This window comes from Pogoniulus pusillus, chromosome Z, assembly GCF_015220805.1.
Source record: "Pogoniulus pusillus isolate bPogPus1 chromosome Z, bPogPus1.pri, whole genome shotgun sequence".
Taxonomy (NCBI): Eukaryota; Metazoa; Chordata; class Aves; order Piciformes; family Lybiidae; genus Pogoniulus; species Pogoniulus pusillus.
In genome coordinates, this window is record NC_087309.1 from 89585793 (window position 1) to 89729225 (window position 143433).

Consider the following 143433-nt stretch of genomic DNA (forward strand, 5'->3'; position numbering starts at 1 on the left):
CTGTGAAAGGAGAACAGTGGTGATGTCTCCCTCCCCCAGAGTCTCGCTGAAGAAGAATGTAAACATTAGATAACACTTTCACCATTTTGTCTTCACTTTCGGGCTGGGCTCTGACTGAGCTGCATCCCCCTAACCTCTCCTGCCACTCACCTTTGCTTCTTAACTTCTTGGCTGAACCTCTATTCTTCCTTAGGACTGGGGTAAGGTTGAGAGGGGCAGGGGGAAGGTGCAGGGGTGGTTGAGAGCCCCTCCTGGGGACTCAGGTTTCTGGGAGGGGAGTTGTTGTTTCTGTATTACCTTTTCATTTGTATATTTCTGCATATAACTGTATATACTGTAAACATCTGCTTGTATATTGTGCTAGCTGTAAATAAATAGCTTCATTTATATTCCCAGAACCAGCTGAGTCTAGTCTGGGTACCTTCTAAAGTGTGGGAGGGCGGGGGACATCCAAATCACCACAACCAGTGTATACCTTATGTGCAAGGCAAGTTTGGAGGATCAGCAAGGGGGGTTAGAAAGCAGAAGGATTAGTTACACAGAAGAAGAATAGGGCACCCCCTGCAACAGAGACACACACACTGACTCTCCCGCTCTGTCTTATCTATGTTTTGTGGTTTTGTATTTATACATCTCAGCAAGCCTATAAGAGAAGTAGACAACACCACTGTTTCCTTTTCACATCTGTAATTCATTTTTTCCGTTAAAATATTCCAGTTAGCCTCAAACTAGCACACGTGCCTTCCTCTTTTTTGGGATGCATTGCTCCTGGGCCTTGAGGAGGTGATTCTTGAACATTGACCTGCTTTCCTGTGCTCCTCTTCCTTCCAGAGTTTTTTCCCATGGCATTCTGCCGAGGAGGTCCCTGAAGAGTTTGGAATCTGCTCTTCTGAAGTCCAGAGCAGTGAGTTTGCTATGTACCCTCCTTGATGCTTTGAGGAGCTTAAACTCTACCATTTCACGGTCACCGCAGCTAAGGCTACCCTTCAGCTTCACTTCACTCACCAGCCCCTCCTTGTTGGTGACGACTAGGTTCAGCATAGCACCTTTTCTTGTGGCTTCCTCTACCACTTGGAGGAGGAAGTTATCATCATGCATTGCAGAAACCTCTTAGATTGCTGATGCTCTGCTGTGTTGTCCTCCCAACAGACATCAGAGTGGCTGAAGTCCCCTATGAGGACCAGGGCCTGTGATCATGAAGCTTCTCCTACTTGCTTGTAAAGCACCTCATCTACTTCACCTTCTTGATCAGGAGGTGTGTAGCAGACTCCTACTTCCTCTGCCTTCCCTTTAACCTTTACTCATAAGCTCTGTTTTTGCATTGCACTTGTCCAGGAGGAGCTCCATGGACTCTAGTTTATCACTGATGTAGAGGGCAACACTCCTTCCCCTTCTCCCCTGCCTGTCCCTCCTGAAGAGTCTATAACCATCTATCCCCAAGCTCCAATCATGATAACCATCCCACCACTTCTCAATGATACCAATGACATCATAACCCTGTAGACTTGCACATATTTGTGATTCTTCCTGTTTGTCCCCCATATTCCTTGCATTACTGTAGAGGTATTTCAGTTGTGCCTCTATTGGAGCTGACTTACTGACTGGTTTTCCATTATTCTGATCTCTGGGAACTCTTTTCTCAGTCTGTACTCCAATCCTAGGGTCAGATCCCACCTGTTTATGATCAGGCACCTGTGTAGCTATCAACCTACCTCTACCCCTCATGTCATCACCACCATGTGATGTCTCCCTGTTGGCAACTACTACCTGAAGGGGATCTGGTTCACCTCTGCAAGATTTCAAACTGCATTATTTTGTCCCCAGCATGCTTCTGAGCAGCAGGTTGAGAGCCCTTACTAGTTCCCCATTGCTCCCACACTGGTGTGTCCTTACACACTTTGCCACATGGAAGCCTGATGACTTCATCCCCCTCCCCCTTCACATTCCATTTAAAGCCCTATCAACTAGCCCTGCAATCTCCTCCACACAGACCCTTCTTCCCGCTTCGAGAGAGGTGTTTCTTGTTTGGTGTCAATAACCCTGGTGCTGTATAGATCATACTGACTTATTTCAGGCTACTAACAAGGCAGGAATTATAAAATAAGTTGTTAATTTTATTTTTTGAAAGCCCTGGCCACAACTATATACAAGTGAGTTAAATCTGGGTTCTAATTCAGTTGGGAAAATCTTCACAATGATGCTTATGGGCAATTCATTCACTTAGGAGAATCAGAACATTTGGGAAAGTTTAGCCACAAAACAGCTTTGCCTCACTTACAAATAGGCAGCCTGGAGCCCTGGGGAAGGTCTGTTCTACTCACTGCGGTGGGGTCGAGATTTGAAGATAGTCCCTGGTGATCACTCACCTGCTCATACCTCACACAGGTGTCAAATAGTCCAGAAAACAAACAAACAAACACAAACAGACACACAAGACCAAAAAAAACCCAACCAACCAAAAAACCCAAAAGCTAATCCATCTAACCTGTGTCTTGTAGGTGTTCATCATTTCAGAGATTTCACAAAAAAATAATGCTTTCCGTAGTGCCTGGGCTTGAAGAGAAGTAATAAAAGGCATATACATGCAATTTAGGCAATGCAAGAGGTCAGTGAAAAAGTTACTCAGCTTCTAATTTGGAGTTCTCATCCATTGCTGGTGTCATTGTTTCTAAGGAACTCACAAATATTACAAAATAAGACCCCACAGCATTACAAAATTAGTAATACTAATGGATGATTAGCTAGTGTGGTGAGTTGAGCTTGGTGCCCAAATGTTGGGAAGGTGGCCTGGTTTGAGGTAGAATAGGACTGATCTTGTTCAGTGATGTGACTTCTCAGCTCAGTCTATGCTAAGGTGGACAATTCTGAAGGTCAGTGCAGCTTTGCACAGCCAGAGGCTGCTTCTAACATTGAGAAATCTGACGGTGAGGGCTTCTGCCAGGGGTTGGGGTACAGACCAGAGACTCCACTATATCATCTGTGCCACACTGAGGGTGCAGAAAGTAAAAGGGTGCATCTGTGGGGAGAAGCAGACAAGGCAGATGGCCCTAAACTGCCCAACAAGGGATTGAATCTTCTGGATGGCATCTTCAGGAGAAAGCTGAGGGATCACCAGGGTCAAGCCTCTTCTTCACTGGATGGTGCCTGAAGAGGAGTCTGTATTTCAGAATACAGGTTCAGAATCCAGCTCCTGAATCTGGTTCCTGTCTTCTATTGAGTCCAGATGAGTTAGAGCATCACTGGTGATAATGCAACTGCCATCAAGGGCTGGGTTAAATATTTGGTTTGTATGTATTTGTATTTTATTCTATTATTATTACCTTCATTACTTTTACCATTCTTTTCCAATCCACCATTCTCTCCCTTATTCCCTTTGCCTTCCCTTCGGGAAGGGAAAGGTGTTCATAGAGTGCCTCTGTCACTGATTTAGTGGCTGGCCCAGCCCTTACCATTGACAAAAGGTGAAATACTTTGGGTTTTGTTGTTGTTGTTGTTGTTGTTGTTGCTGTTGTTTTGTGGAATAAAGTTTAATGCAACTCTGTCTTTTCTTCTACTTTGACTGTAATAGACTCTTTGGACCAAACTACAGACACTCCAACGTATAGAAATGATTAAGAGTGGGAGAAGCAGATTCTGAATTATTCTGCTAACAATTCCTCTCACAATGAGATTTTCTTGAACCTTAGAGACCTTCTGTTCAAAGATGAAAGGGTGTGATTCTTCTTTACACCAGCTTTCCCTTCTACAACCACTATATAGACCATGTCCAAAAAGCTTATTTTTTCCTCTTCATCCACACAAACCTAGTCCATTGAGAACAGTCTATTTTCATTATATACATGTGAGGCCCAATTATGTACTAGAAGAGCCTGAAGCCTTTTTACCATAGCATTTGTATTGTGTTTATGGGGACAGAAGTCTGCCTTAAATCCTTTACACCATCTATTTCCCTTAATGCATCATTTGTCTCCGCAGATGTGACCTGAGCTGCAGATGTTAATAGTCAAATTGTGCTTCATAAGTGAATGGCAAATGTGTGCTGTACTTGACTGGATAGATGGAAAAATATTTAAATGTATTGGGAAGATTTGAGCTTTGTGGCTGTTCAATAAACTATCATTGTCACAGTGATTTGGCCTTCAAATTTGCCTCAAATTTTATTATCCTCATTGTCTAACATGTGTTCTTCCCTAGGAAGAGTTGCTATAGCCTAACAAAATAAGGATGACAGAGTTTATTAGTCATATATTTGTAAGAGAGTCATTTCACAATTTTTAGCAATGACTATAACAAATATCTTAACTTCAGGAAGCCTAAGTTTTAACTGTCAAGACTTTATGTCTTGAATTTTATAGTGGGGGCTGTGTTTGGGTTTTTGTTTGCGTTTCTTGGGTTTGTTTCCTCCCCCCCCCCCAACTTTTCACACAATTAGAGAATTCTAAGGCTAAGATTGTCTAGTCCAACCTCCCTTCTTGAGCAGAATCACCAAGAGTAAGTCACCCAGGAACACATCCAGGTGGTTTTGGAATCTCTCCAGAGAAAGAGACTCCACAACCTCCCTGAGCAGCCTGCTCCAGTAGTCCAGTACCCTCACAGCAATGCAGGTTTTCCTCACATTCAGATGGATCCCCCTGTGTTTCAGTTTGTGCCCATTGCCTTCTGCCTAGTTGCTGAACACCACTGAGGACAATAGTATCATAGAATCATAGAATCATAGAATCAACCAGGTTGGAAGAGACTCCCAAGATCAGCTAGTCCAACCTATCACCCAGCCCTGTCCAATCAACTAGACCATGGTAATAAGTGCCTCATCCAGGCTTTCCTTGAACACCTCCAGGGACCATGACTCCACTACCTCCCTGGGCAGCCCACTCCAATAGGAAATCACTCTCTCTGCGAAGAACTTCTTCCAAATATCAAGCCTATACCTCCCCCAGCACAACTCGAGACTGTGTACCCTCATTCTGTTGCTGGTTACCTAGAAGAAGAGTCAAGCTCCATCCTCCTAACACCCAATGTCTAGATATTTATAAGCATAAATGAGATCCTCTGATTTTCCTGAGTCTTTAGTGAAACAAACAAAACAAAGCACTGAAATAATAATTTAAATATATGTCTCAAATTCTAAGCTCCCCAGTTCAAGAGAGATATGGAACGACTGGGGAGGAGTTGAAGGGACTGGAGCATCTCTGTGAGGAGGAAAGATTGAGAGACTTGAGGATGCTTAGACTGAAGAAGGGCACTCTGAGAATGAATCTTCCCAATGCTACTCAATAGCTAAAGGGCAGGGGTGCTGTTGCAGAGGGGGATTCTCAGTACCTACGCCTATTTGGCAGAGTTGAGAAATTAATTAGGGCAATATAAAATTTTATATAAAAATATAGATTTATTAAATTCAATATTCTGAGCTCTCGCCACCCCCAACCACTGTATGTTAATTTTAAAGGTCGTACATGGTTATGAAAACAATTTAGGATAAAATATGTACAGGAATTTGTTAATCAACTAGCAAACAGTCAAACTATAAACAGAGAGAGGAGTTTTCCCTGCAGCTTAATTCCACTTGGGATCTTTATGCTATATGTCCAGCAGAGTGGGCTGAAACTCTTTCTGCTCTACGGCAGAGGCAACTTATGTTACAGAAGTATTAAAGCTTTTATTCACAAGTGTTATTAATTATTAATCAATAATCACCCTCCGGGGCTGTGTCACAGCCTGTGCCTAATGTCCAGACTTCAGGGGATCTCTACCCGTGGACTTGGAGGCTGGAATCTTCCCGGCTTGAGGGGAGAGGATAAATCATCCCAGTTTCTGGGGAAATGTTGGTTTTCTCTAACCTTTTCTCCTGGCGAGGGACAATCTCTGCCTTGATGCTCCTGGCTTCTTCTGGATGCTGTGTCCAGGGATTCTGAGCTTGGCAGGATTTCAGGAGCAGGAGAATGGTTGTTCCCTGGCACAGTTCTTCACAGCTTCAGGCCATGTGTGCAGACAATCCAGAGTCTGCTTCCTGGTTATCTCAGCGGCATCGGCGCTTACCAGGCAATGATAGGCAGTGGGCATGCAATGTGTGCGGCTGCTGGGAGTCTGAGCTCCATAGGTAAATGCAATGAAAGATCTGGTCCTGATAGCAATGGTGTGCAGATGTGCACAGCTGTCTTAGGAGGCTATAGGCTCCTTATATATATGTATATGTGCAGGCTTAAGTGAGCTCTGCAAGAAAGGTACACAGGCAGGAATGAGTCAAAGTATAAGGGTCTGAGCCTCTGAGCATCAGAGCTATGCAATGGCATCCAAGCGTGGGGGTCTGAGCAGCTGAGCACTGCAAGTGAGGATCAGAGCTATGCCTGAGCCATGCAGGTGAGTCAGAGCTGAGCTGAGCTGCAGGTAGGGTCAGAGCATGTTGTTTACCTGTGCACCCCTATTTATTGACTGTGGGTCAAGATGAATGGCCTCTTTGGCCACTAGAATGACCAATCAGGTTGGCAGTTAGCCAAACCTTACCATAATAGACAGAAGCTACTTGCCTGGACTATCCCAAATATGGGGATCGTGTGGATTTGCTCCAGGGAGACATATTTGGGACTATCCCAAATATGGGTGTGTGTGGGCTTACACAGCTTGTTTACAACCAGGGGTCCTGGCAGAAAAACATGTCCAGGCAAGGCAAGGCATAAGCAAGCCTCATTTCGGGCTTACAGGCCCTCCACAACAGATGCTCAGCCACAAGACAAGAGGCAGAGGGTACAAAGTAGAAACTATGAGATTCCACCTGAACAGAAGGCCACCTGTTCTCTGGCCAGGAGGTAGATAACTAAAAAACGTAATCAACTGAGTAGCAGAAGGCTGATTTCCAGTACATTTCATAAAGGTTTTCTGTTCGACAATAACAGGACAGGGTTTTACCCTTTTCCTTTAGAAGAATAGGTGGGAAAGAGTGGATTATGGACTGGCTCTCCCTCTTCTGCCCAGCCACATGATTTCATATCTTTAAGTCTTTTCTCACTCTGGATTGAGTTGGCATTGGGCAGTAATGTTAAAAATTAATAGAAGAGCATGAAATAAGGGAGTGCAGATACATATGGAGGTAGAATCACAGGGTCACAGGATGTTAGGGATTGGAAGGGACCTCTGGAGATCTTCAAGTCCAACCTCCCTGCCAGAGCAGGACCATAGGAACTAGCACAGGAATGCATCCAGATGGGTCTTGAAAGTCTCCAGAGAAGGAGACTCCAAACCCTCTCTGCAGAGCCTGTTTCAGTGCTTTGTGACCCTTACAGTAAAGTTCTTCCTTATGCTGAGATAGAACTTTCTGTGTTGTAGTTTACATCCATTGACCCTTGTCACATCCCAGGCCAAAAGTGAGAAGAGGCTGTCCCTGTCCCTTCCTTCTCAACCCTTGGACCTCAGAATCTTCTCTCCAGACTAAAAAGCCCCAGGGCTCTCAGCCTTTTCTCATCAGGCAGTGCTGCAGTCCTTTCATCAGCCTTGTAGCCATCCACTGGACTCTCTGCTGTCGATCCCTGTCCCTCTTGAACTGGGAGCCTGGAACTGGATGCAGTATTCCAGGTGGGGCCACACTAGGACAGAGTAGAGGGGGAGGAGAACTTCCCTCAATCTTCTGGACACTTCTTAATGCACTCCCAGCATACCACTGAATATGCCAATTTCTGCCTAGGAAAATCTTCTGAAATAACTTGTGGAGCATAAGTATTACTTATTTTTTATATCCTCATCTTCCTCCTTGCTCTTCTTTGTAGACAACTTTAAAGCAGAAGGTTATGAAATGGTAACTTTTGTCTACAAGAATCACAAGTCTCTTTTTTTTCTTCCTCTGTGCTTGGTCCTCTCACTGTGCTCTATTTCCACAGGCCTCACCATCTCCTACTGCAGACATTAGAGCACATACAATGCAGAGCATCAGCTTGTGGCAAGAACACTCTGCTTTCTTGCAGAATCACTGAGTTGTTGAGGATGGAATAGACCCCTGAGGTCATCAAGCCCAGTCTATGATCTAACACCACCACATCACCTTACAGACTTAAGAGAGATAAATAAATAGAAATTTCCCTTACAAAGAATATCAGCTGAAAAATAGGTTATCTAATCAGGATAAAGCAACTAGACCAATTAGTTGTGCATTCCAGTTTGTTACTTGGGCATTGGTGTGTTTCCCACCACCCCCACCCCCACCTCCTTCAATAGCCATTATTTTCTGTGTCTTATATAAAAAGCTATCACCATAAGGCTAACTTCACCTGTAAATCTATGACATAGCTGTTAATAATACCAAAAGATAAAAGAGCACTTACAGCTGGCTTTCAGATGAGTTTGAAATTCTTTTCCCATTGAGTCAGTGGATCTTTGCCAAGAGCATTTTGAAATGCCACACTTCTCTCCTATGATTTTTTTTTAACTAGCACCTTTTCCACACCACTAGTAAGCAGCACATTCAGACCACCACTATGCACACCCACACAGGATAGCATTATGCCCTGTCTGCTCACACATCAATTTATACTTCTTTTATGTTATTCTGACAATCTTTCTTTATCCTCCCAGTCAACCTTCCTTCCCACAATTCAAATGAGTCATGGAGCAATGAAATCTATTCTACTACAAGCAATTTTCCTACATACTTGTTGAAAAAGACTTTTGGGGAAATTCTGTCCATTCTCTTTGCAGGTGTGACCATGGCAGATCTGTGGTTGCACTATCCTCCTGCTCAGGTTTGCCAAAAGATAACCTGCATCAGGGACAACACAGAACTTACTCTGCAGGCTCTTAGTGATGTCTCCTTTGCCTATCTAGACACTCCGATCTCATTATGAGTTGTACAGCTCTCCCCTGTAACTGATCATCTACAGGGGTAGATGTGAGTACCAGCTTAAGTCCTCAGTACTTCAAATCAATGACTGCTTTCTTTATCAAGCTTCTAGACTATCATCTGCAAGCAGTTTTCCCATCTCATTCGCATGGCATTAGGATAAATACATTTAATTATTACTTTTATGATTACTGTTTAAAATATTGCAAGTATCTTGCCTGCAGTAAGATGAATGCTATACACATAATGGACACCAGCAGACACAAACTCTTTGTTCAAACCTTTGTCCCTTTACTAAGCATGAAATCAAAATGTCCTTTGATTCAAGGAGTTTATTTTATTCCTCTTGCTGTATTGTTTTTCTCATCCTATAATGAGGTCTGCTAACAAATTAGATATCAGCTTTCAAATACCTCATTAGCTTCACTCTAAATATTTTTCAAATAGTTACTGAATTATTTTTTAAGTTGTCATCTTCTTGACACAAGACTCTTATTATTTTGAAAGACACCAATACAAAGAAGACACATAAAACTCCTCTATTTCAAGTTACATTCATGGACCTTTTTTTTTACTTGCTGCTTAAAGCTGAGTGATGAGCTAGAAGATGGCATATACATCAAGGCTTAAACGGTGTTGCCAAACAGGTTTATACAAGGAAAAGAGAGCTATTAGAATCACAGACTCACAGAATGCACTGGGTTGGATAATGGTCATCTAGTCCACACCCTCTGCAGCAAACAGGGTTATCTCTACCTAGATCAGGTTGCTCAGAGCACCATCGAGCTTGACCTTAAACGTTTCCAGAAATGAGGCCTCTACCACTTCCCTGAGCAACCTGTAGTTATAGTGTTCCACTATCCTTATTTCTGCTGCTAGAGTCAAATCACATCACTGAAAGGCAAAAGATGTGCTTGCAACGGACTCAGATGAAAGTGCTGTGGGGTTTATTTGTCACAGTGTATTCAGGTGTTGCCTGGAAGTACCAGCAAACTTCAGAGTGAAGTGTTAAATGCCACCTACATGTTCATCTCCGCAGAGGAAGTGCTAGCTCAGGGGTCTAACCATAAAGAAATGAGACTGCAAATCCACTTAAAGGGAGCAGGCAGCGGCATGAAAGAGGTGAAGATCTGGCCCCACTCCTGCTACTCACCATCTACAGCCAGACTGTGTGGGATGGGTGTGTAATAACTGAGGGATGTGTGAGGCCAGCGGTGAGTAGCTGCACGCCTGTGGCCAGGAGGAAGTGAGGCGGCAACCTGCGTCAGACACCTGAGTCACCATGCCTCTAAGGCCAAGCCCCTGGGGTGCAGCTTAGAATCACTAGGCCCTAGTCATCAAACTGAAGTGCTGCTTGCACAGAGCCAAGGAAGGCACTTGAAGTCAAGATGCAAAGTCCAGCTGGCACTGAAATAACTACATCTCAATACAGAACATTTAAGACATCTTTTTTCATTTTTCCCCTTTTAGTGCTTGTGGGATAGATGCAGAGATGATCTGGTGTGTATGCTGGAAGCATCTGCTAGATGAGCAAATTCTAGCAAAGCCACATGGAGAAGCTGCTCATGCTATAGCTACACCGACTATACTTTATCAGCACTCCTATGCACAGAAGTGCAATTCATACTTCATTCACAAAAGCTAATTAACTGGTATGGGAGCAGCATTACGGAGAACACATCTTTAATTTTAGTACATCAGTGTGGCTATTGATTGAAATCATAGAATCATAGAATTGTTTGGGCTGGAAAAGACCTCCAAGGTTATTAAGTTCAACCATTGACCTAACACCACTCTAGGCATATGTGCCATGGCCATGCATTTTTTTAACACCTTCAGGGATGGTGACTCCACCACATCCCTGGGAAGCCTGTTCCAATGCCTGGCCACTCTTGCAGTAAATGATAGTTTTTCCTAGTAGCCAACCTAAACATCCCATGGTACAATTTCAGGCCATTTCCTCTGAATCTATCACCTGATGCTAGGGAGAAGAGACTGACCTACCTCACTCCAACTGTCCTTCAGGGAATTGTAGAGAGCAATTAGGTCCCTATTCCACCTCCTTTTCTCTAGATTAAACAACTCCAGCTCCCTCAGCTGCTCTTCACCAGACCTGTTCTCCAGACCCTTGGACCTGCTCCATCATCTTGGTTTTGGAATAAGGGCCCCAAAACTGAAAAGAGTTCTCAATGTGCAGCCTCACCAGCGTCAGGTATAGGGACACAATCCCTGCCCAACTCCTGCTGACCCTGTTACTTCTGATACAGGCCAGGATGCTGGTGGCCTCCTTGGCCACCTGGGCACACACTGGCTCATCTTCAGCTAGCTGTCAACCAGCACCCCTATGCCCTTTTCTGCTGGGCAGTTTTCCAGCCTCTCTGTGCCAAGGCTGGAGCAGTGCATGAGGTTGTTGGGACCTGTGCTAGTTTGAAGCAAGCTAGAATGTTTTGGTAACAGAACTAGATAACGGGCAGTGAAATGAAAAACAATTGTGTCTACTTCTCTCACAGTCACGCTGAGAGCTCTGGGAAGAAGAAAGACTTTTTCTCCGTTTTGTTTCTCACTCTTGCTTTTGCCTTAGACCTGGTCACATCTCATTAACCCTGCTCCCACTAACCTTGCTCCCTAACCTCTTGGCTGCACCTCTCTTCTTCCTGAGAACTGGGGTAAGGTTGAGAGGGCCGGGGGGAGGTGTTGGGGTGGTTTGAGAGCCCCTCCTGGGGACTCAGGTTTCTGGGAGGGGAGTTGTGCTTTTATATTGTTTATCCTTTGTATATTTCTGTATATAATTGTATATAACTGTATATATTGTAAATAGCTGCTTGTAAATTCTGCTAGCTGTAAATAAATTGCTTCATCTATATTCCCAGGGTCCATCTGAGTTAGCTGGGGCAAATACAAAAGTGTGGGGGGGCGGGGTAACCCCCAAACCATCACATTTTTTAATTGGCGCCCAACGTGGGGCTAGATATTTCAGTGAGTGGAAATTAGCTCTGGGAATTAAGATGAAGCTAATCAAGCAGCTATTGTACTTGGTGGGGATTGCTGTGTGGCCTGTTTTCTGGTTTTTTGTGTACAATTGGATCAAAGATCAAATTGGTTATTTCTTGCTTCATGTAGTTTTTAAGAAGGCTAAAGTTAAGCTTTCAAACATGTTCTGGAGCTGGGGTGATTTTATTCTTGGTTATGCTGGTTTTAGTGTCACTGAGAATATTACTAGTGATATTACAAGAGTTTTTGTCAATAATGTTACAATCAATCAAGAGTCTGCTTTATCTACTGCTCTCATGAGGGTCATCCAGCCCCAAACTGAAATGCCAAATCCATGCAAGGATTTCTACTCGAAACAGAGCATGGCAGGGATGCTGGGCATTATACTGGCTCTTGTAGTTTTAAATTTCATATTAATTTTGGCATTATGTGTGAAAAATTCAAAACCAGCTTCTGTAAGAGCTAGGAAAATTTCTGTGTCTCAGAAGCAGTCTCTTTCACAGCAAAACAAGGGAACACAGTTGTCGGCTTCCCCCTTGCCAGCCTCTGCCCCTCCTTCTCCAAGTGCTGGGAACACGGCCAGTGTTCCTGCCAATAACGTAAACAATGATAGCAAAACCAGAAACAACGGACAGAGTTCAGCAGGAGCCCCAGGAGCACAGGCAGGTACCCAAAATCAGAATGTCCCTAGCAAAAATGATAACACCTCAGGATTGGCAGGCATCCCAGGAGGACAGGCAAATAATCCCACTAATGTTAATAATACTACTAGTGCTGGTAACGCTAGCCCAGTCAGTCCAAATCCTAATGACACCAGCTCAGCCAATTCAAACCCCCAGCCAGCAGACCAGAACCAAAATCCTCCTGTTAAAAGCAAGGCAGATTTGAACTCACAAGCTCCAGTTCAGACCCCTAAGGATTCAAACCCACCAAGTCAGACTCCTAAAGATTCAAATCCTCCAGCAGACACATCCAAATCTGTTGCTGCTCAGGCCCTTCTGGCACCTGCTAAGGCAAAAGCTAAGACAAAGAGTGGTTCGCAGGAGGATGTAAGACAGGGGACCTCTGGTGATCAGCAGCAAGAGGAGAAAGAGGAGACAGTTAGTCTGCGAGACCTTGTAGATGTTCTGAGACAACAATACTCAAGTGAGAGGAGTGCTGTGAGGTTAGCTGCCAGGAGAGAGGATGGTTCCAATGAGTTTAGAAATGCTATGAGGAAGATTGTGTTAGGCCCGGCACCACCAGAACAACAGGAAGAGGAGGAGGAAGATGACATCCAGGGTTCCAAGGATCCACTCAGAGAGGTCAGGGAAGTTAGGAAGGAATACACAAGGGAATTAGGTGAGCCAATCCTAAGCTGGCTAGTGAGATGCCGTGGCATTGGTGCTAATGCTCTGCAGGTAGGAGACAAGTCTGCCAAGCAGCTGGGACCACTCACTAAGGAGAGTGGAGTGGACAAACACCTAGCAAGTCCTCTTGGTAGGGTTAGCTTGTGGACACGCCTTTTTTTGGCTGTGGCTATGAGATATCCTTCCTGAGATGATTTGCCATGGGCTGCCAAGAAGTGGAACACCATTGAGCAGGGAATTAAGCTTCTGAAGGAGTTTGCTGTGAAGGAAGTGCTTTATGGAGATCATGGCACTCATGAGCCTGACGATATTCCTTTGGGAACAGGTCTCATGAAGAAGCTGATTAAGCTTGCTCCTTCATCCTATGCTAACATCTTGGCCAGCAAATTCCTAGCAAGGAGTGATAATGGAAGGTCTTTCACTGTTGGTGAATTCACTGATCAGCTCAGGCAGATTGAGGACAGCTTGTCACATTCTGGTATAATCTGTGCCATAAAGACTATGACTACCGAGCTTAAAGATGGTTTTAAAGATACCATGAAAGAACTGAAGGAGGATCTCAAAAACATTACTAATCTGGTAAAGGATACTATTCCTGCATCATCTGAATGGGTGCATGTTTCTGCAGTCAGGAACAGACGCCCACCTCCTGCAAGGCAATTCCAGCCTAGGAGGAGACAAATTCCACCCAGACAGCAGCAATCACGTGCGTCACTGTGGATACTTCTGCGTGACACATACGGGGAGAACATGAACAAATGGGATGGTAAACCTACTTCAGCTCTTTCAAAGAGAGTCAGGGATCTGCAGAGTGGCAGAAACAGAGGCAATAATGCCAGGAAAGTAGCTGTCACTTCTTCAGCTCCTGAGAGCAACTGCAATTGTTCCAACAGTTGCAGTTCCTCTCACAACACCACCAATCACTGTGTACACCCTACATGCCATGTTCAGCATTAGGGGTGCCCTGCCTCCAGCCAGGAGGAGGAAAGGGATAGTGGAGAGAACCGAATCTATTGGAATGTATTCATTAGGTGGCCTGGCAATTCAAGAGTTCGGAAATACAGGGCTTTAGTTGACACAGGTGCTCAGTGTACTTTATTGCCATCTAATTGCAAAGGGACAGAGTCCATTTCTATCTTTGGAATTACTGGTGGATCTCAAGAGTTAACTAAGATACAGGCTGAGATCAGTTTAACTGGTAAAGAGTGGAAGACACATACTATTGTAACTGGTCCTGATGCGCCTTGCATTTTGGGAATTGACTTTTTGAGACAAGGTTGTTTCAAAGATCCTAAAGGTCACAAATGGGCTTTTGGAATAGCATCTGTAGAGATTGAGGATGATAAATTGAAATTGTCTGTTAGACCTGAACTTTCTGATGAATCTGCAGTTGTGGGACATCATGACATAGAGGACCTGGAAGTGCCAATTGCAACCCAAACCGTTCATCATAGGCAGTACAGAACTAACCGTGACTCTTTGTTGCCCATTCATCAGCTGATTCGTCAATTGGAGAGTCAGGCTGTCATCGAGAAAGCTCATTCACCTTTCAACAGTCCCATCTGGCCTGTGCGTAAACCTACGGGCGACTGGAGACTCACAGTTGACTTTTGTGCCCTCAACGAGGTGACGCCACCCATGAGTGCAGCTGTGCCAGACATGCTGGAACTCCAGTACGAGCTGGAATCGAAGGAGGCTAAGTGGTATGCAACCATAGACATTGCTAATGCTTTCTTCTCTATTCCCATAGCAAAGGAGTGCAGGCCTCAGTTTGCATTCACCTGGAGAGGAATCCAGTACCAGTTCAATCGTTTGCCTCAGGGGTGGAAACACAGCTCAACCATCTGTCACTCAGTCATCCACAATGCACTGGAGAAAGGTAAAGCTCCAGAGCACATCCAGTACATCGACGACATCATTGTGTGGGGCCAAACTGCTGAGGAAGTCTTCGAGAAAGGTAACAAAATCATTGACATTCTGTTGCAAGCAGGTTTTGCCATTAAGAGAGACAAGGTCAAAGGACCTGCCAGAGAAATTCAGTTTCTGGGAGTGCGGTGGCAGGATGGTCGCCGTTACATTCCTCAGGATGTGATCAACAAAGTCTCTACTATGGCAGCTCCCACGAGTAAGAAGGACACACTTTCTTTCCTTGGTGTGGTGGGATTTTGGAGACTACACATTCCTGGTTTCAGTCAGATTGTCAAACCTCTGCATGATGTGACTCGAAAGAGAAACAATTTCGAGTGGGGACCTGAACAACAAGCAGCCTTTGATCAAATCAAACGAGAAGTAGTCCATGCAGTGGGCTTGGGTCCTGTGAGATCTGGTCCAGACATTAAAAACATTCTGTACACGGCTGCCAGTGACAATGGTCCAACTTGGAGTCTTTGGCAGAGAGCTCCAACTGAGACACGTGGTCGTCCACTTGGTTTCTGGGGACGTTGTTACAGAGGTTCAGAGACAAATTACACTGCAACTGAGAAAGAGATTCTAGCAGCCTATGAGGGAGTGAAAGCAGCTTCTGAAGTGATTGGAACTGAGTCACAATTGCTTTTAGCTCCTAGACTGCCAGTTCTAAACTGGATGTTCAAGGGCAAAGGTTCATCACCACATCATGCCACAGATGCAACCTGGTCTAAATGGATGGCTTTGATAACCCAACGAGCACGAATGGGTAATCTTGACCGACCTGGTCTAGTGGAGGTGATCACCAACTGGCCGGAAGGCACAGACTGTTCCAAATCTCCAGAGGAGAAAATAACTCGTGCTGAGGAAGCTCCTCCCTATGGTGATCTCTCTGATCAGGAAAAGAACTATGCTTTGTTCACAGATGGTTCCTGTCATCTTGTTGGGAACAAGCGAATATGGAAGTCAGCAGTTTGGAGTCCAACCAGGAGAGTTACCGAAACGAAAGATGGAGAAGGAGAATCCAGTCAGTTTGCTGAGGTAAAAGCTGTTCAACTTGCTCTTGATGTGGCTGAACGTGAGAATTGGCCTATCCTTTACCTCTACACCGACTCGTGGATGGTAGCCAATGCTCTATGGGGTTGGCTGAAGGACTGGAAGAAGAATGGTTGGCAGAGGAAAGGAAAGCCTATTTGGTGTGCTGATCTATGGCAGGACATTGATGCACGGCTGGAGAAAATTCCAGTGAAGGTGCGGCACGTAGATGCACACATGCCTAAGAGCAGAGCCACTGAGGAACATCAACATAACCAGAAGGCAGACCAAGCTGCTAAGATTGCTCAAGTTGATACCAACTCTGATCTTGACATTGACCTTGATTGGAAACACCGAGGTGAGCTGTTCTTAGCTCGGTGGGCCCATGACTCATCTGGACATCAAGGCAGAGATGGAACATACCGATGGGCTCGTGATAGGTCAATTGACTTGTCCATGGACGCTATCACCCAAGTCATCTATGACTGTGACATTTGTGCTGCTATTAAGCAGGCTAAGCGAATCAAGCCCTTACGGTATGGTGAGAGATGGTCAAAGTACAAGTATGGTGAAGCCTGGCAGATTGACTACATCACTTTACCTCGATCTCGTTCTGGCAAGCAGTATGTGCTAACGATGGTAGAAGCCAGCACTGGATGGTTGGAAACCTATCCAGTTCCACATGCTACTGCACGTAACACCATTGTTGGTTTGGAGAGACAGATCTTGTGGAGACATGGAACTCCAGAGAGAATCGAGTCAGACAATGGTACTCATTTCAAGAACAATCTTGTAAAAAACTGGGCCAAAGAGCATGGTATTGAATGGATCTATCACATACCCTACTATGCACCAGCTTCAGGGAAGATTGAACGCTACAATGGTTTGCTGAAAACCACCCTAAAAGCCATGGGGGGTGGAACTCTGAAAAACTGGGACAAACATTTAGCACAAGCTACCTGGTTGGTAAATAGTAGAGGTTCAGTAAACAGAGCAGGACCTGCACAATCAGATTTAGTCCAAACAGTAGACGGTGATAAAGTTCCTGTTGTACATGAAAAGAATCTGTTAGGGAAAACTGTTTGGGTATTTTCTCCTTCAGGCGAAGGGAAACCTGTCCGAGGGGTGGTTTCTGCTGAAGGTCCTGGTCATACCTACTGGGTAATGCAGGAGAATGGTGAAATCCAGTGTATTCCACAGAGAAATTTAACCTTAGCTGAGAGAGTTTAAATTCAAGCTGTTAGGAGTTTTCTATTCTAGGTAACATCGGCGCCCAACACTGAGAGAATCTACGATAGAATCTACAGTACGTGAGCACGAACCCAATATCACCTGGGAGTCCCTGTTCTGAGCTTTTGAATCACCTACATCTGATTGAAGTGTGAACTGAACTTGTATATATTGTTTTAGTGTAAATATTGGTTTAGATTAGATTGGATAATTCTCAGCGATACTCTGAGCGAAGTAGACAAGGGGTGGATTGTGCTAGTTTGAAGCAAGCTAGAATGTTTTGGTAACAGAACTAGATAACGGGCAGTGAAATGAAAAACAATTGTGTCTACTTCTCTCACAGTCACGCTGAGAGCTCTGGGAAGAAGAAAGACTTTTTCTCCATTTTGTTTCTCACTCTTGCTTTTGCCTTAGACCTGGTCACATCTCATTAACCCTGCTCCTACTAACCTTGCTCCCTAACCTCTTGGCTGCACCTCTCTTCTTCCTGAGAACTGGGGTAAGGTTGAGAGGGCCGGGGGGAGGTGTTGGGGTGGTTTGAGAGCCCCTCCTGGGGACTCAGGTTTCTGGGAGGGGAGTTGTGCTTTTATATTGTTTATCCTTTGTATATTTCTGTATATAATTGTATATAACTGTATATATTGTAAATAGCTGCTTGTAAATTCTGCTAGCTGTAAATAAATTGCTTCATCTATATTCCCAGGGTCCGTCTGAGTTAGCTGGGGCAAATACAAAAGTGTGGGGGGGCGGGGTAACCCCCAAACCATCACAGGACCCAAATGCAGAATCCAGCACTTGGCTTTATGAAACTTCACACAACTGTCCGTCCCTGGCCCATTGATCCAGCTTGTCCAGATCTCTCTGAGGAGCCTTCATACCCTCAAGCAGATCAACACTCCCATTTGATTTGGTGTCATCTGCAAACTTACCAAGGGTGAACTGAAGTCCCTTGTGCAAATCACTGATAAAGATGTTAAACAGACTGGTTCCAGTACTGGGACCTTGTGAACACCACTTGTGACACTCCACCAGCTGAATTTAATTCCATCCACCACCACTCTTTGAGCCCAACCAGCCAGACAGTTCTCAGCTCAGTGAAATGTCCACCCATCCATCATGTTCATGTTCTGTTATCACTTACGACATGATCCCTTTTCTCTGTGGCATCACATCACAATTGTAAAGAAAAGTATGTCTGTTTAATGGCAGTGTGTTGGTTTTTTTTTTTTTTTCTGAAGTAATTTGCATCAGGAACATCCAATGCCAAGGCTCTGGACTGGACTATCATTCGGTAGATTCTATATACCTTATCTCACACACTGTGCAGTTTTTTGCATGGAAGCTTCTCAAAATATTACACCAGGAAATTACCTGTAATAAAAAAAAAATTCTTCTCCTTTCACCTGCAATTGGCAGAGTGTCATGGGTCAGGACTGGGTTGACCACTAAGTGTGTGACAGAGGCTCTCCATGATCCTGTCTCCCTTCTCAAAAGGAAGAGAAAGGCAATAAGGGAGAAAGACTGATGTGTTGGGAAAAAACAACAACTAAGCCACCTTTAATTCATATAATAATAATAAATGTGTACAAACACATGCAATCCAACATTGAACCCAACCCTCTGATGGCAGTTACATCACCATCACCACTCATGCTCTAAGTCCCAGACTGGTCTCAGCAGCAGACGAGAACTGGATTCAGGAGCTGGGTTCAGGAACTCGTGGACTGGGATTGAAGACAGAACAGAGTCCTCAGAATGTGGCCATTGAAGAAAAGGCTTGACCCTGGTGATCCATTAGGTTTCTCCTGAAGATGACATCCATGGGACATCATCATGTTGGTCAGTTTAGTCACCTGTCTTGTCTGCTTCTCAGGTGCAGACTTTCAGTATCACAGTATCACAGCATTATTAGGATTGGAAGAGACCTCACAGATCATCAAGTCCAACCCTTCACCACAGAGCTCAAGGCCAGACCATGGCACCAAGTGCCACGTCCAATCTTGCCTTGAACAGCTCCAGGGACGACGACTCCACCACCTCCCCGAGCAGCCCATTCCAGTGTCCAATGACTCTCTCAGTGAAGAACTTTCTCCTCACCTCCAGCCTAAATTTCCCCTGGCGCAGCTTGAGGCTGTGTCCTCTTGTTCTGGTGCTGGCCACCTGAAAGAAGAGAGCAACCTCCTCCTGGCCACAACCACCCCTCAGGTAGTTGTAGACAGCAATAAGGTCTCCCCTGAGCCTCCTCTTCTCTAGGCTAAACAATCCCAGCTCCCTCAGCCTCTCCTCGTAGGGCTTGTGCTCAAGGCCTCTCACCAGCCTCGTCGCCCTTCTCTGGACACGCTCAAGCATCTCAATGTCCTTCCTAAACTGGGGGGCCCAGAACTGAACACAGTACTCAAGCTGTGGTCTAACCAGTGCAGAGTACAGGGGCAGAATGACCTCCCTGCTCCTGCTGACCACACCATTCCTGATGCAGGCCAGAATGCCATTGGCTCTCTTGGCCACCTGGGCACTCTGCTGGCTCATGTTCAGGCGGGTATCAATCAGCACCCCCAGATCCCTCTCTGTCTGGCTGCTCTCCAGCCACTCCGACCCCACTCCCAACCTGACACACAGGATGCACCTTGGTTCCATAGGAGCAGGTCTAAGCAAGAGCCTTTGTGCACCCTGTCCCTTGGCAGTAACTCCAAACATTGAGTACTATCACTACTAGAAGCAGATACCACTTGTGAAAACCTGCTATTAACTAAATAAAGTGCCACCACTGAACAGAGACTAAGCTGAGGAGTCAGAGCACTGATCAGAATTAGTCCTGATCTAATTCAATCCAGAGTTACTCTGTGCACAGAGCAACCTTCACCTCCTTGAGGTTAGTTAATGCTCAAGGAACACATGACAACTTTGAAGCCAATGAGGTCAGCTTCTTGATGGCTCCTCCTTGAGAATAAATCATGCTATCAAGGGAATTTTCTAGTGTTTCTGTGTTGCTAAAGTGGTCCCTTGAATATAAGTCCACTTGTTGCAGATTAAGGAAAGGACAGCTGCTCATTTGAAAATGAATGGACCAATGTGAAGTGAGAGTCCCATAGCAGAGATAATCTACTGTCATCTTCAATTCAGCTGTTGATAAAGGTTGCCTTACTTCCTCAGCCTTTATCTGGCATGCTTTTGAGAGTTCACAGATCTCTCTATTTCATGGATGAGCTGTAGAAGGCATAATCTCTAGGTAGTGGTTTATAATGAAGAGTTAGAAACAATTTTTCAAATATTCATGAATGTGATGCTTGTATGTTTCCATACAGCAGCCCTGAATTTTATGCCTAAAAGCTATTTGTCCTGACATGAAACACAGACATTAATTTTTATCTGAAGCCAGTAAAAATCTTAAATTATTGCCTTTGAGACAACAAGCTGTTTGCAGGAGAAATCATGAAATTTAGATAGGAAGTGCAAGAAGAACACACAAATACATGCTTCCTCTCTGGGCCAAGTCTTGGCCGCTACAGAAAGACATGGTGGGTAGTCTTCTTTTAAATTGTGCAATACTCCATCACTGCTGCCACAAAATTTGTGAATTTGTAGGACAGAAACCATAAAATCTGCAAGCAGTAATGGAATAATGGGAACTCCTTTCACTCCTACATGCATGAAGGCAGATTGTACATATGACAGAACCTTTATTTTTCTCCCTTCTCTCCAATGCTTGTTGTTTCGTTGAAGTAATATGAGAAAAGTAACTCAGAGCTCAGCTGTGTGCACACAGCACTGATATTTCCTTGCAGTAGCTTTTGTTGTAATAATAATTAAAAAAAAACTACTAAGACCTTTTACCTTGACATAATGCTTTTCATCTTCAAAGCACTCTCACAAACACACTCTCCCTAATCTGAGCACCCCTTTAACGTAGTTAAGGTGGATTATCAGCATGATTATGACTTTGCAGGAGGGACAGAGTCTAAATTACTTAAATGCAGAAAAGTACTTTATGTCAGATGAGAGATTAAAGCTTAAGGGTCACTATGTCCTAATTACCTACCCAAATTAGAATTTCTTCTACTAACCCTACCTTGCACTGTGAAGAATGATCTCCTTATACGTATATGGACTATTTTCTATACCTAATGAAATAATGTACTATTCGTGTAATTAAAGTGCTTCTTAAACAAGAACATTTCTATTTGTGCAATTGGAGTGCTTCTTAAACATTTCCATTCAATTGGCCAAGATCTCACAGCTCTGCCAGGCATACAACCAAACTTGTAAAGATAGTTGGGGGAACTTTAAATTGTAAGATCCTCCCATCAGTACTTCCAAGGACAAGGTTTTCAGCTACTGTCTGTGGACTTTCACAATGATTCTCTTGAGCCATAAAGAAAAGGACTTATTTTCATCTCAGTGGTATTTATGGAGTAGTGTGAGGCATAAATAAGATTCAGTTCTTATGCCTAGTTTTAACTTAAGACAAGGAAACATTGCTTGCAAACCACAGAATCATAGAATTGTTTCAGTTGGAAAAGACCTCTAAGATCATTAATTGTGACTGTCGCTCTAAGACCACCACAGCCATTAACCCACGTCCCAAAGTGCCATTAGTCACACATTTTTTAACACCTCCACAGATGGTGACTGCACCACCTCCCTGGGCAGCCTCTTCCAATGCCTGATCACTTTTGCAGGAAAGAAATTGTCTTGATACAATTTCAGGCCATTTCCTCTTGCTGTGCTACATGGTATTAGGAAGAAGAGACCAACCCCCAACTTTGCAAAGACCTCCTTTCAGGGAGCTGCAGAGAGCAATAGTCTCCCCTGGGCCTCTTCTTCTCCAGACTAAACAATCCCAGTTTCTTCAGCTGCTCCTCATCAGACTTGCTCACCAGACCCTTATCCAGCTTTGTTGCCTTCTCTGGACATATTACAGCACCAAAATGTCCTTCTTGGAGTGAGATCCCTAAAACTGAACCCAGTATTCAAAGCACAGCCTCACCAGAGCCCAGTACAAGGGCATGATCACTTCCCAGATCCTGCTGATCACACTATAGCTGATGTAAGCCAGGATGCTGTTTGCCTTCTTGGCCACCTTGGCCTGATGCTGGTTCATCTTCACGTCTGACAACCAGCACCCCTATGTCCATTTCTGCTGGGCAGCTCTCCAGCTACTCTACCCCAAGGCTGAAGCACTGCACAAGGTTGTTGTGTCTTGAGTGCAGGACCAAGAACTTGGCCTTTGTTGAACCTCATAAAACTAACCTTGGTCCATCAACCCAGCCTGTCCAGATCTCTCTGCAGAGTCCTCCTACTCCCACTCAGCTCAGTGTCATCTGCAACAGATGCACTCAATGCCCCTCTCCAGGTCACTGATAAAGGTATTAAAAAGAACCGTTCCCCCTGTTGAGACACAGTCACCTGACACAGCAAGAAATCAAACCAGAGAGACTCAAAAGTTGTTGTGGATTGATTTGTGAAAAAATGAAATGCCACTAAATTACTCTTTATTTTTTCAAATCAAATAAACAGATTTACATTCCATTATTTAGAATACGAAGTACAAAGGGAAAAACACACAAGTTTTCTTTAGTGTCATAAATGGGATTGTGAACTGAAATGGCAAGCTCTCTAATAATCCTGTAACAGGACTTTAAGCTACTCAAAACTCAGTTAAGAAAAGTGTACTGTCCACAGAAATAAAAGTGTTATTTTTTTTCCACAACGCTTGCTACAGAACTATCAAATCATTTTGAAGGCTGAAAGGCCTGACCTGGGTTACAAGCTGGAGTAAGTAATGGGAATTCACTAGCTGTTCATACACAGGGACCCCACTTGAAGAAGTGCAGAATTCACACTGATAAGGGATTTGCTAAATTGAAATGAACATGGTACTATGTTTGAAAAGGTACATGGTGTGCCTGTAAGAATACCATTTTTCACTCCTTCTGATTTTGAGACATTGTCTGGAACATGCCAAAACAATGGCTCAGACAAAGTATCTTCAGAAACCCCACCTAGTGAAACTTCTTTTGAGCTTCTACATCAGCATTTCTTGAAGTACCTATGTCACTAACAATTCACCACAAGCAGGCTCTTCTGTTCACTGCTGTGTATTCAGATTTACCCCTGCCATATAGAAAGCTCTATATTAAAGCAGTTCTCCTACAAAATACATAGAGGACAGACAGTCCATGACGCTAGAAAACTGGTACCAATCTGGACAGCACTCTCAAACTCCCAGGGAAGGGCTTGTGCAGGAATGGCCAGCACAAGTCGAAAAATTAAAAGCATTATTTTAACTTATGGTCCCTGAGAATTCAAACTGAGAATATTTCCACACTATTTAAACAAGGTGAGCTCTTGTATTAAAAAATAAACAAAAAATAAAACCAGAAAAGCAAAAGGATTGCACATACCCATAGTCAAACAAGAATACTGCAACACAACTGACACAGCTTTTTAAAAGCAATTCAGGGAAAGAAAAATGTAACAGAATTAAACAGAAGGAACTGCCAAATGTTATTCACTAAAAGGCTCTGTACACTGAAAGTAGAACATGAACCTTCATAGAAAAGTCAGCCTAGAACGAAAAAAATAAGGTAAATTCCAGTCTTAACATGGTATCACGGCTACACTGCAGAAGCTAACTTGTAACATCACCCATGTCCTTCTTTCTCCCTTCATTAAACCAAGACTTCCTAAAGACCATTTCTCACTAGTCTCACATTCTGAATTGCAGTACAGTCTTCAGCCTCTGTGACAAACATGCCAGCTGTGTATGAAGATCTCTAACACAAACACAAGGACAAAGCTTTTAAAGCTGCACAGGGCACTTACAGCTGAAACACAAATTTAGCAGTAACTGCTACTGCCTTATAAAGAATACTCTTATTCTGCTCTACAGAGTACACATAACTGCATCAAAACTAATTATATTTTTCAAAATCCAGTATTATTTTATGGCAAAACTAACATTCTCCTTAAATGTATGAACTTGTGGCAACAAGAAAAATACCACATGTAGGAAACTTGTAATTGCTAACATATAGTGTCTGCATTTTCATATCATGTAAAGCTTTATTTAGCTTGAAGGAGTAAATATACATACTTTTTATATATGTGCACTGCAGAAAGAAAATACAACTCCTGATTTTTTTCCAGAACAAGCTTGAGTGAGATCTCAGAATAATTTCTGGATATTGAAAACACCATTTTTCATTTAAAACCATATTAAAGTCCTTAATGGACAGAGTTTTACTTGAAAACAAACCTCTTACATTTAATAAAAAAAAAAACCAAAACAACTCTAGGAATTAAGTTAGAGATTAAATTTTGGTATGGAAAATTTGGCAACCCAGGACTAATCAGGACTTTTTGCTTCATGTCACTGTTTTACCAGCAATTTTGTGGTGTGGTTAAGTTTCACCTTTTATTGATAAACTAAGGATTTGGAGGAGAAGTCAAATAAACCGCTATGTTCCCAGGAATATGGTAGGTGACCTAGCCGAAAAATGGACCATATAAAGTTAGTTTTCAGAGGCATTGTGCCAATGCCTAGTATTTTTATTACATGCTCACACATTTAAGTTGAATAAATTACTTCATATTACATCATGACATTTATGGAATACCATTTTCTGGAACTTGCAGCATAACTTAGAAAAATTACTTCCACACCATCAGCTGCAGCACCACTCCATTTACGAGGAGTCAGTGAAGACACCTGCAAAGTCTGATCGAAGCAAGACTATCTGAAGTATTAAAATGAAAGCAGGAAGGGTCCCCTGGCCGTGATTTCGATAAGTATTTAAATATTGCAACATTCTTGTTCATTTAACAAAAGTACTTCTACGACAAAAACTTTTAAAGAGGTATTAAAAACTTCACTGGGGACACGTTTCAAGGGTGTAATAACATATCAGAGCTTACGGACCCTATGATGGTGGTCCCAAGAGGATGCCACAGATGCTCTGATGAGCTGCGTAGGCACAGAATACTAACAGGAACGCTCAGAATAACGGGATGGTAATACCCACTTCTGCAGATAAGATATCCTAGGGGAAAAAAAGGAGGTTAAGAAAAAAAGGAAGTAAAAGACACAAAACACAGACAACAAACAAGTTATGTTAAGTCCTGTGACCCAAAACTACGATGAATCAGATTTTACTCCAACAAACTGCTTTGTATGGTACGTCCCTACCGGTTTCTGAAAGAATTCCAGGGCCGTGACCACTATTAAGCAGCACTAACCCAGGGCTCACAAGCAGGCACCGATCCCTCCGGCCGGGAGAGATGAGCCCTGAGGCACTCCCGCCCTTTCCCTCCCACTCGGGCCGCAGGCTAAGGCCTCCCGAGCCCACTCTCTTCTTTGCCCCAGTTCGGCAGGAGAGCGTCAGCGGCGTGGCCTCGCCTCAGCCCGGGCGGGCGCTGCCACCTAGCGAGGACTCAGGCGGAGAAGCCACCGCCAGCAGCGGGCTCTGCGCGCTGGCGGGGGCGGGGAGCGGCCAGGCCAGGCCACACACGACGCGCCGCCCGCCAAGCCAGCAGCCTGCTGGCGGTAGCGTCCCGCCCTTCCCTCCAACATGGCGGCCGCCGCGGGGGCTGTGAAGGTAAGCGACGCCATAGACTGGGAACGTGATGGAGGCCATCGCTGTCCTCAACCCCTCCCCGCTGCTGGGCTGGGCTACGGCTGTGCGAAGCGAGAGCGGAGGATGCGGGCCGGGCCATGCCGCAGCCCTCCTGGCGCTGCCCGTCGCTGGCTGTGTCGTGCCACGCTCCGTGCTCTCTTCCTGCTGCCCTCCCGCCCCGCGTGCTGGCTGGGAGCGGGCCCCGCAGCACGGCGGCCTTTGGTGGTGCCGAGCAGGAGAGCGGCCGGCACCGCGGGCAGCGCCGGGACGAGTTACCTTCTCCAGCCCAGGACCTCGTGTCGCCGCGGGGCTGGCCGCCGGCTCTCCGCCGTGCTTGGGCGGGCGGCTTGCTTCGGCTCCGCACGCCCGCGGCCGGATGGTTAGCCAGCATGGTTAGCCAGTCTGCTAATTTGGTTTTTGTTTTGGTTTCTTTTGGGTTTTGTTTGTTTGTTTGTTTTTGTAATTGAAAACCGGAGGTCCTAAGGTTTGCGACCGGGCTGCGGTGTGTCGGATTTATCAGTGTGAGGCAGTCGGGCGGGTTTGTAACCATTGCAGGCTACAGAGATACCGAAGCGCCATCAGAGCGGAGCCCGGTATTGAAAGTGTTGCATAAGACTCGTCCCTCCCCTCTATTTGGAAAACGGCTCAAAAAGGTGACCGTCTGCATCAGACATAAACAGGCGAATCAGGCTGGAGATCTGGGGTGTGTGTTTTGACAAAAATATGAGTTAGTTGTCTGAAGGGAAGTAAGTTTCCTAGGTGTTTCGGCCTGCAGAGATTGGTTTTGTTTTGCAGAGGAAGCAGGTTCTTTTAATCGTAAATAGTACGCCCCTTGCTGTTAATCTTCTTTTAAGTTGCAGTCTTTTCAGTACTGTCCTCCTTTCATCATTCTCTAGATAAAAGAGATAAATTCATCAATTGCTTAGTTGTCACAAGGGCTCACAGCTGACTGTGGCAGCATTTAATGTTTATTAACGTTTAAGACCCTTGTACCCTTGCTGCGTTAATGCTTCTGGTTTGTACGCTTGAACCTGTTCAAGGAATTTCACCAAACATCAGGTGAGAAGGGGCACACGCTGAAGTGTGAGCATGATTTAGACTCCCACAGGGAAATTATTTTGGTTTTGTAGTCGCTGATGTAACTTTTTTTTTTTAGGTTTCACTTTTGTTGCTCTTCATCGTAGTTTTCGAGATGACCTGTAGTGTAGTAACATACTCCCGGTTTCATTTTGCTGCAGTGCCATTTTACTTCAGATTTAACTCCAGGTCAAATTAAGTGTTTTATTATGCTGTAGTCTGTGTTTCATTCTGCTACAATGCCATTTTGCTATAGATTTAACTCCAGGTAGCTTTAGCTACAGCCTCCATTAATTTTACAAGTTACATTCTTCATGTCCCATTGTTAAGATGCAAAGTCTGGAATGAAGCCTGGATGTGGCTGCCTCTGCATTTTGAGGAAAATGTGACTTCTCTCCCTGAATCGATTTTTGACAGTGCTTTGCTTTCAGTGCTGGGCTACTGGGTGAAAGTAAACCTCTCTTTGCAGAGTGCCTCATAACTGAGCCTAGAGCAGCTGTGTTCCATGGATAAATCACTAGAAGGTCTGGAAAAGAGCATTTAATACAGAATCACATTTTTTTAGCCCACAGAAACAGATGATATTCCTGGAGCTTATACTCTTGCAGAGAAGTAAATGTTAATTTTAGAATTGGAGTTGGCATTACATGGTTGGAGAAACAGCCGCTTCAACAAATCTCTGCTGGCCTATCATTTCTTCCACTGTAGTAGCTCTCCTGTAAGTTACAGTGAGCCCAGACAGTGTTACCTAATGTGGCATGAAAGTGATCAAACTGCTGCTAAAATTTTTTTGGGGGAAGAAGATGGCAAAAACATGTTCAAGGTAGTCTAGCTCTTGTGAGCTTTGAGTTCTCCTCACTGAGAGCCGTGGATATTTTACCAGCTGTTTGCACTGCAGCCATTTCTGTAGCTTGGCCACTGGTGTAAAAGCTTGCTCTGGAACTGAACTGTGCAGCAGAGGCAGGAGTAGGAGCCTAAGCTAATCTGAAAGTAACCTCACTAGGCCTATGCTACTGTGACCAAACCAAGCTCTGTGCTGCCACAGGTCAAGTGTGCCTCTTTCTGATGCAGGATTGATCACTTACAGTGTTGGATCTAGATGTTCATTGAATCATAGAATTGTTTTGGTTGGAAAATACCTTTAAGATCATCAAATTCAACCACAGTCTAACTCTGTGGAGGCTGGTGCTAAAACCAGGTCCCTCAGCACCACATCTCTTTGTCTTTTAAACACGTAAAATATTGGTGTCTCAGCCACCTCCATGTGGAGCCTATTCCAGTGTTTGAGAACCCTTTCAGTGAAGAAGTTTCTTATATCCAGCTTAAATGTTGCCTGGTTCACCTTAGAGCGGTTTCCTTTCATTCTGTCACCAACCTCCATCTGGCTCCAAACTCCTTCCAGGGAGCAGTAGAGAGTAAGGTCTACCTCAGCTTCCCTTTCTCCAGGCTAAACAGCACTAGTTCCTGCAGCTGCTTCTCAGATGACCAGCTCTCCAGAAGTATCGCCTCTCTCTTAAGGGCCTTGAGGCATTACAGTTCCAGTTGTGGCTGCCTCCAGTGTTACAGTGTTTTCCAGTGTCAATAACTTTCACTTTGCCAGACGTAAAAAATTAAAGTAAATAAGCATTCCCTTTTGATTATTCCCAATCTTAAATCATAGGACACTAACAAAGCATAGCAAACTGAAACTGGTTAACTTGTTAAAGGAAGCTTTTCCTTTTACATTTCAAAAACTCCACCATATTGATTTTGGCTCCTGTTATGGAATGCACACAAGAGCAATTATGAAGCTTGTATTTTGTTGCTTTTTAGTTTTGTTACTATTCCTGTGGCACACAACATGATTCTCAAGGAAAAAAAAATACTCAGCCTAAACTATTTAGTTTTCAGAGTTTTCATAAGCAGTCTGACAGTCTGATTATGATGAATAAGAACCATGAGTAACATGGGAACAGAGCCATCAGTACTACTGCAAACAATAATCTATGTCTTTCCTAATACTTGCATATTGTGAGTGTTGGAGTGGGTGGATTTTTAAATGGCATTTTCTATTGCACTACTCCTCGCTCTCCACAGGGAGGTAGCAAAAGGAAGTAGGAGACCTCTTAACGATACTACAGGGATCAGCGTTTACATCATCTGGTGTGCAAAGCTTTCTCAGATGCATTTGATGTGTAAGGGAAACCACCGAGCCTCTGCTTCTTGAAACGAAGTGCTTGATGAGTCAGCTAATTCAGTGGTTGAACAAATGAGGTCTTTGTAAAAGTGAAAAGTAAAGAAGAAACTAAAGACAGATATGTGTGTGTGTGTGTGTGAGAGAGAGAGGAAGGGGATTGCTGTATTTTGAGGTCTGGAGGTTTTGCTTGAGAAATTTTCTGTCTGCAAAGGTAATAAAAATGGTGGAACTGATGACAGTGGTTGTTTTTGTCCATGGTACTCAGCCATGATATGAATTCTTCAGCTTAAAGTGAGACAAACTCTGCAATCCCTCATCACATTGGAGTAGTATGGTCTCTGTGTGATAAATAGTGGCATTATTTTTAAATGTCATTTACTGTGCATGAGATTGTGCCTGACAGTACCCATTCCACCCAAAGTGCTAAGCATTCTGAACTCGAGGAAATGTGACTTAATTGAAGGTGGCATTATCCCTAGGAAGACAAAAACCCAGGATACTTTCCAATGATGAACTAGAAACAAAATTCAGATGCGTTTTTCTTTAGCTGTATCACAGTCACAGGTGAGTTTGATTTCAGAATATGTGAGATTATAGGATGAGAGGAAATGGCCTCAAGTTGTGCCAGGGGGTGTTTAGATTGGGCATTAGGGAAAAGAAATCTTCCCTGAAGATGTTGTTATGCCCTGGAACTGCTTAGAGAAGTGGTGGAATCACCATCCCTTAAGGAGATTTTAAAAGACAAAAAAAAATGTGCTGCTGAAGTACATGTTTCAGTGATGGCTTGGCAGTGTTTGGTTAGTGGTTGGGCTTTATGATCTAAAAGGTCTTTTCCATCTTAAATGATTCTGTGGTTGCATGTTTCAAATTACATCATTTCTTCTTTCTTTCTTTCCCCTTTTTTACAAAGGAGCTGGAGCAGATGAGCAAGAATAAGAAATCAGTAATTACTAAAGTGTGACCAATTGGTTGCAATTGTGAGTCACTTCAGGCTTTTTCACTACAAGTAGTACCAAAATACATTAGACTCTTAGCCTGATTTCCTAAGGGGAAAAAAAAATAATTGGCCTTTTGCCATCTCCTTTCCCTTTCCGTTATACTTTGAAACAATCAGTCAATGTCATAATAAATTAGGGAAAATTACTTTAAAAGATTCCAATTAAAAAGTAGGAGGTGCAAGCTGCCTTTCAGTACCTGAAGTGGGCCTACAAAAAGGCTGCAAAGGGAGTGTTTCTAAAGGCCTGCAGTGATTGGACAAAGGCCAGTGATTTGAAGTTAGAGGAGATTTAAATTGGGAGTTAGGAGGAAGCTCTTTACCATGAGGATGGTGGAACACTGCAGGAGTTGCCCAGGGAGGTATTTGGGACCTCATCCTTGAAGATATTCAAGGTCAGGCTTGACAATGATCTGTGCAACCTGATCTATAATGGAGGATGTCCCTGCTCACTGCAAGGGGTTAGGCTAGATGACCTTTGGAGGTCCCTTCCAACCCAAACCATTCTATGATTCTAAATTTCTACCTGGGGAAAGCTTTTAAGCTGAATAAAAACTGACGCCAGTGTGCCTACACAGGAGACAATCAGCTAGCTGCAAGCAGAGTCTGAGTCAACACTTAAAATTGGCTTATCCGGTGTATGAGAAGGTGTAAATATGTGAAGAAATTCCATCAGTGCTCGCAGCAGGTGAAAATGTCAACAGATTCTTCTGATTTCACTTGCAAAGGTGCTGTAGAGGTGCTTCCATTTTCCAGGAGGTATGCAGAGATTACTTACAGAAATGGGAAACTTTTAGATCTTGGCAAGTGAATACAAACATCCTGATTTTATAAAAAATATTTTCACGGTTTCTTATCGCAGAAGATGAAGGCTGGAAGGGAGGCAGCCCCATCTGGTCCAGCTACTGTGCTGAAGCAGGGGCACCCACAGCAGCTTGCCCAGGATCACAGTGTCCAGACAGGTTTGGAATGTCTCCAGAGAAGGAGACTCCTCAACTTCTTTGGGCAGCCTGCTGCAGGCCTCCAGGACCCTCACACTGAGGAAGTTTTTCTTTGTTTAGTTGGAACTTTCTGTGTTCAGTTTGTGCTCACTGGCCATATCCTCTTGACCTCCATCCTTTAGTTTTTGATCAGCATTGAGAAGATCACCTCTCAAGCTGCTCTTCTGCAGGCTGAACTGCTCCATGTCTGTCAGTCTCCTCAAAGATATACTACAGTGCTGTCAGCATCTTTGTAGTTTTTTCTGGACTCTCCCCAGTAGTTCCCTGTCTCTCTTGAGCTGGAAAACCCAGAACTGGTCCCACTACTCTAGATGTGGCCTCACCAGGACAGACTAGTATGTGCAATACTCCATACCAACACCCAGCATTCAGTATGGCAGTTATGTATAGAACTGTTTTACCACATGTAAATAAGAAACCTTTGTTATAATGTACTCTGTACAGGTATTTTTCACTTACTAAGAGGGATTCCCAAATAATGCACTTATTTTTTTCTGTTGGCAATAAAGGGTGAATTGACTCAACTCTGTGCATTTTCCTTGGCTTTTTAAATTTGGTATCTTTTAAAAGGAGGATTGTGGCACAGGAAACTGACACGTTAAATATTGTTGTTTAAAATCAATTGTTTGAAATTTCCTTTCTGAGCATGCTGTGTTTTGTTGATCTGTGGCCTAATTTTACATGAAGGACAAAATACATTTTGTAGCTAGCTGCTTACGTTTTCAAGCATGCCATTAAATGGAGTGTAGTCTCATCAAAATTGACATGTACTTTTCTCTGCAAGATTGGGATTATTGGTGGAACTGGCCTGGATGATCCAGATATCTTAGAAGGAAGAACAGAAAAATATGTTGATACTCCTTATGGCAAGGTCTGTATAATTTTCTTTTTTCTTTATTACTGAGACTTTTTGCTGTAAAGATGTTTGCATGCTTTGAAGAATTTTCGTACTGTTGTGAAATGAATGCTTGAGGGAGGTGCTGTCTGTTGTGTGATTCTTAGCTTGTAGAAACAAGGTGTTAGTTACAAAGGTGATGTGCCAAGGGGTCTTTTCTCATTTGTAGATGGGATGAACTTAAAACTCATCACTGAGTTTGCAGTTGGGAGGAACAAACCCTCAAATTTATGCAGTTATGTGGCATGTATATATCAGATCACTTCAGGAACCAGGAATAGTGAGAAACTGCTCCTTGAGATATAGGGGACGCTATCTTCTTTTAACCACTGAATTAGGCTTTACATACCAGTGTTCTCCTGACAGTCTTATTTACAGCCATGTAATTCAAAACCATTTGAAAATGAAACCCCTAAATTGATTTTGTGGCACAGGTATTCCTGACCAACTCTACTTCACACTGCTTCAGCCCTTTCCCTTAGCAAAAGGAGGCTAGAAGTGTTGCTCTGTACCCAGCGCTGAGTGTGCTGTGAAGGACAGTTCCTGCCCCAAAGCATTTGGTGTAGGAACAAGAAAGACAGAGTTTTAGAGGGAGTTTTATAGGCAGGAAATCCAAGAGAAGAGAGGTTCAAGATGATGCAGGAAGTTCATAGAAGAACTAGATATCAGATATTTTGTAATGTCATAAGACCAGAGGAGTCTGAGTGCTTTGTAATTGCCATCAGAATTATATCTCACAAAGCCTACCAATGTGTGCTATTATGTATACAATAAAACATCTACCAGGTGGTAGCAAGACTTTTTATAGGAGGAAGCTTTCCCAGAAATCATGGAATCATAGAATCAATCGGGGTTAGAAGGGACCACAAGGATAATCTAGTTTCAACCCCCATGCCATGGGCAGGGACACCCTACCCTAGATCAGGCTAGCCAGAGCCTCATCCAGCCTGGCTTTAAACACCTCCAGAAGTGGGCCTCAACCACCTCTCTGGGCAACCTATTCCGGGGTCTCACCACTCTCATGGTGAAGAACTTCCTCCTCACGTCCAGTCTGAATCCCCACCTCCAGCTTTGCTCCATTCCCTTTAGTCCTGTCACTACCTGATAGCCTAAGAAGTCCCTCCCAAGCATTTTTGTAGGCCCACTTCAGATACTGGAAGACCACAAGAAGGTCACCTCAGAGCCTCTCTTCTCCAGACTAAACAGCCCCAACTCTTTCAGTCTGTTCTCATAGGAGAGGTGCTCCAGCCCTCTGATCATCCTCGTGGCCCTTCTCTGGACATGCTCCAGCATCTCCACATCCCTTTTGTAATAGGGGCTCCAGAACTTGATGCAGTACTCCAGGTGGGGTCTCGCCAGAGCAGAGTAGAGGGGGAGAATCACCTTCCTCGATCTGCTGGCCACACTTTTCCTGATGCAGCCCAGGATCTGGTTGGCTTTCTAGACAGCAAATACACACTGCTGGCTCATGTTGATCTTGTTGTCCACCAGCACCCCCAAGTCCCTCTCCTCAGGGCTGCTCTCCAGCCACTCACTGCCCGATCCCCCATTATAAATGGTTCAAAGGGAAAGTAAGAGTGTAAAAAAACAGAATGTGCACATCATTCAAGAAGGAGAAAGAGATTGAGATAAATATTAAAGGAGGAGAAAACATGATCAGGAAAATAACATTTCCCTCAGCCTTCAAAATCTCTTAACAAACTGCACAAGAATGAAGAGAACTTGCCTCTTCCATTGTCTGTGCTCTGAAGAGCAGTCAGTGTTGTTCTGAAGTAGAATCCACTGACTAAGCCAAACTACTTTCATTGCATTCCCAGTTTTTTTGAGAGTCATTGATGGTAACGGCAGAGCTGTTTCTGTAGGATACTCACAAAGCAAAAATAGCACTATCCTTGTAGCAGATTCTAACTGAAATCTTTGTATCCTGAGAGGGAGGAACACTTTTCCTCTCTCACACAGATCTGTCCAGTTCACCCTGAAGGCCACAGTGGCAGAACAGCGTTGTGCTGTGATGCAACAGGATATGGGTGGTCCAAATTCTACATGCAGTGGGTGGTCTACATTAGGGTTTAGTGTGGCTGAAGAGAGTGAGATGCCTTCTGCACAAGGGAGTGAGAAAAAGCTTCCTCAGACCTGCACCTCTGGTCAGCACAGAAAATTTATTTTATTTAGGAAGTCACTTAGCTACTGCCTTTTTTTCCTGTAACCTTCACAGAATGTGCTACATGGATATAGGAGAGCAAGTCTTGGTTGCCTCTGGTTTGTGAGATGTCATGATAAGAATACAAGCGTGGTTTCTAGGGTCTGTGCTGACCTCAACTGAGACTGCTGACTTTGACGGAAAACTGCAGTTTCTTGGGGGTTTGGTGTCTGTGAAAGGAAGCACAGCCAAACAGCCAGCTTTTGTTGTTGTCTTTTTTGGCCTGTTTCATCTGCCACCCTTAGATCTGGACTCCTGAGAACTCAAGCCATTGGACCTGATGGTTGTTCCATGTAGATTCACTTCTGCATAGGCCCCATTAGCCTCAGGGTTTGAATGCAGTTTTCATCCTCATGGAACAACTGTTGGATCAGCCTTGGTGTGAGACATACAGGTCTCGGACCACAAGTTAACAGTGGCATGTAGTCGAGAGACTTCAGGTGAAGCAGAAACAGACCTCACCTTTGGTATTATTAGATGGATCAATATTTGCCTATTTTGCTACCGAGGCTGTTTGGCATTGAGGAAGGAGGTGTTACACAACTTGCCTTTCTCATTTTAGAACAGCAGAGATAAGAGAAGCAGCTATTACTGAATACAAAGGGGCAAATGAGAACTTAAAGTATGCTTGAAAAAGCTTAGATGTTTGTGGTTTGTATCAATATTTTTTTCTAAAGGTGTGTCTTATTCATGATGGACACTGAAATAAAACCAAATTCAGTTTTTTTTCTGCCATAAAAATGCTTTTTGATAGAGCTATGACATGAGTGGAGAGAGAATATAAAATTTTAAGAGGAAAAGTGCTTACTCTAAGAAAACTGTTTATGAGTTTGTGGCCTTTTAATTGCTGAGAGAACCAGAGGTGCAACATCGCACCTACTTCATTCAGCATGGAAGAATAAAAGTGAATGTCTGAATGCCAAGAGGAAAATTAAAGGCATTGTTAAAAAAATGCATGTCCTATAAAATCAAAGTGTACAATTCTACTTCCCTTAATTCTTAAGTTTCTTGGCAAGGACATTGCCAAAAGACTTTTATTTGAAGACCTTTCTGGTGGTGGCATTTCCCTGGCACCTGGCACCTTTGACATTTGAGTACTTGTAAATGGGAGAAAGATGTCAAATACTGAAACAGGCTGCTTGGGGAAGTGGTTGAACCATTGTCCTTGGAGGGATTTGCAAGGCATGCAGGGATGGTGTTGAGGAACATGGTTTAGCGCCAGGCTTGGCACATAGTGGTTGGACTTGATGGTCTTAAAGATCTTTTCCTGCCTAAACCATTCTTTTATGGTGTGCTTATCAATTTACAGGCAACTTGAATACTGTTTCAAAGTACTTGAAAGTATTCCTGTTTGAAACCTTGAAGTAAGGAGTTGCAGCATCAATGTTAGTATAAACATAAGGAAATTGTGATGATCTTTCTTGTGTCATGTTTAATCTTCTTGTTCCAAACTGTTTGACCAACTTGCCATAACAAATTACAGAGCTGAGGAAAATGTCAAACTACAATGGCAAGTGATACATTATTTCATTTTCTTGCTTATTTTTTGTTTTCTTGCTTATTTTTAAGTAGCAGTTAAGGTTTCTGATGTGACTGTCAAACTCATTTGCTTATTTTACAGCCATCAGATGCTTTGGTACTGGGAAAGATAAAAAATGTGGACTGTGTGCTGTTGGCAAGGTAAATGGAATCTTCTTTAAAACTGTCATTTTTCTGTTGTTTTATATATATATATATATATATATATATATATATACACACATTAGGTGAACTGGATTTTTATTCTGACTTCATCTTGCTCTGTATGGTTGTTAGCCATGTCCAGCAAAAGCCTGTTTTTTTTTTCTTGCACAAATGTGATGTTGCAAGGACTGAGAGTATAAAAACACCACCTAGATTGGGAAAGAGTATTCCAGTGGGGTCTGCTGCCATAGAAAGAACAGCAAACTGCAAAGCTTCCTGCTCTGGTAGATTGGTCGTGATACCCTCAGTAAATCTGTCTGCTTTTATCTCTGGAAATTTCCTTTGTGAAAACTGGGAAATACCTCTTTCCAGATGAACTCTATCTCTGGCACTACTGCTGACTCTTGCAGAACATTTTATTTGGTTATTGAGTCCTCTGGCTGTTAGCTTTATTGCTTAGGAGGCTGCACACACTGTAGTCATTTTTATTCAGACCTGTCTTACCATACTCAGACTCTGGAATGAGGGCTCTGCAGATGATGGCATGAAAATGTCACATTAATATTAGTCACCATGTCCCATAGCTGGGACCACTGTGATACTAGATTAAATGTAAGAATGCTATCACAGTTCTGAGCTGCTGGACACTGTGAACAGGGCCATCAGCCACAAGTGAAGATGATGAATGAAGTCCAGTATCCATCCAGGAAGCCCAGGGAAGACATGGGGCCAGAGACAGTTGGAAACGTGGCTGCAGCATGTGTCCAAAGTCCATCCAGAAAACAGGTCTGGAGGTAAACTTCAGCACAGGACTGAAGGCCATGCAATATACAGGGCTGGGGACAGTCACACCTGTGACATAGGTCAGGCCAGGAGTGAGGACTGAGGCCTGAGCTTGGAGACAGGAGCACCTAGGCTGGGTGGTCATGGACACCAGGTGTTTTGGTGGAGGTCCCTGGTGAGGCTGGCCAGGACAAGTATGACCTGTGGTGTACTCAAGGCAGGAATTCTTTTCATGCCACTGTTTTTCTGTTAAGCTACTGACTGTTAACTATGTCTGTGACTATGCATCAGTGTGTGGTTTTACTTTTCTTATCTTGGGTAAACTTTGCTTGTATATTTTATTACAGCTGGACAGTATTTTTCTCATTTTCTCAAATGAAATGCTAAACCAAGAGCTCATAGCTGTGCTGTATCAAAGTAGGCCTTGGACTTCACATGAGTGAACAATTTGAATGTGGTTTGTATCCTCACTGAGATCTATGATCTTGCATAGATCTGTGACATACAACAATTAATGAGTTTTGGTTTTAGGGTTAAGGTACCTGCAACTCCGCTTTGTGTTTTGGGAAAAGCTAGAGTTGCTTTGAATGACAGATTTTTGTGAAAAGAAGTCCTGTACATTCCAGAAGAGGATTATGGCAGCAGCTGCAACATCAAACAATAAGTCTACCTACTAGCTTATCAGAACTGCTAATGACAGCATGGGAATCCTGCCAGACAGTGCTTGCTCATGTGTGCAACTCCCAGTGCCCAGTTGATCAAGTTCTTTTAGACCTTTTGGACTCTGTGAAATTGGGAAACTGAGTTCCTCCTTTCCGCTTACATGGCTGCAAATAATGTTCTGACATGCTTGATATTATATGAGTGATGTACCTCTGTAGTGATAACACAAAAAGTTTGTGCTTATAAGAAAGACTAAATATTTCCTGTCTTGGTGAAAAAACAAGTAACACTACAACAGTGTGAAGTCATTCTTCTAATTTATGAAAGCTGTCAGACCATTTTAAGAGCGAAGAGAAAAATGTGATGATTCTACTGTTTCCTTTGGGAAGGCCAGAGATTAAAGCAGTGTGTTCATTCTGTTTTTAATTTCCTGTGATGTGTCACTCTTTTCTGTATGGGAAAATACAAACTGCACTTGTGAGCAGAAAATTTGTAGAGTTGAATATAGATCTTAAAAAATTGATTTAGTGTTTGGAAGATTTAATTTGCTGCACCTGGGTTGTTAGACTCTGGAACTGAGTTATGGAACTCAGAGAAAAATACTTTTTATACTCCTGAAGCTGCTGAAATATATTTAGATTGTATGTTAAGATTTTCATTACAGTCTTGAACTTAAAAAGAACTGCATTTAGAAAGAAAACTACACCATTACTTTTAAAATCAGATGCTGAGAGAATCTCAGTACAGTTAGAAAACAAGCTGTACCAAGGGTAGTTGAAATGGTCACTTCCAGTGCCTTTAGAGAAATTATGTTTCCTGGAGTTCTCCTTACCTGGGAGATGGACAGTGATTTCAGTCTGGTGGTTTGGGGTTGTTTGGGTTTTTTTTTTCTGGTTGGTTGGTTTTTTGTGTTTTTTTAGTGGGTTTTTTTTGTTTGGTTGGTTTTTGTTTGTTTGTTTATGTTTTTTTTTAATTCACTCTCTTGAAACCTTTATCTTTACAGACATGGAAGACATCATACAATTATGCCATCAAATGTCAATTACCGTGCCAATATCTGGGCATTAAAAGAAGAAAATTGTTCACATGTGTTAGTGACTACTGCTTGTGGTTCCTTACGAGAGGAGATACAGCCTGGTGATCTTGTCATAATTGACCAGTTCATTGACAGGTGAGTAATGTTTAATTGTGTTCTTAATTCAGGGAGACAGGTTAAGTTAAGATGTGTAATAACCTGGCACTGTTAAAATGAATTTTTTTGTGGAATGTGGTGGTAGCTTCAGTTTTCATGGTGTCGTGGAGGGGTTTCTCTATTCCTTCCCTGTTAGGGGGAGGTGAGAGATTAATTTGAGGCTTCTTGTATAGAGTCTTCTCAAGAAAAGGGAACTGTCCCTAGATGTTACAGAGGAAGGAACATGGATAAGAGCACAGGCTGATCTAAGGTTTAAGACAGGCAGGTAGGAAAGTAAAGAAATAATGAAGCTGTACAGAAGAGAGTCAAAAAGTAATAGCGAAGGATGGGAGGAGATTGTTATAAAACAAAGATGAGTACTAACGTCATTTTTGAGTGAATGAGTACTTGTAAATGGGAAAAAGGATGTCAGTGTGTTGACTTTTTTTAATTTCCTAATGTGATGGCTTAGATGTTACTCCCACACACACACACACTTTAGAAATCATCCAGACTAGACTCAGCCGGCTCTGGAAATTGAATGAAGCTTTGTATTTACAGCTTAGCACAATATACAAACAGATATTTACAGTATATATACAGTTATATACAGAAATGTACAAGGTAAAAGGTAATACAGAAACACAACTCCCCTCCCAGAAACCTGAGTCCCCAGGAGGGGCTCCCAACTGTCATTCCACTTTCTCCCACCCCTCTCTACCTTACCCCAGAGATTGCCTTGTGCCCAAGGAAGAATGGAGATTTGGCCAGGGGGTTAAGCAGGTGGAATAATCAGAGAGATGGCCGGTCCACATCCTGGATAGAGGACGACTCTCTTATCTATGTTTGGATTCTTCCACTTATACCTCTCAGCAAGCCTATGAGTGAAGTAGACAACACCCTTGTTTCCCATTCACAGCCTGTAACCTAGTTCTTCTCACCAAAGCATTCTAGCTAGCTTCAACCTAGCACATTTTGGCATGGTTTATGGAGCTTCTCTGAGCTTTTGTGGGGCTGCTGGCAATATTTTAATGCCAACTGAACATATATACCGAAGTTTGTTCTCTTCAGGTTTTGACTTACTGGCTTTTTTATGTGTGTGTGCAACTGAAATGCTTTTTCTTGTAAGGGACAGTAAGTACAGTGTATCTAAATGACTAAGTATCCTGGCAGAAGCAGGCTCCATATAAAGGGCTTCCTGTTATACTGGAACTGATTTATGAGTGGAGAGCAGCTGTGTTGTTGAGAATGATTTTTTTTTTTTCCTCTCTCTTTTTTTTTTTATTTTCAAGTGTAAAGGCATTGAGGTTGATCACTTTGTTTATACGGATTAAATCATAATCATCCTTATTATGCCAGTAACACTTGAAAAAGAGTAATTTTAGTATTGATACTGGTCTTCATGGAAAGGTATTAAACATACTTGAGTACAGGGTTTGGAAAAAAGAATAATGGTGACCGATCCAAACCAGATATATGGAGCTTTAACAATGAATTTTGATGAATATACATCTGCTATTAACAAAGGCTCTCAGCCACTCAACCGTTGAAGGAGGTATAAAGGCTTTCTGGCTGAGCACCTGCAATGCCCATTTTGCTGTATTGCTTTCCATAAATCCAGTGCTTGGATCCCCTTGACCATGTACAAAGGTCTTTGGGGAGCACAGAGCTGGCACAGTCTTCTTCTATATCTCTGCCTGGTCTGGGTACAAGGAGTAAAAAGCCAGCACTGGGTGTAAACCCTGTTTTAATCATCTTCAGCTAGATCTTTCTTGGGTTATTTCTCCCTATCAGCTCACTGTCTACTTGAAGTCACTGTGACAGGAGCTCTGGAAAGGAAGAGGGTAATGGTTGGACTAGATGATCTTCCCAGCTCCCTTCCAACTCCTAACGTTCTGTGATTCTGTGAGTAAAGCACCAGCTATTTTGTCATCATTGTCACCTAGCAGACTCAGTGGTAGGTGAAGGGAGGCAAACTCTGCCAAACTGTGAATTGCGTATGTGGCAAGAAGTAACTTCTATCACAGAGACCCTGCAGCTCTAAACAAGAAACAGCTGGAATGATTTCAGTGTTGTTATCTGCAACGGATGAGGGGTGGAAGTATGGAGAAACTAACTTTTGCAGAGGTCAGGCAGAATGACATTAACAGAGCCAGGAAATTAACCCAGATATGAAATCTGAGACCATCCTTCACCCAAAAAGTCATTATCAAAATCAGCAATTCATTTTGAACCGGCCTAATCTCTTCCCACAGCTTTAAAATCCCCAGCACTTGCCAGTCTGCATCATAACTTGTGAGCTGGAAAAAAGACATCACAGAACCACAACATGATGAGGTTAGAAAGGATCTCTCGAGATCTAGTCCAACTCCACTTCCAGAGCAGGTTGCACACCATGACATCTAGGTGGGTTTTGAATGACTGCAGAGAATGATTCTCTCTGAGCAGGCTGTTCAGTGCTTCACTGCCTTCACAGCAAAGATGTTCTTCCTCACGTTTAGATGGAACTTCTATGTTCAGGCTTTTGCCTGTTATCTCTTGTCTTGTCACTGGGCACCACTGAAAACAGACTGGCCTCATCCTGTTGACACCTACCCTTTAAGTACTGATAAATGCATAAATAATGTAAAATAAGCATAAATGCCATGAATTATTTCAGTAGTTGTACTCAAGCTATTGCTGCCCAGAAGCACATAAGCAAACTGGTGGTAGATGTTGTACTGAACACTGTGATGTCTCACATGCTCTGGAACATGACACTCCCAAAGCAATACTCGTGCTGTAGCTCACGTTTTGCCAGCGCTCATCACAGCCACATGGCAGGAGAAGTGTTCCCATGAGCACAAATAATCAGATTTGGATGAAGTTTGAAGAAGAAAAAAAAAAAAAAAAAAGAAAAAGGTTATAGAACAAATGAGTGCATTCATCTGACATGAAGGTGAGTGAAAGGACGGGGTAATTTACATTGAAGCAAAGAAGACAAATAGTTTCTTGGTCTGCATTAGCAGGGGTATTGCCAGCAGGGGTATTGCTGGCAATTCTCTCTCTTTACTTAGCACCAGTGTGCCACACCTGGAATGCTAACTGCTTCCAGTGGTGTTGAATTGTCAACAATCTATTAGTAATTAAAGAATAAAATGAAAATTAATGCTGGAATCTGCATAAAAAGCAGTCTCAACATGCCTTGCCTCTTCAGGGGCACTGGAAGAAAATTCGTGACAGAATTTTTTAGAGTGTAACAGTAGCGTAATAGTTCTGCTGGTATGTGTGACAAAGGATTTGCACAATAAATTTGGCAGCTGTTACAGGATTTGTTTTATGAAGCTATTTTCTGCATCTTCCTGACAGAGCTGAGTCATCCAAGTTAAGTAGTTAACTTCTCACTCTTCTATTTTTGTGGCAAACAGCAGCAGCAAAGTGAAAAGGAAGTATTAAAACAACCGAGATGAGTCTGAGCTTGCCAGTTGACTAACAACACTGCAATATACTAACAGGAGTTAAAGACATGAAAGCATTTCTTTCAGATCCTTTTAGTCACTGTTTTCAAGGAAAAGAACATTTGTAGCCTGTAGTAGTTACTTCTGGACTTCGAAGTAGGGAGGACACCCTGTAAATATTTTGGTACTTAACTAACAAAACATAGCTTTTAAAATATACTCACTAATAGGTAAGTGTGAAGGAAGCAGAGACTTTTATGTACAAAATCGAACACTAGGAGTGCTAATTATCTGCAGAATCAAGATCTCAAAAGGTAGGAAATATTTAGCTCTCATTACACCTACTCAGTGTCCACCACTGTAAATCAGATCTGTGTCCTCAGCTAGACAGAAGTCCTGTCATTAATACCACAGTACACATGCCCAAGGGGAGCAAACTGCAGTTGCTTTCTGCCCAGTTCCCATCCACTATTCCTGCTTCATACGTGAAAGGAGAGTAATGATGTGTTCCATATGAAGAGCTAGAGGCACCCCCACAGCAAACTGCTGGCTAAGCTGTCAGCCCGCGGCTTGGATGCCATGTCGTATGGGTAGCTTCTGCAGCATACTGGATGGCAACACTCTGTGCTAGGTTAGGAACTGGCTGGAGGGCCGAGCCCAGAGAGTGGTGGTGAATGGTGCCACATCCAGCTGGCGGCCAGTCACTAGTGGTGTCCCTCAGGGATCAGTGCTGGGCCCCATCCTCTTTAACATCTTCATAGATGATCTGGATGAGGGCATGGAGTCAGTCATCAACAAGTTTGCAGATGACACCAAGGTGGGAGCAGATGTGACTGAGTTGGAGGGCAGAAGGGCTCTGCAGCGGGACCTTGACTGCCTGGACAGATGGGCAGAGTCCAATGGGATGGCATTCAATAGCTCCAAGTGCAGGGTGCTGCACTTTGGCCACAACAACCCCATGCAGAGATACAGGCTGGGGTCGGAGTGGCTGGAGAGCAGCCAAACAGAGAGGGATCTGGGGGCGCTGATTGATACCTGCCTGAACATGAGCCAGCAGTGTGCCCAGGTGGCCAAGAGAGCCAGTGGCATCCTGGCCTGCATCAGGAATGGTGTGGTCAGCAGGAGCAGGGAGGTCATTCTGCCCCTGTACTCTGCACTGGTTAGACCTCACCTTGAGTACTGTGTTCAGTTCTGGGCCCCCCAGTTTAGAAGGGACACTGAGATGCTTGAGCATGTCCAGAGAAGGGCAACGAGGCTGGTGAGAGGCCTTGAGCACAAGCCCTACGAGGAGAGGCTTAGGGAGCTGGGATTGTTTAGCCTGGAGAAGAGGAGGCTCAGGGGTGACCTTATTGCTGTCTACAACTACCTGAAGGGTGGTTGTAGCCAGGGGGAGGTTGCTCTCTTCTCGCAGGTGGCCAGCACCAGAACAAGAGGACACAGCCTCAAGCTGCGCCAGGGGAAATTTAGGCTGGAGGTGAGGAGAAAGTTCTTCACTGAGAGAGTCATTGGACACTGGAATGGGCTGCCTGGGGAGGTGGTGGAGTTGCTGTCCCTGGGGCTGTTCAAGGCAAGATTGGACGTGGCACTTGGTGCCATGGTCTAGCCTTGAGCTCTGTGGTAAAGGGTTGGACTTGATGATCTATGAGGTCTCTTCCAACTTTGGTGGTGATACTGTGATATTCAACCACTTCCATGCAAGGAAGCAATTTCTCAGTTGAGAGAAGGGGGGAAAAGAATTATTCTATTTGGAAGATGCCAATGCACACACGTAATCTTTCTGAGAATATGAGGACATCTTGTTCTTTCTGGTTGAATTCACACACTATTTTTTTTGTGCTCAGGAAGCTTTCTCTAAACATCCACACTTTCGATGTAGGACTGCAATGATAGGAGCAAACTATTTTGGCCAGCTTTATGGTAATTCAGTCTTGATTACTTCCCTCCCTGAAAGTTTACTGTGCTTTTTTTTTTTTTCCCCCCCAGAGATTACTTGCCTGACTTAAGTTTATCTGGTTTCTTTTGGGTAGAATCATAGCATGATGTGGCTGTTTGTGTCACTTTGGAAGAAGTCAGCATTTCAGCACATTGTTAACAACAGATTTTCTCATATTAATTGACAATGCACCACTGGGGTTTAACACAACTTAAAACACTTAAACTCAGTTCTTGACACTTTCTACAGAGGCAAAACAGGATTATAAGTGGTCATTAAAAATGTTGATATTTTTGTACCCTCTCAGGAACGCTGCAGGTTTGGATTTATGACAATTTCTGGGTTTCTCTTCTGTTTTTCCCCATTCTTCTCTCTGAGCGTGTTTTCTGCTTTTCTAGGACAACTAAAAGATGTTGTACTTTATATGATGGGCAGCATTCCAGTCTTCCTGGAGTATGTCATATTCCAATGGCAGAGCCATTCTGCACCAAAACCAGAGAGGTTAGTGATTTTTGTGACTGTTTTTAGAAATGTTATTTTTATGGCACTTACAACACCATGGAATCAAAGAATGCTTTGGTTTGGAAGAGACCTTAAAGATCATCTAGTTCAAATCCCCTTGCCATGCACAGGAACACCTCCTGCTAGAACAGGTTGCTGAAAGCCCTGTGGCTCCATCTAGCCTGGCCTGGAACACTTCAAAGGTTGGAGTATCTACCTCCATAGTTAGTGAATTATGTGTTCTTAGAATACAAAGGAAATCTGCATCTCTTTATTCCTGTTTCTCAGATATGTTATAGTATTAAGGAAAAATGTTTTATTGCAAGGCATGAAAAGTAGAAGATTTTGTGTCTACAGGAGCTATCTTCCTAAGGAAGGTAGAGAAGATGTCAGCAACTCATATTTCCCTAGGGTCTTAGTAACAGGGCAAAAACGAGGTCACAAACCAAGAAAGCAACGAAGTGGACAATGCAGGAAGGTAGAATTAGGTATTAGTTCCTTTTTCTGAATAAAACTGTGCCTGTGGTGGAGGCTTTCTGCATACTTAGTACAAAAAGGATTAAATGAATAGGACTTCAACATTTATAGAAATTACAGTATTGGATTTGTGCTTTTGTCCGTAGTAGCAGTGGGTGGTGATAGAGAATGAAGTTAAATGCAGAAGCAAGCCATATTACACTACCCTTTTATTCTTGCTCTTAGTTTTGTCACCATAGGCTTTTCAGGCTTCAAAAACACATAGAACAAGTGGTGTAAAACACTTCTTTTCAATACCTTTGTAAGTTCCTGGCAGGGGTGTGATTAAATATGCTGCTGTGACCTGTTCTTAGACTTGGGGAAGGTGAAGATGGAACTGTGTAGTTTATGCTAATGTGGCATGATTTGATCAGAAGCTATAAGGAGGTTCATTCTTCAGGGTCACAGGAATGCTTACAGAATCTATCATATCCATCTAAGAGACTTGCTATGTGTGCTGCTGGTCACTACACTGAGCAGGACAGAGCTGCATTGTGAAGCAGATGGCCAAATCTGTACCCAGAGCATGCATCAGTATTGGTACTACTGAGCTACTTGCCACCAATTCACCTCAGTGTCGTTTTAAGATATTTTCATTATTTGTCCAGATCCAGAGTGGGTTTCAGGTGTCCACCAGCAGTTCTGCAGCATCCTTGCTGGAGGCCCGTAGCCAGCTGTGTTCTCCAGAGTGAGTAGTGAGTGTGGTCTTTTTCTAAACTTCATCAGTGACCTGCGTGAAGGGGCAGAGGGAACCCTTAGAAGGTTTGCTGTTGATACAGGAGTGGCTGACCTGACTTTAGGCTGTACTGCCATTCAGCCAGACCTGGACAGGCTGAGAGCTGGTCTGAGAGGAATCTCATGAAATTCAACAAGGGCAAATGTAGGGTTCTGCACCTAGGGAGGAATAACCTCCTGCACCAGTACTGGTAAGGGGCTGAACTCCTGGAAAAGGGCTCTCTTGATAAGGACCTGGGAGACCCGTGAGACACCAATGTACCCTTGTGGCCAGGAAAGCAAATGGTCTCCTGGGATGCATTAAGAGGGGTGTGAACGAGCAAGTCAAAGGGAGATTCTCCAGTGCCTCAACTCTGCCCTAGCAAGGCCACAGTTGGAATATTGTGGCCACACAATACTCAATTCAAGAAAGACTGGAAAAGTACTGAAGATGCTGTGGAGCCCAGAGCATCTCTGTGAGGAGGGAAAGGCCGAGGGCACTGGGGCTGTTTGGCCTGGCAGAGCAGCCTGGGAGGGGATCTGCTGTATTCTCAGCAAGAACTAAAGGGTAAGGGGAAAGGGTGTAGGACCAGACCCTTTTCAGTGGTGCACAGTGGCAGGACACAAGGCAATGGGCACAAAAGGGAACCCAGAAGGTTCCATTTGAAGAGGAGGAAAAAATCATGTACTCTGAGGATGCAAGAGTTCTGGAGCAGTCTACGCAGAGAGGCTGTGAAATTCTCCTTCTCTGGAGAGATCGCAAACCCACCAGGACATTGTAATGCTGGGCAACTTGCTGTGGGTGCCCCAGCTTTAGCAGAGGGCATTCGACTAGATAATCTCCAGAAGTCCCAGCTGCTACCATTCTGTGGTTCTTAGAACAAGGGAGAATCAAGATGATTTACAATGAAATGCATACATTTAAAATCTCATGAGGAAACACACCATTGCATACTGTTCCTGTCCATACTTCTGCCTTTCTTCCACAGCCCAGCAGATTATGGTAAACACTTCACATTTTCTTGTGCAACAAGAACCTAACTATGTTGCTCTTGCCAAAGGTGGGTTGGCACATAGTTGCTCGCTGACTTGCAAGCATGGTGTCATGTCAGCAGATGCAAGGAGCTTACTGAAAGCTAACTGTATACTTCCTAACTGAATCACAACCAGTGCTGTTGCTGAACCATACTTCACGGTGTCTGTCTTATTGTTCAAAAAGTACATCTGATAAGCCATTTCCTGAGTTTTCAGGAAACATACATCAAAGCTAGCTTTCATTAAGTAGCTAGAGACAATGTTATTTGGGTATTACATAAAAGCCCAACAGAGAACTGCTCCTTTTCAAACAGAGAAAAAACATTTAGGTACTTCCCAGTCTCATATGTAATCATCTCGTTAGCATATGCATTCTAACAGATGTTTTAAAGAATGTGTGGTTTTGAGTCTTAGTGAGGCTGAAAAGGGATGCTTTCACTTCATTTGAAAATAGCAGGTAAAAGTGACAAGCTCTTTTTCCTGTAGCTATCTCTGAAAACTCTTGAAATCATTTCAGCACAGTTTATCCTGCTTCATAGATAAATACAGTAATGGGAAAGCAAAAAATATTAATGTTGTAAACTGTTTAAGAATTTTTTCTTTTCATGGAAAACATCCAAAAACTTTACATTCAATCATATCTGTGCAAACAGAGGAAAGTACTCTGGTTTATTTGGTTTATGCACTGTAACTTCAGTGAGATTCTGAAAGGGTTATCTTTTTCTCCAGCTGCAAATTGTTGAGTTACGTAGGGTGCCTTGGTTATTGCTGCTTTCAGAAACTGTGGCTCACTGCAGCACCTTATAGGGAACAAACCTGAGATTTTGTGGAGCTATTTCCCAGCTGTGGTTTAAGTCACAGCTGAAGTTGCCTGTTGGTTTATTAACAATGTGTAATTAACTGGCAATCAATGAGTCATACTCAGAATTAATATCAGCAGTAAAACACAATATTAGAATTATGTAATCATTGAGGCTGGAAACTGCCTTTAAGGTCATCAAGTCCAGCTGTGTGATTAATATGAATTTAAATTACAGCATGTTACCACACCTGGAGTACTTGGTCCAGTTCTGGAGCCCCCATCACATGAAGGACATTCAGCTGTGTGCTGGTTTGAGGCTAATTGAAATATTTTGCTGAAAGATATTAAATCCTTAGCTGTGAGAAAAAAAAGAAAAAAAGCCCAACATGTGCCCTCTATCACCCATTCTTATCACACAGTATCACAGTATCACCAAGGTTGCAAGAGACCTCACAGATCATCAAGTCCAACCCTTTACCACAGTGCCCAAGGCTAGACCATGGCACCAAGTGCCACATCCAACCTTGCCTTGAACTGCCCCAGGGACGACGACTCCACCACCTCCCCAGGCAGCCCATTCCAGTGTCCAATGACTCTCTCAGTGAAGAACTTTCTCCTCACCTCGAGCCGAAATTTCCCCTGGCGCAGCCTGAGGCTGTGTCCTCTTGTTCTGGCGCTGGCCACCTGAGAGAAGAGAGCAACCTCCTCCTGGCCACAACCACCCTTCAGGTAGTTGTAGACAGCAATAAGGTCACCCCTGAGCCTCCTCTTCTCCAGGCTAAACAACCCCAGCTCCCTAAGCCTCTCCTCGTAGGGCTTGTGCTCGAGGCCTCTCACCAGCCTCGTCGCCCTTCTCTGGACACGCTCAAGCATCTCAGTGTCCTTCCTAAACTGGGGGGCCCAGAACTGAACGCAGTACTCGAGGTGTGGTCTAACCAGTGCAGAGTACAGGGGCAGAATGACCTCCCTGCTCCTGCTGACCACACCACTCCTGATGCAGGCCAGGATGCCACTGGCTCTCTTGGCCACCTGGGCACACTGCTGGCTCATGTTCAGGCGGGTATCAATCAGTACCCCCAGATCCCTCTCTGTCTGGCTGCTCTCCAGCCACTCTGACCCCAGCCTGTATCTCTGCATGGGGTTGTTGTGGCCAAAGTGCAGCACCCTGCACTTTGAGCTATTGAACCCCATCCCATTGGCCTCTGCCCATCTGTCCAGGCGGTCAAGGTCCCGCTGCAGAGCCCTTCTGCCCTCCAGCTCAGTCACATCTGCCCCCAGCTTAGTGTCATCTGCAAACTTGCTGATGACTGACTCCATGCCCTCATCCAGATCATCTATGAAGATGTTAAAGAGGATGGGGCCCAGCACTGATCCCTGAGGGACACCACTAGTGACTGGCCGCCAGCTGGATGTGGCACCATTCACCACCACTCTCTGGGTCCGGCCCTCCAGCCAGTTCCTAACCCAGCACAGAGTGTTACCATCCAAGCCGCAGGCTGACAGCTTAGCCAGCAGTTTGCTGTGGGGGACAGTGTCAAAGGCCTTGCTGAAGTCCAGATAGACCACATCCACAGGCCTCCCCACATCCACCAAGCGGGTCACCTGATCATAGAAGGAGATCAGGTTAGAAAGGCAGGATCTGCCCTTCCTAAACCCATGCTGGCTTCCTAAACCCATTCTTCTGCTGAGAAACGCAATTAGTCAAAATATAGGTAAGACACTCACTTCTCACACACTGCTGAGCTGTCACTTCTGGCTGTGCCTTCTTTCTGGCAGTCTAGGCTCAGTGGCTGTCTCTGCCTTAGGTCTCTAATCCACCTAACCCTTTTTCCTTTAACCTCTTTGCCATCTTTTTGACATCTCACCTCAGATCTCTCCAGACTTACCACGTGAGATATACGTGGGTTGATCTGGTTATTTCTGAAGGGAGGGAAAGAGGGAGGTGGAAGGAGGTTTGGGTTAGGAGCCCTCCTGGGGACTCTGATTTCTGGGAGGAGTATTGTGTTTCTGTATTACTTTTAACTTGTATGTAACTGTATATATTTGTGCATATATACTTGAAAATTATGCTAAGCTGTAAATATAGCTTCATTCCTTAACTTCCAGCTGACTTGAGTCTAGTCTGGGTGATTTTCTTAAGTGTGGGGGAGCGAGTAACTCCCAAGCCATCACAAACTGTTAGTGCAAGTCCAGAAGAAGGCTGTGAAGATGACCAGAGAGATAGAACAACTTAATTGTGAAGACAGTGTGAGAGTGTTGAAGTTGTTCACTCTGGGGAAGAGAAGTCACTAGGGAGCCCTTCTAGCAGTATTCCAGTATTTGAAGTGATCCTACAGGATAGCTGGAGAGGGTCTTTCTACAGATGTATGTAGCAATAGGACATGGTGTAATAGCTTCAAACTGGAGAAGCTGAATTTAGATTAGACATTAGGAAGAAATTCTTCCCCATGAGAGTGGTGAGGCACTGGAACATGTGCCCAGATAAATTGTGAAGCATCCAACCCTAGAAATGTTCAAGGGCAGATTGGAGGTGTAGTAGGAGATCTAGTAGATGGCCCTGCCCGTAGTGGAAGGGTTGGAACTAGATGATCTTGACGGTCCCTTCCAACCCAAACCATTCTGTGATTCTATGCTGGTAAACGCCTACAGATTTGTAAGTGTCTTTTTGTAGCTAATCCCCAGAAGCTCTGCCTTGCCCTTTGCATATTCATGCACCAACACCCATCTCAGCACATACGGGTTTAGGTGCACACCTACTGCCTTCTGGGAGGGCAGGATTACCTGTTTACATGCATCTAGAGTGGGAGATGTGGGTAACCCAGCTGTGTATGTACTTTTGCTGCTCCACATCATCCAATGATACATGCACCAGTGAGGAGGCACCCTACAAGGTCACACAGTAAACTCAAGGTATCACTGCCCATTGCACCTGTGTATGGTGGGTCAACCAACCAGCTGGAGTGCAGACTTCTCACAGTGTTTTGTGGGGAGGCTGCCACAGTGGCCTGTGTAAAGGTCATGGTGCTGACAAGTCAGCTTCTAGTGATGTCAAGCTAGGTTTTCACTGCTGCTGTTATGGAGGTCTCTCCTGCATTGTCATAATTTTTCAAGTTGTTTTTATAGTTCAAGCATTTCTTGTCTGTTGATGACAGTTTTAAATAGATGTCATAAAATCACAGAATTGTTCGAGTTGGAAGGGACCTTGAAGTCCTTTTGTACCAACCCTCCTGACATGGGCAGGGACACCTCCTGCTAAACCAGGTTGCTCAAAGCCTCATCCAGCCTGGTGGTAAACACTTCTAGGGCTGAATTGTCCACAACCTCTCTGGAAAATCCATTTAAGTGTCTTGTCACCCTCATAATAAAGAACTTCTTCCTAATGTCTAACCTAAGCCTACTCTAATTTAAAACCATTGTCCCTTGTCCCATCACCACAGGCCCTCCAGCTCTTCTGTAGCCCTGTTCGTACGCAGAACAGTTTTGGGTGTCATTGTCTGATTTACACATGCTGGTACACTCTTATTCCTGCTTTGTGAACTGATGTTACCCAGGCCATTTACCAGGAGAAAAAGTCATGATGATTCTGCCACATACAAGGACTTGCTGGAACCATAAAGACTAATCTGAAGTACATACTGTATGTAAAGTGTGCAGTCACTGGCATGGGAAAATGTGGTAATATCTTCTCTCCCAATTCCCAGAGTGATCTTTGAAGTATGTACTTGTGAAGTTTTACTTTAAAAAAACACATTTCCTATTGCTGCTTGCACTGTGGTTCCTAACTCCACCACGTGGAGGATTTTTGTTTCACCTAAACATAAAGAAAGAATTATTTGGTGTGAGAGTGCTGGAGGCCTGGAGCAGACTGCCCAGAGAGGTTGTGGAGTCTCCTTCTGTGGGGAGATTCCAAAGTCATCTGGACATTGTGATCCTGGCCATGCTGCTGTGGGTGACCCTACTTTAGCAAGGGAGTTGGACTAGCTGATCTCCAGAGATCACTTCCCCACCATTTCTGTGATGTGGTAGTGTGGTCCTTAATGAAGGCTTTTCATTGTTCTGTTCTCAGTGTAAGCACAGCCTAACTACCATGTGAAAAATTTCTGCTTTCCAGTCTTCTTGGTCTGCTTTGAAAACAGTGATCCAGCTGGTACTAATAAAATCAGATGAGTTCAAGATCATTCCTCTTAGCAGAACTACTGTTCTCTTGCTGGATGAGGAAACTGAAACTTGTCCTTGTTTTTTGATGGCTGTAGCCATAGGAGGCTTGACTGCTTTTTGCATAAAGCTAATTTCTTTTGTGCATAACTTTTTTGATGGAACACAAGAGCAATGCACCAGGCAATTATTTCAATTTCTTGATATTGACATATTTTGCAGGTTCTTATTGAGACTGCCAGGAGGCTGGGGCTCCATTGCCATTCCAAGGGGACAATGGTAACAATTGAGGGCCCACGTTTCAGTTCTCGAGCAGAAAGCTTGATGTTTCGCAGCTGGGGAGCTGATGTTATCAACATGACCACAGTGCCAGAAGTGATTCTTGCAAAAGAAGCTGGGATGAGTTATGCCAGTATTGCCATGGCAACAGATTATGACTGCTGGAAGGAACATGAAGAAGCAGTGAGTGAAACTCTTTTCCTCTGGTCTGGTCCACAGGAATCTAGGTTTTGGGAAGAGATCACATGCTGAACTAGATCTGTTCTTACTTACATTGCTGTCACTGAGTTATTCTGGATGGATGTGAAAGTAATAACAGGATCACTTGTTGCTGCCTCATTAATTTTCATAAACTAGCATTTTCATGAACTAGCATAAACTTGCCTCCTCTCCTGCCTGCATTAGGGGGTCTGTGTGTATGAAGATCACGAGCTCTGTGTATGACCTCATCTTCCTGTAGTTGGCGTGGTATTTTTCCCGTGCAGAACAATGTCTCTCCTTTAGTTCTCCTGTTTGTATAAAATAGAATCAAGAGAAACTAAGTTTCTACTGGCTAAAAATACCACAGCATTTGAAAGTTTCACCTTTTCACTTACAGATGCATGAGTTAGAGGAATTTATTTGGGCATTTGATATGTATGCCATCAAGATTGAGAGACACTACCTCAGTTTTATTGTATTTCTAGGTTTCAGTGGATAAAGTTTTAAAGATACTGAAAGAGAATGCAAATAAGGCTACTAGCATACTCCTTGCTGCTATACCTCAGATAGGTTCTATGGAATGGACCGACACCCTGCACACTCTGAAAGTAAGTACAGACATGGGGCTGAAGAGTACTGGGGACAGCACATGCATATACAGGCATATATATGTATATATATTCCAAAATCATAGTGTTGGTTTGGGTGGAAAAAATCTCTAAGATCATGGAGTCCAACCATTGCCCTAACACCACCATGGCCATTAAACCATGTCCCAAAGTGCCATGGCCACACATTTCTTGAACACCTCCAGGGGTGGTGACTCCACTACCTTCTTGGGCATCCTGTTCCAATGCCTGACCACTCTTTCAAGAAAGAATTTGTTCCTAATACCCAACCTAAACCTGCCCTGGCACAATTTCAAGCCATTTTTCTTTCATTCACTCACAACCTCCATTTAGATAGTTTTACAGAGCATTGAGGTGTCCCCTCAGCCTCCTCTTGTTTAGACTAAACAACCCAAATTTCCTCAGCAGCTTCTCTCTAGACCTGCTCTCTACACCAGCTTTGTTGCCCTTCTCTGGACACACTCCAGCAAGTGCTTAAATCATAACTTCTGAGAGAGGTGTTTCAACAAGCCAAATCCATTAAGACTTTCACAAGCTTTACTGCAAGGACCTTACCTCAGTTGCACGAGAAGCATTACAAAAGGCAGAAGAAAAAGATAAGGACAAATGTAGGATGAAGTGTTACTCTTCATAGCATAGGTAAGGTACAAATCTATGTGAGCATTCAAGTGAAAAACTCACACTTCTACTCATCTTTAGCTTAGATCTTAGAGCAATGGAGAGCCAAGCAAAAGACATGAAAACATGGTGATGTCTTTAACATGTGGAAGGAGTCTATTAAAAGATGCAGGTAATAACCAGCTCAAAGTTACTAAAACTGTGCTCTTTCACAGGTTTCAAATCCACAGTGCATAAACAATGAGGGACAAAAACATGCAAAATATATTGATGGGGGATTTTTTAGGCAGATTTTTCCTTAGATGAGTTTATGTATGTATTTTACATCACCCCTCTTTCACAGGTATGCTTGAGATTCATTTGTGGCTATAGGATAGAGAGGAAGAATGACATAGTTTGGATAACTATTCAGCTTCTCAACAAGCCTTTTGTGACAAGTGGCCACTTCCAAATACACACTTCAAAGAGTAAAAGAGCATGAAGTATGAGACCAACTAAGAATGGCCTCAAGATGGTATGAGAGACAGGATAAGAGAATATAGAATTTGAAAGAGAGCAAACAGAAGTATGCCACAAGGATCTCTATTAGTGGAAGCAGTGGCAGTATAAATAGAAAAAGATAGCCTGTAATGGTCTCCTCTCTGAGGTTTTTTCTTTCTCTTTTCTGAGAATCACTGTGTTTAGATGAAATTTGAATGGGTGAAGAAGAGGAATACAAGCAAAAGTCATGTCTTCATGTGTCTCTGAAGTTTAGCTATCAACAGAACTGCATGTGCAGTAAAAATCTTTCATGGCCTAGAGTTGGATCAAATTTTCAGTTTTGTTTCCATTGTGGCTCCGTTCTTAGTGACTCTCATCTTTAGTCCAGTCAGTGTCCTAGGGGGGAGACATAATAAGCAAAATTCACCCCATCTTTTCAGTGTACTTGACCAGGTCAGATTTGTGAAGGTCTAGCCCAAATGCTTAAACTGAGTCTTTTGATAATTCTTCACTAGAAAACCTACTTTTTTTATTAGGAGGTCTTGGATTAAGTTTATGATTCTCCCTCACCCCATTATCAGAAACAACTATTTTAATGTCCCCAGAATACATTAGTGAGAGGTAACTGATGTTTCCCTTTCACCTTCAAAGTCTGTAGGAAGCTGTGTCATGGATGGGTAAGGGAGACAACAGAAGCAGCATTCTTCCTTCCCTCTAATCCATAGAAAACATTTTCAAAGGACCAGGACACACTTTTTGTTTGATAAATATGCCTGACCTCGAAGAGTTTGAACAAATATTCCAAGAAATGTGATAGATATTCCACAGCTGCTTTGGTTACCCTGACACATTCATAAATTTCCAAAGCATCCAATGATCCTAGAGGATCTACCTCTAGTTCTGGCTGGTGAGCAGTATCCTGTGCTTTCCTTGGCTTAACAGTGTTAATTCTTCATTAAGAGTGAAAGAGCAGATGACTGGAGTGAGCTGGCCCTGAGCTTGCTGGGTGTGAATGCTAACCCTTCTTTCAGCTCATTAGTTATTGAAAACACCAATTCCAGTGCTTTCTCCAGCTCAGGCCCTGAACTACTGTCTTAACATGAAAAGCTGATCAAGTGGAATGTGGGCTCTTGGCTGAATGAAATAAACTAGCTAGTGACAGCAGACAATTTCCAAAGGGAATCCATATAGTATACACCTTTAAATCTTTGTTAGGGAAAGTTTTGATGAAAGAGGAAGAACCTGTTTTGGAGAAGAATCTTAACTCCTAATAAGTGGGAACTGAGCTCTGTACCTTTATTACACTAAGGTTCAACCTGATGAGAGTCAGGAGAGAGGTAAAAGGAGCGATGTTTTAGAACTAATTTTTCTTGCATCATGGATGTAAGATCAGCTTGTTATAAAGTGTCAGAGCTGCTGTGAGTGCTCCTCAGGTAAACTTCTTGACTCTCTGAGGAAACCTGCAGGTAGCTCCTGCCTTATTTGAACTTCTGCGCTAGCCAATGTGAAATTCTATTTATCAGACGTGTGAATACAAGGAATAACATGGTACTTTCAGAAGAGAGTTGTGCTAGGTTGAGTACTGTGAGATAGTTTAGGTGGGTAGGATACCTATGGATGCATTTTGCAGTATCACAGGAAATGTTTGGTTGGAAGAGACTTCCAAGATCATCCAGTTCTACCTTCAACCCAGCACTGAAGGGTCCACACTAAACCATGTCCCTAAGTTCCAGGTCCATGGGCTGCTTAAAACACCTCCAGGGAAGGTGACTCCACCACTGCCCTGGAGACCATTCCAAAGTTTGAGAACCATTTCAGTGAAGAATATTTCCTGACATCCAGCCTGAACCTCCACTGGCACAATTTGAAACCATTTCTTCTGGTCCTGTCCCATGCCACCAAGGAGCAGAGGCTGCCCCCTCTTTGCTCCAGCCTCCATTCAGGGAGATGTAGGGAGCCATGAAGTCTTCCCTTGGCCTCCTCTTCTTCAGACTCAACATCCCCAGCTCCCTCAGGTGCTCTTCATAGGCCATGTGCTCCAGGCCCCTCTCCAGCCTCACTGCTCTTCTCTGGACATGCTCCAGCATCTCAACATCTTTCCTGTAGTGAGGAGCCCCTGGGCTCATGGTCAGTTGACTATCCACCAATACCCACAGGCCCCTCTCTGAGTCGCAGCTTGTAGCTCACCATGGGGTCATTGTGACCCAGGTGGAGGACCTGGCACTTGGCCTTGCTGAACTTCACACCATTAGCCTTGTCCCTTTGGTCTAACCTTTCCAGGTCCTGCTTCAAGGCCTCTCTACCCTCTCGCAGATCAACATAGCCACCAAGTTTGGTGTCATCTGCAGATTTACTGAGGGTGCACTCAAATCTCCTCACCCAGATCATTGCTAAAGATATTGAAGAGGACAGGCCCCAGTACTGATCCCTAGGAGACGCCACTAGTAACTGGGTGCCAGCCCAGCACACTTCGTCATAAGCATATTTAAGAAAGTTGCTTGGTCACTAACAAGTTGAAGAGCATAAAGCTTTGTCAGTCATTTTTTTTCTAATCTATCACAAACTGAAATTCATAAGTTATGTGTGTGGATATCTCATCTTGTAAATACTCTTGAGTCATTTTCTGTGTCAAAAACTATCTTGCTGAAACTGATGAATGTTATGTGTATAAGGTGGAGGAGGAAAATTTATCAAGGCCTCATGTCAGGTGTAGTTGAATTGTAGCCTGATGTCTTTGATTTAGTGTTCTTCAGCAGGATAGTCACTCTCAAGACCAACAAGCATGCTTTTGAAGTCATTATAACAAGTCCTTGAACTGATTTAATAATGCTCCCTTATAACTTTGGTGGTGTTGGAGGAAATTTGAGATTGCATGCACACAGAAAGAGTTGCACCTCTTTGTAACATAAATGTCATCTGCTTTTAGCTGAGAAGTAATTCTGCTCTGTGTTGGTAGAGGAATCGCTCATTTGCTTCAACTCTGTTTCAGACAATGGCGCAGTGTTCGGTCATCCTGCCAAAGTAGTAACAGCCTGGACGGACCCTGAAGTCTGGGTACTCACTGTGAAGAGGGGATCACTTTTGAACTTCCAGAGGACAGAATGTCTTTGAAAACTCTTAGAAGCATAAAAGAATGAAGTAGATGTTGAACAATGATGATATATAAGGCAGCTTTTATAGTCTTTATCATGCTTGATAGTGCCTCGGCTGGCTAAAGTTAGATGTTGAGTATGTTTTAAACTAGGAATAGCTTTACTGCCAAGCTGGGCCAGAGGCAGAAGAAAGAGGTCAGTAGCTAGTTGTCGTCTCCTTTTCAATGGTACCTTTCAGTTGGTGGAGGCGAGGTAGCAATCTGTTGCAGTTCCATCAAATAAAATCTTAGAAAGCAGACTCATGAATAGGCTATTTGCTTTGTTGTTTCTGCCTCCCACCTTTTCCTTTGACAAGGCAAATGTTTACAGTTCAGTCCAGAAACATGCAAGAGAAGCGAAACAGTTCCAGAGTAAATAGAGACTATTTTTGTACATTATGCACATTTTTATTTCAGTTATTTTTGTCCAAAATCAGTGGGTTTTGTTGGTGTGCTAATAGACACAGTTTAATAATTATGGTGGTTCTTTCACAGCACCAGTGGTGTTATGAATGATTGTTCTCATAAAAAATACTTAGTTCATGCCTAAACCAAATATGTGCCTGAAGAGGTGCTTCTGTGACTTACAGAATGGGACAGAAAAGTCCTTTGCTGCCAGTGTCCTCAACACTGCTGGCCTTTTGCTGCTTCATGGGTCTGAACGAACAGGTCTGGGTGGAGTTTCTGTTTTAAGTGGTGAATGTGTTCAAGTGCTCTGAATATATGCATTTCATATTTTTTTTTAATACAATTTAACCAATAAAATAATCTGCTGCTTCTTGTCTAGTCAATAAAAAGATGAAACCTATGCTTCTTCAAACAGTGTGAAAATGGTGGGGTTTTTTTTTTTGTTTACTTGTAGTCATTAGTAAATGCATTTTACTTGTCTGACAGTGGCTTTTACTGTTCATGGAGCCAGTTGGTAGCAGTATATTGTAAAGATGGCTTTTGGAAAGACTACTTCTAGGAAGTACTGTGTGGTTGGAGCTCAAGCTTTTAAGTCTTTTGGGACAACAGGGATTGCTGAGGCAGGAGTGGATGAGAATTCCAGCCAAGCTGGGCAAGGAAAAGGATCAGAGACATGAAAGATATGGATTCTCACAGTAATGTTTAAGTAAAATAAAACTAATTCGAACTAAAATGGGAAAGCTGGGGGAGGAGAAGCAGGTACATAAGCTTTTTAGCTTGCTAGTCTTGTGTTGAGGCAGAGCCTCAATCTCCTGCCATGAAAGCTCTTAAAATTTGGATTATTCTCTCTCACAGAACCAATAAAGGCGCTTTTTGGAGACTGGGGAAAACAGCTTAACCAGCTGTCATATTTCACAGTGTTCTTTGAAGAGCTTAGATTGCAGGAGCCAAAGCTTGGAGCTTGACAGGAAGAAGGTTGCCATTCTAACATACTTGTGGTATCTAGCTATATCAGATATCTGGCCTTACAAATGGTTTTGTTACCATTGTCCCCTCACCAGTTTTAGCGAGACTATGAAGTTCATATTTAGATATTCTAAGAGAAAGTCTTTTTCTGGGTTTTCATTTCCAGTCCTCCTTGTGTTTTGTTTTGTGCATCTCCATTCTGTAGCAGTATATGAAGATAATTCTTATGTTAATTTTCTCATTTTCTGTACTGCAGTATGACAGGACAGCATGACACAGGCAGGTTCATAATTAGTGGGTTCTGCTGTACACATCTATTGTGAATTATTGTCTTCATAATGCAGGGCTACCTGATAATGCTAGGAAAGGATAAAAGAAGCTGCTGGGTGACCACATCCAAAGAGTTGAAGTCAATACCTCAATGACTTAGTGGAAACCAGTACCGAGTGCTGAACATCACCACTGGGGTGAGAACTATGAGACGTCTTCATCATCAAAGATAAAAGACAACTGGATTGAGTTTGCAGTTGACACTGAGCTGAGTGGTGCAGTTGACACACCTGAGGAACTGCGGTGTTGTTATCACAGTGTCTTCTGTATAGCATCAAGTAGATAATAGCCAGTGTAGACACAGCAGAACACAGAGAAGGCAAATTCATAACACAAACACGATTATTTTTCTCCTGATGCCATGAATCTCCAGGCAGCAGGCCTGCTTGTGACACAACTAGGTGGTGGAGGCTGACACCACCAAGCGCAGGATCTGACATCATGTCCCTTGCTGTAGTCCCAGGCACCAGCACAACCTGGGCCAGTTTGGCTCGCTTCTAGACTCTGGCCACATGTGCCAGTGAAGTCTGGAGCTTAGAGCAAGGTTTCTGGTGGTGATTTGGCAGTGCTTTGGGGCTGCTGTGAGCAGCTTTGGGTGTTTGTCCCAAAGCCACAGCGTGCATTTCCTGGCCCTGCGTGATTCAGGCAGCAAAGCATTGTGCAACATGCCTGTAGAAGCAGAGCTGAGCTGTGTGAGGAAACATTGCCCTGGGGCAGCTGTGGGGTGAGCGATGGCATCTGGGGAGCTGCAAGGGTCCTTCTTAAGGAGCCTGGGTGTTTCTGCCTCCCCAGGCCTCTCTCATGTGACACCAGGGAGGGGGGAGCAGCTTCCTTGCCCTCAGCTGTCTGCAGCTTGCTGTAACAACCAGCATGTCTGAGGAGAGAGGGCACCTGCCCCCTCTACCTCTGGAAGGTATTGGCATTGTACCACTGTGCCAACAAAAACTCTGCTTGAGCTGTATACTGTGGTGGGCAAAAAAAGACATCAAGTTGCCCAGTCTGCAAAGAATAGATGATCAAAGTCAGGTTTTCTGTGCGAGGAGACAACTACTTGGAGCGTGTTATCATGCCCTCAGCACAGCCATTCAGTGCCAGCATCCAGGCACCCATAACTCCTGGTCACCTGGGCAGTGGCAGCCCCCATGGCCCTTTGGTGTCCCCTCCAACTTCTCCACAGGTGATGTCCTACCTGGGAGGGCAGGGGGCTGCTGGGGCAGTGGCCAGGGGTACCGTGGATGGCCTCCTGCCTGAGGTCTGGGCAGTCCTTTTCTGCCTCAATCAGCAGCTCCTCTCCCTTGTGTTGCCCTGGCAGTGCCTCCTCCTGCAGACCGTCTGAGGGACAGTGGTGGACAGCAATGGCAGGAGAAAGGTTCATGCTGCAAGGCCTCTACTTGTGTGGGCTGGATAGGGAGGCCTTGGTCAGACAAATGCAGCCTACCCTGGAGGGACACAGAGCCAGTGGTGCATGGCCTCATCAGCCTCATCAAGTATCAATGCAGCAAGGGAGCCTGGGAACTTCTGCACTTCTGCACTGCCAGCCAGGAGAACGTCCAACCTACAGCCAGGCACTGGCCCAGCACCTCTCAGGCAGAGACTCCTGCCCCTCAGCTGGCCTCTTCCAGCAGCTCTGCAGGCTATAGGATGCAGGAAGCACCTGCAGAGCAGGAGCAGCCCCAGGAGAACTCGGTGCAGGTGCTGGCAGCAGATCCCTCTGCTAGAACTGCAGCCACAACCCCTCCACCTCCAGTCAGGGCAGAGTCTGCTCAGTTGCATGGACCAGACACCCCTCAAAGAGGAGATCCCTTGGCACCCAGGACTGTCCCCAGCCCTGCAAGAGGCCCCACCAGCCATTAGTCCAGAAAACTCCAATACTGTGTCACACAGTGCATGCTGCTTTCTCCTGCTGCTGCCTTTAACTGCCCCCTGCCCCTCCACTCTGGCAGGAACCAGCCTGCTGGGAGCACAGCCATGGGCATCTGCAACCTCAGGGCCATGCTTCCCACAGCAGGCCCTGCTGCAGCCACACATCCTTGAGTAGTGCAGCACTGGCCAAGGGCAGAGCTGACAGAAGGGAAGCTGCTTTGGTCACAGGCCCTATGCCCTCCACCCACCTCCCATCCCTCTCTCTACCCAGCTTCCTACACTTCTACTCTGCACCGGATTCTCTCTGCTGTTGGCTGTCAGCAAAGGCAGCCTTGCTACTGGGTGGGTTCTCAAGGATGCATCTGCAACCGACAGGGGCATCAAATCCAGAGGCAAGTCATGGGTCGTACTGTTTGGCAGTGACAGGGATTTCCAGCAGCCCAAGCCTGTACCAACAGCAGCATGTCATTCATCTTTCAAATAATGTGATCTACCATCTCACTTCTTTGGCCAGGTGAGAAAGGGTGCAAAGATGGACATGAGCCAGCACCAAGCACTGCCAGCTCAGAGCCAGCCATGTCCTAGGCTGATCCCCAGCAGAGTGGGCAGCAGGGGCAAGGAGAGGATTCTGCCCATCTGCTGTGCTCTTCTGAGGCCCCACCTGCAGTGCTGAGGCCAGCTCTGGAATCCTGAACACACAAAAGACATGAACCTGCTAGTGCAGGTCCAGAGGTGGCCACAGAGGGATTGAACCACTTCTATGCATAAAGACTGAGAAAGTTGAGGTTGTTCAGCCTGCAGAGGAGAAAGGCCCCAGAAGACTTTATTGCATGTTGGAAGTTTATAAGGAAGCCTTTAAGGAAGATGATGGAGACACTTCAAAAAGTCCTGTAGTGACAGTACAAGGAGCAATGGTTTTAAACTGAAAGAGGGAAGATAATGGTGAGATGGACAAGATAATAGGAACAGCTTTTTCTCTCTGAGAGTGCTGAAATGCTGGCCATGGTTGCCCAGAAAGGTGTAGATGGCACATCCCTGGAAACGTTTGAAGTTGGGATGGATAAAGCTTTGACCAACCTGATCTAATTAAAGATGTTTCTGCCTCTGCTGAAAGGATAGAGCTAAATGAACTTCAAAGATAACTAGAAGTACTGCATTGTGTGATAGAAAACAGGAACATGCAGGTGGTAGAGGACCCAGCAACAAAAGGTGCCATGCTGGACCTAGTCCTCACCAGCAAGGAAGGGCTGGTGAGTGAAGCTGAAGGGCAGCCTTGACTGCAGTGACCATGAAATGGTAGAGTTTAAGATCCTCAAGGCATCAAGGAGGGTGCATAGCAAACTCACTGCTCAGGACTTCAGAAGAGCAGATTTCAATCTCTTCAGGGACCTCCTCAGTAAGGTTCTGTGGGAAAAAACTCTGGAAGGAAGGGAGGCCCAGGAAAGCAGGTTGGTGTTCAAGGATCACCTCTTTGAGTCCCAGGAACAATGCTTCCCAAAAAAGAGGAAGGCAGGAGGCCTGCATGGATGAATAGAGAGCTCCTGGACACAGATGCAAGAAGAAAGCCTACAGAGAGTGGAAGCAAGGAAGGGGAACCTGGATGAATAGAAAGAAATTGTGCAACCAGAGCTCAGGTTAGGAAAGCTAAAGGACAGCTGGAATTAAATCTGGCTAGGGACATTAAGGGGAACCAGAAGAACTTCTTCAGGTATATTAGTGAGAAAAGGAGGACGAGGGACAATGTGGGACCCTTCCAGAAGGGAAATGGAGAGCTGGTGACAAAGGATGTGGATGAATCTCAGATGCTCAATGACTTCTTTGCATCAGTCTTCCAATGGCAAGGGCTCCAACCACAATGTCCAAGTCCCAGAGGTCAAAAGTAAGGACTGGAGAAGGAAGATCTGCCCACTGTAATGGAAGATGATGTTTGTGAACACCTAAGGAATCTGAACATGCACAAATCCATGGAACCTGATGAGATCCACCCACGGGTCCTGAGGGAACTGGCAGATGAAGCTGCTAAACCACTGTCCATCATATCTGAAAGGTCATGGCAGGCTGGTGAAGTTCCTGCTGACTGGAAAATGCCCATCTTCAAGGAAGGAATAAAGGATGACCCTGGGAGCTACAGAGCAGTCAGTCTCACTTTTGTGCCTAGCAAGATCATGGGGCAAATCCTCCTGAAGGCTCTGCTAAGGCAAATGGAAAACAAAGCAGAGGTGATTGGTGGTAACCAGCAATGGCTTCACCAAGGGCAAATCATCTCTGACATATTTAGTGGTTTTTTATGATGAAGTCACAACAACAGTGGACAAGCAACTGACATCTACCTGGACCTGAGTAAGGCATTTGACTGTGCCACATGGCATCCTGGTCACCAAAGGGGCAAAACTCAGACTTGATGGGTGCACTGCTGGATAAGGAATTGGCTGGATAAGGAACTGGCTGGATGGTCGCATGCAGAGAGTGGTGATCAAGGGCACAATGTCCACCTGGAGACCAGTGACAAGTGGTGTCCCTCAGGGTTCAGTGCTGGGACCAGTGCTGTTTGACATCTCTGTCAGTGACATGGACAGAGGAATTGAGTGCACGCCCAGCAGGTTTGCAGATGACACCAAGCTGTGTGGCACAGTCAGCTTTGATTTGATAAATGTTTATGAGTATCTGAGGGCTGGCCAGGAGCCGGGGGACAGGCTCTGCTCACTTGCTCCCTGTGATAGGACAAGGAGCAATGGGTGTAAGCTGCAGCAAAAGAGGCTCCGCCTCAGCACAAGGGGCAACTATGATTCTATGATTAAGGTCCTGCATTGCTAAAGCAAATTTCTCTGTCAGAGAACAGTAGCCATTCTTAGACACAAAACGTCTTTGCTTTGATAACAGTGAATTTACAGCTCACAGAGGACTTCATTAAAGGAAATTACCTCTCTTCTGTCTGACTGACTGTGACAATTACTGCATTGTTTTTTTTAGAACAGTTGTTCTTTTTGCTGTGATGGATTTCTAGTGCCTTAGTCTGCCACATTGTGGTGATACTGCTTCTGTATACAATGGTCTAGGTGGGAAAGAACCTCAAGGATCATCCAGCTCCAATCACTTGCCATAGGCATGGACACCTCCCACTAGAACAGGTTGCTCAAGGCCTCATCCAACCTGGCCTTGAACACCTCCAGGGAGGGAGCAGCCACAACCTCCCTGGGCAACCTGTTCCAGTGTCTCACCACCCTCACTGTAAAGAACTTCCTCCTAACATCCAATCTACATCTCCCCTCTGCCAGTTTAACCCATTACCCCTTGTCCTGTCATTACAAGACCTTGTCAATAGTCCCTCCCCAGCCTTCCTGTAGGCCCCCTTCAGTCACTGGAAGGCCACTATAAATTCTCCTCGAATCCTCTTCTCCAGACTGAAGAGCCCAAACTCTTGTAGCCTGTCCTTATAGCAGAGGTGATCAGAGGATAATCTTCATAGCCCTCTTCTGGACTCACTCCAATAGTTCCATGTCCCCCTTGTGTTGGGGGGTCCAGAACTGTACACAGTACTCCAGGTAGGGTCTGACAAGAGCAGAGAAAAGGGAGAGAATCACCTCCCTTGCCCTGCTGGCCACACTTCTCTTGCTGTAGCCCAGCACACAGTTGCTCTCTGGGCTGCATGTGCAGTCAACTCATATTGAGCTTTTTGTAACCCAGACCCCCAGGTCCCTTTCCTCAGGGCTGTTCTCCAGCCATTTGCCACCCAGCCTGTATTTGTGCTTGGGATTGCACTGACCCAGGTGCAGGACCTTACACTTGTTCTTGTTGAATGTTATGAGGTTGGCCTGGCCCCACCTCTCCAGCTTGTCCAGGTCTCTCTGGATGGCATCCCTGCCTTCTAGCAAGTTGGCTGTGCCACACAGCTTGGTGTCATCTGCAAACTTGCTGAGGGTACACTCGATTCCTCTGTCCATATCACTGACAAAGATGTTAAACAGACATAAGGTCAGAGTCGATGTTGGCAAATACCAGCTTGAAGTTTGTGGAGAACCATATCTTGGCCTGCTTTTTGCTCTTCCATGGGATTCTCCAAAATGAACTCATTGAGTTGTATGGCCTAAATGCTTTAGAGGCTTTTGGAAAAAAAGAGATCACCCCTAAAGATTAGCAGAAGCAGCTGAAGAGTGAGTCAGTCTATCATGTTCCTGTGCAAGACTTTGCAAGGGATGGGAAAACACAGTGGGCATATTGGAAGTAAATACCAAAAGCCCAATTTTCTTCCTTGTGTTTATAGTGGAGAGACTGGATGGAAGTGTGTGGCTGTGAATTGCACATATACACGAAGCAGGAGGCATGGCAGTGTTAGACAAGGACTGGTAAATACACAACCAGTCGCAAACTGATTCCTTGTGAAACCTTCCACTAGGCTTCAAAGGAAATGTCACAGCTTGAAACTGCACTAAGTGTTCAGATCCAGACAGAGCAGAAACAAATGTGCCACCACGGAGTAAGTTCAGAATGCAAATGACAAAGACCTACACCTACTTGCAGGAGATTTAGTCCAGGTGTTCCTCCAATGGCATTTGTTAGGAGTTCTGCTTCATTTTGGCTCACATCACAGGCAACAGATGGCCTTCTGTTTTGACTGAAGAGACTTAAAGTTCTCAACTCGGGAGCACTCAGACTCAAACTCAGGCTGACACTCCACATTTACTTGTATCATGATCATTCACTTTCTCCAGCTGTGGAGTTGTGATTGTCTGCTACCCAACTTCTTGCTGATTGTTTGGATGTTGTGTTTTGCTTACATTAACTCTCCAAGACTCTTACAGTTCTTTGCTCTTGGAGGAGAGTTCCATTTAGTCTGCTCAAAGCATCCTCCATTGTGTGTGTGCATGTTAACAGGAGGAATGTACTGATGCCAATACAGCATCGCAGGTTCAGATTGTGAGGCAGGTCATTGCATTTCCCCTTTTCCTCCCTTTTCTATTTCATGTAAATCATTCTGTGCAGCCTCTCGTCAATCTAACTCGACAGCCTAACATTGCCCACTCGTATCTCATCTTTGCTTAGCTAACCCTTGGTGCTGCTTCACACTAAAAACATCTGTTATATCTCTTGGCATCAACACAGGTGGTGTGTGACATCAGAATATAGTTTTCATATTACCACTCAAAACAGAACTGAGAGCAATTCAGCTTCCCAGAACTGCAACCAGTAAGAGAGCATTTACTGAAACCAGCTGAGTATCAACAAGGGGAGAGATAAATTAATTCAGGAGGTGCTCAGGGCTGGGCAGGATCATCCTTTGAAGCCGGAAACCCTGGCTTAACTGCTTTAGTGGCTGCTTCCTCTCTCCACTATCACTGCAGTGCTGGCTGAAGCAGAACAGTGAAATAGAATTGAAATTAACATTAAATCACTCTTTTGCAAAATTTTGCCATTGCTTGTGTAGGCAACTGTCAAGGTCTCCACCACCTTTGCTATGAATCAGCTCAGGAGAATTTTTTTGGTCCAAAGCCGTGCATGACTAAGTGTGCTTGGAAATGCACAATCTGTTCTAGCCTTGGAGTCATTAGGAATCCCCAATTGCATGACTTTAGGAGCTTACAGAGATTCCCACCTAGACTTATTTACAAGTGTTGGTGGGATTTTTCAACTCCCTACAGTGCATTGTAAGTTCGTATGGTTTGACTTGATAATCACAGAGGTCTTTTTCAACAGGAACAATTATATGACTCTGTTACAATCATAGGACATTAAACTGTTGGCACAGGTGCAGAGAAGGGCCACAAAGATGAGTGAGAGGTCTGGAGCACTTCCCCTATGTGGACAGGCTGAGAGAGATGAGGCTGTTCAGTCTGGAGAAGAGAAGGTTCCAGGAATGCCTTATAGGAACCTTCCAGTATATGAAGAGGGCCGACAAGAAAGCTGGGGACAGGTTTTTTTCTCAAGTGCTTGTCATGAAAGGACAAGGGGCAATGTATTTAACATGAAAGAGAATTTAGACTGGTTACTAAGTTGCCGAAGGAGGTCATGGATGCCACCTCCCTAGAGGTGTTCAAGGCCAGGGTGGACAAGGCCTTGAGCATCTGGGTCTAATGGAAGATGTCCCTGCCTATGGCAAGTGGGTTTGGAACTAGATGATCTTTCGGGTCCCTTCCAACCCAGATCATTCTATGATTCAGTATTTCTGTAACATACTGAGAGATGTGTGCATCCGAAAAAGAACACCTGCAAACAGGCTAGTCCAGAGAGCTGGTTCACCAAGGTACATGCAGAAGTTACTTCTGCATTTTATGTCATTCAGCAACAATCTCTAGAGAATCCCAGCCTATGAAAAAAGCAGTATGTTGATTTTTTTTTTTTTTTTTTTTAATGGAGGAATGTCTGGATTTCACTGAGATTTATTCCACATGAATTTAAAACATTCCCTTTTCTGGTATTGCTACTGAGATAATAAGGTGTATTATCCCAAGCACAAATAAAGATTGGGTGGAAAATGGGTAGATAGCAGTCCAAGGAGGAGGACATGGGGCTACTGGTTGGTGATAAGCTAGACATGAGCCAGCACTGAGCACTGCCAGCCCAGAGCTATCTGTGTCCTGGGCTGATCCCCATCAGTGTGGGCAGCAGGGGCAGGGAGGACATTCTGTCCCTCTGCTGTGCTCTGAAGAAACTCCCCTTGCAGTGCTGGGGCCAGCTCTGGAGCCCTCAGCACAACACAGACCTGTTGGAGGAGGGCCAAAGGAAGCCACAGCAATGCTGGCAGAGCTGGAAGGGCTCTGCTGTGGGGCCAGGCTGAGAGAGTTGAGATTGTTCAGCCTGGAGAAGAGAAGGATCCAGGGACACCTCGCAGATTTCCATATTTGAAGGGGGCCTGCAGGATAACTGGAGAGACCTTTGTACAAGGCATACAGTGACAGAATGAGAGGTAATGACTTCAAAGTGGAAGTTCAATTTAGATTAGACATTAGGAGGAAATTCTTCCCCGTGAGGGTGATGAAGCTGTGGAACAGTTGCCCAGAGAAGCTATGGAGGCTGTAACCCTGGGAGCATTCAAAGGCAGGCTGGACAGGGACTTCAGCAACCTGGTGTATTAGGAGTCAAAAGATTCATTGTGTCATTCATGCTTGCCTGAGTTTTCTGACAGCAGGTTATGTATTTAGTAGTGCTCACAAGAGCAGTGGTGTTATTTCTTACTGCTTAGTTTAATGAGAATAAAACTGAAAGTCAGTATAATATACCGATATAGAGTTAAGTGTGGGCACCACTACAGGTTGGGGGTTACCCTGCTGAAAAGCAACTCCATGGAGAAAGACAGAGTCCTGGTAGACAGCAAGTTCTCCATGGGCCAGCAATGTGTCTTTGTGGCCAAGAGGACCAATGGTATACTGGGGTGCATCAAGAAGCCATTGGGTATCCTTTCAAGCTTAGATAGACTCTGACATGTCTGTATCCTCTTTCTCCAGACACTTCTAGCCTGAGCTGGACATGCCTTTTTTTCTCCCTGTTTTGGGCACCCTGTGCCTCTTGCCCTATCCTCTCAGCTCTCAGACATGCAGGGTGAAAGAAAACAAAATATTAAATGCTTATTTAGGGACTTTCCCCACCTGGGAGAGGAAAATCTTGTGTCCTAGATCTCCCCTCTCACCTCCTCAGGTGGCAATGTCTGTGTTCAAAAATCACATGTAAGAGGCTGCTTCCTGAGAAGAGTGACTACATGAATGGCAGTATGAGGGACCATGAAGTTTGGTGATAGGATGTAGGGTGTTTCTCTCCATGGCCTCTGTTGCTGGTGTGAACTGAACTCGATGTGTCTTGTCCCCTTCATCCTTTATCAAACCTTCTCTGTGCTTGCATAGATTCTGGCCAAAGCAGAGGCTTCTCACAGCCTACCCTCATTCCTGAATTTACATCACTACCAAAAGCAGTGCTGGATCTAGTGGCAAAGACACATCTTTTTCTGGGAGGCAACCTGAAGCCTTTACTTGCAAGGTTCTTGGGTTTCAGTTCCTGAAGACCACCTCTCATTTCACTTCCCCTTTCTGGGCTTTCTCCAGCACAAAAACACTTTCTTAGCAAGTCCAAAAGCATGCAAATACATGAGAGTACATGATCATAAAGGGTGAGAAGTGTGGAGAACATTGTCCTCTGGGTTTTGGTGGTTTTTTTTCATAGAGAAAAACTTCCATTTTAACCGTTGTGCATGCAGTATCTTAAAGTATTGCTAACTCATTTCCCTATAAGCTTGGGAACATTTTTTAAATAAATAAATAGATAAACAAATAAATAAATAAATAAAAGGAAGAAATGGCCAATTAATTCAGTGTCTGTAGCCCCTGTGGCTTACCTGTCATGCCCTCAAGTTTCTCCGTTTCTTCTGTGAGGGCTCTGCGTCTTTCCATTTTCCTGGTGGGACTCACGGTGCTGCAGGCTTATTTTCTACGTAAACTGGCAGTGAGGTTAAAGTATTTCCACACCACTCAGGAAAGGTCAGGTGATTACTTCCTTTCCTAAAACTCTTTCTGTTTTGCACTGCCATGGATCTTTCAGACATGAATGTGACATGTAGAGCCCATGGACCCTTAGACATAACAAAATCAGGTGAATTTAGAGGGTGGCTGTTGTAGCTTGGGAGTCATGGTCTAAGTGAGTAAATTTAGAGAATGCATAATAGAAAACACTGTGTGAGGTGATTATCTCCCTCTACTCTGCTCTGTTGAGACTGCACCTGGAGTACTGCATCCAGCTTTGTTCTCCCCAGCATGAACTGGAACTATTGGAGTGGGTCCAGAGGAAGGCTGCAACTGATCAGAGAGCTGGAGCACCACCCCTGTGTGGACAGGCTGAGGGAGTTGGTGCCCTTCAGCCAGAAGAAGAAAAGGGGAGACCTTAGAGCAGCCTTCAAGTACCTGAAGTACCTACAAGGAAGCTGAGGGGGGACTTTTTACGAGGGCTTGTAGTGACAGGATGAGGGGGAATGGTTTTGAGCCAGAAGAAGGGAGATTTAGACAGGAGATGTTGAAGAAATTCTTTACAGTGATGGTGGTGAGACACTGGAACAAGTTGCTCTGGAAGGTTGCGGTTACCTCCTCGATGGAGATAAAGACTAGGTTGGATGGGATCTGCAGGGTGAAATTAGATGATATTTAAGGTGCCTTCCAACTCAAACCATTCTATGATTCTGTAATTCTATGACTCTGAGTTACCCTTGAAGGCATTTTTATTAAATATAAAAGCTTGACCAAGGACACCAGATTGGAAAGTAACTAGTCAAAATGTTTTAAATAATTGCATTAGATGATGGCATTCACACACATTTGAAGGGTACTTTGCAACACACAGTGCTTGTGGCTCCTTGTCCAAAGAATGAGGATTTACAACAGAAATAAAACCAGCATGAAGTTGCCTCCTCAGTGTGATGATTTTTTTAATGAGTTTTTGCACGGGCTGAATATGGGGAGGGAAAACCTCGACCCTTTCCTAAGCAGTGCGCGTCCTTCCTGTTCCTTTCTATTCATCACAGCAGTACTAAAATACAGCAAATGGAAGCAAATACGACTGTTCACAGAATCCCAGCATGGTGGGTGTTGGCCAGAACCTCTGGAGATCACCCAGTCCAACCTCCTTGCTTAAGCAGGGACATCCATAACAGCTTGCCCAGGATCACAATGTCCAGGCAGGTTTGGAATCTCTCCAGAGAAGAAAACTCCACAGCCTCTCTAAGAAACCTGCCCCAGGGCTCCAGCACCCTCACAGCAAAGAAATTTTTCCTCCTGTTCAAATGGAACCTCCTGGGTTGCACTTTTGTGCCCACTGCCCCTTGTCCTGTCACTGGGTACCACTGAAAAGAGGGTGGCCCCATCCTCTTGACCCCTTCCCTTAAGATATTTGTCAAAACAGATCTTCTCTGAGTCTGCTCTCCTCCAGGTTCAGGCACTTACCTCACATACGCTATCTCTGACACCTCTGTGTGTAACCCCTGTCCCTAAAACTCTTCATCCTCTTCTCTCCAGGGTCTTGGGCATCTTCAAAATTCTTTCAGCAGGGCTTTCATGGGTGGGGAGAAGCTATATGAAACCCTGTGGGCATCCCAGTGTGGATACGGTGTTTGTAAAGAGATTCTCTGGGGCTCTTCTCCTTTCCATTGGGAAGACAGCGGATTGTTTGGTGGGCAGCCCGGAGAGATGAGTGGGCAGGGATGCTCCACACAGCTGAGATGGGCTCCTGCCGATATTCAAGCAGGGGGAGAAAAACAAAGACGTTTCGCTAGAGGTGAAACGACGAGGCTTCGGAGCTCCTCGGGTTTGGTGATCCGTGCCCTGAGACAAGTGCTCCTGAGCACTGAGCAACGAAAACAATGCAAAGAAAGAAAAAAAAAAAAAAAAAAAAAAAAAAAAAAAAAAAAAAAAAAAAAAAAGCGCAAAACCACCTCCCACCAAACTCGCAAAATCTCTGCGAGAGGCGAGGGAAAACAAACTGCCCCGAGATTTCTTCCATTTTCTGCTGTTTGTGCTTGCAGTAAAGGGGAGGGGAGGGGAAATCTTAAGCTCATGGATTTTAGGCAAATTCGCAAAAAGGCAGGGGAATACAGCTGAGCATTCCTGATGCTCTTTAACTGTTGCTTTAATTAAAAATCATAGAATCATGGAATGGTTTGGGTTGGGAGGGACCTTTAAAGTACTGAGGAGGAGCATCTGCAACTAGAACAAGTCTCTCAGAGACCCAAACAAAACAAAACAAAAAATTTAATGCGTTTCATGGATGTTTTTTACCCCGAGTGTGCATCTGCATAAATAATCACCTACGTGTGTGCCGTGTATCTGCAAGTATTTAAGCACAGACGGAGAAGAAGGAAAGAAAGAAAGAGAGAGAGAGAGAGAGAGAAGCAAGGAATAAACCCAAGATAAATGACAGCCTGTGACACTGAGCGGTTTTGCGAACAGAACCGTTTAATAGCTGAACACGTGGATTTGTTTGGGTTTCGGTTTTGGTTTTCCTTTTGCTTTTTAAGCCAAACTATTTACTTATTTTGCAGTTGAACAGTAACAGGAATGTCGCCAAACATAAGCACAAGAACGTCGAGCAGATGATTAAAATCGTGAAGGAAAAAGGGAGACAATATCTGTGAAGAGGTTCATATCGGCGATTTGGTTCGTTTTTGGTTTGGTGTTGGGTTTTTGCTGTTTGGGTTGGGGTTTGGTTGGTTTGTTTTTTTTTTTTTTTTTTTTTTTTCTTTTTTTTCTGATTTAGAGGCTCCGAAAAACTGTTTTAAAACATCCAGAGCCTTTGCCAAGATCTTCTGGCTCTACGTGATTTCTCAGCAGTTTGACTTGTACAGCAACCAAACGGTTGCCGGAGGAGTTTTCCCTTAACCCCTTCATACATAGTAATCCCCATATCTCCCAAAGAGTAACCAGTGTTAAATGCTTTATTAAGACGATAAGTGTGAAATATTGTAAGACTTTCTCAGCTGAGAGGGGGTGATAAAAGGAGAAGATTGGAAGACGAATCAAATTTGCAGACGGGGATAGTGAGCATGGGGCCGAATTGCTCACTGTTTCACAGAACAACGTGTGGATGATTTCAAGGCAACACTGAAAGGCAATGCACTTCAGTACAGTGAATAAAACCAGTACTATCGTGAATAAAACCAGTACTATCGTGAATAAAAACAATATTCCATACACACGAAAGTGGGCGTTGTAGGGAGGCGAACAAGCCCCCGAGGGAAACGGAGCTTTCTCACTTCTCTAAATCGTACCAATTTGACAAAAAATGAAGGAGTGAGGGGAAGGAAAACCCACGAATTTGATTTTTGGTTTATTTTTCCCTGGAGATCCTTGTACTGCTTGTCATCCCCACGCAGAGGACCTGCCGAGGCGGGGAATGGGAAGGACCAGAAAAGGTCCCAGCAGTTGGGGTTTTTTTTTGGCTCGTTACGCTTTTTTTTTTTTTTTTTTCCTTTTTTTTTTTTTTTTCTTTTTTCTTGGAAAACTCAGCAGCAATTGCAGAAGCAAGGTGTACGGGACAAGCTCCAGGCTGAAAGGGGCAGAGAACGACCCGCCCCAGCAGCCGGACTCCCGGGAGCGCCGCAGATGGCGGTGATGGCAAGGGTGATGGAGGTGGGAGACACACTCTCAGGGGGATGGGAGGGTCTCAGCCAGCGATAGCTGCAGCGGGGAGGGGAAATCGATCAGCCCTCAGCCCCCTCGGCTGGCGGCACGGCTCCCGGTGCGGCGGCGGGAAGGAACGGCGGATGCCGTAGGTAGCGGCCCACCAAACCATGCGGACCTCCCTCCGCCACGTCGAGGGGAAGGTGGCCGCGACCGTCGGGTATATCGAGGCGGGCCCCGGCGCCGTGCAGGACCGCCAGCGTCTCCAGGAAGCCGGAGCGGGACGCGTCATGGACAGGGAAGCAGCCGGTGCTTGGATCGGGGCGGTTGGGGTCGGCTCCGCGCTGCAGCAGCAGCTCGGCAACCCGTGGGCTGCCCATCATCATCACCTGCGGGGAGAGACAGCGTCAGCGCCGCGCAGCTCCAACGGACTTCGCAAGAGCGGAGCAACGCGAGGCTGAGGGGCTGGGGCCGATGGAGCCGCGGAGCTAGGGGTGTCTCTGGGGCAGAATACTCCCAGGTCAGTTCCTTGAAGCCGCATAAATGCACAGGACTGCCCTCGGTGATTCTCATGCGTCCTATCCCACTGGAGCTGTTCCGTGATAAATTAAAATATTAGCTGCCGTGGGTTTGATTTTCAAACCAGCTATTGCCAAACTGTTATTGCAGGTTCTGTCTCAAAATTTACAACACTTATAAAACCCTAGTATCCTACATATCTACATATTCTGATCCACATTTTGTACCATTTATATATGTATTGTGATATAATACAATATTTCTGTATTTCTCTTCCGTATTTTATACTATTTATATATGCTGTGGGGTACTACATACCCATAAACCACACTCCACATTTTATATCATTTATAGATGTCATGGCATACTACATATCTATATATTCTTTTCCATATTTATAGAAATCTCATGGTATACTAGATCCGTGTATGTTCAGCTGCACTTCTTATAGCACTTATTTCTTTACGTATCTATCACAGTATCACAGTATCACAGTATCACCAAGGTTGGAAGAGACCTCACAGATCATCAAGTCCACACCACCTGACTACATGTTCTGATCTAGATCTTATACATTTATGTGTACTGTGTATATATGCATTCTGTCTTCCATATTTTACACTATTTGTATATCTCATGACGTAACACATATCTGTAAGTTCTGTTCCACATTTTTTACCATTTATATGTGCCATGGTATACTATACACACACACATATATATACTCTGTTCTGCATTTTATGTGGCATATATGTGCCATGGTATACTAAATATCTATAATCTATGTTCCACCTTTTATGTCATTTATATATTATACAGTGTACTACATATCTATAAATCCTGCTCCACGTTTTATAGCATTTATATAAGTCATGGAGTACTACAAATCTATATTTCCTCTTCCACATTTATATATGCCATGCTGTACAAGATATCTGTATGTTCTCTTCCACATGTTGTGTCATTTACATGTCCCGCAGTTTACTACATAGCTGTATTTTATCTTTCACTTTTTACACCATTTATATATGCTTGTTATGCTATATATCTATATATTCTATTCCATATCTTACACCATTTATGTATGTTGTGACATACTACATATCTCTATGTTCTGTTTCATTCAGTATATAGTTTTTCTGACACAGTGTACTACATATTCTCTGTGTTCTGTTCCACATTCTAAACTGCTTATACACACCCTGATGCCATTCTGGAGTGGAATCAAAGGCAGAAACTTCTGGAAAGGCCTGATTGCGAACAAACAAAACAAAGCAAAACAAAAATTACACAAACAAACCCCCAAAAAAGCACCACCCACAAGCCAAAAAGGAACAAACAAAAGCAATGGACAGGCAAACAGAAGAAAATGGCATTTGAAATTTTGCTTTCCACATTCTTCTGGACATACAACTCCATATTTAACAAAAAATTAATCTCTATAAATTGAGTATTAACACTATAAAAGACCTTGAGACAACAGGTTTTGTCACTGTTTTCTTTCTGGTTGGAATTTGGTTGCAAACTACAGATATTTGGTTTTCTCTGCAACAGAAGTGAGGGCGGGGAAAGTTTAAAAATCTCATAATGTATACATTCATAGCATGTAAATTCTTAATGTAAAAATTCTTTGTGCATAAATTCATAATCTCTAAATTCCTGCAGAAGGTAAATGTGTCAGAAAAACAAAGATTCACTTGTGGCAGCCATTTTGCAGAGTATTGGTGAGTGAAACAGCTAAGGCTCACTCTGAGAGAAGCAAGCACAAAACTTAACAACTTACAGCAGTGTGAGGACCCTTTTCACCTGGTATTTGAACCTACAGCAGAAACAAAATGAATAACCTTCTTGATGCCTTTCTCAGTAACTCACTTTGGGAAAACATTTCCTTTAACACAGGTAAAATGCAAGGACTAAAATGGCCGTGCAGCTGAGCTGGTGAATCATTATATAAATGGCTTCAAATGACAAGTTCTTCTTTCCCTCCCCCCACTCCCCCCCCCCCCCCCCCCCCCGCCCCCCCCTCCTGCTTTTTTATATATGTTTATATAAAAATCAAATACACGACTCCAATCTAAGTTGTAGCACATAAATCCTTCAATGAGCATTTAAAAACTTTCAGTTTAAGGACTGTTGGTTGATAAAACACACTTGGAGCTCTCAGAAAGCCTGAAAAGCAGCTACACCACAGGCTGGTGATTCAGATATCTATTGATTAGCGTCACCACTATTAGTGACTAGTTAAAATAATATTAATAATACCGAGGACTGATGATATAGACCTGGCATAAAAAAAATAATTCCCACTCAACTACATCCTATTTTCTGCCATTCTTTCAAGTGAATATACTAAGGGGATCTCACATTTCTTTTGGGAGAAAATACTCATTAAGGTGAAACGAACGAGACCCATTCAAGCAAACAAATAAACAAACCAGGAAGGTGTATTTGAGCTCAGTCAGCTCCCTGAAGCCATCTGGAAGGGGATTTTATAGTCTCATTTATTCTTCCGACCACCGTTAGGTATAATTCGTTTGCTGCAGCAATGCCCCTCTGAAGCCATCTGGCATTCGCGGTAGCGGTGAGGGCTCCGGAAAGAAGGGAGTCTTCTTCCCACCATAACAACAAAAAAATCACTCAAAACCCCAGACCCACTCCATTCTTTTCCCAGGACAGCCCCTCTTGCGCCACCACCCCCACCTTCCCACTGCTCCGTACCTGGAGCGGGGTCCTCCCAAAGGAGTTGATCCCATTGGGATCCACACCCGCTTCCAGAAGCATTTGCACCTCCTTGAGGTCCCCACGGGCAGCCGCGTTGCATAGTCGGTCACTGGAGCCCTCAGCTTGGGGGAACTGCTCCATCGACCCCACTCCTGACCGATCTACTTAGTTCTTTCTTTTCTATCAGCCCTGCCACAGATCTCCCCCGTTTTTGCGCCGCGGCTCCTCCTTCCCGAGGGGCGTGGCCACTTCCCCCTGCACCCCCCCCCCCCTCCCCAACTCCAATGCCCCCGAACCCGGAGTACGTCCCCTGAGTACCCCACTGCGCATACTGCGGGAGGGGTAAGGCGCTGCAGTATTCCCCGCCACCGGCTCAGAGCTGAGACGGTTGAGCCGTGCTGGGGACAACGCTAAAATCCTCCTAAACCTCCTAAAATCACTCCTTCTACCCAAACCTTGTGGACCCGCTCTGGGGGAGGAGGGGGGGGAGGCAGCACAGGGCGGGGGTAGCTGCGAAGGTCTGCTGGATGACAGCACCACCCGTGGGGAAGGCGGAGGGAGAGTGTGCTGAGGGGAGTGTGAGATTTCACGCAACCCCCTCTCCAAGAGTGCGGGGCGGGACGACGCGGGAGCTGCCTCCCCACCTCCCGACTCTCGGGGGTGCTATCGGTGCGGGAGCAGGAAGACGAAGGGGGCTGCAACTCTGTGCCCCCCATCTTTCTCTGCTTTGGGGAGGGGTTATGGCACAGCCCCACTGGCAAACTGCTCCTCCGGGCTGGCAGCACCTGCACTGGCCCGGGCAGGTGGTAACGAGCCCGTGGTTACTTTGCGTAGGGAAGATGGGAGGTGGCAGTGGGGGCACACATACCAGAGCCTTGCCCGGGCACAGAGAATCTTTTGGGAAGGATAGCTTTGTTTTCTCCCTTTGAGGAGTGGCTATGCCTTGCTCCGAGACCTCGGAGCGGTGGGTTTAGATCCACCTCTCCGTCCTGCCGCTGGCTAAGACGGGCAGCGGGCCCGGATGAGGAAAAGAGTTATGCCCACGGGAAATCTGAGATCCACCTTTAAGGCACCAGGCAAGGCAAAGCCGCTGTACCCCAGCCCTGCCGCAGCCTCTCACGGTCGGGAAAAAACCGGCCAGTATCAGGTAGAGTAATGTGCTCATCCATCCTGGCAGCCAGAGGTTGCACACCCAATGCCTTGTCACCCCAAAACCAAGCACTTGCCTCCTTCTCCTGCTTTCCGCCCTTCCACTCATCCCTGCTGGACAAAGTGCCAGTGACATTCACCCCACAATAGACCCTCACCCCATTGAAAGGAACAAGAGACTGAACCCAAGACGCACGGGGCCAGGTAGCACCTATGACTCGAAAGCTGTTTTTTACCCCGCTCCTCCGAGCTGCGGGCAGAGCTGAGCCAGCGGCAGGGCGGAGGAGGGGCTGAAGGCTCCTGCATCTCGCAGGGCGATGCGGAGAGCGGGAGCTGCCTCAGAGGTCAGGCAGGGAGGGAAGTGAGCAAACGCAGAGAGCAGATTAAGGAAGTATTTTAGTTGTTTGTCCTCTTTTTAACTTGGAAAACCCGTTGTGATTGCCTAAGAAGCGTATCTTAGTTGTTCCTTTCTTACTTTTGGCCTTAGAGTTCTTTCCTCCCCCCTCTCCTCCCTCGCTAAAAAAAAAGGGGGGGAAAAGGCATTTTATTTATCTATGTACCTCTGGCCGAAGGGATGAGGCACCTCCGGATGTAGAGAAAGAAACGCAAATTTCTCCCTGCATAGATAAATCGGGTGTTCACTAGAATTTCCTCATTTGGGAACTTGCTGAACATCCCTCCTCTATGATTTGATTTAGGGAAAGTAGTATTGCAAGTGTAGGGTGTTCCATTTTGGAGGAGGAAGGGGTTTCAGCGAGGTAAGGTACCCCCTCAGCAAGAACCTGTAGGAGTTCATTTTAAAAAATAAAAATTGACAAAAAATCGGAAGAAAATATTTAAAAGGTGAGTTTTTGTAAAAGAAATGAAGAGTAAAGCATCTTCCACCCAACAGGCAAAGTGTCCACCAGTCCTTCATGCCCTCTCTGTCTTTAATGCTGGCCATGTAGAGATAAACTCAAAGGGAAAACCTCCTTGGTTATGTGTTTTTGGTGACTTGGAACTCAGATCAACAGTGAGGCACAACAGAGTTGTTGGCCAAAATTGCTTTCTTTGGAATGGCATTGATAGTGTGTTTTATGTGTGTGTGTGTAAATATATATATATGTGTCTTTCTATGGGTACATAAGTATATAAACATATTTTTTCTAAATAAAATATTATTTTTAGATATTAAATATAGTATATACTATAATAGATAATATAGTATATATTATAATAGATGGTCAGGCTCGACAAGGCTCTGAACAACCTGATCTCGTAGAGGATGTCCCTGCTTACTGCAAAGGGTTTGGACTAGACGACTTTTGGACCCCAAAACTTGCACCCGAGATGAGTTTTGGACCCCAAACTTGCACCCCAAACTGTTCTATGATTCTGTATACTCTCACACATCAACATATTTGTGAGTGAAGAGATCACTAGAGGAGCCAGGTGAACTCTCTGCAAGGCCCTTCCTCCAAAAAAATGCCCAAATGCATTTCCATTCATGCTAAAATTTATTTAAATGCATCTCCACCCCTGCTAAAATTTGCTTAAATGCATCACCATCTCTGGGGAAAAAAAAAAAAAAAGTATCTCCATCTCTGATAAAAATTTTCTAAATACATCTCCACCTCAGATAAAATTTGCTTGAATGTGTCTCCATCTATGAAAATAAATCGCTTATATCCATACCCATCCCTGCTAAAATCTATTTAAATGACCCTCCATCCCTGGAAAAAAAAATTCTTAAATGCATCTCCATCCCAGATAAAAATCATTAAAAGCTGTGAAACTGCAAAATGGCATAAATCAGCAAAAAAGGTCTCCTGATAATGATCACTGACTCTCCAAATCACTTACTGACCTAGCAGGCCATTAGGAGAAAAAAAAAAAAAAAGTACATATATACACACACATGCATATAAAAATTTATATTATTGAAGCCACAATATTTTTTTCCATCACAAACGCAGATCATGTTTCTATTTCTGCATAATTCTGATGCCAACAAGCCACCTCAAATTCAAGCTAAACACATAAAAGACCTAAAAAACCCTAATGCTGCAGGGTTATCCTGGAGTTAGGGAAACAACAGGCCAGCCTGTGGTGGTGGTGTGCTCTGGAAAATGGCCACTGTATTACACCCGGGTTTTGGGCAAGGGAGGAAAATGCAGCTTCCCTCAACAAATTTTAACCCAAGATGTTTTCCAGGGGGTAGTGTGTGTGTGGGACAGTATTTAGAAAACCTATCCACGTTAGCAACCTCCTCATGATCACCTTTCTGCTTTTTTTTTTTTTTTTTTTTTTTTTTTTTTTTTTTTTTTGGTCCTCTTTAAAAACACTGTTCAGTCATGCAGATCTTTGGCACAGAAAACAGATCAGTTTTAGTCCTACAGCACAGCAACCCTTCAAACCGTTCGCATGATCACACAGAAGATGGAAAAGATAATTTTCAGTCACCCAAATCGGCCATTTTACTCTCAGTTTAAGACTGGCTACTGTTTAAACTTTTTTTTTTTTTTTTTTTTTTTTTTAGCAGCACTTCAGAGCATTTACATAACATATTTTATCCACTACAGAGTACTTATCTAATAAATTTAGAGGTTAATGAAATAGTACAGAGACAAACTATAGAGAACATCATAAATAAGTCTTTCCCGCCTGTAGAAAGAAAGAAAGAAAGAAAGAAAGAAAGAAAGAAAGAAAGAAAGAGAAAAGAAAAGAAAAGAAAAGAAAAGAAAAGAAAAGAAAAGAAAAGAAAAGAAAAGAAAAGAAAAGAAAAGAAAAGAAAAGAAAAGAAAAGAAAAGAAAAGAAAAGAAAAGAAAAGAAAAGAAAAGAAAAGAAAAGAAAAGAAAAGGAAAGAAAAGAAAAGAAAAGAAAAGAAAAGAGAAAAGAAGTAAAGAGGTGCAGGAAGGGCAGAGGTAGGGTGTGCAATGAAGATTTTGCATGGATTTAACCCGACTTACAACCAAGAGAAGAAAAAAAAAGCGCCGAAAAAAAAAGCGCCGTAAAAAAAAAGCCCCAACCAAACCCCACACCCAATTCAACCAAAATAAAGCAAAACTGATGAAAAGAAATAGCCGAGCACTATCTTTCCTTCAGCTTAAAAATGTCATAACGCTGGTAAAGATCATTGTCCTCATTGCGTATATTCAATGAGAATAGTAAAATTGACAACTTCAGTTTTAAAACTTGAGAAGCTGACCGAGCCATAGAGCTGGTTTTCTTTGGGTTTTCTGGGTTTGTTTGTTTGTTTGGTGTTGTGTTTGTTGTTTCTTATTTTTTTAAAGTAAAAAAAAAAGGGGGGGGACAAGTAAACAAAATCCTAACGAACAATTAACAAATCATTTAAACTACCCCTAAAAAGAAGAAAATCGCCAAAACAAAGACAAACACCCCTCAACTCAACAACAACAAAAATAACAGACGAAAATAAAAACAAAAAACAAAGTTCAAACAACCGAACAAGCTGAGACAGCAAATAATAAATACTTCAGTTTCTCCTTTCCAAGCAGTGTGAGATAAAGTTGTTCCGAGTGCACGTCCGTGTCATATATAGCCCCAAATAAATGTGAAAGTATTTTTTAAAAAAAACTTCCCCCCCCCCCCCCCCCCCCCCCGAAACCCTCCAAAAAGGTTAGGCGTGCAATATTTCAGACCCCCATTTTAAGCTATAGAGCCATCGGGAGGTGAAACGACTCTGATGGCTCTGGATAATCACCTAACAGTACAAAAAGAAAATTAAGTTGGAGCAGAGGAAATATCCCTTTCTCTTTAAAACAAAACAGAACAAACCAAAAGGGAATAAAATGGAATAATATAAAATAAAACAACAACAGCAAAACAAAACCAAAGGTAACAACAAAACAAAACCAAAGGCAGCAACAAAACCACAAAAAAGCCCCCAAACGAACAAACAAATAAACGAAACCCAAAACAAAGATAAATAACAAACACACAAAAGGTGGGAAAGGGGAAAAAGAGAAAGAAAGGAAAAAAAAAAGGGGGGGGGGGGGGGAGAAAAAGAAAGTCTTCTCCATCGTCCTAACAATTAACCGGGTTTAACTGACGTACGAAAAACATCTGCCTGGGCAGGCGACTCCAAGATCGTCTTCTTCAGCCGCTCTTTGAGTTTCCCTCCCCATCTCGGACCCAGTCTGGAGTCAGGAGCAGCTTCATGGATGCAGTTTCTCTTACACTGCTCGAGTAGTACGAAAATTCTCTTCGTTTCATACATTTCCTTAAGCAAATTGATTTTTAGCAGAGCTTGAGAACAAGACTTGTCTCTCTACATAGGAAATAAAGGCAAAAAAATCTCTCAACCAATCCTATTTTCTTTTTATTTCCTAATTTATTCCTCTCCACCCTTGAAATAATTAGGGAGGGGGGGAAATATTGTCATCTACTCTGCTTATGAAACCACCCTCTTTCACCAAATTGAGCCACAAAATTATCTGGATTTGGGGGTTACTGTCTTGTAGCTGCCAAAATATTTATCACTGCTTTTTGGACTGTAAAGTTGCTACAGAAAGAGTGTGTTGAGAAAAAAAAAAGGAAAAACTTTTTTTTTTTTTTTTTTAGCATAAATACACATCTTTGTTTTTCCTCCTCCCCAGGTTCTCCAGAATCAGATTCTCAGCACATTTCAGCAACAATTGTGCACCTATCCTGCACTTTAGTAGAACTCAAGATATCAAAAAAATAAAAAAAAAAAACCCAAACCAAAACCAAACAAAAAAACAACCAACAAACAACAAACCACAACAGAGATGTAGCAATAAAGGGGGGGCGAGGGGCTGAGGAGGTTGGGAATTGTCACATTGTCTGATCCTTTGCTACAGAGAATTTTCTTCAAGAAAATCTGCACCTTCCTGTATGTGTTTTGCTTTGATTTCTATTGGAGATGTGTGCATTTTAAGTCAGCCAGAGTTCACAGTTTCTTTTTCTCTCATTTGATGTAAAAACCCAACAAATTAGGCCTACCACAAATGCAAGAAATGAGGGATTTGAAAGTAAGAAAGAAAATTGGATCTTGTGGCCCAGTTTTATATTTATGTGTGTGTGTACTTTAAATTTTACACTTATGTATACATATCTCCCTACACTTGATATTCAAAAAGCACTAGAAGTGATGTGAACAGAGTCTGGAGCTGTGTGTTAATTGCTTTGTCCTCACACCTCCCATTCACACTCGAGTGAAGGGTTTAATTTTTAAATATATATTTGTATAATTGTATTTTAATCTTTTTTTTTTTTTCCCCAGCTATCTCCAAGCAAATATTTTCCTTTTCCTCTTGTTTTGGGATTTTTTTGTTCTTCCACACACACACACACACCCCTCTCCTATCCCCTCCAATTTGTGCTCTGAATTACAGGCAGCTTGTGGACTCATCTAATGATCCCCTTAATGAGGATTTCACAGAACAGCCCTCAAATTCTCATAAAAATTAACATTTGCTTTAATTTTCACTGTGTGACTGATGATCTGTTAATGACTGAGGCCTGTACAGATCCAGCACAATCTGATTCTACATCCTGCAACCAGGAAAAGGCCTCTAATTAAGTTCCAACCTCGGGTGTCTCCCAAGATGTTTTATGCATACATGTGTTTATTCTTTATGATGCCGTTCGGCTGTTCGGACCCTAATTGCACTTATTTACATAGCAATAAGGGGGGGTGAAGCAGGCCGTGTGTATGCTTGTATTTATTTGCTCCACAGTGTTAGACAGCAGTGTGTAAAAAAGTAACTCCGCACACAGTGGCCATTTTCTCTCTTCAAAGAAGAAATTATGTCGCTTGCTCTCAAGGGGCTGCCTGCAAATCTTAGCAAGGAGTGAGGGGTTTGTTTGGTTTTGGGTTTATATATATATATATATTTTAATGTCCTCTCCCGCCTCCTAAGTAAGATGTAGAAAGAAATAAGGAAAGCAAAAACTTCTCAAGGTGGAGGAAAGAGGCTGCAAAACCGAGGCAGAAATGGGTTACAGAAACTTTCCAAGAACCTGTCGTTTCCTGCTGCCTTTAAAACCAGAAAATAATGATAATAATAATAATAATAATAACAACAACAACAACAACCATGCTAATAATCATGCGAATAATGCTACTACTAATGATGATGACAACAATCATAACCCTAGGCCTATGCAAATCCCATGTGTACCCGATACAACCCTGGCCCTTGGTCCACAGAGGGACTGGGAAGTGCTCCCTGGGTTCCCGGGGGTCCCGGGAATGGTCTCTCTCTCCGCGACATCCACAGCTCCCCCCCCCCCCCCTTACCCCGGGGGGCATCCCCGCTCCCCGGGAGGTGCCTTACCTGGACCGTTGGCTCCCGCGGCGGTTCCTGCGCAGGATCAGCAGCAGGAAGACCAAGCGCAGCCACAGCTCCCCGGCGATACGGCGGAGGAAACGCCAGCCCGGTGCCCGTGCCCGCGCCCGACGCAGGCGGTGGTACCGACGAAAGTAGATGATGCACCTTATCCGAGGCCTCATCACTGCGGGGAAGCCTTCAGTGTGCAGGGCTAGAAATACCTTCCCGGGGGGGGGGCCCATCGGGGTACCAGCCCCTCTCACGCTTCGTTCATTGGAGCGGATTTTCTTTGATTTTTTTTTTCTTCTGATGTTTTCTGGTGAGTCGTATGTTCTTTTTTTTTCCCCTGATTTTTTTTTCTTGCTTGCCTTTGTTTTCCCTTTCTTTCCCCTCCCCCCGTTTTTTTTTTCTTCTTCACTTTTTTCCCCCTCTTCATTTTGTTTTCTTTTCCATCTGACTAATTTCGACTCCATATTTTGCCCCACCTCCCTTCTCTCCCTCCCCCTGCCCCCTTCCTACCTCCTCTTCATTTAAACTCCTCCCAGAGGGCGACTCCCGCCTTTTGCTAGCGAAGGAGAACTGCCTTCGCGATACGGGGACGGAGGAGGAGGCCGCCGGCCTCCTATCTTCTGCCACCCACTCTCTCTCAGGAGCACCAGCACCAAACTGGTGCGGAGGCTGGCCAATAGCAGTGCTCTCCCATAATTTCAAATAAAGCCTTGACGACATGTCCTTGCCCTCCCTCCCCACTCTGTCCCCTCCTAACACACCGCCTCCTGCTCTGTTTAGCAGCGAGTGTGTGTGTGTGGGGGTGGTGGTGTGGTGTTGAGACGTGTTGCTGGTTGTTTTCTCGGTCTTTTTTGCTTAACTTTGAACAGCACTCGATCCTCCACGGGCAGGTGCTGCGGCAGCCCAGTGCACCGCGAACCGCCCCTACCCCCCCACCTAGGGGTCCCGCTGCTGCCCCGGGAGGGGTTCGTCTAGCGGATCCCTGCCGCTTTAAAAGCAGAGGCCAGTATCGGCCCGGGCGCGCTGTTATTTTTTCGTCACATGGTCAACGCGGGGCCGTTGAGTGGAGAGGAAAAAAAAAGGTCAAAAGAAAAAGCGGATCTCTCCTGCCCCTCAGCCCCCGCTCCGGTGACCGAAACGGGTAATTAACTGTTTTCTAAACCCCGACCTTCTCGGCGGCAGTGCAGCGCGGTGCCACGCCGCTTCGTTTTCGGTTTGGAGGGTGAGATTTTGGCGGGGAGGAGGGCAGTTGAGAACTGGCTCAAAATCCTCCCAGCAACCTGCCGCCGACTTCACTACCGGGCCGGAGGAGTGCTTAGCCCACAGCCCATGCTGAAAAAGGACCCATAGCCCGGCGCAGCATCTCCGGGGTGGCGAAGTGGGGGACACCAGCTACACCTCACTCCCTATTCTGTCCCTTCTCCCTGCCCTGAAGCCCTTTTGCTTGCGCATCCCTCTCCCTCCCAGGGTGCAGGGTACCTGTTTGCGGGGAAGGCTGATGGGTATGGAGGGTGTAGGTGCTGCGGGCACATCTTCGCTCTCTGCGAGGCAATGAGATATGGCTCGTCTCGGCACGGTTAGGAAGCCTTTGGCACGATTTGGTATCCTTTGGCGCGTCTCGGCACAGCTTGGCAAGGGTCGGTAGGGCTGGAGTAGTGCAAAGACCAGCAGGAATCCGGTAAGGAAGGCTCCGGGGAGGGAGGAGGGGACGGCAGGGCGGCATTCTTTGGGAGAGTGGGTGAATACATGCGTATGCAACACCAACCCCCACTCCCACTAACAAACACCCCCTTCTCCCGGCTGGACAAATACCGATGTCAGTAGATATTCCCCTTTTCTTCTTCCTGGGCACGGAGTAACCCTAACAACAATGGTAATAAAGAGGAGTCTGTGATGATTTCTCCTGGGCCGAGTCCGAATTCAAGGCTGGGAAATGGATGAAATCAGCCATTTCGAAACGAAAGTAGCTCTTCCACAGATGCTTCCCCCCCGCCTCCCCTTCTGTTTTGTTTTTTTTTACCCTCGCCACTTTTTTCTTTTTTCTTTTTTCTCTTTTCTTTTAAACATCCCATGGAGACTCCTCCACCACACGACAAAGCAAAATGGAGAGCAGTATCTGTCTGCCTGCATTACGCAGGTGCCAGAGTGGAGGTGGGAGGATGAAATGACAAGTTTTGGCAATAGAAACCAAATTGCCACCAACGCTGAATGCATGGGCTAACCGGCCCCGGGAAGATACAGGGCGCAAAGCCTGCTGCAGAGCGTTGTCTGTCTGTCATGTCTGCCACGTCTGTCTGTGTGCATGTACACTCAATTACAGCTGCGATATTGAAAATTAAAAGCGTGATTTACCTGCCAGCTTCGAGGGCAGTGTTGCTGTTTGCTGTTAATCTCTGTCCTCCTTCTCAAGGAGCAGACACTTCTGCTAGGATAAAAGGTGCCTATGAAAGCTCCTGCTACCAGCTGGGAGCGACCACATCGGGGATACCATTCCTCACAGAGGTGAGTGTCGCCCACACCACCATGGGTCTGGCATGGGTGGGGACTCCTGACCCTCGATGAGAGGCAGATGTAGAGCAAGCAGGCGTTGAGTGTTGGGTTTTGAGAGCTTCTGCTGCTTGTTTGAGGAGGTCAGCCTCGGATAATATGTAATTTCCTTGCCAATTTTATGCATTATTATAAACAAATACGTATAATAATCAATGTGTTAGTAATAAACACACTAATGTAGAATCATAGGATTAAAGAATGCTTTGGGTTGAAAGGGACCTCCAAAGATCGCCCAGCCCAACCCCCTTGCCGGTAGCAGAGACGTCCTCTGTTACATCAGATTGCCCGGAGCCCTGTCAAACCTGACCTTCTTATTGTTATTGTTTTATAAACCATAAAGGAAACACTTGAAATATTAGATCAAATTCTGCTCTTCAGAGAAAAAGACATCTTAACAAATGGATACTGATCTCACTGGTGTTGGAAGTGTCGTTTGTCAGACCTTGACTTCTGTATTGAGGGTGGCTAGGTTCTAGTCTTGCCCTAGGTCTGTGCCGGCTCCCAGCTTCATCCCCGTTGCCTCAGGCATGGGGTGCAAGCGCTTGGCCGCTGCTTCCTCATTCGTGAGAGATTATCCCCTCATATTGCAATTTTATGTATTTTCTACTCAAAGAGATGTATAATATATATATTCCACGCATTCTTATAGTTAGTGTGAATATTGACTAAGAATAATGTGGATTTTTTTCACATTAAAATATGTATAGCATAGTTGTAATTAAACATTAGTTTCTAATATAAGCTACAATAATACAGTTGTAATTAAACATGTATATGAACCCAATTAATAAGCAAATACAGAAGCCTGAGAGATAATTAACGTGGTTTTATATATAAGCATACTATGTATGTTTTGTATATGTATTATCTAGGAATGTAGTGTAGATAAACGGCATAACTACTCTTTTATAGTATGCCAGTTGGTAAAAATCACGCTTTGTATAAAATTATGCTATAATAAATAACGTATTCCAATATGTCACCTCAAAGTATACACACTAATTTTGTCTTTCGGTATAGATGGGAGCTGGTCATTCAGTAAGAATGCAAAACGAACAGAAAATTCCCTCCTCCCTCCCTTCAATTGCATCTCAAGGTAGCTCAGCCATGGACTTGCGGTGGGAAACGAGACCTGACCGCTCCTGCTACCCCCTCCCCATCTCTAAGGAGCAGCGGGCGTGGGACAGCACAAAATCGGGTCCAGGCGGCCTTCCACTAGGTCTCGAAAGCACCATCCTTCCCCCTACGCTCCATTTCCCCCCTTCTCCTGTCTTGCTCGCAGCATGCCTGTGGGACTGCGGGAGCAGCAAGGGCTGAGATGCAGAGGTGCCTCGGCATCCGAGCATCAGAGAAGTATTGATCTGTGAATTATCAGTCACCCAGTTATCGGTTAACTTGTTCCTTCCCCAGCCGCGCACTCATTACAAGTAACCACTTGTTACAGCAGCTTGTTTCTTTCTGTATCAACCGTGCCGCCTCCCAGCAGCTCAGGAAACCCTGGGACTAAGACGGGGCATGAGGTATTTCTGATTTTTTTGTAACTACACGCTGCCTTCCTTCTTGCAGCCACCTTGATTACTTCAAAGTAACGCTAAATTTACAGCGACTGGGGGTAAAATTGGTAGAATATCTGTGCAAAATGCCTATTACTTCACGTGAGGACGTTACCAGGCTTGCAGAGCACAACTAACTCTTATTTTTTCCTTTACAGGCTCTGTTGACAGCCGTGTGGAAAAACACCCCTAAGGCCAAGCACAGACTTGCACAGGATCGTATGTAGTTTGAAGAATCACAGAATGATAGAATGTTAGAGGTTGGAAGGGAGGTCTAAAAGATCATCGAGTCCCAACTCCCCTATCAAAGCAGGATCACCGAGAACAGGTCACACAGGAACACACCCAGGTGGGCTTTGAAAGTCTCCAAAGAAGGAGACTCCACAGCTACTCTGGACAGTCGGACAGTCTGTTCCAGTGCTGTCACCCTCACTGTAAAGTTTTTTTCGTGTTGAGGTAGTACCTTCTGTGTTTCATCTTGTACCCGTTGTTACTTGTCCTGTCACTGAGCACCTCTGAAGAGAACCTAGCACCATCATGTTGACATACGGGCCCCATATATATATAGGAGGTGTCAAGATCCCCTCTCAGCCTTCTCTTTGTAAGACTAAACAGCCCCAGTTGTCTCAGTCTTTCTTCGTGGAAGAGATGTTCAAGTCCCTTAATCATTTGCCAAAGCCACAATAGCACCGGGAAGTCTTAATTCCCCACTGTCCCTGTGGTTTTGTCAGGGAGGGGCAGAGATCGCCTTCAGAAAGCCTGGTGCCCGATTGAACTGAATTCTGAGGCCGTTTGATGTGGAGATCAAACACTCGAGCCTCTCCCGACCGCTTTGGATGGGAGGATTGAGAAGTGCGAGTGGGGAGCCCTGGCGAGAAGGGTTAAACAGACCTGTACTGTCAAAATGCTATCAAACTGGGTTTACTGAACCACTTCTGCATTGGGTTTATCCTTCGTATTTATTTACTTCACAGTATCTGGACAGTTGCGTGGGGAAAAAAATAAAAAATAAAACCAACAACACCCCACCCTCAGCAAACAAAACTCGTACAGACACGAGAACAAAACAAAACAAAACAACCCCACAAAAACCCCATACCAAAATGAAAAGGCGTGTGTGTATGTGTGTGTGGAGGGGGCTCAGGGTTTCTAGTGCAGGGACATGTGCAAAGTATAGCATGCAAAACCATATTATTATATATATCCCGCATCTCCTTCGTGCATCCCGGCTGAGATACGCGATACGTTCATAGCGCCTGCGCGCTCCTCGGCTTCATGTCTCGCGCTGGAGGGCAACAAATTAGGGGAGCGGCCAAAAAGGGGAGGATGGTAATGAGGCTCGTTGGGGAAGGACGGCGGGTGCCGCAGGGAGCAGTCCACCGGTCCGTGCGGACCTCCCGCTGCCACGACGAGGGGAAGGAGGCCACTGCCGTCGGACAGGTTGAGGCGGGCGCCAGCGCGGTGCAGGGTTGCCAGCGTCTCCAGGAAGCCGGAGCGAGCTACGTCGTCGACCGGGAAGCAGCCGGTGCGTGGGTGAGGGTGGTTGGGGTCGGCTCCGCGCTGCAGTAGCAGCTCGGACACCCGTGGGCTGCCTAGCATCATCACCTGCGGGGAGAGACAGCATCAGCGCAGGGCAGATCCCGTCTACTTCGACCCCGCAGGACCGTAGATGGAGGGATACCGGAGGCGACACGAACTGCGAATAGTATGGACCCGATGGGAGCGCTGAGAATCTCGGGGGGCATCCCTGGGTAGGTAGAACTGAGCCCCCGTCGGGACTGGGGACTGCTTCTCGCCGGGAAAGCGGCAGGCATGGGGCGTGGAGACAGGCGGAAGGGACTTGCTTTTCTCCCGGCACAGGCCCGGTGGCGCCCAGGGCCCTTTTGCAACGGCCACCGCGGAGCCCGGGTGCTGCCGCCGTCTCTCTCTCCCGAGTTACTTTTTTAGGAGGCCACTGGAAAGTAGACACGCGTGTGCAGGGTATACGCATGTGCAGGTCATGCGAGTGTGCAAGGAATCCGTCCTCCGTGAAGTGCAGCTTTCCCCTATCCTTCAGAAAAGACTCAGAACGCTCCTTTATTCTGACCCCCCCCTGCCCTGGGCAGCACCACAACGCCCCAGAGCCTTCCAGTTAGGGCTCATCTTTTCCCAATCCACGTTTGCCGCAGCATGATCAGCTCGGGGGCTGCCTCCCTCCTGCGCCAAGGTGCAGACTAAAAAAAAAAACCAAACAAAAAAAAACTCCAGTCAAAAAAAACCAAAACAAACAAACAAAAAAAAACCCCACGCTGGAGGACGGCACCGGAGACATGTTTCAAGTGAAATGATGCAGCAACATCTTGTAGGAGGGAGTTTTGCCAGCGTTGGGCATAAAATTTAAAATATAACTACTCAGATTATCCAACTTTCGTTTTATTAAAAAAAAAAAGAAAAAGAAAAAAAAGAGACGGCCGGTTTGAAACTATCTCGGAAATTAGCACAACGTTATAAATTTCGTATCTACTGCACCTCCAGGCTATTTGTCTCCTCCATACCTAACTTCTTCAAGTGAAATGGTAAAATGTGGGCAAATTGAGCCGGACAGGGACTGCAAGATGTCTGCACCTGGAGGTTTTTAATATTCGCCAGGTTCAGTGAATATATAGCGAGAGTCAGTCAATACACTTTATTTTTCGTGGGAGAGTAAAAATATTAATTGGCTTATGAAGCAGAAAGACGAGGTATGATGGGAGGGTAATCCTTTCTGGAAAGACGAGTCGTTACCTCTTGCATGTTTATTGCAAGATGAGCATTAAAGTTCGCGGGTTTGAGTCATCCTATCTCAGTTGGTTAAAATAAAGTCCAAGGTTGCTAAGACTAAAACCTCGATCAAAACCTCGACTTAAACCTAGACATAATCCTTGACTAAAACCTAGACATAACCCTCGACTAAAACCTAGACCAAAATCTCTGTGTTGCGGCCGTCACAGACTTTCTCCTTTCCAGACAGGCGAGAGGAGGCGCCGCTTCACGCACCCCCCCGCTTAGATAGCAGCAGTCAGAACTCTGCCAGCGTCGGAAGGCTGCCCTGGGGCTGCCTGCACCGCCGTTCCTCAGTCATGGAGGAGCCGCTGTCCGCTCCTCTCCGGTTTCCCTTACCTGGATGGGGGTCCTGCCGTAGGAATCGATGGTGTTGGGGTCAGTCGCGCCGTCCAGAAGCTCCTTCAAGCGCTGCAGGTCTCCGCGGGCAGCAGCGTTGGCCAGCTCGTCCGCCACGGGGACCACTGGGCCTCCTGCCTGCTCCGCCATGCCCCCGCCCGCCCCGGCGCCACAGCCGTCGGCGGCTGGGAGACGCGGAAAGGCGCAGCTCCCGCAGCCGCTCGGACACCCCGAGCTACCCGGGGCTGGCAGGGATTCCAGCACCCGGGGTGGTCCCTGCCCATGGGAGCGCTCGGCCTCGCCGCTCTCCTCCCTCGGTAGCTCTCAGCACCCGCGGCAGCACGATCCCCGTCGCCGGGGCCTCTTTCACCTGTGAAGACGAGGCGAGAGCTGTCCCCTGTTTTTCTCGGCACAGTAGGTGCCGTTCCGCCCCGGCCCGCCCCTCTCCAGCCCCGCCGCGCTCGGCCTCGCCCCGACGTCCGTGTCAGCGTGCTCCAACGCGGCGGTGCGCCCTGCGCTGTCCTCTGACGGCCAGGACTCTCCGTATTTCTGTTCTTTGTCCTTCCTCTTTTCTTCCTTTGCATTTTCTTGTCCCTTCCCTCCCCTCCCAGCCATTTCCCACCATTCCGCCACCAGCGGGTTTTTACCCTGTGCCTAATTGCCCCGAGAGGCGGGCAAACGGGGATAAGAACATAGGAGGGATAAGAACATAGGAACAAAGGGAGTAGAAGTGCTTATTTAACCAGAAAGGGAGTTAAGGAGGAGTGCGACTCCGGGACAGTGCGCCCCGTGTCAGCAGGGTGCTGTTCCCGTCTCTGGAGCCTCCTGCTGCCACCCTTCGTTCTCCCTCCGTCTCGCAGGACGAACTGCGAGCTTTCCGAGTTTTTTTTAAGCTGACAGACACTCAGACACTTCGTAGAGCACTAGGCCGAGACTTTGAACCCTTTTTCCAATCCAAGGCCACAGACGCCGGACAAGCGCCTTTGGGCATGTAAAGGCGTCTGCGCAACTCTGCGGGGCGGGGCGGGGAGGGATGGGGCGGGACGGATTGGAATGGGGCGGGACGGAATGGAATGGGGCGGGAAGGAGAGGGACGGAGTGGGATGGGGCGGGAAGAGGAGGGACTAGGTGGGGGTCCATGGGGATGGTGGCAGCACCACGGACAGCTCCGGCCCCGCCTCCGGTTCTTCCTGAGCCGCCCGGAGCCCCGGGACATCCCTCACCGCTCCAAGCTGCTACCCTGGGACACAGAATCATAGAATCATAGAATCAACCAGGTTGGAAGACACCTCCAAGATCATCCAGTCCAATCTATCGCCTAGCCCCGTCCAATCAACTAGACCATGTCACTTAAGTGCCTCATCCAGTATTTTTTGGAACATCTCCTGTCACCTTGAGTCACTGCCTTGAAACAACCCTGGGACATCTCCTTACTGCTTCCGTCCTGACAAGGGGGGAGAGATACAAACCCTGACATATCTCTCCTCACCTTGGGCTGCCAGCCTGGAACACCCCATCACCCACCCCATCACCTTCAGCCACCAGCCTGAGACAGCCCTGCCATCCCAAACAACTGGCCTGGGACACCACCCATCACTTTCAGCCACCATTCTGGGATACTCCTACCACCCTGAGTCACCAGATTGGGCCACCACTCGTCACCTTGAGCCACCCTCGTCACCCTGAGCAACCAGACTGGGACACTCCCTACCACTCTAGCCTCTGCCCCAGGACAGCCCATGCCACCCTACATTGCCCATCACTCCATAATGATTGTCAGCTTTTGTCATCCACAATGAAATAAATTCATGTCATTGGAGAAAGGTAACTACTTAATGCTCTTCTCCAATGCCAATTGACTCTATCAGAGTGACTTGACCTTAGCAGGGGGGAAATCTGTCTTGCAAAAAAAATCTTTCTTTCTTCCTCAATTTCTTCTGCTTGAACTGTCAAGAAACTAGGCTAGCTATCAGTCACCAGGAAAGAAAGTTGTTGGCAGGTTGGTCACAGTTTTTTTTTCTTCCAGCTAACACACTCTGGGGTCTTCTGTTTGGAGTAGCAGGTTCTGTTCTTCCCTTGGCTGGGTCTCTTTCTCTGGGAAGGAGGAAGACAGACAATGCTGGTGAGCTGACATCTCCTGCCCAAATCAAAATAAACATGCAAATAAATCAGAGCAGAAAAAGATGTTTGTTTTGGATTTATTCCAAGTGGAAGCATAAGCACCAATCAGATGTAGCTGTTGTCTTGTTTTAGTAGTTTTGGCATTATTTTTGCAGTGGATTTTATCTTTTCACTCTTCATGTTTTCTTTCCAACAGTGTGGCCAGGAGCACTATAAAATACCTTCAGCCTAAAGGCTGCTTTCCAACTCTTGTTGTAATGAACAGTAAATGGAGTGTGTGTGTTACAAAGGGAAAAAAATGTTTCTTGGGTCTTATCATGCATGGTGTTGTGCAAACAGTTCCTCACTTCATTCAAGTGTATTCACAATGCCACTTCTTGAGGTTTGTAAGTGCCCTTGTTTCTTTAACTCTGAAGTGTCACAAAAGTGACCTATTTCCTCACCTTAGCACAGGGATGGGACTTTTGTCATTCTCTTGGGAAGTTTGCTATCATAATTCTACTCAATGTTGCTATCTCCTGCCTTTTACTCTTATGCCAGCCATTCTGCCTACTTGTTCATCTGCATCTTTACAGAATCATAGAATTGTTTGAGTTGAAAAAGACCTTAAAGATCATCAAGTCCAACCGTTAACCCACTACTACCAGGTCACCACCAAATAATGTCACTCAGCAACATATCTACATGTCTCTAAATACCTCAAGAGATGGAGATTCCACCACTACTCTTAGCAGCCAGTTTCAGGGCTTAACAATCCTTTCAGGGAAGATTTTTTTTCCCTTATGGTCCAAACTAAGCCTGCCCTGGTGGAACTTGAGGCTATTTCCTCTTGTCCTGTCACTTGTTACCTGGGAGAAGAGACCAACCCCTCTCTCACTCCAGCCTCCTTTTAGGGAGTTGGAGAGAAGAAGATCTCTTCTCAGTCTCTCTTTTCCACCCAGTTGTTTTTCTTTGTGTTGTGATGGTTTGGGTGTTCCCTGCTCCCCCACACTTTAGAAATCACCCAGACTAGACTCAGCTGGCTCTCGAAATATGAATGAAGCTTATATTTACAGCTAGCACAATATACAAGCAGATATTTACAGTATATATACAGTTATATGCAGAAATATACAAGATAAAAAGTAATACAGAAACACAACTCCCCTCCCAGAAACCTGAGTCCCCAGGAGGGGGCTCTCAACCGTCCCTTCATCTTCCCCCTACTCCTCTCAACCTTACCCCAGTCCCAAGGAAGAATGGAGGTTAGGCCAGGGGGTTAGGAAGCAAAGTGGATTAGTCCAAAATGGAGGGTGAGGTTAGAGAGTGAGATGCAGCTCAGCCAGCAGCCCAAGTGAGAGTGATTATCTAATGTTTTTATTTCTTGTTCCTATACATCTCAGCAAGCCTGTGAGCGAAGTAGACATCACCATTGTTTTCTGTACACAGCCTGTAATCTATTTCTCACCAAAACATTCTAGCCTGCTTCAAACTAGCACGTGTATCTTCTTTCAGATAATGTGGATAGGAGCACTATAAACCGCTGCACGGAGCACTGCTGAGTTTATGACTGTTTGTTAGCTCTGCCTGCAATGAACTGCAGTTGCTCTTCTTGAAGCTGCAAGCATCACAAATTCAGTGAGAGAGACTTAAAGACTTGCTTCCATTTTTGGTTACTCTGTGGTCTGTAACATTTGCTTCCTTGGGCCTCTTCTGTGGAATATCAGAACAGCTGAATCAGTGGTTGAGGAAGCACTCAAAGCAGAAAAAAAATGATGCCTGGCTTATGCCAGAGAGCTGTAAGCTACCAAAAGAGAAGCAGATGTTAGAGGACTATCTTCTCTGTAAGCTTGCTCTGATTTTGGGATTTGGACCCAGAGATGGCCAAACAGTTTGGTCCTGTGGAAATGCTGACAGCATCAGAAAATGTGGTGTCTAGATCTACTTTTAAAAATTATTTATTAAAAAAAAAGTATTTTAGGTGACCTCACAACCAAAATTTTAGCAGACTACAGAAAAAATGTGAATTCAGAATCTAAGACACATTCTTCAGTTCATAAAGCCTAGTACAGCCCCAGCTTGCTTTATTATCATTTTGTGTGGCAATATAACTCATAATCTAAATACTAATTCTCATGTCCTCACCACTTAACTGTTCAAATCATTACCTCTTTGGCTTATTTAGACAGCCCAGGACTATGCTTATAGGCCTGTGGGCCAACAGGAGGAAAGGTAATGAATCTGAGCTGTGCTCAGTATATAAAGCCAAATGAGTCAAATGGTAAAAGCCAGTGTGTGAGCTGGTCATGGGTTTTGTGATTCTGCGGTTGCAGGGACCTGTCATCTTTGTAGTGTTTGAAGAAGAGAGTAACATGCTGCCTGAGAACTAAGCAGTGCTTAACGTACCAGATAGGTTTAGACATCTTCCATAAGCAATGACTGACTATGTTGTTGGATTACATTAACACTTACAATGGGCAGGTATTTAAGCATTAAATCCTGAGAAGTGTGATAAATTGATGTTGTTTGTGACAACTCTTCTGATTGAGCTGAAAGACATCCAGCAAACTGACCTGAAGAATCAGTCACATCACATTAGGTTTTTTCTATGTTGCTCAAGAGTGAGCTGGTCAAGTTTAGCTGCTAAAAGGCGCACTAGAGTTTAACTGCATATAAAACTTGCTGAGAATCACTAAGCTCAATTTCATCTTGTAGTAAGTAATTCTTAGAATCATAGAACCAACCTATGTTGGAAGAGACCTCCAAGATCATACAGCCCAACCTAGCACCCAGCCCTATCCAGTCAACTAGACCATGGCACTAAGTGCCTCAGCCAGTCTTTTCTTGAATACCTCCAGGGATGGTGACTCCACCACCTCCCTGGGCAGCCCATTCCAATGCCAGTCACTCTCTCTGGGAAGAACTTCCTCCTAACATCCAGCCTATACCTACCCTGATGCAACTGGAGACTGTGTCCCCTTGTTCTGTTGCTGGTTGCCTGGGAGAAGAGCCCAACCCCCACCTGGCTACAACCTCCCTTCGGGTAGTTGTAGACAGCAATGAGGTCTGCCCTGAGCCTCCTCTTCTCTAGGCTAAACAACCCCAGCTCCCTCAGCCTCTCTTCAGAGAGCTGTGTTCCAGGCCTCTCACCAGCTTCCTTGCCCTTCTCTGGACACGTTTCTGTATCTCAACATCTCTCTTAAATTGAGGGGCCCAGAACTGGACACAATACTCAAGGTGTAGCCTGACCAGTGTTGAGTACTGAGCAGAATAACCTCCCTTGTTCTGCTGGCCACACGTTCCTGATGCAGGCCAGGATGCCATTGGCTCTCTTGGCCACCTGAGCACACTGCTGGCTGGCTCATCTTCAGCCTACTATCTACCAGTACCCTGTTGTGAAGGGGTTCATCTGGGTTTAGGGGGAATGAAATATGAGGCCGAATTTTAAAAGGGTTTAAATAATTTGATATTATATACACAAGGATTACCCCTTCCCCAAACTTATTTACAGCTACCCCACACAAGTTCTTTGTATGCGGTTCCGAGATTATATTACAGAATGTCTATGTACAGCAAATTGGAATTTAGTAGAGGTTTGAAAGGATTTAGGGAGAGAGTCTGTGGCATTAAAGTGCCACTGGTAAAATTTGAAAGTTTATGCTGTCTTAGATCGAGTTTGCTCGGTTACTCACTGGCTGGAGTCAGTTTCGATGGTCCCAAATACTGTGGGTTTGAATAGATTAGCTCAGGGGTTATTGGGGAGCGCTGTCTGGAGCTTCCACAGGCACGGTCAAGCCGGGAATGGCAGCTGGAGTGGTGGCTGGCTGGGAGCACCTTGGTCAGTTCCCTGGGCTGGTGCCATGGGCTGGAGTCATGCAGCAGTGGTGGTCCCCAAAAGTGGCTGGAAGTGGCTAGGATCAGTAGGTGGAGGAAGGTGGCAGGAGAAGAGCAAGGAGTGAGGTGCGAGAAGCAAGGAGTGAGGTGGCAGAAGCACTGAATTGCCCCTTTTATGAGGTCTGATCCTGATTGATGGCCCTTAGACACACTTCTGTCTAATGAGGGCTTGGCAACAGGCCAAAACACACCAAATAAAGTGAAGTCCAGGGGTCCGGTACCCCCAAATATGGAGAGGGCTCAGGTGGATTCCCCACCCTAGGCGTGTGAGCTTACACAACGTGCTCACTTCAACCTTTGAGGAGGCAACCCAGACTCGAAGGCACCAAGGCTATTGTCCCTTTGTCCCCCTTAACTAGTTTACCCCAAGTTTAGGCAGGGTAACACCCTTTGGGGGGACAACATGTCTGGGCATGAATAGATTTGTAAACACGATCACCTGGGGACTGTGCAACCCTCCACCACTTACCCCAGGTCCCTTTCTTCCTGACTACTTTCCAGCCACTCTGTCCCCAGCCTGTAGCACTGCTTGGGGTTGTTGTGGCCAATGTGCAGAACCCTGCACTTGGCCTTGTTCAATCTCATCCCATTGGCCTCTGCCCACCCATTCAGCCTGTCCAAGTCCCTCTGCAGGGTTCTCCAACCTTCCAACAGATCAACACCTGCTCCTAGCTTGGTGTCATCTGCAAACTTACTGATACTGGACTCAATCGCCTCATCCAGATCATCAATAAAGATATTGAACAGGATTGGGCCCAGCACCGATCCTTGGGAGACACCACTAGTGACAGCTACCAACTGGATGTGGCACCATTCACCACCACTCTCTGGGCCCAGCCTTCCAGCCAGTTCCTGACCCAGCACAGAGTGAATCTTTCCTAGCCATGAGCTGCCAGCTTTGCCAGGAGCTGCTTGTGGCAGACAGTGTCAAAGGCTTTGCTGCAGTCCAGGCAGACTACATCCACAGCCACCCTACATTCACCAGGTGAGTAACCTGATCATAAAAGGAGATCAGGTTGGTCAGGCAGGCCCTGCCCTTCCTAAACCCATGCTGGCTGGGCCTGATCCCTTGGCCATCCTGTAGGTGCTTTGTGAAGGCACTCAAGATGACCTGTTCCATCACCTTGCCTGGCACTGAGGTCAGGCTGACAGGTCTGTAGTTTTCTGGTTCCTCCTTCAAGCCCTTCTTGTGGATGGGCATCACATTGGCAGCTTCCAGTCTTTGGGGACCTCTCCACTGAGCCAGGACTGTTGATAAATGATGGAGAGTGGCTTGGCCAGCTCATCTGCCAGCTCTCTCAGCACCCTGGGATGGATCCCATCTGGTCCTGTGGCCGTTTGAGCTGATCCTCTAGCTCAGACATAGGGGAGAGATGAACATTCCAGGGATAGGCCACATAAATGGCAGCAATAGATAAATTAATATAAGGTAGAAGGTGACAGGGTCCCTGTCATTCGTGAAAAGAACTTGTTGGGCAAGTCTGTTTGGGTATTCTCCCCTTCGGGGGAGGCTACACCTGTCTGAGGGGTGGTTTCTGCTGAAGGACCTGGTCATACATATTGGGTTATGCAGGAAAACGGTGAAATACAATGTGTGCCACAAAAGAATCTGACATTGGCAGAAAGAATGTAGATATGTTGTTATGAGTTCTTTTGCAGATGATCGTGGTGCCCAAAAGCCATGAAGAGCCTGCTATCCATGAGCATGAGCCCTGAGAGTGCCAAGAGTCCTGCTCTGTTCCACTCACTGAAAAAAAAAATTGACCTAGCCAATGCCTGAGACAGACGGAAATAAGAAGATGAATGACCAAAAATTGAAGAAAGATGCTGATGTTATCCCTAGTTACATAGAATGACTTGATGCTGCAATGGTAAATTATATTAAAGGGGTGGATTGTGGCTGTTTGGGCTGATCCTCTAGCTCAGACATAGGGGAGAGATGAACATTCCAGGGATAGGCCACATAAATGGCAACAATAGATAAATTAATATAATTTAATTGGAGTATCAAGAACTTAATGTCTAGAAGCACAGTTTGTTCTCCCTCTTCTCCCACTGGCTTTGGCTGCTTCAGCTTCGCCTATCTTCCCTGGCTGCTGTTTTGACTACTGCTGCTTCTGCTGCTTCGCCGTCACTTGACCCCTCCCCCATCTCCCTTAAGGTTATTGTATTGTTTTTTTCGCTTCCTTCCTTCTCTAGTTATTATCTCTCTTTACATTGTTATACTATAAGAAAATACAATTTCATCTTTCCCTGACTTTCAAAAAAAGAAGGGGGGTTTGTGTTGTGAATTTTCTTCCCGGGAGAGGGATCAGCCCAAACCCAGGACAAGATTTTTTTTGGCACCTTAACGTGGGGCACGATCTTGGCTTGTTGTTTTTTTTTTCTTTCCCCCTGTTGATTGATAATCAGAATAAGAACATCAGGGAAAAATGAAGTTGTTTGATATATTCTGGCCTATTATTGCCTCAATTCTGACTCTGTTGGTTCAGCAGTGTTTTACAGCTATGGTGCACTACCAGGTGTGTTCATTCTTCACTAAGATGGTCTGGGACTTGGTAAAAGCTGTGCTAAGGATGGTTGGAGATGTTGTTAGGAATATTTTAGGGTTTAGGAATGTCATTGAGGGTGTGCCGTATGTGACATTGGTGTCAGAGACTAGGAGTTATTTGGAAGAGATGAGTTACCCAGTAGCCTGCCTAACATGTGTGAACTTGATGTTTTTGGCTGCTATTGTAGGTCTGGTTGTAGTGTGGAGACGAGAGAGATGCAGGAACAAACAGGCTGTAAGTGAGGTTTTTACCTTCTCCGGAGGCAATAGTAGGGAACTAAGGGTTAAAGAAACAGTCTGCGACCGAAGCGGGGGAGGGAGGGCCACGGCACCGGGCAGACGGACTGCTCGCAGAGCAGCAAAACGTCCTGCCTCGGAGCCTTGGAGAGGAGGAAAAATGGTTGGACATGGCCCGTACCCCACTGACCCTGAAGCATGGAGGCAGGAAACAATCTGGTTTCCATTCGTACCTAATAGAACGGAGGAAAGTAAAGGTAGAGGCGATGGAACCCCTGCAGAAGTGCAGTCACAAAGGGCTGCTGCGGCGGCGGCAGATCTGGCTGCAGACGGTGTGGGCTATGGCAAAGTTCCCTCGGACAGATAAGGTTGAGGAACTGGTTTGTGGAAAATGCGGCTCGAATGTTTTGATCTGTAGGAGGGTCGCTGACACCAGAGCCTCTGCCAGCAGAGAGGATGCTGAGGCAAAGATTCTTTCGCCTGCAACCAGGGGACCGGAAGCGGTCCCGGGGGAGGTGTCGAGGTCCTCGGAGGGAGAACGCACTAATGCCATCGAGCCTGCTAATGCCACTGCTCCTGTCTTAGCCCCGTTTGCCTCTGCTGAGCCGGCTGCTGTTGCTGCTGTGGGGAAGGGTCCTTCTGCCTCAGCCTCAGCCCCACTACCACGTGAGGAACAGAGCCAGGCAGACAAACAAAACTCAGATGATTCAGTGAAAACCACCTCCCAGAGTAAGACACAGTTTACCTTAGATGAGGTCTCCCTTGCCCCGGTTAAAACGAGGAGAAAAATGGCAGCTAGCCTTGGGGGTCAAGATAGCTCAGAAGACAATGGGGATAAACCAGAGCAGGGTGAGCAAAGGGAAGAGGATCCAGGAGAAGGTACATCGGCTGGTGTGAAGGCCAGTACCCTTGTGGGTACAAGGAGTGGAAAGGCTAAAGCAAAGAAAAACATATTCAGGAGAGGGATGATAGTGACGATAGTGATGATGAGGAGGGAGCCCCGTTGCCAAGGAAGGATGTCAGGCATATTAGGCAAGACTATGCCCGGAAAGAGCGAGAACTGCTGATGAGTTGGCTGAACAGATGCTGGGATGGAGGCATGGACACCATAAAAATAAACCCTCAGACAGTAAGGCAGTTGGGAGTTTTCTCGAGAGACAATGGCATAGATAAGCACTTAGGACATCTCGGTGGCAACTCTGACCTCTGGTCATGTGTATTGACAGCTGTGGTACTGCGGTACCCTAACACGGATGATTTACCCTGGAGACCCTTACGCTGGAATCCAATTGAACAGGGGGTTCAGTGCTTGCGAGAGATGGCCATAAGAGAGCTAATCTATGGAGATTATACAACAGAGAACCCTGAGGAGATACCAATGAGCCGAGCTCTCCTAAAGAAACTTATTCAGCTCGCCCCCTCTAATTATGCCCATACATTGGTAAGTAAGATGGTGGGGAAAGATGATGCAACAACTTCTATGACTGTGGGTGAATTCGCTGATCAAATGAGGCAAATGGAGGATAGCCTTACGGTTAATGCTATGGTGTCAGCCATAAATACTATGACTGAAGAGATTAAAGATAGCATGAAACAACTCAAGGAGGAATTTAAAACCTCCCTATCCCAGTTGGCAAAGGACAGTGAACTTTCTTCATCACCCTCAGAGTGAGTACATGTCTCGGCCATCAGGGATAGGAATCTTCCTAGAAGACCAATTCAACCTAACTCACTAAAAAATAGACAACAGTCACGTGGGTCTCTTTGGTTAATCCTACGTGACCAGTTTGGTGAAAACATGGATAAATGGGATGGAAAACCTACCTCACTTCTCCTAAAAAGAGTGAGAGAGTTACAGAGTGAGAAGCCTAAAAGAGTAGTCGCCTCAGTTTCCCCACATGACTCAGATGGTTCTGGTGATGATTCAACTAACACCACTAAACACTGTGCCAATTGCAATTGTAATGGCCAACATTAGGGGGCCCTGCCTCTTAACAGGTGGAGGCCAGGGACCAGGAAGACAGCAGAATATACTGGAATGTATATGTTAAATGGCCTGGTACCTTGAAAATTCAGAAATACAAGGCTCTAGTGGACACGGGTGCACAATGCACATCCTTCAAACTCTAAAGGAATGGAGTCTATTACTATTTCTGGAATCACAGGAGGCTCTGAAGAACTGACAAGGTTAGAGGCAGAGATGAGTTTGACTGGGAGTGATTAGCGAAGGCATGCCATTGTAACGGGTCCAAATGCACCTTGCATCTTGGAATTGACTTTCTAAGAGAAGGGCGTTTTAAGGATCACAAGGGTTTTAAGTGGACCTTTGGAATAGCAACTGTAGAAGCTGTTGGAGATAAACTGAAGTTGTCTGCTAGGCCTGAGCTCTCAGATGAGTCTGCAGTTGTTGGGCAGCATAATGTAGAGGATGTGAAGTTGCCAGTTGCCACCCAAATTGTACACCACAGGCAATATAGAACAAACCGTGACTCTTTGGTGCCCATACATGATCTGATTCATCATCTGGAGCGCCAGGAATTCATTAAAAAGGCCCATTCACCTTTCAGTAGTCCCATATGGCCTGTGCGAAAGGGAAATGGAGAGTGGCGACTTACAGTTGATTTCCGCGGCCTAAATGAAGTGACTCGTCCCATGAGTTCTGCTGTGCCAAACATGTTAGAACTCCAGTATGAGCTGGAATCCAAGGAGGCCAAATGGTATGCAACCATAGATGTTGCTAATGCTTTCTTTTCTATTCCAATAGCAGAAGAATGCAAGCCTCAATTTGCTTTCACTTGGAGGGGGATTCAGTATACATTTAATTGTTTGCCCCAGGGGTGGAAGCACAGCTCAACGATCTGTCATGCAGAGATCCATGATGCACTGGAGAAAGGTGGAGCTCCAGAGCATCTGCAGTTCATTGATGACATCATTGTCTGGCGGAACATGGCACAAGAAGTTTTTGAGAAAGGTAACAAAATAATTGACATTCTGCTGAAGGCAGGTTTTGCCATAAAGCGAGACAAGGTGAAGGGACCTGCTAGAGAGATTCAGTTCTTGGGAATTCGTTGGCAAGATGGTCGCCGTCACATTCCAATGGATGTGATAAAGTTTCTGCCATGGCGAATCCCACAAATAAGAAGGACACATTATCTTTCCTGGGAACAGTTGGATTTTGGAGGCTGCACATTCCTGGATACAGCCAAATTGTAAAACCTTTATATGATGTAACTCGAAAGAGGAATAACTTTCAGTGGGGACCTGAACAACAAGCAGCCTTTGATCAGATAAAACAGGAAGTAGTTCATGCAATGGGTTTGGGGCCTGTTCGAACTGGTCCAGACATTAAGAACATTCTGTATACGTCTGTGAGTGATCATGGTCCAACCTGGTGCCTATGGCAGAGAGCCCCAGGAGAAACACGTGGCCGACCACTTGGTTTCTGGAGCAGAGGATATAGAGGGTCAGAAGTAAACTATACACCAACGGAGAAAGAGATCCTTGCTGCTTATGAAGGTGTGAAAGCTGCTTCAGAAGTAATAGGAACAGACTCTCAGCTTCTTTTGGCTCCCAGATTACCAGTTTTGAACGGGATGTTTAAGGGAAAGGGGTCATCGCCACATCACGCAACTGATGTTACCTGGTCTAAGTGGACGGCTCTCATAACACAGCGAGCATGCATGGGGAGTCTTGAACGACCTGGCATAGTGGAGATGATCACCAACTGGCCAGAAGGTACAAACTGTATAAATCCTCCAGAGGAGCGAATGAGTTGGGCTGAAGAAGCACCTCCTTACAGTGATTTGTCTGAAGAAGAAAGAAACTATGCTCTATTTACTGATGGTTCTTGTTGCTTTGTTGGAAACAAGAGAAAATGGAAAGCTGCAGTTTGGAGCCCTGTACTGGCAGTGGCTGAAACAAAAGCTGGAGAAGGTGAGTCGAGCCAGTTTGCAGAGGTAAAAGCTATCCAACTTGCTCTTGATGTGGCTGAGCGTGAGAACTGGCCCATGCTTTACCTCTATACTGATTTGTGGATGGTGGCTAATGCCTTATGGGGTTGGCTAAAGGACTGGAAAAGAAATAATTGGCAATGGAAAGGAAAGCCAATTTGGGCTGCTGACTTATGGCAGGACATTGCTACCTGTCTAGAGAAAATCCCTGTAAGAGTACGACACATAGACGCTCATATGCCCAAAAGTAAAACTACTGAGGAACATCAGCACAACCATCAGGCAGATTTCGCTGCCAAGGTGTTTCAAACCGATGTAAATTGTGATTTGGATTTAGATTGGGAACACCGAGGTGCACTGTTCTTAGCCCGGTGGGCCCATGATTCCTCAGGACATCAAGGCAGAGATGCTACCTACCAATGGGCACGGGATAGAGCAATCAACATCTCCATGGATGCTATAACACAAGTTATACATGACTGTGATATTTGTGCTACTATTAAACAAGCCAAGCGTCTGAAGCCCTTGTGGTATGGTGAGCAATGGGCAAAGAACAAATACGGTGAAGCGTGGCAGATTGATTACATCACTCTACCTCGTTCTCAGACTGGAAAGCAATATATGCTGACCATGGTGGAAGCAAGCACTGGATGGTTGGAAACCTATCCAGTTTCCCGTGCCACTGCACGTAACACCATTTTGGGCTTGGAAAGACAAATCCTGTGACGACATGGCACTCCAGAAAGAATTGAATCAGATAATGGTACCCACTTTAAAAACAATCTCATAAAATCTTGGGCCAAAGAGCACGGCATTGAGTGGATCTATCACATCCCCTACTATGCACCCGCCTCAGGCAAAATTGAACGTTACAGTGGCTTGCTGAAAACAACTTTAAAGGCAATGGGGGGAGGAACCTTAAAGAACTGGGAGAAACATCTAGCCCAAGCCACTTGGGAGGTGAATAGTAGAGGTTTCACCAACTGAGCTGGCCCAGCTCATTCAGAGGTCTTACAAAAGGTAGAAAGTGACAGGGTTCCTGTCATTCATGAAAAGAATTTGTTGGGCAAGTCTGTTTGGGTATTCTCCCCTTCGGGGGAGGCTACACCTGTCTGAGGGGTGGTTTCTGCTGAAGGACCTGGTCATACATATTGGGTTATGCAGGAAAACAGTGAAATACAATGTGTGCCACAAAAGAATCTGACATTGGCAGAAAGAATGTAGATATGTTGTTATGAGTTCTTTTGCAGATGATCGTGGTGCCCAAAAGCCATGAAGAGCCTGCTATCCATGAGCATGAGCCCTGAGAGTGCCAAGAGTCCTGCTCTGTTCCACTCACTGAAAAAAAAAATTGACCTAGCCAATGCCTGAGACAGACGGAAATAAGAAGATGAATGACCAAAAATTGAAGAAAGATGCTTGAAGCCTGGAAAATGACCATCTACGATACTGATGTTATCCCTAGTTACATAGAATGACTTGATGCTGCAATGGTAAATTATATTAAAGGGGTGGATTGTGGCTGTTTGAGCTGATCCTCTAGCTCAGACATAGGGGAGAGATGAACATTCCAGGGATAGGCCACATAAATGGCAACAATAGATAAATTAATATAATTTAATTGGAGTATCAAGAACTTAATGTCTAGAAGCACAGCTTGTTCTCCCCCTTCTCCTGCTGGCTTTGGCTGCTTCAGCTTCGCCTATCTTCCCTGGCTGCTGTTTTGACTACTGCTGCTTCTGCTGCTTCGCCGTCACTTGACCCCTTCCCCATCTCCCTTAAGGTTATTGTATTGTTTTTTTCGCTTCCTTCCTTCTCTAGTTATTATCTCTCTTTACATTGTTATACTATAAGAAAATACAATTTCATCTTTCCCTGACTTTCAAAAAAAGAAGGGGGGTTTGTGTTGTGAATTTTCTTCCCGGGAGAGGGATCAGCCCAAACCCAGGACAGGTCCCATGGACTTGTGAGCATCCAAGTGGCTCAGCAGGTCCCTTACTTCTTCCTCCTTGATTACAGAGGGACTATACTGGTCCCTGACTCCATCTGCCAGCTCAGGAGTCCAGTTGTCCTGGAGACAACCTGTCCCACTATTGAAGATTCGAGCAAAGAAGGTGTTAAGCACCTCTGCCTTTTCCTCATCCTTTGTTACTATATTCCCCTCTGCATCTATCTAGTAAGGACTGGAGGTTGTCCTTGGCCCTTCTCTTGCCATTAATATAGCTATAGAAACGTTTTTTATTCTGCTTAACAGCAGTGGCCAGCCTAAGCTCTAAATTTTTGCCGCTCTAATTTTTTTTCCCTACAAGACCTAGCAACATCCTTGGACTCTTCCTGGGAAACCTCCCCTTTTCCCCAAAGGCATTAATTCCTTTAGCAGCTCCTTGCCCATCCAGTCTGGCTGCCTCCCTCATCAACTCATCTTCTGGTACAGTGGCACAGCTGCTCCTGTGCCTTCAGGAGTTCTTTTTTGAAGTAGCTCTGACCTTCCTGGACCCCTGTGGTTTTAAGGGCTGTTTCCCAAGGAATTTTCCCACTTACTTCCTTAAATAGGCTGAAGTCTGCCTTTTGGAAGTCCAGTGTGGAGGTGTGCTAGTTTGAAGCAAGCTAGAATGTTTTGGTAAGAGAATTGGATAACAGGCAGTGAAATGAAAAACAATTGTGTCTCTTCTCTCACAGTCACGCTGAGAACTCTGGGAAGAAGAAGTAAACATTCTCCATTTTGTCTTTTCATTCTGCCTTTGCCTTCAGACCTAGTCACATCTCATTAACCTTGCTGCCACTAACCTTGCTCCCTAACCTCTTGGCTGCACCTCTCTTCTTCCTGAGAACTGGGGTAAGGTTGAGAGGGCAAGGGGAGGTGTTGGGGTGGTTTGAGAGCCCCTCCTGGGGACTCAGGTTTCTGGGAGGGGAGTTGTGTTTCTGTATTGTTTATCCTTTGTATATTTCTGTATATAACTGTATATATTGTAAATAGCTGCTTGTATATTTGCTGTTTAAAAATAAATAGCTTCATTTATATTCCCAGAGGCCGTCTGAGTTAGCTGGGGCAATTCCAAAAGTGTGTGGGGGTGGGTAAGAGCCCAAATCATCACATTTTTAATTGGCACCCAACGTGGGGCTAGATTTACTTGAGTGACTGTTCATTGGCTCTGGGAATTAAAATGGAGCTAATAAGGCAGCTATTGTACTTGTGTGGGGCATTACTCTGGTCTGGTTTTGTTTTCTTGGCATTTAGTTGGATAAAGGCTCAAATTGTTGCTTATTTTATTGATTTAGCTTATAAGAAGGCTAAAGCCAGTTTCAAGCATGTTCTGGAGCTGGGGTGATTTTATCCTTGGTTATGCTGGTTTTAATGTCTCTGAGAATATTACAAGTAATATTACAGGAGCATTTATCAATAATGTTACAATCAATCAAAATTCTGCTTTATCTACTGCTCTCATGAGGGTCATCCAGCCCCAAACTGAAATGCCAAGTCCATGCAAGGATTTTTACAGAAAAGAGACCGTGGCGGAGTTGCTGTGCATTAATCTGGCTCTTATGATTTTAATATTCATATTGATTTTGGCATTATTGGTGAAAAATTCAAAACCAGCTTCTGTAAGAACTAGGAAAAATTCTGTGTCTCAGAAGCAGTCTCTTTCACAGCAAAACAAGGGAACACAGTTGTCTGCTTCCCCCCTGCCAGCCTCTGCCCCTCCTTCTCCCCCCTCCTTCTCCACTTTCTGGGAACACAACCAATGTTCCCGCCAGTAACATAAACAATAATAATGATAACAACAACAATCCGCAGAGTTTGGCAGGAGTCCCAGAAGTACAGGCAGGTACCCAAAATCAGAATGTTCCTACCAACAATGACAACACGTCAGGGTTGGCAGGCATCCCAGGAAGACAGGCAAATAATCCCACTGATGCTGGTAACGCTAGCCCAGTCAGTCCAAATCCTAATGACACCAGCTCAGCCAATTCGAATCCCCAGCCAGCAGACCAGAATCAGAGCCCTGCTAAAAGTAAGGCAGATCTGAACTCACAAGCTCCAGGTCAGACCCCTAATGATTCAAACCCTCCAAGTCAGACCCCTAATGATTCAAACCCTCCAGCAGACACGTCCAAGTCTGTTGCTGCTTGGGCTCTTCTGGCCCCTGCTAAGGCAAAAGCTAAGACAAAGTATGGTTCACAGGAGGATGTAAGAGAGGGGACCTCCGGTGATCAGCAAGAGGAAGAAGAGGAGATAGTTAGTCTGCGAGACCTCCCAAACGTACTGAGACATCAATACTCAAATGAGAAGAGCACTGTGAGGTTGGCTGCCAAAAGAGAGGATGGTTCCAATGAGTTTAAGAGTGCTATGAGGAAGGTTCTGTTAGGCCAGGGACAACCAGATCAACAGGAGGAAGAGGAGGAAGATGACATCCAGGACTCCAATGATCCTTTCAGAGAAGTCAGGGAAGTTAGAAAGGAATACTCAAGGGAATCAGGTGAACCAATCCTAAACTGGCTAGTGAGATGCCGTGGCACTGGTGCTAATGCTCTGCAGGTAGGAGACAAGTCTGCCAAGCAGCTAGGACCACTCACTAAGGAGAGTGGAGTGGACAAATACCTAGCAAGTCCTCTTGGTAGAGTTAGCTTGTGGACACGCCTTTTTTTGGCTGTGGCTGAGATATCCTTCCCGAGATGATTTGCCATGGGCTGCCAAGAATTGGAACACCATTGAGGAGGGAATTAAGCTTCTGAAGGAGTTTGCTGTGAAGGAAGTGCTTTATGGAGATCATGGCACTCATGAGCATGATGATATTCCTTTGGGAACAGGTCTCATGAAGAAGCTTATTAAGCTTGCTCCTTCATCCTATGCTAACATCTTGGCCAGTAAATTCCTAGCAAGGAGTGATAATGGAAGGCCTTTCACTGTTGGTGAATTCACTGACTAGCTCAGGCAGGTAGAGGACAGCTTGTCCCATTCTGGTCTAATCTCTGCCATACAAACTATGACAACAGAGATGAAAGGGATAAAGGATAGTATTGAAAATGGCATCAGAAATGGCATGAAAGAACTGAAGGAGGACCTTACAACTTCAATTTCCAATCTGGTAAAGGATACCATTCCTGCATCATCTGAATGGGTGCATGTTTCTGCCGTCAGGAACAGATGCCCACCTCCTGCAAGGCAATTCCAGCCCAGGAAGAGACAAATTCCACCCAGACAGCAGCAATCACGTGCGTCACTGTGGATACTTCTGCGTGACACATACGGTGAGAACATGAACAAGTGGGATGGTAAACCTACTTCAGCTCTTTCAAAGAGAGTCAGGGATCTGCAGAGTGGCAGAAACAGAGGCAATAATGCCCGAAAAGTAGCTGTCACTTCTTCAGCTCCCGAGAGTAACTGCAATTGTTCCAACAGTTGCAATTCCTCTCACAACAACACCAATCACTGTGTACACCCTACATGCCGTGTTCAGCATTAGGGGTGCCCTGCCTCCAGCCAGGAGGAAAGGGATAGTGGAGAGAACCGAATCTATTGGAATGTATTCATTAGGTGGCCTGGCAGTTCAAGAGTTCAGAAATATAGGGCTTTAGTTGACACAGGTGCTCAATGTACTTTGTTGCCATCAAATTGTAAAGGGACAGAGTCCATATCTATTTTTGGAATCACTGGTGGATCTCAAGAGTTAACTAAGATACAGGCTGAGATCAGTTTAACTGGTAAAGAGTGGAAGACACATACTATTGTAACTGGTCCTGATGCGCCTTGCATTTTGGGAATTGACTTTTTGAGACAAGGTTGTTTCAAAGATCCTAAGGGTCACAAATGGGCTTTTGGAATAGCATCTGTAGAGATTGAGGATGGTAAATTGAAATTGTCCATTAGACCTGAACTTTCAGATGAATCTGCAGTTGTGGGACATCATGACATAGAGGATCTGGAAGTGCCAATTGCAACTCAAACTGTTCATCATAGGCAGTACAGAACTAACCGTGACTCTTTGTTGCCCATTCATCAGCTGATTCGTCAATTGGAGGATCAGGCTGTCATCTAGAAAGCTCATTCACCTTTCAACAGTCCCATCTGGCCTGTGCGCAAAGCTAATGGCGACTGGAGACTCACAGTTGATTTTTGTGCTCTCAATGAGGTGACGCCACCCATGAGCGCAGCTGTGCTGGACATGCTGGAACTCCAGTATGAGCTGGAATCGAAGGAGGCTAAATGGTATGCAACCATAGACATTGCTAATGCATTCTTCTCTATTCCTATAGCAAAGGAGTGCAGGCTTCAGTTTGCATTCACCTGGAGAGGAATCCAGTACCAGTTCAACCGTTTGCCTCAGGGGTGGAAACACAGCTCAACCATCTGTCATTCAGTCATCCACAATGCACTGGAGAAAGGTAAAGCTCCAGAGCACATCCAGTACATCGACGACATCATTGTGTGGGGCCAAACTGCTGAGGAAGTCTTCGAGAAAGGTAACAAAATCATTGACATTCTGTTGCAAGCAGGTTTTGCCATTAAGAGAGACAAGGTCGAAGGACCTGCCAAAGAAATTCAGTATCTGGGAGTGCGGTGGCAGGATGGTCGCCGTTACATTCCTCAGGATGTGATCAACAAAGTCTCTACCATGGCAGTTCCCACCAGCAAGAAGGACACCCTTTCTTTCCTTGGTGTGGTGGGATTTTGGAGACTACACATTCCTGATTTCAGTCAGATTGTCAAACCTCTGCATGATGTGACTTGTAAGAGAAACAATTTCGAGTGGGGACTTGAACAACAAGCAGCCTTTGATCAGATCAAGCGAAAAGTAGTCCATGCAGTGGGCTTGGGACCTGTGAGATCTGGTCCGGACATTAAAAACGTTCTGTACACGGCTGCTAGTGACAATGGTCCAACTTGGAGTCTTTGGCAGAGAGCTCCAAATGAGACACGTGGTCGTCCACTTGGTTTCTGGGGACGTTGTTACAGAGGCTCAGAGACAAATTATACTGCAACAGAGAAAGAGATATTAGCAGCCTATGAGGGAGTGAAAGCAGCTTCTGAAGTGATTGGAACTGAGTCACAATTGCTTTTAGCTCCTAGACTGCCAGTTCTTAACTGGATGTTCAAAGGCAAAGGTTCATCACCGCATCATGCCACAGATGCAACCTGGTCTAAATGGATGGCTTTGATAACCCAACGAGCACGAATGGGTAATATTGATCGACCTGGTCTGGTGGAGGTGATCACCAACTGGCTGGAAGGCACAGACTGTTCCAAACCTCCAGAGGAGAAAATAACTTGTGCTGAGGAGGCTCCTCCCTATGGTGATCTCTCTGATCAGGAAAAGAACTATGCTTTGTTCACAGATGGTTCCTGTCGTCTTGTTGGGAACAAGCGAATATGGAAGTCAGCAGTTTGGAGTCCAACCAGGAGAGCTACCGAAACGAAAGATGGAGAAGGAGAATCCAGTCAGTTCGCTGAGGTAAAAGCTGTTCAACTTGCTCTTGATGTGGCTGAACATGAAAATTGGCCTATCCTTTACCTCTACACCGACTCATGGATGGTAGCCAATGCTCTATGGGGTTGGCTGAAGGACTGGAAGAAGAATGGTTGGCAGAGGAAAGGAAAGCCTATTTGGTGTGCTGATCTATGGCAGGACATTGATGCACGGCGGGAGAGAATTCCAGTGAAGGTGTGGAACGTAGATGCACACATGCCTAAGAGCAGAGCTACTGAGGAACATCAACATAATCAGAAGGCAGACCAAGCTGCTAAGATTGCTCAAGCTGATACCAACTCTAACCTTGACATTGACCTTGATTGGAAACATTGAGGTGAGCTGTTCTTAGCTCGGTGGGCCCATGATTCGTCTGGACATCAAGGCAGAGATGGAACATACCGATGGGCTCGCGATAGGTCAATTGACTTGTCCATGGACGCTATCACCCAAGTCATCTATGACTGTGACATCTGTGCTGCTATTAAGCAGGCTAAGCGAATCAAGCCCTTATGGTATGGTGAGAGATGGTTAAAATACAAGTATGGAGAAGCCTGGCAGATTGACTACATCACTTTTCCTCAATCTCGTTCTGGCAAGCAGTATGTGTTGACGATGGTAGAGGCCAGCACTGGATGGTTGGAAACCTATCCAGTTCCACATGCTGCTGCATGTAACACCATTCTTGGCTTGGAGAGACAGATCATGTGGAGACATGGAACTCCAGAGAGAATCGAGTCAGACAATGGTACTCATTTCAAGAACAATCTTGTGAAAAACTGGGCCAAAGAGCATGGTATTGAATGGATCTATCACATACCCTACTATGCACCAACTTCAGGGAAGATTGAGCGCTACAACGGTTTGCTGAAAACCACCCTAAAAGCCATGGGGGGTGGAACTCTGAAAACCTGGGACAAACATTTAGCACAAGCTACCTGGTTGGTAAATAGTAGAGGTTCAGTAAACAGAGCAGGACCTGCACAATCAGATTTGGTCCAAACAGTAGACGGTGATAAAGTTCCTGTTGTTCGTGAGAAGAATCTGTTAGGGAAAACTGTTTGGGTATTTTCTCCTTCGGGCGAAGGGAAACCTGTCCGAGGGGTGGTTTCTGCTGAAGGTCCTGGTCACACCTACTGGGTAATGCAGGAGAATGGTGAAATCCAGTGTATTCCACAGAGAAATCTAACCTTAGCCGAGAGAGTTTAAATTCAGAGTGTGTAATACAAGCTGTTAGGAGTTTTCTGTTCTAGGTAACATCAGCGCCCAACACTGGAAGAATCTATGAGAGAATCTACAGTACGTGAGCATGAACCCAACGTCACCTGGGAGTCCCTGTTCTCGTCTCACCTGTGAGGAGACAAACTGTTCTGAGCTTTTGAATCACCTACATCTGATTGAAGTGTGAACTGAACTTGTATATATTGTTTTATTGTAAATATTGGTTTAGATTAGATTGGATAATTCTCAGCGATACTCTGAGTGAAGTAGACAAGGGGTGGATTGTGCTAGTTTGAAGCAAGCTAGAATGTTTTGGTAAAAGAACTGGATAACAGGCAGTGAAATGAAAAACAATTGTGTCTCTTCTCTCACAGTCACGCTAGAACTCTGGGAAGAAGAAGTAAACATTCTCCATTTTGTCTTTTCATTCTGCCTTTGCCTTCAGACCTAGTCACATCTCATTAACCTTGCTGCCACTAACCTTGCTCCCTAACCTCTTGGCTGCACCTCTCTTCTTCCTGAGAACTGGGGTAAGGTTGAGAGGGCAAGGGGAGGTGTTGGGGTGGTTTGAGAGCCCCTCCTGGGGACTCAGGTTTCTGGGAGGGGAGTTGTGTTTCTGTATTGTTTATCCTTTGTATATTTCTGTATATAACTGTATATATTGTAAATAGCTGCTTGTATATTTGCTGTTTAAAAATAAATAGCTTCATTTATATTCCCAGAGGCCGTCTGAGTTAGCTGGGGCAATTCCAAAAGTGTGTGGGGGCGGGTAAGAGCCCAAACTGTCACAGGAGGTTCTGTTGATGCCTCTCCTGCTTTCACCATATATTCAAAACTCTATAATTTCATGGTCACTGGACCCCAGGCAGTCTCCTACCACCACATCCCCCATAAGCCCCTCTCTATTTGTGATCAGCAGGTTAAGCAGCGCTGCCCCCTTGGTAGGCTCACTTAACAGCTGGGATAAGAAGTTGTCCTCCACACACTCTAGGAACCTTCTAGACTACCTCTTCTATGCAGTATTAAAGTCCCAGCAGATGTCTGGCAGGCTAAAGTCACCCACAAGAACAAGGGCAGGTGATCTTGAGGCAATGTCCAGTTGCTTAAAGATTAATATATCAACCTCTTCTTCCTGGTTGGGTGGTCTATAACAGACTCCTACCAGGATGTCAGCCTTTTTGGCCTTCCCCTTAATTCTCACCCATGAGAACAGTGATTGCTATGTCTCTGCAGCAATATATTAATACCTTGACATGGAAGAATGAGAAAAAATGTCCTAGTTACAGTCAAATCCTATTCCCAAGGATGTGAATTATTCTAAATGGTTTTGGGGACTTGGAGGCTGTGGAATATGGAAATTTTACTTACCTCAGCCCAAGAACTAATCACATTTTTCTTTTAATCTTTTTCTTTCTCTTTCTCTTTCTCTTTCTCTTTCTCTTTCTCTTTCTCTTTCTCTTTCTCTTTCTCTTTCTCTTTCTCTTTCTCTTTTTCTTTCTCTTTCTCTTTCTCTTTCTCTTTCTCTTTCTCTTTCTCTTTCTCTTTCTCTTTCTCTTTCTCTTTTTCTTTCTATTTTCCTTTTTCTTTTTCTTTTTCTTTTCATTTTTTCTTTTTCCTTCTCTTTTTCCCCCTTTCTCTTTTCCTTTTTTATTTTCTTTCTCTTTTTTTTTCCCCCTCAACATCCCTTGTGTCAGCTGATTTACAAGCGATCTTTTCTGGCTGAGATTTCAGTCAGTTTCTATATTTTTCACTTGGCATCTCTGCCTGTCCTACCTTTTCATAAGAAATAAGGAGAGGCGGTGGAGTAATTTCTTTTAAAATCTGATCTGTAGAGAATTAATATTGGATAAATTCTGTCTTGATTCTGTAAAGCTCATGAAGTTTTAAGGAAAAAAAATAATTAGGGTGTTTCTTTCACTCCTGTTCAATCTTCTGTGGAGATCAGATTGAATATCACTTGTAAGGAACACCAACTCTGACCTTTACAAGCTGGCTGGCAGACTGCTAAGGACACAAGGAGTCTCTAGGCTGCTAGCCCAACTGTTGTAGAGACCAACCTATATGTCGCCTTATAATATGATTTAAATTATCATGCTGTAAACCCCACACATTTTGGTAATCTTTAGCTTATCTATTAAATATATCAGTTTCTGGGGTTATAGTTTCAAATCTATAGCAAATAGTGAACATCTTTCTGTCATCTAGTCATACAAGTGTGGAAACTGGGACTGTCACAAAGCAGAAAACAGCATAATGTCACTCCCTAGACTGTCTACACCAAATTGATTGAATATTCATCATTACCTAAAAACTCATTCTCTGTTGGTGGAGCAACGGTTTGACTCTAACCACAGCATTCTTTCTCTAGAAGCTTTGGATGTAGTTAAATGCTCTATTTTATTGTCAAGAATCTTTTCTGTTTAAGTAATTTCAGAGGATACTTATGTTATGATTAGGTCTACAGACAGCTGATAACGAGAACAGGCTGAGAGAGTTGGGGTTGTTCAACCTGGAGAAGCGAAGGCTTTGAGACACCTTCTAGTAGACTTCCAGTATTTGAAGTGGGCTACAGGAGAGCTGGAGAGAGATTTGTTATAAACACATGGAGTGATAGTATGAGGGCCAGTGGCTTCAAACTGGAAGAAGCTCAGTTTAGGTTAGGCAGTAGGAAAAAATACTTCACCACAAGGATGGTGAAGCACTGAAACAGGTTTCCCAGAGAAGTTGCGGAGGCTTCAATTCTGGAATTGCTCAAAGTTGGGTTGGACAGAGCCTTGAGTAACCTGCTCTAGTAGGAGTTGTCCCTGCCCATGGCAGGGAGATTGAAACTAGATGATTTTTAAGGTACTTGTCCCTTCCAGGCCGAACTACTTTATCCTTATATGATTGACATCTCTCATAGCAAAACAAGACTGATCAGGCAATCAATTCTAGTGTTACACATGCACCAGAATTGGTGGAGATGTATAATGGTGGTACTCGATGGTCTTAAAGCTCTTTCACTACCCAAATGATTCAATGATTCTATGGTTCTATGAACAAATAGTTCAATCCTCAGTGGCCAGGTTTTCTACACAAGAATATCTAAATAAAAAATTCAGTTATAAAAATATTTGTGTTGGTCTGTCATTATTATGGATAAGAAAGGTGATATGATGTGGTTGGGAAAGGCTTACCTTCATACTCATGGAGTATGGGCTTCAGATATATGTGGTTTATTTTTAGCATGAGAACATAGATGCTTTCTGTAAACAGAGTAGCAGTAGAGATTTCCCTTGAAATTTATCAGAAGGTCAGTGAGGTGTGAGTAGATGGAACAGTGAGTGTGGTTTAGTATCAAATTGAGTGCACCCTCAGCAAGTTTGCAGATGCCACCGAGCTGTGTGGCACAGTCGACTTGTTAGAGGGCAGGGATGCCATGCAGAGTCCAGAGGGACCTGGAAGGGCTGGAGAGGTGGGCCCAGGTCAAGGCCACCAGTAAGGTCCTGCACCTGGGTCACCACAATGCCAAGCACAAATACAGGCTGGGTGGCAAACTGCTGAGAGCAGCCTGAGGAAAAGGACCTGGAGGTCTGGGTTGATGAAAAGCTCCACATGAGCTGGCAGTGTTCACATGCAGCCCAGACAGCAACTGTGTCCTGGGCTGCAGCAAGAGACATGTGGCCAGCAGGGTAAGGGAGGTGATCCTCCCCCTTTGCTTGTCAGACCCCACCTGGAGTACTGTGTACAGTTCTGGAGCCCCCAACACAGGAAGGACATTGAACCATTGGAGCAAGTCCAGAGGAGAGCCATGAAGATGATCAAAGGGCTGGAGCACCTCTGTTACGAGAACCAGCTACAAGAACTGAGGCACTTCAGCCTGGAGAATAGAAGATTTCAAGGAGACCTTATAGTGGCCTTCCAGCATCTGAGGGAGGCCTACAGGAAGGTTGGAGAGGGACTATTGACAAGGTTTTGTAATGACAGGACAAGGGGTAATGGACTTAAACTGGCAGAGGGGAGATTCAAACTAGGTATTAGGAAAGAGTTCTTTACAGTGAGGGTGGAGAAACACTGGAAGAGGTTGCCCAGGGAGGTTGTGGAGCACAGAATCACCCAATGTGCACTGGTGCCACATTGCATTATAAATTTCTTATGCATGCAATGTGTCCTACAAAACCTTTAGTAAGACTACTTATTCAAGGACAATCCTGTTTAGAAACATGGGTTGAGTTATCTTTATCAATAAGTATGGTCTTCTCAAGGTGGAAGATTCACCATGACTCCAGAGAACCTATCTGTGGGGTGGTAGCAGACTCCTCACCAATTGCAGCTTGAGGATACTCTTGAAAATTATCATAGAATTATCATAGAATCAACCAGGTTGGAAAAGACCTCCAAGATCATCCAGTCCAACCTAGCACCCAGCCCTAGCCAATCAACTAGACCATGGCACTAAATACCTCATTTTCAGTCTTCCCTTGAACACCTCCAGGAACAGCGACTCCTCCACTCCCCAGGGCAGCCCATTCCAGTGCCAATCACTCTCTCTGGCAAGAACTTCCTCCTAACATCCAGCCTAGGCCTCCCCTACCACAACTTGAGACTGTGTCCCCTTGTTCTGTTGGTGGTTGCCTCGGACAAGAGCCCAACCCTCACCTGGCTACAGCCTCCCTTCAGGTAGTTCTACAAGCCTTGTTTGTCATTCTTCCATGTAGCTTCATTAGATGAAGTAACCACACTACAGCACCACTATCCTTTGTCAAACTAACCCCACTAAAGCTGTTTTTCTTGACTGTAAATCAAAGAAGGCGCTCAAAGTGAGAAAAAGACAGTAAGTTTGACACTCTGCATGGGTCAACACGCTTTTTGGTGGGTTTTTTTTCCCCCCGTGGACAAAAGCACCTCAGGATGAGCTGTGACGCTGAAGAACTGTTTTGTCATGTCCTATTTCAGGAGCAGACATAGCTTCTGATTCCCTTATTGTTTCACTGCAGAAAAGGTATAGCCAGTAGAAGTGGTTACAATTCATGGTGTGTGTGTGGGGGGATACAGGTAATCTGCTGCTTTTGCTGTGCCTGCTCATCACAAAATCCCAGCATAGTGACAGTTCAAAGGCATCTCTGAACATATTTAATACAACCGCTCTGCTAGAGCAGCAGTGTCTAGAGTGAATCACAGGACTTCAGATGTTGGAAGGGACCTTCAGAGATTAAGTCCAAACCCCTTGCCAAGGCAAGATCACCCAGGGTAGTCCACACAGGAATGCATCCAGGCAGTTTTTGAAAACCTTCAGTGAAGGAGACTTTATAACCATTCTGGGCAGCCTGTTTCAGTGCTCTGTCACCCAACCTCACACCAAAGAAGTTCCTCCTCATGTTGAAGTGAAACCTTCTATGTCCAAATTTGCATCCATTGTTCCTTGTCTTATTGCTGCTGACCACCAAACAGAGATTGGCCTCATTCACTTGACACCCACCCCTCAGATATTGGTGCACGTTCATCAGATCTCCTCTCAGCCTTCTCTTCTCCAGATTAAACAGCCCCAGGGCTCTCAGTCTCTCTTCATAGAGGAGATGCTCAAGTCCTCCAGTCATCCTGGTGTCTCTCTGCTGGACTCTTTCCAGCAGGTGCCTGTCTCTCTTGAACTGGGGACCCCAAAATTTGAGACAGTATTCCAGGTGTGGTCTCACTAGGGTAGAGTAGAGGGGGAGAAGAACTTCCGTAGACCTGCTGGACACACTTTTCTTGATGCACCCCAGGATGCCACTGACTCCCTTGGCCACAAGAGCACATTGCTGTCCCGTGCAGAACTTGCTGTCCACCAGGACTCCAAGGTCTCTCTCCTCCTTTTCAGCAGGGCAGCCCCCAGCCTGTGCTGGTGTCTGCTGTTACTTCTGCCTAGATGCAGGACCCTGCACTTGTCCTTATTGAACTTAGCCTTTGTCCAGCATTCAGCCCATCCAGATCATACTGGATGGCTGCAGAGCTTGACAGGTGTTCTCCAAATCCCCCGGCCCCCACCCTCAGTTTTGTATCATCAGTGAACTTGCTAAGGGTGCACTCAATGCCCTCATACAGATCACTGATAAAGTTGTTGAACAAAACCGGGCCCAGTACTGATCCCTGGGGAACACCACTGTCCACTTGACTCTGTGCCACTAATGACAACTCCCTGAACTCTGTTGTTGAGACAGATTTCAATCCATCTCACAGACCAACTGTTTATGCCACATCTCCTGAGCTGTTCTGTGAGGATGTTGTGGGAGACAGTATCAAAAGCCTTGCCAAAGGTAGATCACATCCACAGCTCTTCCTTCATCTACCATTTGGTTTTGGTATCATAGAAAGCTATCAGGTTGGTCAAGCAAGATCTTCCCTTGGTAAATCCACGTTGGCTACTCCTGATCACCCTCTTTTCTTCCATGTGGTTAGAGATGGCCTCCAGAAGGAGCTGCTGTCACAGAGGGGTATCTGCCGCCTACGCCAATTGTGGCAGGGGGGAGAAAATTAATTGGCGAAAGATGATATTTTATAAAAATATATAATTTATTAACTTCAATATTCTGAACTCTCACCACCCCCAACCACTGAATTTTAATATTAATATCTGTTCTACACCATTATGGAAGACATTATAGGAATATATCAAACAGTAACTTGTTAATAACTGGCAAATATTCAAACTATAAACAGAGAGAGGACTTTCCCAGTGGCTTAATGCCACTTGGGGTCAATACGCTGCTTGCCCAGTAAGGTGGACTAAAGCTCTTTCTGCTCTATGGCAGGAGGCAATAGAAATTACAGAGGCATTAAAGCATTCACTTACAAATTCTTATTAATTATCAATTACCCTCCAGGGCTATGTCACAGCCTGTTAGAAGTGTCCAATCTTCAGGGAAGCTTTGCCCATGGACTCTGGCTGGAATCTTCCTGGCTTCAGGGGAAAGGAGAATCATCCTGGCTTCTGGGGAAAGGACAGTCTCTGACCTTGTTCTCCTGACGAAGGATGCAATCTCTGCCCTTGCATCCTGGCTTCTTCTGGAAGCTCTGTCCAGGGGTTCGTAGGCAAGATCTCAGGTGCAGAAGGAGTACGATGTAACACTGGCCATGCAGGCCGATCACATGCAGACAAGTGGGGTCTGCTCCTGGTGAGGAGGAGGTTGCTCTCTTCTCTCAGGCGGCCAGTGCCAGAACAAGAGGACACAGCCTCAGGCTGCACCAGGGGAGATTTAGGCTTGAGGTGAGGAGAAAGTTCTTCACTGAGAGAGTCATTGGACACTGGAATGGGATGCCTGGGGAGGTGGTGGAGTCGCCGTCCCTGGGGCACTTCAAGGCAAGGTTGGACGTGGCACTTGGTGCCATGGTCTAGCCTTGAGCTCTGTGGTAAAGGGTTGGACTTGATGATCTGTGAGGTCTCTTCCAACCCTGATGGGACTGTGATACTGTGATACTGTGAAGTCAGTGGCAGTGGTGCGCACCAGGCAATAACAAGGCAGTGGGTGTGCAATAGGGTGCATGGCCGCACGGGAGACTGAGCTCCGTAGATACAGACAGGCTTAAGCATGGTAATGAGAGTGAGGGACAGAGAGTATATTGCCTTTGGAAAAAAGGGAAGGTTTCCCAGGAAGAGTTCAAGGATGTTGCTAGGTCTTGTAGGAAAAAACAGTAGGGAGGCAAAAGTCATTTAGAACTTAGGCTGTCCACTGCTGTTAAGCAGAATGAAAAATGTTTCTATAGATATATTAATGGCAAGAGAAGGGCCAAGGACAACCTCCAGTCCTTACTAGATAGATGCAGAGGGGAATATAGTAACAAAGGATGAGGAAAAGGCAGAGGTGCTTAACACCTTCTTTGCTCGAATCTTCAATAGTGGGACAGGTTGTCTCCAGGACAACTGGACTCCTGAGCTGGCAGATGGAGTCAGGGACCAGTATAGTCCCTCTGTAATCAAGGAGGAAGAAGTAAGGGACCTGCTGAGCCACTTGGATGCTCACAAGTCCATGGGACCAGATGGGATCCATCCCAGGGTGCTGAGAGAGCTGGCAGATGAGCTGGCCAAGCCACTCTCCATCATTTATCAACAGTCCTGGCTCAGTGGAGAGGTCCCCAAAGACTGGAAGCTGCCAATGTGATGCTCATCCACAAGAAGGGCTGGAAGGAGGAACCAGAAAACTACAGACCTGTCAGCCTGACCTCAGTGCCAGACAAGGTCGTGGAATAGGTCATCCTGAGTGCCTTCACAAAGCACCTACACAGGATGGCCCAGCCAGCATGGGTTTAGGAAGGGCAGGGCCTGCCTGATCATCCTGATCTCCTTTTATGATCAGGTTACTCACCTGGTGAATGTGGGGCAGGCTGTGGATGTAGTCTATCTGGACTTCAGTAAAGCCTTTGACATCATCTGCCACAAGCAGCTGCTGGCCAAGCCGGCAGCTCTTAGCTTAGACAGATTCACTCTGGTATGGGTCAAGAACTGGCTGGATGGCAGAGCCCAGAGAGTGGTGGTGAATGGTGCCACATCCAGTTGGCAGCTGTCACTAGTGGTGTCCCCCAAGGATCAGTGCTGGGCCTAGTCTTGTTCAATTTCTTTATTAACAATCTGGACCAGGAGATTGAGTCCAGCATCAGTAAGTTTGCAGATGACACCAAGCTAGGAGCAGGTGTGGATCTGTTGGAGGGTAGGAGAGGCCTGCAGAGGGACCTGGACAGGCTGGATGGGTGGGCAGAGGCCAATGGGATGAGATTGAACAAGGCCAAGTGCAGGGTTCTGCACTTTGGCCACAACAACCCCAAGCAGCGCTACAGGCTGGGGACTGAGTGGCTGGAGAGCAGCCAGGAGGAAAGGGACCTGGGGGTACTGGTAGAGAGTAGCTGAACCTAAGCCAGCAGTGTGCCCAGGGGGCTAAGAGAGCCAATGGCATCCTGGCCTGCATCAGGAACAGTGTGGCCAGTAGGACGTGGGAGGTTGTTCTTGCCCTGTATTCAGCACTGGTCAGGCCACAGCTTGAGTACTGTGTCAAGGTGTGGTTGGATTCTGAAGGCAAAAGCTCTGGATACAGAGGTGTGCTTCCCAATAGCAGAGTAGTATTAGGTCTTGTCTTTTTCAGTGTCTACAGAGTGCACTAGGCATGTGATTTTTTTGTTGGTTGATGACCTTCCCAGGTGTCAAACATGTGCACTAGTTATGTGGTTTCCTTCTTGCTTTGTGGCTTTTCCAAGTGTCTATAGAGTGCACTAGACATGTGATTTACTTGCTGGTTGGTGGCTTTTCTAAGTGTCTACACTGTGTATCAGGCATGAGATTGCCTCTACATGTGCTGAAGGTGGCTTCTCTTGGTAATGAGTTTAATGGGTAGGGCTTCTAACTAGCTAAGTTTTATGTATTTTTTTTTATAGAGAAGTTTAAAAGGTCAAAAAACTGTTGCTTAATGGTAAGAATTTAGGAACTGGAGAATCTTTGGAGCCTGGAAAATTGCTTCTTGTAATCTTAACTTTGTCCTTTTGCATTCTCTGGTTTCATCTATCTCTATGTGGCACATGTTGGGTTCATGACCTGTGGCTATTCTAGGTTTATATGGTCTTAATGATGAGGCCTCCTTTACCTCCCTGGGCAACCTGTCCCAGTGTTTCATCACCCTCATAATAAATAGCTTCTTCTTAATGTCCAATCTAAATCTATCCTTCTTTATTTTCACATCATTGTCTCTTGTCCTAGTGCTACACATGCCTTTGTAACTGTACTTCTCTAGCTTTCTTGCAGTCCATCTTCAGGTTCTGAAAGTCTGCTACAAGGTGTCCCCAGAGCCTTCTCCTCTCCAGGATGAAGAACAAGCTCTCATCTTGTCTTTGCAGGAGTGCTCCAGCCCTCTGATTGTTTTTGTGGCTATTTTCTGGACCTGCTGCAACAGTTTAATGTCCTTCTTGTGTTGGGGGCTACAGAGCTGGGCACAGTACACCAGGTGAGGTCTCACCAGAGCACCCTTCTCCATCTGCTGGTCACGCTTCTTTTGATGCAGTCCAGATGCTTTTAGACTTCTGGTCTGCGAGTGACAACTGCTGGCTCATGTCCAGCTTCTCCCAAATGCTTTTCTGCAGCCCTGCTTTCTATCACTTCATCTGCTATGATGTATTTGTAATGAGGATTGTCTCAACCCAGGCACAGGACCTAGTTTGAATGTTATGAGGTTCACCAGGTGCCCACTTCTCCAGCTTGCCCAGGTGCCTTGGAATGACATCCAATCCCTCTAGCATACTGACCACACCACTCAGCTTGGTGTCATTTTGGGGTGCAATCTAATTCTAGTATCTCTAGTATCTAGTATCTTTAGTCTTTGCACTCACGGCTCTTATCTGGAATGGCAAATATGATGCCTCGTCTCCCCATGTGCTGCCCTGCCTCACCCCTGCAGGGGAATAGGCAATAGAATGAAATAACTCATGTGAAAGCTGGAAAATGCAACGTTGTAGACAGATGATCAGTTCAGGGTGAATTTTAGGGGATGAACTCGTACTGTCTAGAAGAAGAAAGGCCACAAGGAGGTGGGTATGTCAGGACACACACCATGCTGCTGCATTCCTGCCCTGTGTTTACGGCATACCAAAATGTTGTCCTGAAGTTTGGCACCAAGGAGAGATCTGCAAAAACACCCCAAATATCCAGTGAATTCCCTTGGGTAGTCTCAGTTATGTTGTGGCTCTGTGTTAGCAAAGCTTCAGCATATCCTTGGAACGGAGGCTAAGAATGCTGAACTCTTTTCATAGAATCATAGAATTGCTTTGGTCAGAAAAGGCCTCTAAGTTCATTCAGTCCAACCATCAACATACCACAACCATGACCATTAAACCATGTGCCAATGTGCCATGTCCACAGGTTTCTTGAATGCATTCAGGGTTGGTGATTTCACCACCTCCTTGCATAGCCTGTTCCAATGTCTGACCACTCACAGGAAAGGATGCTTTCCTAATCTCTAACCTAACCTTCCCCTGTCACAATTTCAGGCCATTTGCTCCCATCCTATCACCTGATACCAGGGAGAAGAGACCAAACCCTACCTCACTGCAACCTCCTTTCAGAGAATTTCAAAGGGCCTCTCCTCAACCTCCTCTTCTCCAGACTAAAAAATCCCAGTTCCCTCAGCTGCTCCTTGTAAGACCTCTTCTCCTGCTCCTTTGCCACCTTTGTTGCCCTATTTCATATTTTCTGTTCCATTCAAAAGAGGTAATGCTTTTGTTTGAATATTTCAGTAGTCCTGACATTTTTTAATGCTTCCTAAGATGCAGGAAGAAACAGATCTGGCCTGGCAAAACCAGAATTTCAGCCTTCCCTCTTGTTAGAACCTTCATCTTGAAGTTTGTTGTGGAGGGCCTGTAGGCCCGAAAGCAGGCTTATATTTGCCTGCTCTGCCTGGACGTGTCTTTCTGCCTGCAGCAGGGGTAAACGAGCACAAAGGGGCATGACAGACCTGGGCCATACAGTCAGTTGCCCAGGACACCTGATTGTGTAAGTCCCCACACGCCCAGCTCGTGCCTGCCTGGTGCTGGGCCCATATGGTTCCCATATTTGGAGTCCAGGCCTCTGGGTTTTATCCAGTATGGCAAGGTTTGGCTGACTGCCAGCCTGATTGGTCAGTCGAGTGGCCAGTGAGACCATTAACTCTCGGCCCACATCTAATAAATGGGGGGGCTCACATCCAGCCTCCCCCACATTACTTGCGGCTCCGCCACATGCTTGCTTGCCTGCCTGTGTGCGTACTTCCTTGCAGCTTTATGCCTGCCCTCATGTGATTGCCTGGTGTGCACCATTGCCACAAGTTGCCAGGAGCAGACCCACTTGTCTGCATTCGATCAGCCTGAGGAGCGAGCGTTAGACCCGTGCTCAGACTGCACGGAGCCCTGCCTCTGCACCTGGAGATCCTGCCTGCGTACCCCTGGAGAGAGCAGCCAGCAGGATCCAGCCGCATAAGGTCAGAGACTGCCATCTCCCCTGATGCCAGAGGATTCCAGCCTCAGTTCACAGGCAGAGACCCTGAAGAATTGGACACTTGCAATAGGCTATGACTTAGCTCTGGAGGGTGATTATTGATCAATCCAAATTGTAAGTAAATACTTGAATGCCTCTGTAATTTCTGTTACCTCTGCCATAAAGCAGAAAGCAGATTATAGTGTAAGAAAGACCCCAAGCGGCATTAAGCCACGGGGAAAACTCTCTCTCTGTTAATAGTTTCAATGTTTGCTAGTTATTAATAAGTTTCTGTAGATACATATTCCCATAATGTCTTCATAACCGTGTAAAGAACAATTTAATATTAAAGTTCAGTGGTTGGGGGTGGAGAGAGTTGAAAATATTGGAAGTTAATAAATATATATATTTTTATAAATGTCTTCTCACATTAATTAATTTCTCCCCTCCGCCTAATCGGTGTAGGTGGCAGAATACCCCATCCATGACAAGTTGTGCCTGCTTTTCTGTTATTTTTGTTGTGAGTTTTTTATTAAAAAAACCCAAAACCTTACAGGATCTGATAATTCTGGCTAGTACCAGCTTTAGATTAGCTGAGAGACAGTTCAAATCTCTCTACGCAGGATGAGGCCAAACAAGGAGGCATGTTTGGAACCAGGGGTGGCTTTAGCTGGGAAGTGACATTTAAAAGTTGTCCAGTCTAACTCCCTTGCAGTAAGAAGGAAATACGGTTGCATTCTTTTTGTCTTGCAGCATCACTGGTCCTCTGCAGAACAACTTCCCCAGGAGAAGTCAGCTGTGGTAGGTGTTCTTCATGTAGTTCCTTGCAGTGAGTCTTCTTCCATTATGACACAAAGTAAGTCCTGGACCAAGATCACAGGCACCCAGATGGTCTTCTCTTACATAAATCCTGGTTTAGACTGCAGGACCTTGCTCAAAAATTGCTGACCTCTGAAGACAACAGATTCCAGTGTTCATGTTTAACTTGGTCTCTCAAATTTCTGTGTCCAATGGTTGTTTCTACCATGCCTGCCCTTTTGTGAAGCTGGAACATCTACTGCAGCTATCTGATTCAGAGTAATGTTTGGTTGTGAGAGTGTTAGTAGCTCGGGAGCAGGAGGCAAAGCCTTGTAACCTCACTCCCTGTTCCCCAGCTCTTGCAATTTAGAAGAAATTCTATGTGACAGATCGGAGTCGTTTCCCTTCCATTCACTGTAGTTCCAATACTGAGATTCTGGGGCATGACTAAACTCTTATTTTGCATAAACAAAGCCACAAGTGCAGCTGAACAACCCATGCCATAAATACTTCTTCAAGTGGGACTTACTTCAGCAAGGAGATAATTCTTTGTAGAGTCATGTGCACAAAGTTTCTTGTAAGACAGCCTCAACTATTTGCAGACACCAATCTTCAAGCACAGCTGAAACCACAATGCAAAGTTTCAGTGCTGCAGTCATTGCTTGACAAGGTCACCTCCCTGGTTTCAGATTGTGTGTTTTAGTGAACTGACCTAGTTAAAGGATGTTTCTCATCCCCAAGCCATAGGTTCAAGCTCAAAGAGCAGAAGGTAAGTAAGGTCCTGTTAGCTAGAGCACTACTGAGCACTCAGCCCTTGGAGACAGGTATCAACTGAAGTGTTGCTGCAAAGAGTACAGAGTGTGCTGTAAGGCAAACCTCAGCGTTCCCCTGATTTCATTGCAGTAAGAGATGTTGAAGCCTCATTTGAAGATTTCTAAATAGAAGCTACAGAAACTTAATGGTTTCGAAGAGCTACAAATTTTCTCCAATGCTTACACTGCTTACAGAATAATTTGAAATGACAAATAATAAACAGTACACTCTGCCCACACTTTGACTTCTTTGATAAGTGACTAATATTAGGCGATGACTAACCAGGGTTAGGGAACGTCTGATCTGTTGTTTATATTTTTTTTCCAGTGCTTTCTTTTCATGACATCAGGCTCAGTCACAAGGACCTCAATCTCAAGGAGAAGCTGAGGAAGGGGCAAATGCAGTAGGAGAAGCTCAGATGGTAGTCTGTGACTTGTTCATGGTGCTGCATAACTGGCCTAAATGTGATGAAGCTTCACTGCCTGTGGAAGAGGAACAGGCAGCTTCACCCCCCTCATTTGCTCTGCACTGTTTATTGAAGTTGTTGTTCACTGAGGTTGGTCAGATCTGTGGCTAATTGGGCAGAGATGAAAATGAAATTTAACAAGGGTAAGTGTAATGTTTTGCACCTGGGAAAGAACCATCCCAGGTATCAGTATAGGTTGGTGTCCTGGAGTCCCATATGCCCCTAAATTGCTTGAAATGGGAGAGGAAAAGCTGCCTGGTTTCCCCCCCCCCCCCCCCGGCCTTTGTCTGCCCTGCAGGCCTGAAGGAGGTGAGCAAAGGCTTTTCCTTCCTGCACGAGGAGTGCCCGTGCAGTGCCCGCGCTGGAATTGGGCTGGGATTGGCTGGGCCCTTTCGCGCCTAAGGAAGTGGTAACTCTGCTCTTTGTCTAGAGAGGGTATAAATACTGGGGGCTTCCCACCTTCGGGGGTTCCCGACATGGAGTTCGTCCCCGCTTGGAGTTTGTTCCTGCCTGGACGTTTGTGCTTGCCTAAGAGTTCTCCCCCCCCTCTCACCTGGCCTGGATACAGAGAGATCTTCAAAGACTGCTTCACCCATTGACACCCTTTGTAAGCCTAAGGACCCTTAACGATCCACCTGCAGCTGCTGAAAAGGAACAGAGGGACATGCCGCAGGAGGAAGTCAGCCTGATCATGAGTTATTTTGGCTCAACTTTATTAGTAAGAAAACGCTCTTAATTAATAGCTAAAGCCTTTTCCAACTTCTGACTTCCAAAATAGTCAGATTATCGATGGCATCCCTGTAGATATTCTCAAGCAACTGAATCTGTTAGTTAAACTAAATCAATCTTTGTATATATAGTTTTGGGGGCGGGTTTTAGGAAAATAAAATAACTCTATTTTTGTATAAAAATTCCTGACTTGGTCACATTAATTCCCTGCCTCCACAACAGTTGGGGACTGTCCTGTTGGAAGGCAGTGAAGGGGAAAAGGATCTGGGGGTCCTAGTTGATGGGAAGTTGGCCATGAGTCAGCAGTGTGCTCCTGTGGCAAGGAAGGCCAATGCCATTCTGGGGTGTATTAAAAGATATGTGGCTTGGTAGGTCTAGAGAGGTTCTCCTGCCCTTCTACTCTGCCCTGGTGAGACTGCATGTGGAGTATTGTGTCCAGCTCTGGGCTCCACAATTTAAGAAGGACATAGAACTGCTTGAGAAAGTCCAGCACAGAGCCACAAAGATGATGAGGGAATGGAACATCTCTCTTATGAGGAGAGACTGAGGGAGCTGGGGCTCTTTAGCTTGCAGAGGAGGAGATGGAGAGGTGACCTCATCAGTGTTTATAAATATATAAGGGGTGAGTGCCAGGAGGATGGAGCCAGGCTCTGCTGGGTGATACCTGATGACAGGACAAGGGGCAATGGGTGGAAGCTGAGGTATAGGAAGTTTCATGTAAACACAAGAAGGATTTTTTTTCCCTGTGAGGGTGACAGAACACTGGAACAGGCTGCCCAGGGGAGTTGTGGACTCTCCCTCTCTGGAGGTATTCAAAACCTATCTGGATGTGTTCCTGTGTGATCTGATGGCAGGGTGGCACCCTACTGTGGCAGGGTGGTTGGACTGGATGAGCTTTTGAGGTCTCTTCTAGCCCCTGACATTCTGTGATTCTGTGTTAGTTAGTACCACCCTGTCCAGCAGGAAAGGGATCTCTGCCTGGGGCAGAGTAGCAAAGAGCAGTGATGGGCGATTGTGTTTGTGAAAGCAGGTACCTCATGGTGACATCAGGCACTTCAGGACATCTCACACAGAGTTAGGGGACATATACAGGCATGTGCACCCCACCTCTGAGCTACCTGACCAGATTAATGAAGTCGGGGTGAAAGTGCTTACAGTTGTTGAATACTCAGCTTTATGCTGCTGCAAGTTCATTATTTCCTGTAGCCACATTAGCTAAAAGTCACCTAAAGAAAATGTGAGACCATGTGCACACTGCAGTGGTGTCTACCCATGTGCAGCGTAGCACCTGCTGTGAGGAGGTGTCAGGAAACTCATTAGTCTCTTGTGCTGTGTGTAGAGGAGAAGTAATGTTCAGCTTCCTCGTTCTGGCAAGAAGAAAAATGAAGACTGCTTTTTATCATGAGGTGATAGATTCATTTCTTAGAAGTCAATAGAGGATACATTCACTTCTCAGAGAAGGAGGTGGGGTGAAGCCATCAGCCAAGGAGTCAGAATCACAGAATCACAGAACGTTGGTGTTTGGAAGGGACCTCCAGAGATCATCCAGTTCAACCCTCCCTGCCAAAGCAGGGTCACCTGGGGCAGGTCACACCAGGTGGGTTTTGAAAGTCTCCAAAGAAGGAGATTCCACAAGCTCTCTGGTCAGCCTGGTCCAGTGCTCTGTCATCTTCACAACAAAGAAGTGTCTCCTCACATTGTGGTGGAACCTCCTATGTTCTACCTTGTACTCAATGTTCTTTGTCCTATTACTGGGCACCCCTGAAAAGAGCCTGGTACCTTCATCCTGACACTCACCCCTCAGGTGTTTATAGACATTGGTGAAATCCTTTCTCAGCCTTCTCTTCTCCAGACTAAAGAGCTCATATCTCTCAGTCTTAAGCAGCTGGGGAGGTGGCTATACACTTGCACTCTTTCCCAGCACCCTTAGGTCAGATATCTTTGTTGAGGAAGTTATCAAAGAGTCAGGTTTAATGTGAAAAATGAGATGTCATGGAGAGTCTCTTTCTCCTCTTAATATATAGAGGGCTTTCCACATATGGAAATGTGGTTCTTCTGCTAACCCACCATGTTGTGTCAACAGGCAGAGTTTTCAAGTGAGTCACTTTGATACCAAATTATCCTGAAGAAGAGACACTTTTGATAGTAATCAGTTGGTTTATAGACTGTGATAGTTTTGGCAGACTCCTGGAATGAATAATGGAATTTTGCAGCCTAGAGAAGGTGCTCACATCGATTTCAGAGTTTCTTTTTGTAGTGATTTGCAGTAACAAGAGCTACAAATTTCAGCAGAGAGGTAGGCTTTTTAAAATCTAAGAAATTATTTATCTTTGTACCATGGTCAGTTTTACCAAGCCAGTCTTGCATTTACAAGCAAGATAAGTGGGATTCTATATGACTGAAAAACAATCACACCACCATTCTGCAGGAAATGCTTTTTGCAAGATCAGTGCACAGTCAGCTGTAGAGCCATGCCTTTCTCAGAAGTACGAGGAGTGGCTGAGGGAACTGAGGTTGGTTAGCCTCAGACAAAGAGGCTATGAGGAGACCTTTTCACTCTCTACAACTACCTGTAAGGTTGGAGACAGGTGTGTGTGTGGGGATGGGGCAGTCTTTCCTCCTAAGTAACAAGTGATAGGACCAGGGGAAATGGTCTCAGGATGCACCAGGGGAGGTTTAGGCTGGACATCAGAAGAAACTTCTTCGCCAAAGGAGCTTTTAAACACTGCAACAGGCTCTCCAGGGAAGTGGTTGAATTCTTATCCCTGGAAGTGTTTGAAGGACACAAAGAAGTGGTGCTGAGAGACAAGGTTTGGCATCAGATTTGGTAAACTTAGGTAATGGCTGGACTTGATGATCTTAAAGGTCTTTTCCAAACAAGGCAATTCTATGGTTCTATGATGTAGATTTTATTTATTTATTTAATTTTAAGTTGAATGTGGGTTAAGGAAAAACATTTCCAAGGACATGTCACAGCTCCCTTTGAGAACATAAAATGGTTGATCTTTGAAAAAGAAACACCCTCACAGAGGGACACCTTAAAAACTTACTGCTGTGAAGCAGCATATAGATACTGTCACTTGACTTTCTATTCTTAGAAACACCCTACTGCATACTGATTAAATATGAAAACATATGCTATGGACATAAATGTTTACTTACCCCTAGTTGGCTCTTTCTAACAACATGGGGTAGTTTAAAGATGACTAAGGAAAAAAAAAAGGAAAAAAAACAGGAAAAAAGAAAAGAAAAGAAAAGAAAAGAAAAGAAAAGAAAAGAAAAGAAAAGAAAAGAAAAGAAAAGAAAAGAAAAGAAAAGAAAAGAAAAGAAAAGAAAAGAAAAGAAAAGAAAAGAAAAGAAAAGAAAAGAAAAGAAAAGAAAAGAAAAGAAAAGAAAAGAAAAGAAAAGAAAAGAAAAGAAAAGAAAAAGGATGTAAGAATGTGTTGTGCATGGAATACCAAAGTTAATACTGTACACAGTGAATCTGTAAACTGTGACTAAAGGAGAAACATTTTAAAAATGCCTCTGATAATGAAAAGGTTTATTGTAAAATATGTCTTAAACAGCTTGAACAAAATGTTCATTGTGTGTGCACAAAATGGCTTTATTCGGCAGTCATTCTTGGTTTTAGCGCTCGGTGGGCTTCAGATGCGGGAGGAGCAAAGGATTTGACAGCAGGGGAGTTGGAATCCGTAACAAACACCTTTTTAATTTAGGGCAATAACAGCGATGTGATTTGGTATGGGGGAGATGAATTTGATTTTTTTTTTCTGAGTGCCTGCTTTTCTGAGTGCCTGCAGCTACCACCACATGTGCTGATACCCTCATAAAAAATGTCTGTAGTGTGCAGGATGTTGAGGTCAGATACTGTACACCACAAAACTGTGTGGCAGGTTCTGCCTCTAGACTCAAGAGCTCCCCTTTTTGTCCAGTGGTTACACAATATGGGGTGTTGTCTCCTCTCTTTCTGTGAACAGTTACAGCCTACTGTGTTTCCTCACTCTTTGCTGACTTGCTCAGGCTTCCTGCAAAACCAGGTCTTGACAGTACTTGGAAGAGCAGCCAAAGTCATGAGCTGCTTTAGGAACCCGGCATGTACAAATGTTGCTCCTGAGTCCCCAGTGTGAAATTTTCTCTTGCTTCTGCTCTTTCATGCTCTGTGAAACACCTCAAAGCAAAGAATTGTAAAGTTTTTCACAATGAGTGGCAGACAAGGAAGAAGATGCTTTTTACATGCTTGCATTGAAAGCAACAAGCTCATGTAAGAGGATGTACACGTTCTGAGCAATGAATTAAAACCTCTTATCTTTTTTAAAGCTGTCTTCTCATAGTCTTTTTATGAGTCTGTGTATTGTTCTCTTTCTTACAACTTCTTATCCTTTCCCCCTGTTTTTGACATTGTTGAGGTCACATGTTGAGTAGTGGCTTCAGTTTGGGGCCCCTCACTACAAGAAGGACTTTGAAGTGCTGAACTGGGTCCAGAGAAGGGCAGCAAAGCTGGTGAAGTGGCTGGAAAACAAGTCCTGTGAGGAGCAGTTTGAGGAAACTGGGGTTGTTTAGTCAGGAGAACAGGAGACTGAGGGGAGACCTTCTTGCTCTCTACAATTCTCTGAAAGGAGGTTGAAGCCAGATAGCTGTCAGTTCATTCTCCCTGGGACAAGTGACAGGATGGAAGGAAATGGTCTGAAGTTTGTCAAAGGTGCTTTAGGTTGGATATTAGAAGCAACTTCTCCGTGGAAAGGGTTCTCAAACACCTGGACTGGCTGAATCTGTTGGTTGAATCTCTATTCATGAAGATGTTTAAAAGAGGAAGAGATGTGGTGCTGAGGGACATGCTTAAGCATCAGCCTTGGTCAAGTTGGATAATAGTGGGACTTGATTTTAAAGGTGTTTTCCAGCCAAAACAATTCAATGATTCTTTGATTCTATGATTCTTTAAACCCACAATTACTTTTGTTGTTATTTTTTTCCATTTGGTGGGATGTTTTGTGGTGCAGATGCAAAAAGCTAGAAACCAGATTATAGATCAAATTAGCCCTAAGAAAATGGTCTGGATTAACGAGCTTTGGCTTTTCTCTCCAGAGAAACAGCTTTACTAGCTGCTGTGAAAGTCTTCCAGTCCAGCTTTAACCCCACATTTTACCACCCACTTTAGATACACTGACAATGTAGTCAGGGACACTGGCACCTGTATCACTCAGTGAGGAGGTGGCAATGTGATTCAAGACAGAAACACCTTCTTCTTTCTCCTTTTGAGTTGCTCCAGAGAGACAAGTGTTATTTCTTTTGTGGCTTCATCTTCCTGGCTTTTGTACCTATATAAGAGAGAGGGGAATTAGTGTCTCTTCTTGTCTCTGTTAATGGTTGGGCTTACAATCACAGCTGAGTAAACACTGTGACAATCTTTGTAAATGTTGATGGATCTACAAGCCCAGAAAAAGTGCTGATGGTGGTGTGTCAAGACTGTGTTTGTGGACAGAGTAGAAGTGGGCTTCAGACCTTCAGTTGCTGTGAACTCTGGTGGAGATTAACACTGATCTAAGCTATGAGCCCAGCCTACCACCTCTCACCTGAAGAATTTATCAGTCATCTGCTAATCCATGAAGTGCAAGATAGTACAGAACCTATATTTCTACTTCTATGTTTATTTTGTATTTTTTTTCTGGGGTGCCATTGGCACATTTCTAGGTGTCTCGAAAGGCAGCATGCACAGAACTAGGAGAAATCTTCAAGCATCACATAGAGTGAGGCGCCTCAGGCCACTGTTACTTGTGAGTCATTCTGCCATAAAAGGAGACAGATAATAATGAAAGAAAGTCCACCACACTCTAGCAATTGCAAAACTTGATTAAAAAAAAAAAAAAAAAGAAAGAAACAAGCAAGAGAGAATTCCTCCTGTTACTGGAGCTCAAGTTTGAACAGATTTAAATATGCAGATAAATTGGAATTCCATCATCAAGGACAGAGACTCCAGGAGGCTTCTTATTGATTTCAATGCATTGTAGCAGTAAGACAAAAGTCCTTGATGTTCTCCTGTCTCAGAGCCCAGAACTCTTGCTGGAACTATTTGACAATTTTTTTTTGCCTCCTCTTTCTGATTTCTCAATAAGGACTTGTTCTGACACAGCTCGGGAAGTTAAAGCAATTAAATGGAAGGATAAGGCAATTAACTGTTCAAAGTGACAGGCACAACAGATTTGAGACTGAAGATTCCATATATGCACTGACTGATCCCAGGTTAATAAATCCAACCAAGTTGGAGATGAACACCTTCTCTGTAGCTCTGATATAATAGACGTTAAATGTTTGCAAAGATGGTCTCAGGACTGGTAAATCCTGCGTAACATCTGACAGAGTCAGAAATGGAAACCTTTGCAATAGCTCTATGCAGTAATGCAGCAAAATTTCAGCTGTATATTGAAGGCACAATTGTCATCAAGGAAGGTGTCACTGCCTTGGGTGGAGAGAAAGGAGCACAGCCTGTGAGCTGTCCTTGTCTCTGTCTTCTCTCCTGCTGCTGCTGCTGCTGGGGGTGCTTGTGCTCCCCTATGCCAGAGCCTGATGTCCCTCTCATGTCCCTCTCATGGGTTTTACACTCCAGCTCAAGTCACAGAAACACCCAAGTTCAAGGCAACTTTTCAGGACCAGAGCACCCCTGGCTTCTAGGTGATGTTTAGTATGATTTCGGAGGAACATTGAATAACACAGGCATATATGTTTAGCAGATACTTGATTTTCCTCATTAGCATACTGAGAGGTGTCAACTTTAATATAAAAAATGCAGTTAATTAGGCAGAGATCTTTGTTCAGGCACCCTGGCCCTTAAAAGTTGCTTTGAAGTTGGGTGTTTACATTAATTGAGCTCTGCTTCAGCAGTTTTAGGCAACACTGGGACATCACTGGGCCATGAAGACAAGTGCAGGGTCCTGCATCTGGGCAGAAGTAACAGCAGACACTAGCACAGGCTGAGGGCTGCCCTGCTGAAAAGGAGAGAGACCTTGGAGTCCTGGTGGACAGCAAGTTCTGCACGGGACAGCAATGTGCTCTTGTGGCCAAGGGAGTCAGTGGCATCCTGGGGTGCATCAAGAAAAGTGTGTCCAGCAGGTCTAGGGAGGTTCTTCTCCCCCTCTACTCTACCCTAGTGAGACCACACCTGGAATACTGTCTCAAATTTTGGGGTCCCCAGTTCAAGAGAGACAGGCACCTGCTGGAAAGAGTCCAGCAGAGAGACACCAGGATGACTGGAGGACTTGAGCATCTCCTCTATGAAGAGAGACTGAGAGCCCTGGGGCTGTTTAATCTGGAGAAGAGAAGGCTGAGAGGAGATCTGATGAACGTGCACCAATATCTGAGGGGTGGGTGTCAAGTGAATGAGGCCAATCTCTGTTTGGTGGTCAGCAGCAATAAGACAAGGAACAATGGATGCAAATTTGGACATAGAAGGTTTCACCTCAACATGAGGAGGAACTTCTTTGGTGTGAGGTTGGGTGACAGAGCACTGAAACAGGCTGCCCAGAATGGTTATAAAGTCTCCTTCACTGGAGATTTTCAAAACCATTCCTATGTGGACTACCCTGGGTGATCCTGCCTTGGCATTTAATGTAAACACCTGCTTGTTTCAAAGGACCTCTGTCCCAATGCATGGTAACAGACCTTGCCTTACTGCCTTGTGGCAGGTTAGGTGGTTTCATGACATCTGTCCACCATGGACGTCTTCACACTGTGAAGAATCCCCTGACACTTACATACAATGATAATATGTTTTTCAGTTCTGATGTCCAGTCCTGTTACCCAGGTTTTATCAGTCCTGAGACCATCTTTGCATACATTTAACACCTATTTTATCAGAGCTACATAAAAGGTGTGCATCTCCAACTTGGTTGGATGTTACATGTCATATGTGCACACTCGAGAGAGTGACGCAGCTGGGGCAGTGCTGGGCGTGTGGGTGATTTAAATGAGAAGCAGCGGTGGTGAGAGACCCTGGCTCAGGAATAGAGCAGCTCTCTGCTGAGCCCAGCTGGCAGTGTGTGCTGGAGAAGGGAAAAAAAACCAAACAACTAAGCTTATCTGGATGAGAGGATTGAGTCCAGCATCAGCAAGTTTGCAGATGACACCAAGCTAGGAGCAGGTGTAGAGCTGTTGGAAGGTAGGAGAGCCCTGCAGAGGGACCTGGACAGGCTGGATGGGTGGGCAGAGGTCAATGGGATGAGATTTAACAAGGCCAAGTGCAGAGTTCTGCATTTTGCCACAACAACCCCAAGCAGCACTACAGGCTGGGGACTGAGTGGCTGAGAACAGCCAGGAAGAAAGGGACCTGAGAGTTGATGGAAGGCTGAAGATGAGCCAGCAGTGTGCCCAGGTGTATCAGGAACAGTGTGGCCAATAGGACAAGGGAGGTTATTCTTCCTTTGTACTCAGCACTGGTCAGGCCACACCTTGAGTACTGTGTCCAGTTCTGGGGCCCTCAATTCAAGAGAGATGTTGAGGTGCTGGAAGGTGTCCAGAGAAGGGCAACAAAGCTGGTGAGGGGCCTGGAACACAGCCCTGTGAGGAGAGGCTGAGGGAGCTGGGGTTGTTTAGCCTGGAGAAGAGGAGGCTCAGGGGTGACCTCATTGCTGTCTACAACTACCTGAAGGGAGGCTGTAGCCAGGTGGGGGTTGGGCTCTTCTCCCAGGCAAGCAGCAACAGAACAAGGGGACACAGTCTCAAGTTGTGCCAGAGGAAGTATAGGCTGGATGTTAGGAGGAAGTTCTTGCCAGAGAGAGTGATTGGCATTGGAATGGGCTGCCCAGGGAGGTGGTGGAGGCACTGTCCCTGGAGGTGTTCAAGAAAAGCCTGGATGAGGCACTTGGTGCCATGGTCTAGTTGAGTGGCTAGGGCTGGGTGCTAGGTTGGACTGGATGATCTTGGAGGTCTCTTCCAACCTGGCTGATTCTATGATTCATGAGCTTTGGTGAGATATTTTCAACATATTTATTGATATATTTGCATTTCTAAAGTCCTTTAGGTACATTACCAGAACAATATGTACCTTAGAACATATTGGAGAGCCAAATGTGTCCACCACTCCTGGGACAAGCTAGGCTTTCCTGTGCTGCTTGGGTGCACCAGCAATTACAACAGCATTTTTGCCAAGGCAGGCGTTTCACAGAAAAATATCTGTAGGATGTGATGGAATCAGAGATTTTCTGTTCATTAATCTGAACCTGAATCCCTCCCTCCTTTCTTCAAGGTGTTTGACCATAGCCTTCATTTTTTTCCAGATGAGTACTCTAACCACTGGGGGCAGATGTGGCTGGGTTGGAGGGCAGAAGGACTCTGCAGCGGGACCTTGACTGCCTGGACAGATGGGCAGAGTCCAATGGTATGGGGTTCAATAACTCCAAGTGCAGGGTTCTGCACTTTGGCCACAACAACCCCATGCAGAGATACAAGCTGGGGTCAGAGTGGCTGGAGAGCAGCCAGACAGAGAGGGATCTGGGGGTGCTGATTGATACCCGCCTGAACATGAGCCAGCAGTGTGCCCAGGTGGCCAAGAGAGCCAGTGGCATCCTGGCCTGCATCAGGAATGGTGTGGTCAGCAGGAGCAGGGAGGTCATTCTGCCCCTGTGCTCTGTACTAACCAGTGTTAGATCACAGCTTGAGTACTGTGTTCAGTTCTGGGCCCCCCAGTTTAGAAGGGACATTGAGATGCTTGAGCGTGTCCAGAGAAGGGCAACGAGGCTGGTGAGAGGCCTTGAGCACAGCCCTACGAGGAGAGGCTGAGGGAGCTGGGATTGTTTAGCCTGGAGAAGAGGAGGCTCAGGGGTGACCTTATTGCTGTCCACAACTACCTGAGGGGTGGTTGTGGCCAGGAGGAGGTTGCTCTCTTCTCTCAGGTGGCCAGTGCCAGAACGAGAGGACACAGCCTCAGGCTGTGCCAGGAGAGATTTAGGCTGGAGGTGAGGAGAAAGTTCTTCACTGAGAGGTCATTGGACACTGGAATGGGCTGCCCGGGGAGGTGGTGGAGTCGTCGTCCCTGGGGCTGTTCAAGGCAAAGTTGGACATGGCACTTGGTGCCATGGTGTAGCCTTGAGCTCCGTGGTAAAGAGTTGGACTTGATGATCTGTGAGGTCTCTTCCAACCCTGTTGATACTGTGATACCGTGATACTGTGATACTCTTCAGTTACTCTGCCTCCTCACCTGCATTCAATGGCAGTGGAGCTAGCACTTCTGGTTGCATTAGAAGAGGCAGGGCTTTGTCTTCACAAAGTGGAACAGCTTCAGTAGGAGAGATGAAATGTCTTAGGCTTTTTCACCTCTAACTCTGGCTCTGATTTGGGGTAAGGGGAGGGGTAAAGCCCCAGGTAGCATTTTTAACTTGTTTTAAGGATCTTTATGTACTTAGAGCTGTGGTTATCACTTGTGAGCTGAAACAAGGAGGCGTTCAAGATCAAGAAGATGTTGATGCCCTGTAGGAGGGATATGAATAGCATAAGGCTCAGCATGGGGCACCTTGCGTTTAAATAGCTTCCCAGACATCTGTAGAGCCTAAAGAATTCTCTTCCAGAAAAGAAAATTTAATGCAGGTTAGACTTGACATGAAGCTTAGCAGGAATTCTGAAGAATAAATGCTCAAAATTACCAGAAGAGGTAAAAAAGCTTCTGGTATGGGACAAATAGAGACTGGAAGAAATTAGAAGCCTTTTCAGCTTATTGAAAGCCAAAGAACCCATGGAAAAAAGAAACTACAGGATCTGTAGACTTCTTGATTTAATTTTGCAGTGATGTAGGTAGATAATCCATGCTCATTGTCTTCGAGCGACGGAAACACTGTGATCAACAGTTCCTGTTATATAAACGAATACTACTGGTCTATGTGGCAGATCAGAAGACAAAAAGGATTGTTAAGGGTTGGGATTGACTTCTAGTTTGGCTGTCTTTGTTCTGTCTTTGAATTAACTGCTTGGGTTTAATTTATTCTGATAGTTAAATGCAGTCATCCTGATTTCAGAGGAGTCGTTGAATGAGTTACCAAGGAATCTATATTTGTTATCTCTTTCTCTCTGTTGAAATACATGATTCTGGTCAGAGACAAAAGAGTCCTATCCAATGACATTTCTTTCCATAGGCTTCCACTGCCCAGAAGGAAATCACAAGATTTCCTGGTTTTCCAGTCTATGGGAAAGTCTTCAGATACCACTGGGGAAGTAATTGAAATGTTAACAGTTTCTGACCAGGTTCTTGCACTTTGTTCTGTCTTGTTTGATACCATCTTTATTGATGATCTGGATGAGGGCACTGAGTCCAGCATCAGCAAGTTTGCAGATGACACCAAGCTAGGAGCAAGTGTAGAGCTGTTGGAACGTAGAAGAGCCCTGCAGAGGGACCTGGACAGGGTGGATGGGTGGACAGAGGCCAATGGGATGAGATTTAACAAGGCCAAGTGCAGAGTTCTGCACATTGGCCACAACAACCCCAAGCAGCGCTACAGGCTGGGGACAGAGTGGCTGGAAAGCAGCCAGGAAGAAAGGGACCTGGGGGATACTGGTAGACAGTAGGCTGAACAAGAGCCAGCAGTGTGCCCAGGTGGCCAAGAGAGCCAATGGCATCCTGGCCTGCATCAGGAACAGTGTGGCCAGTAGGACAAGGGAGGTTATTCTTCCCCTGTACTCAACACTGCTCAGGCCACAGCTTGAGTACTGTGTCCAGTTCTGGGGCCCTCAATTCAAGAGAGATGTTGAGGTGCTGGAAGGTGTCCAGAGAAGGGCAACAAAGCTGGTGAGGGGCCTGGAACACAAACCCTATGAGGAGAGGCTGAGGGAGCTGGGGTTGTTTAGCCTGGAGAAGAGGAGGCTCAGGGGTGACCTCATTGCTGTCTACAACTACCTGAAGGGAGGCTGTAGCCAGGTGGGGGTTGGGCTCTTCTCCCAGGCAAGCAGCAACAGAACAAGGGGACACAGTCTCAAGTTGTGCCAGGGGAGGTCTAGGCTGGATGTTAGGAGGAAGTTCTTGCCAGAGAGAGTGATTGGCATTGGAATGGGCTGCCCAGGGAGGTGGTGGAGGCACTGTCCCTGGAGGTGTTCAAGAAAAGCCTGGATGAGGCACTTGGTGCCATGGTCTAGTTGAGTGGCTAGGGCTGGGTGCTAGGTTGGACTGGATGATCTTGGAGGTCTCTTCCAACCTGGTCGATTCGATTCGATTTGATCCTATCCTATCCTATCCTATCCTATCCTATCCTATCCTATCCTATCCTATCCTATTTCTGTGTCACCACACTGGTTCATCACACTTTATGCAACTTCCCGTGAAATTATTGCTACAAAAGAGGAAATAGTCTGTTTGGTTACAGGGCTCCAACTGTTCCTGTCAGAAGACTTGGGAACGTTCATGGTAAATTCACTCACTGAGATTGGATGCTCATATCAAATGTGTGCTCAAGATGGATACACAACCTTTCCAGAAGGCCAATCACATTCTGGGCTGTGTCAAAAGCAGCATTGCCAGCACATCCAGAGAGGTAATTCTGCCACTCTGCTCTGCTCTGGTGAGACCTCACCTGGCGTACTGCATCCAGCTCTGGAGCCCTCAATACAGGAAGAACATGGGCCTGTTGGAGCAGGTCAAGAGGAGGGCCACAAAAATGATCAGGGCAGGCTGAGTGAGCTGGGTTTGTTCAGCCTGGAGAAGAAGAGGTTCTGGGGAGACCTAATAGCAGCCTGCCAGTATGTGAACAGGGGTTACAAGAATGCTGCAGATGGACTGTTTACAAAGGCCTGCAGTGACAGGACTGGGGTGTGATGGTTTGGGGGTTACCCCGCCCCTCCCACACTTTTTGAATTTGCCCCAGCTAACTCAGATGGACCCTGGGAATATAGATGAAGCAATTTATTTACAGCTAGCAGAATTTACAAGCAGCTATTTACAATATATACAGTTATATACAATTATATACAGAAATATACAAAGGATAAACAATACAAAAGCACAACTCCCCTCCCAGAAACCTGAGTCCCCAGGAGGGGCTCTCAAACCACCCCAACACCTCCCCCCGGCCCTCTCAACCTTACCCCAGTTCTCAGGAAGAAAAGAGGTGCAGCCAAGAGGTTAGGGAGCAAGGTTAGTAGGAGCAGGGTTAATGAGATGTGACCAGGTCTAAGGCAAAAGCAAGAGTGAGAGACAAAATGGAGAAAAAGTCTTTCTTCTTCCCAGAGCTCTCAGCGTGACTGTGAGAGAAGTTGACATCAATTGTTTTCATTTCACTGCCTGTTATCTAGTTCTTTTACCCAAACATTCCAGCTTGCTTCAAACTAGCACATGGGGCAATGGCTTCAAACTAGAGAACAGCAGATTTAGATTGGATGTTAGGGACTATGAGGGCTGTGGAATATTGCAACAGGTTGCCTGAGAAGGTGGTTAGGGTCCCATCCCTGGAGAGACTCAAAGTGAGGCTGGACAGGGCTGTGGGCAGCCTGACCTAGTTGAGGATGCCCCTGGTAATCGCTGAGGGAAGTGGACTAGATGACCTTTGGAAGTACCTTCCAGTCTGGACCATTCTATAATTCTATGATTCTTCTTGCTTAATGCTGCTGTGAAATTAACATTTCAGTAACAGATACTTGCTGGCATTTTAATTTAGGCTATGGTTTTGTTTTCTTGTATGATCATCCCATAATTTGTATGCCTCCTGTACCACTGTCCTGGGTATAAGGACAGAATCATAGAATGGTAGGAGTTGAAAAGGTCCTCCAGAGATCATGGAGACCAACTCCCCTGTCAAAGCAGGATCACCTAGGGCAGGACACACAGGTATGTATCCACATGGGTCTTTAAATTCTCCAGAGAAGAAGACTCCACAGCCTCTTTGGGCAGCCTGCTCCAGCACTTTGTCACTCTCATAGTCAAATTTTTTCTCATGCTGAGGTGGAACTTCTTGTGTTTGAGTTTGTATTCATTGCCCCTTATCACTGGACACCACTAAAAAGAGCCTGCCCCCTTCTCCCCCTTCTTGACATCCACTCTTCAGATATTTGTAAGCATTAGTAAGATCCCCATCAGCCTTCTCTCTTCCAGACTAAACAGAACCAGGTCTTTCAGCCTTTTCTCTTTACACAGCTGTTTCAGTCTCTTAATCATCTCTGAAGTCTCTGTTGGACACTCTCCAGTGTCTTCTTGTCCTTCTTCAAATGAGAAGCCCAGAACTGGACATAGTGCTCAAGATGTGGTCTTACTAGGGCAGAGTAGAAGGGGAAGAGAACCTCCTTTGGCCTTTTGGACATGCTCTTAATGCACCCCAGGAGAACATTTACCTTCTTGGCCACAAGGGCACATTGCTCTCTCATGGATAACTTATTGTCCACCAAGACTCCAAGGTCCTTTTCCATAGAGAACACAGAGCTTCTCCTTTGGCAGGGAAGGGATTAGGCTTGCAAGTTATTTCCCATTTGTCCCAGTTGCTGTTAAAGTTGCAAATCCTGCTGCCTGATTTATTTTTTTTTCCTTTTTCTTATCTTTAATCTCAACTGCAGCCATTATGGCAAACAAGGCGATTTTTCATTTTAGTTTGTTTCTTTGTCTGTTTGCTTTTGGGCTGGTTTTGACCATGTCAGTCTTTAATCTGTATTGGTGCATGGTGTTCCTTCCCAGATGCAGAACTTTACACTTATTGTTGTTGAATCTCATTAGTTCCATAACATGAACCTCACTAGGTTCATGGGAGCTATCTCTCACGTGATGTTGGGAGGGAATTCTCAAAGTATTCCTGAACACATGCAGTAAAGTGCTTCTACTGCAAAGAGCTAATTTCCTCCCTCTCAATGGACATGAGACTTCTGGATTTCCTGGGAATTTCCAGAAAACTGGTAAGTAGAAAACCTGCTTCACAAGTGGCATCCTGCACTGCATCAAAAGAAGCATGGCCATCAGGGCAAGAGAGGTGATTCTGTCCCTGTGCTCTGCTCTGGTAAGACCTCACCTGGAGTCCTGTGTCCTCTTATGGGGCCTTCAACACAAGGACATGGACCTGCTGATGTGGGTCCAGAGGAAGGCCACAGAGATAATCACAGAGGTGGAGCACCTCTCCTGTGAAAACAGGCTGATAGTTGGGGTTGTTCAGACTGGAAAAGAGAAGGCTCCAAGGAGACCTTAGAGCTGCATCTCAGTAACTGAAAGGGACCTACAGGAAAATTGGGGAGGGACTACTTAGAAGACCTTGTAGTGATAGTAAGAGGAGCAATTGTCTGAAACAGGAGCAGAGCAGGTTTAGTTTGGACATCAGGAGGAAGTTCTTTATGATTAGTGCTGAAACACTGGAACAGGTTGCCAGCAATATGGTGGAGATTGCATACTGGGAGACATTGAAAGTTGCCTTGAGCAACTTGATCTGTTTGGAGATGTACTTGTTCACTGTAGAGGGAGTTGCATTAGATGACATTTGAGTGTTCCTTCCAACCCAGTTCAATCTGTGACTCTGTGAAGGTTCATTTTAGCTATTCTGATTTTAGTGTGCCCTCTTTTGGAAATGTTGGGATCAAAAAGCTTTGCTGACAGCAAAATACTGAAAAGGAGGAAATATTGTGAAAAAACTCCCCGTACCTCCAAAATCAGAAGCAATCCCAAGTAGGTGGTGTCCCTAAAGTACAGGTCCCTAAAACACTTGAGCAATACTGCAGAGATTAATAGCAACACAAATAAGAACTCAAGGATGCTACAAACCTTCAGTGTTGGGCTGCATTTCTTGCTCTGAGGATAAACTCAGAGTTAGTATTTTCATTTGTTTTCTGTCCTATGTCAGAATAACAGCTGAAACGTTTCTTATTTGTTTGCTTTCTTGCTACCTTTGCCACTGGTTCAGTTTGCATTTTCCTCCCATTTCCAAGACTTAACAATTATATATTGCTTCTTGTGATCATTGCAAAATTATAATTTCAAACAGCTAAATAAATAAACAAACTTAAAACTGCATAGCAGATGCATGAATTTGCTACCTCTCTTCTGGCACAGCAAAGCACGTAAAAGGAAGTTGCAGAAGTGCAGTGATTTACAATGACTTGCTCTTAAAAAAATAAAAAGCAGAATTAACAGCTTATAGAAGAATAACCTCCCTTGTCCTACTGGCCACACTGGCACCCTGGCCTGTATCAGGAACAGTGTGGCCAGTAGGACAAGGGAGGTTATTCTTTCCCTGTACCAAGCACTGATCAGGCCACACCTTGAGTACTGTGTCCAGTTCTGGGCCCCTCAATTCAAGAGAGACGTTGAGGTGCTGGAAAGTGTCCAGAGAAGGGCAACAAAGCTGGTGAGGGGCCTGGAACACAAAGCCAATGAGAAGAGGCTGAGGGAGCTGGGGTTGTTTAGCCTGGAGAAGAGGAGGCTCAAGGGTGACCTCATTGCTGTCTATAATTACCTGGAGGGAGGTTGTAGACAGGTGGGGGTTGGTCTCCTCTCTCATGCAATCAGTAATAGAACAATAGGACACAGTCTCCAGTTGTGCCAGGGGAAGTATAGGCTGGATGTTAGGAGGAAGTTTTTGCCAGAGAGAGTGATTGGCATTGGAATGGGCTGCCCAGGGAGGTGGTGGAGGCACCGTCCCTGGAGGTGTTCAAGCAAAGCCTGGATAAGGCACTTGGTGCCATGGTCTAGTTGACTGGATGGGGCTGGGTGCTAGGTTGGACTGG

The 143433-nt window shown here is 45.2% G+C and overlaps 3 protein-coding genes across 5 annotated transcripts; 1 reads left to right on the forward strand and 2 right to left on the reverse strand.

Moving 5' to 3' along the window:
- The first annotated feature begins 25604 nt into the window (after positions 1-25604).
- On the forward strand, positions 25605-71706 carry MTAP (methylthioadenosine phosphorylase). 2 transcript variants are annotated; one of them, XM_064140363.1, is made up of 8 exons: positions 25605-25928; positions 31979-32065; positions 35911-35969; positions 38422-38589; positions 44358-44460; positions 51905-52144; positions 52648-52770; positions 71595-71706. In XM_064140363.1, the coding sequence occupies exons 1-8, from the start codon at positions 25902-25904 to the stop codon at positions 71685-71687; spliced, it is 900 nt and encodes a 299-aa protein (XP_063996433.1). In that variant the 5' UTR covers positions 25605-25901; the 3' UTR covers positions 71688-71706. The 2 variants fall into 2 exon arrangements, with proteins under 2 accessions (XP_063996433.1, XP_063996435.1); XM_064140365.1 differs by lacking the exon at positions 71595-71706 and adding an exon at positions 56879-57839 and having other exon boundaries at positions 25633-25928.
- A 92-nt stretch (positions 71707-71798) lies between these two features.
- Positions 71799-84948, reverse strand: LOC135173401 (cyclin-dependent kinase 4 inhibitor B-like). 2 transcript variants are annotated; one of them, XM_064140265.1, is made up of 3 exons: positions 84847-84948; positions 83365-83542; positions 71799-73061 (listed from the first exon to the last, which is right to left on the reverse strand). In XM_064140265.1, the coding sequence occupies exons 1-3, from the start codon at positions 84897-84899 to the stop codon at positions 72753-72755; spliced, it is 540 nt and encodes a 179-aa protein (XP_063996335.1). In that variant the 5' UTR covers positions 84900-84948; the 3' UTR covers positions 71799-72752. The 2 variants fall into 2 exon arrangements, with proteins under 2 accessions (XP_063996335.1, XP_063996336.1); XM_064140266.1 differs by lacking the exons at positions 83365-83542; positions 84847-84948 and adding an exon at positions 75910-76082.
- A 3427-nt stretch (positions 84949-88375) lies between these two features.
- Positions 88376-91035, reverse strand: LOC135173400 (cyclin-dependent kinase 4 inhibitor B-like). Its single transcript, XM_064140264.1, has 2 exons — positions 90609-91035; positions 88376-89075 (listed from the first exon to the last, which is right to left on the reverse strand). Exons 1-2 carry the CDS (start codon positions 90756-90758, stop codon positions 88665-88667), a joined length of 561 nt encoding a protein of 186 aa, XP_063996334.1. The 5' UTR covers positions 90759-91035; the 3' UTR covers positions 88376-88664.
- Between the last annotated feature and the right edge of the window lie 52398 nt (positions 91036-143433).

What these genes read in the sequence shown, in the direction of transcription:
- MTAP (XM_064140363.1), top strand. Translation starts at nt 25,902, where the DNA reads ATGGCGGCCGCCGCGGGGGCTGTGAAG. An exon ending in GACTGTGTGCTGTTGGCAAG is followed by an intron (nt 35,970 to 38,421) that starts GTAAATGGAATC and finishes TTATCTTTACAG; the next exon opens with ACATGGAAGACATCATACAA. An exon ending in TCTGCACCAAAACCAGAGAG is followed by an intron (nt 44,461 to 51,904) that starts GTTAGTGATTTT and finishes CATATTTTGCAG; the next exon opens with GTTCTTATTGAGACTGCCAG.
- LOC135173401 (XM_064140265.1), bottom strand. Translation starts at nt 84,899, where the DNA reads ATGTGCCCGCAGCACCTACACCCTCCATACCCATCAGCCTTCCCCGCA. An exon ending in TCAGCCTTCCCCGCAAACAG is followed by an intron (nt 83,543 to 84,846) that starts GTACCCTGCACC and finishes GCTTCCCCGCAG; the next exon opens with TGATGAGGCCTCGGATAAGG. An exon ending in CGCGGGAGCCAACGGTCCAG is followed by an intron (nt 73,062 to 83,364) that starts GTAAGGCACCTC and finishes CTCTCCCCGCAG; the next exon opens with GTGATGATGATGGGCAGCCC.
- LOC135173400 (XM_064140264.1), bottom strand. Translation starts at nt 90,758, where the DNA reads ATGGCGGAGCAGGCAGGAGGCCCAGTGGTCCCCGTGGCGGACGAGCTG. An exon ending in ACGGCAGGACCCCCATCCAG is followed by an intron (nt 89,076 to 90,608) that starts GTAAGGGAAACC and finishes CTCTCCCCGCAG; the next exon opens with GTGATGATGCTAGGCAGCCC.